This window comes from Ctenopharyngodon idella, chromosome 24 (genome assembly GCF_019924925.1).
Source record: "Ctenopharyngodon idella isolate HZGC_01 chromosome 24, HZGC01, whole genome shotgun sequence".
Classification (NCBI taxonomy): Eukaryota; Metazoa; Chordata; class Actinopteri; order Cypriniformes; family Xenocyprididae; genus Ctenopharyngodon; species Ctenopharyngodon idella.
This window is the reverse complement of record NC_067243.1, coordinates 22,234,253-22,359,783: the sequence shown is the minus strand read 5'-3', so window position 1 is coordinate 22,359,783 and position 125,531 is coordinate 22,234,253. Positions and strand designations below refer to the sequence as shown.

The 125,531-nt window shown below is 38.1% G+C and overlaps 2 protein-coding genes across 2 annotated transcripts; one reads left to right on the top strand and one right to left on the bottom strand.

The window, feature by feature from the left end:
• Positions 1-4,922: 4,922 nt before the first annotated feature.
• Positions 4,923-44,994, bottom strand: si:ch211-236l14.4 (SITS-binding protein). Its single transcript, XM_051884978.1, has 10 exons — positions 43,977-44,994; positions 42,428-42,599; positions 29,950-30,157; positions 28,445-28,595; positions 18,358-18,552; positions 16,772-17,040; positions 15,902-16,038; positions 11,618-11,739; positions 10,046-10,225; positions 4,923-8,957 (listed from the first exon to the last, which is right to left on the bottom strand). Exons 1-10 carry the CDS (start codon positions 44,445-44,447, stop codon positions 8,781-8,783), a joined length of 2,082 nt encoding a protein of 693 aa, XP_051740938.1. The 5' UTR covers positions 44,448-44,994; the 3' UTR covers positions 4,923-8,780.
• Positions 44,995-61,473: 16,479 nt separating this feature from the next.
• mrpl23 (mitochondrial ribosomal protein L23) lies at positions 61,474-88,838 on the top strand. Its single transcript, XM_051884730.1, has 5 exons — positions 61,474-61,641; positions 62,291-62,413; positions 67,886-67,968; positions 77,827-77,900; positions 88,100-88,838. Exons 1-5 carry the CDS (start codon positions 61,625-61,627, stop codon positions 88,262-88,264), a joined length of 462 nt encoding a protein of 153 aa, XP_051740690.1. The 5' UTR covers positions 61,474-61,624; the 3' UTR covers positions 88,265-88,838.
• The last annotated feature ends 36,693 nt before the right edge of the window (positions 88,839-125,531 follow it).

Genomic DNA, 125,531 nt, shown 5'->3' with positions numbered 1-125,531 from the left:
AATGCTACATACAAACTATGCGAGCAAAAAAAACTAGGGTAACATACTACCATTCTTTTTGTCATTGTACTTTTCAATTGACCCTTCGCAAAGACCCGCCCCCCTTAGTTTCTATTGCTTTGTTCGACAAGCCATGGCACTGTCACGCCATACAGAGTGAAAAATACATTGCGGAGCAAAGAGGACACTGACAACACGTCGACAGACAAGACAGAGCAGGTTACTTATGATATTAAACAAAGTCCCAGCTTTCAAATTGTGTATTTTTTTTTTTTTTTTTTTTTTAGACATTCGAACAATAAAAACCATTTTGTGGCTCTTTAATGTGTCATGACAGATCGCTGTAGTGCCTCAGCTCAAGTGGCTCGTGAACCAATCATCTCTTCCTGGTAGTTAATTTATGGCATCAAATAAACATAAATGAACATGAGAAGGAATGTTGTTTCAAACGCAGAAAGACGTCAGTACACACCATTTTTCAAGTTCAAGTCCACCGAGGTTAATCTTCTAACTCCTGACTGCTTTGTCACACAAAATGGCGAATTCGGCGTTAGGATTGGTTAGATTGCTTGTCAATCAAACTCTCGGCGAAGGGTCAATTCTGGAGTAACAATAAATAAAACTATGTAATAATATTTGTAGAGCATAGCGTAACACGGGCTACTTTACCTGGTCGGTGGACATGGATTCCAAACGAGGTTTCGGCATTCACCGGTTCCATCAGCTTAGTCAACAAATTCACGTGCTTATACAGCGACAGTATTTACGACACTGGTAACAGACAATTGCGCTTATCAACCACATGGGGGAACCGTGAGCAAATGTTCCATGGAAGCTCTGCACTGCGTTTACTGCATCAATTGTGTAGGAAACTGAAAAATTGTTGAATAAAGTTATTTTTGTTTTGTTTTTGCACACAAAATGTATTCTCGTCACTTACATTACACATAACATTAAGGTTGAACCACTGTAGTCACATGGACTATTTTAACAATGTCTTAATCAATGCATTTTATGGGAGATAAAAAACCTCTTGTATTTAAAAAAATATATATCTTATTTTGTGTTCTGAAGATGAACGAAGGTCTTATGGTTGTGGAACGACATGAGGGTGAGTAATTAATGACAGAATTTTTATTTTTGGGCGATCGAACTCTTTAACCAATAGTGTGAGTTTGGGGGCATGGCTACCTGTTTAATTGACCAGTGGCTAAAAAAACAATACCATTTTTACTAGAGATGGACCGATGTATCGGCCAACAATCGGTATCGGCCGATAAAAGCTATTATTATCACTATCGGTCATTGGCCGATTGTTTAAAAACGGCCGAGAATCAGGGCCGATTATATCCTGTCAATCAAAAGGGTGCTGAAAAACGTGTACAGACTGCAACTCATTCATACTGTATGTGAAGAAAATCACTCTTGTGTTGAATTTCTTCTTCTTCTTGGCGGTTGGCAAACCAGCTTTTGTGTTGAATTTTAACGCATTAACAGTTTAAAAATAGTGACGCTAAAGCAGGCTCTTTTTGACCCTATGAATCACCCGTATTTCAAGCCAGGGTTGCCAGGTCTGCGTTTTTATTTTTATTTTTGCTACATCAAATATTATTTGTAGCGCCTCCCGTCCAATAATTGCAAAAGGCTTCGTGCTTTGTTACTTCTGATAAGAATAAAAGTTCAGTTTCAAATCCTGTCAATTTTATCATGAAATTCAAACAATAAATGGCGTTTTGACGCTCTTAAATGTGAAGTGTCTGATCGCTGTAATGCCTCAGTCTTTTCTTCCTCTTCAATACAAGGTATATCTCGAAAAACATGCATGAATATCAAAGGTATGTTGAAAGATATAGCCTAGTACAACTTACCAGAATGTATCACGTCTCATGTAATCACTTTATTTGTGCTTCAACTGCGGAAAGACGTCAATACAACAGCTTGTGAACAATGTCACATCATGTCAAATTTACCTCAGGAATGTTTTCCAATGTTCACAGTTCCTTAGCTATCTACATATAAAAAAAAAAAAAACACTAGAGAGGAGCTTGCTGTTAATTTTGTTTGTGTAAATTTGCCACGAAGACAACAAGTGCTTATGAAAACTATCTTGTGTGATACTAGTTTTATACAAACATTTCAGTTTTTATTTGAGTGTAATTATTATATCTGAAAATAAACAGCAGCTGAATATAAAACTTCTGTTGTTAATCGTAACCTCTAATATTGTAGTGTACCAAATGAGAGGGTTCCCTGTATAGTTTGCAACGTTATTTGGGAGAGATTTTTTTTCCTTAAGTAAAAAACATACTTTCGGTATCGGTATCGGCATTGGCCGATATCATTCCAGCTATCAGTATCAGCAGAGAAATTTAGTATCAGTGCACCTCTAATTTTTACACAAACAACATATAATATTTAATAAAATGAATATTAAATCATTAAAATTAATAGTAAACGTAACCTTTCTTTGTGTTTGTGTGTGGCTGTATAGTTCCAGAAAAGTCTGTAATGGAATAGGTATAGAATGTGTTTTCCATATGATTCCATTTGCATGCTCTTTCCTACTATAAATAATTTATATTGGGTTTAAGTGGAATTAGTGCAGGTTTTCATCGTCAGCAGAGCCACTGATACTGTGAGAGTGTGGACACTCACTTAAATATCCCAGTGTTTATTGAAGGGTCAGATGGTGGCTACTTCTACAATGACAAAGGTGTGAATTCCAACGCCCTGTCAAACAGATCACGTCTCTAAATTGGTTTATTTCTATTTGCATGCAATACTACACATAGCTACTGCATGCCTATATTATGCATATGGTAATTATGTGTTTGAGACTTAAAGGTAGGGTAGGCAATTTGGGAGAGGCTAGAAATAGCAAGCTAGCTTTGAAAGCATGAGATCCCTCCTCCCTTCGAGCGTCTCCAAAGCCACGCCTCCTTCAAATCACATGAACGCGTACAGCAGAGTCTGCAAAGCGTCACAAGAGACGCTTTAAATAACCTGATGTCTCAAAACACATAACATTACAATAATAATGAACGTAAACAATTACAGATCTCTAGTTGTACCACCTGACTGCTGCAGATTAATTTCAAAGTTGATAGTGTTGACATAGAAATGCATAAATCCGAGTATGAGGACATGAACAGCTCTGGGTAGAACACCATGGGTTGACATCTCGTAATTATGATTACGACATAGCGTGACCGCAGCATAAGATTGTTGTTTTGTTTCAGGAGGAACTGTAAAAGGTGTCTTACCAAATGATTGGACGAACATTTTTTGGTCCTGGCACTTCCACAGAAGATATATGTACTTCTATTATTGATTTCTATCAGGATGTGAGGAGAGTTTCAACTAGTACAAAAAAAGTGTTTATGAAACAGATTGCCTACCCTAATTTTAAGTGTCACCCCAATATTAATAGAAAAATTAATAAATTTATTCCGCAATGAAGCCTATGGCATAACATATTTCATCTGAATGTTTAAATAGCTGAATGTGTAAATAGCTCACATAATATTTATGTCACGATCACCAGCTGGAGTGCCCTTGAGTTCCACCAGAGGGCACTCCTCACTTTTTCATTGCTATTAACACATGACATGAGCCCTATTTGGACGGTAATTGTTTCTCACGTGGACGTCTGTAAAAATAAATTTGCATGGGACCCCAGTGATAAAACTCATGCGTTCAGATGGCGATATTCACGGAGGAGTGAGTTTTGTGATCCTACAAACCCAGGAACGTGCTGCTCACGTGGTCGCATGATTGTCTGCTGTAAATAAAATGTCATATGCTTGGAATACGAATAAATTCATATTTAATTTAATAGGAAAATAATATCCTATTTTATTGTGTGATTATTTAAATCTCCTGTTTAAAAATACGAAGATAGACAGTTGAAATGGTTTTTTGTCTTGCACATCTTTAAAAATCAATTTTAAAAATATGGAAATCAGAAATAAGTTATTACAGCCTCTTATTTACATGAGGTAAACATAAAGCTGCTTGATTTATATTTTTAATATATATAATTGTATATAATATATTTTAAAATTGTATTGCTGTAACTGCCCAAATGTTTACGTGCTTTTTTCCTTTCTTTGCTGAGGTGGAGAGGTGATTAAATATTGTTCATGTAAATACTTCCCAGCAAATAAAAGTGTATGTATTTAAAATCCATGCAAATTACAGTGAAGCGCAACAGTTATTGTACGGTGTTCTGCAGTGGTCAAAAAGGATTCAAACGGTGAATTTTTAATTGATCTTTTCTTGTAAACTTAGAGATGTGGATTCTGACGACAATTAAATTACCACACGACCTTGGCGTTTGTCAAAAAAAAACGGCCGGGGATTTTTACGCGGGTGGTGGGAGAAAAACACTTACATTCTGAATTCGGACGGCAATAAAATCACCAACCAGCCCCTGTATATGCTGAAAATACCTTGCGTCCCACTGAGAAATAATTACCGTCTGAATAGGGCTATGGATTACATTTCCCAGAGCTCACTGTATGGACTCATCATCACTCAGCTGTGTCTCATTAGCTCACCCTCTATAAGCCTGGTCAATTCAGTCAGTCATTGCTAAGTCTTGTTTGTCTCTTTACTGCAGTTCTAAGGATTTGTGCCTTGGTTTTCCAGTGTTTTGGTTTTCAATTCTCTTCCAGTTCCCCTGGATTTCTCAGTTTTGCCTCTGCCCTGGACTGTCCTGTTATTGTTTGGACTGTCTGCTTGTGTTTTGACCTTTACCTGTTCTGTGGATTACGATTGTGGATTACCCTTTCAACAAATACTGCGTTTGGATCTTCAACCTTTGTGTCTCAGAGCAGTTCTTGACAATTTTGACTTGGGGTAGAATAGGACATGATGTTGACAAGTTTCGTAGGATTTAGTCTGCAAACAACAGGCTCCTATACCGTAACAAAATGTAAACTTTATTGCAGATTGACATCTCTATTTTTCAGATTAATAGAAGACAGAAAAGTTGAATGGCACAGTCATATGATATATGCATATTGCTGATTGACTTGTGGCACCTGATTCCTAAAAAAAACATCAAAGATTGCTCAGCAGGGAACTTTTCAGAATATCATTTTCATAGCGCAGCATTTTAATATAAAATACAAGCAAAACAAGGCTCCCAAAACACCACTCGATATAAGATCATCACGATTAGTCTCTTCTGTAAATGCTCAACTGAAAAGAGCATCAAGAGATTAAGACATTAACAGTGCGCTGGGGCGTAAGACATTTTCTTTCTTTTGGATTTGATATCTTTGACCTGAGAAACCTGCAGATACAGTAAACAAAATCACAGTGAGGATTAAGAGGACATTCCCAGTAGGCCACACGTATCAGGTGATACTGATCAAGTTCTCCTTCTCTCTCTGCACTGTAGATTCATATGGCGGTGATTTGTGATTTAATGTTTTAGCACAGGGATGAATGCTCCAAGGTTGGCCCTTGTCAAGGCATGAGAGATTCACAAGCTGAGTAGCAGCACCTCTGTCAAAATATTGTAAAAAATGTTCTGCATTTTGCCAAACTCACTTAAAGTGCCCCTATTATGCTTTTTCAAATATTACCATTCATGCAGTGTGTAATATAGCTGTTTGTGAATGTAAAAGGTCTCCAAAGGTCCTTAAAGAAAGAATCAATTCTGAAGTGCACTTCCTGTTACAAACCTTTGTAGGTTTGTAACACATTTGCATAAAGCCAGCCAGCCTATGGTTTTCATTGGCTGTCCGCAAACAACATCTACTTTGATCGGCCCTCAAACACTGTAGTTGTAGCTGAGGCCTGGAAAATTTTGACATGTTGAGAAGACGCTGTTTTCTACTCTGCGAAAGCACATCCACTTTGCATGTTCTTCTAAAAGATGAGGACTCGTGCTGGAATTGATACGGTAAAACCAACGCCATCGTTACTGTTCATATCACTAGGTGCGTTTACATAGAGTGTTGTATTCCAATTACAATCAGGTTTGAAAGTTCGATCCGAATGAAAATGCTCTTTGTAAACACCTCAATTGGAATAAAAAAGGGGTGGAATAAAACCTTTTCTAATCCATTCTATAGGACATGTAAACATTTCATCAATCAGAATGATTTAATTCTGATTGAAACAAAAAGTGTCCATGTAAATGTGGCTCTGATGTATATAAGCCGAAAATTCAGATATGGTAATGGGCATTTTGTTTCCAACATGCGCTGTAAGCGGTAGACTAGTGTTGTCAAAAGTACTGACTTCGATACCAAGTCGGTATTGAAATTTTAAAAATGTGGCGCTTTGAGTGGATTCGTAAACACCTCTGATTGGCCATTGTGTTCACGCGCTCAACAAATATGTCTGTAATTGGCTACAATGATCAACGCACGGGAGCGTTTGAAAGCACATGGAAGTGTTTGAATTTGAAAGCGGGAGCGTTTGAAAGCAGGCGTCTATCAGCGGACCAGTCTGCTGATAGACACCTGCTTTCATACACTCCCGTGTTGATCATTCGGGTGAAGAGCGTCATTGATGTCTATTTACAACATGTTTTTGATGTGTTGAACATTCTAGCCAATCACAGATATATCTGATGAGCGCATGAACACAATGGCCAATCAGAGGTGTTTAAGAATCCGCTCAACAGCGCTTAAAACATCACATTTTTAAAATTTCAGTACCAACTTGGTACCGAAGTCAGTAATTTTGACAACATTACAGTAGACTAATCACAACAGACTGGGCCATCTAACCAATTAGAGCAGAGTAGGCTCTCAGGCCCTGTTTACAGCTGGTATTAAGATGCATTTTGGTTGATCGGATAAGTGTATGATCAGGTGTACAGGAAATACAGGTGTAAACGGGGTCTAAAATGTTTTGAGCTTGTCCACTTTTGACCACTTCCAAGGTAGTCGCCAAGACGGGCATTTGACTGGATTGCTTTCGTAGTGTAAATGCTCATGTGGTCGAATGTTTTCGAACAGCCACAAAAGACCATCTACTCTCCGCCTACTGATGTAATGCGTAAACATTATGAGAAGCGCGCTAGCCAGATGGGATATAAACTGTCGGCTAAAGAACCAAGTTTGGTTTGAAGACGAAAAATGTACCAAGCACAATGTTCTCTCCATTCCTGATTTCTAACACACTCTTGCAGCATTCAGCTGGTCTTGCGGCTGTCAGAGCAGAAAGGAAAGCTGATGCTCTCGTATGTTTTTCCATTGTCTCCAGTCGCGTTCATATGTAAATTGCGGGAGTTTATTTCATCCATTAGATCAAAAGATCTGAAAAAAACCCATACATTTACCTGCCCATAGACCCTTGCCTCAAAGAAATCAGGACAGAAGTGGTCAAAAGTGGACAAAAGAGATGGATTAAAACACCAGGTGTAAACGGGTATGTATCTACCTCATATACTTGTGATCCAGTTGACCAAAATGCATTTTAATACCAGGTGTAAACAGATCCTCAGAAAGGAGGGGTTTAGAGAGACTAAATCCCTGATTGAGCTGTTTCAGACACTGTAAGAAAAGAGGTGATGCTGCAATGTATATTATGTGAAAATGAAAGTGTTTTTGACCTTGGATGCATGTAAACCGATTCAAAAGAATTTAGGAGCCTTTAATATAGCATAATAGGAGCACTTTAAACCACAAACCAAAAAGTGTTGCCCTCAGACCGCAAAAAAAAAAAAAAAAAAAAAAATCTACATCCGTTATCCCAAATCATTTGTAATGGTGGAATTCAGCTTTCTAACAATTTGCAACTGTATTTCATAAAACCAGATATTTCAAACTTTGCACAAAATGTACAAATGCCACTACAATCATCAAAGTTAAGGCAGACATCGTCAATGAATGATCAAGTTTAGTCTGAATTGATATAAATACAAAACTCTAATTCTACCTTCAATAATGTCCTACAGTATGAATTACTTAAGATCTAGAAATACCATATTGGTTAATCTGGTCAATTGTAAGAAGCTAAACAAATAATTATTAAAATCAGCATAATATCAAAATCTCTCAAAAACGACTATTATGAAATCATTTGTCCTTTGTGTGTTGCTAAGACTGTACAGCTATGAAAAGTTAGTTTGACATTGGCTCATTTTCTATTACTATTGATTGATCTTCAATATTTTTGTTTTGTAGTAAAAAATAATTGTGCTATTAACGTTTAAAGCCCTTAATTTCAGTCTCCTCTATCAATAAGTGCTTCTCTCACAGTTCATGTCGAAAAATTTGCGTCAAATAAACACCATGAGAACTTGAGGTACAGTTAAAACATTACAAAGCTACAGCAAATATTCAGCAAAGTTCAAGTAGAAACCCCGCTGAGATGAGTGATGTTTAAGGTATTTTCATCTTCATCCATTTAGCGCATTGGTTTTTCCTTGTAGAGTCTCAACTTTTTCGATTGTTTGGTCTTCGTAAAATTCCATTGATTGTTTTTAAGCAAAGGGTTTGATTTCTAGCTCCACATCATGATAACAATTTAACTTTAAGAGGCTATAAGAATTTATCAAATGTAAACGGCATTCTGAAGAAGAAAAAAAATCCCCAAAATATCATGAATTAACAAAACAAGTAGCGGAGAAAAACAAGAGGGATCTAAAAATCACGAGAATATATAAATCACTGATTTTTAAAGTGCAAATGTAAAATTAGCTTCTACCTAATCTCAAGATTCCTTGAGACACAGATAATGGTCTTTATGGAAAGTGCAATTTGAGATCAGCACAAGTGAAAATTTAAAAAATAGAAAAAAGTTGTAAGTAAGCCTCAGGATCTCCGTCGTACAAAAACCGGCACATCCCCAAGGCCGACCGGGTAACTTTCCAGAAACGTCCCTCCATCAAACACTTGAGCATTGTTAGTGTCCTGCCACTGAAAGTCACTCTCTGGCAGGTAAATGTCTCTTTGTAAAGCTCCTTTTTCTGTAACTGGAGCAACAAGAACCTAGAAAAAAAGAGAACAACTTCAAGTTTACAATAATGCAGATCACATTTAAAGCCTAATGTAGCTTGGAAGGTGTAGCCAAGCTGGACTTGCAATCGAAAGGTTAGTGTTTATCTATAAACTATCACTATTGTGCCATTTGATGATCATGATCTTGCCAGGTAGGATTCGATCAACATCCTTGTTGGTCCTGGAACAACATTCCTTTGAACCAGATGGTTCAGGGTTTGGATTTGACTTAGTTCACCCTAAATGAAATGAAATTTCTGTCATTAATTTCTCACCCTCATGTCGTCCCAAACCTGTAAGACCTTCAGTCATCTTCAGAACACAAATGAAGATCTTTTTGATGAAATCCGAGAGCTTTCTGACCTCCCTATACACAGTAACGTTATAACCAATTTCAAGTAATTTCAAGTAACTAGTTAAGTGACGCATTACTTTTAGATTTACAACAAAATATCTGAGTTACTTTTTCAAAAAAGTAACGCAAGTTACTTTGTTTTCCCATTTATAGATCAAACAAGCAAGCCTAGCCCAGGTGAGAAAAAGTACTATAACGCATTACTTTTCATAAAAAGTAAATAAGTCATGCAATTAGTTACTTTTCCAGGGCGTAATACAATATTGTACCGCATTACTTTTAACAGTAACTTTCCCGGCATTCGGACGTATAACCCGGAAGCGCTGCACTGCGTTCACTACGTCAACAGCATTGGAGAATGACAGGGAAGCAAAGAAATTGTTGGATAAAGTCGTTTTTGTTTTGTTTTTTTTGCGCACAAAAAGTATTCTTGTCGCTTCATAACATTAAGGTTGAACCACTGTAGTCACATGGACTATTTTAACAATGTCTTTACTACCTTTCTGGGCCTTGAAAGTGGTAATAACGTTGCAGTCTATCGAAAGCCAGAAATCTCTCCGATTTCATCAAAAATATCTTAATTTGTGTTCCGAAGATGAACAAAGGTCTTACAGGTTTGGAACGACATGAGGGTGAGTAATTAATGACAGAAATTTCATTTTTTGGGTGAACTATCCCTTTAAACTCAGGTTACTCATAAACGGGACGATTACAAGCAGCTTACCTCATCTCCAATGAGGAACTCGTCATCAATGGTGAACGTGGTTGGGTCATTTGGACTAAGCCACCACAGCGGTCTGTAGATGGGGTTTCCAGCATCTTGCCATTCCTCCGCGTATTTCAGTATCAAAGGAATGACAAAGTCGTGGTGCTTGGCTATGTAGAATCTGGTGAGGTTTAGGACCTAGATGGAAGGTGAGACTGTCAGTGAATGCTTAATAAAACTTATATGAAAGAGGATGTGAGTTTAGTTCAACACTATTCTCGTCTAGTTCTGCTGTGGTTCGTTTCTAACATTCCTTGAGAGGTCACATCCTTCAGTTAACATCCTAGCCAGCCTCTGGTGACGGAAACAAAGCAAAACCACGTTCATAAAAAATGTATTCTCTAGATGAAAAAAAGTTTCATGAGATGAATTTTGAATAACTGCCTGAGTTCGGTTTAATTTTAAATGGGGAAAACAGGCCTGCGGCTTCCATTCCCGTTTTCCTCCTATTTAGACCCAACATAGTCATTGTGTCTCTAATGGGTGTTGGGTAATCGCACAAAAGCTAGTACACACACACATACTGCCTGCTGAAGCCAATCAAACAGAATGGAAAATAAAGGCAAGTAAAGCCTTTCAGTATGATCAGAACATTTAATATTAATACTAATTAATTATGATTTAAAAGGGTTAAGACTGTCCAGATAATATCCATGAGCCAAGATCAAAACCACTGCATTTTCCAATACTATTTTCTCACTGCTGAAATAAAAGTCATAACGTTTTTAAAGGAATTGTTTACCCTAAAATTGTCATCATTTATTCGCCCTCATGCCATTCCAAATCCATCTAACTTTTTCAGAATTTTCATTTTCAAAGTCCCTCTACTTTTTGCTAAATATAACCACATTTGTCCATTTGTAGCAATGAAAACCATTGAAAGATCTACTTCTACCAGTGATTATAATAAAAAGAACCACCCCCTATTCTGGACTGCAAAGTCAAATCACAAATGAAACCTGTAATTGTCTCTGGAAATTTTTTTTCCCTCTTATCCAGCGATTCATTATTCCTGGTGCAGCGGTTCTCATTACAGTTAAGATTGAGAGTCATAAATTTGAAAGAGACACTAATGCAGACCAGATGGACCTTTAACCACAGGTGATGTTGGGGAAAGGCCAAGCAATTACACCCTGAAATGCAAGAAAAACACCTGGAGGATCCCCTATGCCGGTCCTAAACTCAAACGGTGCTCTATGGGCTCAAATATATCAGTGCTTGAGACTAGATATTCTGGCGTGTATTTAGCTAGTATTTGGAGGAGGGCATTCTCATGATACACCATGGAGTGAATGAGTATTAGATTCCTAATGTTATGTTAAGAGTGAAAAAGAAACCATCTCTCATTCTGAGGCGTTTAACTCTCAATGGTCAACATATTACGCCCTGCTTTCCTATCAGGAAACTTTATTATTTTAAGACCCACTTAGCTCCATGTTATCCCTTCTTCTCTCCTGATCACAATGGGAAAAGAACTGAACTGAAAGCTAAACCCGAATGGGGCCAAGGACCCGTCCTTGTTGCACTCACCCATTCCTTCTCAAAGACCCATGGAGGTGTCTGGAAGCTGATGACAGGAAGAAAGGCTGCAATTCCCAGCCAGCGAACGAAGAGCTCGTCGTCGGCAACCAGTTCGGCAGAGAGAGAGCCTCCTGTGATTGAGGAATGCAAATGTAAAAAAATTCACATGTAAATATATACACTGATCAGGCATAACATTATGACCACCTTCCTAATATTGTGTTATTAGGCATGGTCGAGGCATGGACTCCACTAGACCCCTGAAGGTGTGCTGTGGTATCTGGCACCAAGATGTTAGCAGCAGATGCTTAGGTAGGTGGTACGTGTCAAAGTAACATCCACATGGATGGCAGGACCCAAGGTTTCCTAGCAGAACATTGCCCAAAGCATCACACTTGCCTTGACAAAATGTTCACTTGCTGTCTAATATATCCCACCCACTAACAGGTGCCGTGATGAAGAGATAATCAGTGTTATTCACTTCACCTGTCAGTGCTCATAATGTTATGCCTGATCGGTGTATATATTTAGTGTGTATCCTTAGTGGTGATTCTGACAACTCTAATGCATTTAGTATCTAAAATATTTATGCAGTATACCCTAGTAAAAAAAAACTAAAAACTATACCAAAACCAAAATCTATTTAAAATACATTTATTTCATACTAAGTATACTTCAAATCCATTAACATATTTATTGACATATCACTTAAGACTTATATACAATATACTGATATACAATTATAATTAAACTTTATTTGGAGTATTTCTTTATTGCACAATAATAATATTATATTATATAATATTATGCCTAAAAGTGTTTTAATATCACTATTAAAGGGTTAGTTCACCCAAAAATGAAAATTCTGTCATTTATTACTCACCCTCATGCCGTTCCACACCCGTAAGACCTTCGTTAATCTTCAGAACACAAATTAAGATATTTTTGTTAAAATCTGATGGTGTCACGAATGTGGCTCCCTTGGCCCTTCCTCTGGACCGCCGGAGGGAGCCACCGCCGGAATACTGATCAGTTCTCATTCGGACTACGTTTCCCATGGGCCCTCATTCCTGGGACTGATTGCACACACACCTGCACCGCATCACACTCACACTATTTAAGACACACTCACACACACACACATCGCGAAGTCTTGATTTGCCTTGGTGATCATTTCTGAGCGGTTACCTGTTACCTGTTACCTGTTACCTGTTACCTGTTACCTGTTACCTGTTACCTGTTACCTGTTACCTGTTACCTGTTACCTGTTACCTGTTACCTGTTACCTGTTACCTGTTACCGTTTGGACTGTTTATTCTCTGTGACCCATTGCTGCCTGCCCTGATCCTTGCCTGTTTCCTGGACTGTGATTGTTTGCTGCCTGCCCTGACCCTTGCCTGTCCCAGTTTATGCCTCTGCCTTTGCCCTGTCTGTTCTGTAAGTTCTTCTAATAAAATAGCTGCAAATGGATCCACGTTCTGTTGACCCGTCATTACAGATGGCTCACTGAGGCCTCCATAGCCAGCAATGACATTTCCTCTCTCAAGATCCATTAATGTACTAAAAACATATTTAAATCAGTTCATGTGAGTACAGTGGTTCAATATTAATATTATAAAGCGACGAGAATATTTTTGGTGTGCCAAAATAACGACTTATATAGTGATGGCCGATTTCAAAACACTGCTTCATGAAGCTTCGGAGCGTTATGAATCAGCGTGTCGAATCAGTGCTTTGGAGCGCCAAAGTCACATGATTTCAGCAGTTTGGCGGTTTGACACGCGATCCGAATCATGATTCGATACGCTGATTCATAACGCTACGAAGCTTCCTGAAGCAGTGTTTTGAAATCGGCCATCACTATATAAGTCGTTATTTTGTTTTTTTGGAGCACCAAAAATATTCTTGTCGCTTTATAATATTAATATTGAGCCACTGTACTCACATGAACTGATTTAAATATGTTTTTAGTACATTAATGGATCTTGAGAGAGGAAATGTCATTGCTGGCTATGCAGGCCTCACTGAGCCATCGGATTTCAACAAAAATATCTTAATTTGCGTTTCGAAGATCAACGAAGGTCTTACGGGTGTGGAACGGCATGAGGGTGAGTAATAAATGACAGAATTTTCATTTTTGGGTGAACTAACCCTTTAATAAGGAATGTATGATTAGTTTTTAAAGGAAATGTATTTAAAGTGTATGTAAAGTTTTAGCACAATCAAATATATTTAAGTATATCTTTAGTTGGACCTCAGCACTACTTCCGCACAATTAAAGTGCATTAAGTACAAAATTAATTGTTCCAATTTAGCAGACCTTTATGCATGGTATTTATATTTAGCACATAAATATGTAAATGTATTTGTAGTATACTTAGCACAGAATAAATGTATTTCAAATACATTTTAGTATATTTTTTTTCACTAAGGTATTATTACAGTAATTTGAGAATTTGTGAGTGAAATGTGCCTAATTGTCAAAGTAAAACAGTCCTAAGGCCGTGTGTCCACCAAAGCATTTTTAGCCAGCTGAAAATGCTAGACGTTCTGCTGAAAACGCCTATCTGTGAGCGCTTGAGAGCGTTTCGGCAGCGTAACGTTTTTGTCAGTTGAGACGCTTTGTTGCTATGATACGGAATTTCCACGGCACTGTTATTTGTATTCACAGATAATTAGTTTCAGACTAAAAATGTCAAAACAATGTAGAGCACTTACTATGTATGTTCAGAGACCAACAATAATAATTTGTCATCCATTTTGTTCCGTTCTCTGCTTGTTGATGTTGTTGTACAGCAAGAATGTTGTGACAGTTGGTCGGTGTTGTATTTGTCCCACCCCTCCTTCACTCTGATTGGATGGCTGGCTAAAAATTGACAGTGATGAGCGCAGCGTTTTGCTAAATACTACAGAATAAGGGGCCGTTCACACAGAACGCTTTTTCCTGTTCCAATGCGCTACTTTCCCATTGTTTTTCTATGTAAACACGCGCTTGATGGACGTGCATGACCGTTACGCTCGCGTCTTGCGTCTTTTGCAGCGCCTCGCACATGAGCGCCGCGTTTTTAAGACGCCGTGTCAAGTTAAAAGAATTTCAACTTTTACACGCAGCGTAATTTCACATGCTCATCAATGTCAGTTCCAAAACAGTGGACCAATCAGAAGAACTCGGAGGCGGGGAAAGTGTTGCGAGCTTCTGTTTACAGTGGCAAGTTGGCATGACAACTGTTTTATTTGACGGCAACATGGCGGAAGAGGCGCTCATTATTATCTTATTTTCTTTTTTTCCATGTCAAAACTCGTTTCTATCAATTCTGCTGTTTGCCTATTTCTATTATTTCCGTTATCGTCGTTATTGCATCACGCCTCAAAAGCGCGTCTCGAGACCCTCGCGTTCTACGCTGCGCTTTTTAAAAAACCATTCCTGAGCGCTGCATCTCGCGTTTTTAGACGCAAAGACGCGTTCTGTGTGAACGGCCCCTAACACAAGACGCGTCACTCGTATTGTTTTGAATGGGAGAAAATGCAACGCGCAATATGACGGAATAAGTCCCGCCTTCTAAATAAGAGCCAATCGCCGATTGGAAAAGTCATCGCGTCACTGAACTGGCCGTTAGAAACAGTCAGACGCGTGCCCTCCGAAATGAGACGCGAGACACGCATTTAGGACTGCGCGTGCGCATTAGCTTGATCTAGCCTGAAAAATACAATTTTTTGTCACGATTCGAGCGTTTAGAAACAAAATTTATGAGACAGTTGTTGTCAGATTTCATTGGTGATTTCAAATATGAAATTTAATCGAAAGCTTGGCAAACAGCTTTGGAGATATTTGGAGATGGAGATGTTTTTCCATTCTGCACTTGACTGCCGCAGAGGCGTTTCAAAGATGGCTGCCGAGTGAAATGACTTGTCTTAAAGGGACTTTGGTTTTACTCAAAGTTAAACATTGAAAAAGTACACTAGCCACTGAAAAAAAAAAAAAAAAAAAAAAAAATGCTTTGGTGGACACGGGGCCTAACTGTCCTAAAAACAGTCTTAAGTTTCTTTATGCAAAATATAATATTTTTTTCCTTTGATTTGTGGGTGAAATGTGATCTGGTCAGGTTCTTGACAGGTTTTGAAAGATTTACTCATACCATATAACTGTGTGCCAGTTAGTGTATACCCCTTTGTTTTTGTGAAGGATTCAAGAAGACAGTTGATTAAATTATAATGTCTTTATCTATGGTATGCATCATCACAAAAGATAAATGTGTGTAAATGTGTATTTATATGTGTGTGGGCAGGTATTACCTACTGCATCAGGAATGAAAAAATTATATCCCAGAAGACTGTGATGCAGCAGGGATGGAATGATGCCCTTGAGGCCGGAGTAACTCCAGTCCGACTGTAGTGCGCTCATTCGGATGAAGAGCGGTTTGTGGCTGGACCTGTGCAAACAAAGTTGGCAGGTTCAAAAACAATTCAACACATTCCAATTTGTTATCAAAATCCAATATTTTTTTCATATAGGAAAGTTATTTTCCACTTGTGATCTTTTGCATATTTTAAATCTGATTGTTCAAACAATAATCAATACAAGTTATGTCTTGCCATGGTAAATGACACTGGAGCCAGAAAAATGCAAAGAGACTTTATTCTACAACAAATATGAATAGCTGTTAATGTGGAAAGTGGGAATGAAAAACTGGAAAATCTGCCTGTAGTTACACATGGTATATCCACAGTGCTGATAACATGATACATCATAAATAAAATCTTCCAAAATCCATTTTAATCAGATTTCAAATCACACGTACGCATGTGGTTTGGATCAGGTTTGTAAAAATCAGACTTTTTTGGGAGGTTCAGACGGTAAAACTCCAGATTTGAGACACGCCAGGAATGGATTTTGGTTCCCAGTCTGAACAAAGTCTTTCAATTGTGGTAGGCTGCAGTTGGTCGTCATGATTTTGCCAAATGGGACGAATTTTTGGATAAACATTTTCAGTTGATCCTTGAAAAATGAAACAAACTTAACCATACTACCTGTAAATCCCAACCCCAGCCCTAAATCTAACCTATAATCTGTTTTTTTTTTAGGAGCAACAAGGATGTTTATCCATGACCTACTTGGCAATTTCAATGATTGATCGGGATTATTTAAACAATTACACCAAATACCTTGTTCCTGAGGTCACAATGGTATTGTCCCCTATCTTCTCTGCCAGGTCAGCAAGGAGTCTGATGTATTCATCCCCGACCAATGCAAGAGGGGGGCGCAGGGCCTGTTCCTCGAAAGGGTTTCCCTCGCCACCTTCCAGGATGACATACTCCATGCCCAAATGGCTATGTAAGCTGTCCACTTTGTCCAGAAACCAATTTGTGGCTTCTGGGTTGGTGATGTTGAGCTTCACACTGTACTTTCCTTTCCACTGAGTCAACATAGGCACCTTATGAAAGAGAAATAATGTAAAAAATAAATAAATAAATAATAATAATAATAATGGACAGGTAAACATACTGTAGGTCAAAAACAAATAAGAGTGTCCACAAAAAAGAAAAGGAATCAAATCTTTTGAAAATCTTGTTTAAACCGTGCTAAGTTCGTTAAAAAAAAAAAAAAAAAAACTTATGTTGAGATTTTCAAGAAAAGTTTGGATTAAATGACTACACATCTTAATTATCTTCATAAAGTTTTTAAATATATTTATTGTTTGAGGAGTCGCACCACATGACATTTTATAACCTGAACTAACCTGGCCTTCTGAAAACTACTGCCAAACTACTTAATATGAGAATTAAATAGAATTTCAAAAAGAATTTCATTCTTTAAATTAGTTTTTTCCCCCTTTTATTATTATATCAGGACAGTTGCACCACCCTGACATTTTATTTTATACTTCATGATCCCCCCCCCCCCCCCCCCCCCCAAAAAATAAAGTAATTGTTTGTCTGAATTACATTTTCGATGTATTTTTGAATAAATGTTTAGATCCTGGAAAAGGCGTCATGCAGGGTTATTAACTGAAATAAAATAAAACATTAAAAAAAACCCTGAAACTTATTTACTTTCAGCTACTACTAAAAGTACTAAAGTCCTAAGTACTTAAATATTAACTACTAAAATAACTAAAACTAAATAAATTGAAGTCACTATGAAATCCATAAATGGATGCTTATTTTTTTTTAAGGATTATTGCAGTATTTATTATAGCCTAAATAATTTGTCTGTGCACATGATCATTTTTTTTAAATTCATGTGCCCTCATAATCTTGGTTCTCTTCTCTTCTCTGATGACGTGTTCACTGGCATGAGGGCGGAGCAACCTGTCACTCACATGAGGTCAACCAATAGCAAACCACAACCATCCAATCAATTCCCAATGAACAAAATCAAGTCCCGTCCCAATTTTTTTCTTGTTTCGAGAAGTCGTTTGACTCGGATATACATCACAATATGGAAGAAAAGACTATCACAACTTCAGTTTCATGCTGACTTTACAACTAATAAAGATTAATGAAATGAAAATTAATAAATAGACATATGTATATATGTCTTTAAAATGACAAAACCACAACTAAATTACTAAAACTTTAACTAAAATTGAATTGAATATATAAACATAAAATCTAATTCAAAATATTAACAAAAATTTTAATAGCATATCAAAGACACTAAAATAACACTGTCTTCAGGTCATTTACCCATAAACCTAAATGCATAAAGGACAAGACAGACACAGTGCTAAGCAAACAGGCGGTTTTACCAGTCGGCCCTGTGGTCCTGAGGGCAGGCTCAGCCAGTAGTCTTCAATGCCTGCTTGAATGGAGGACTGAAACTGCTGCGAGTCCACACTCAGGTACGGGGACAGGGTGATGGAAATGTTTAGAAGCTTTACAAAAGGGAGGTCCCTGGTCTGTCTCTTAGACGTCCTTTTCTTTCCATTGAGGTAGCTGTGGTCCTACAAAAGCAATAAATAATTAGCAATGATGGCAAAAAGTAGGGGTGGGACTATCTGTTTGTCTGACCAATGGCACCAGTTAAAGGGTTAGTTCACCCAAAAATGAAAATAATGTCATTTATTACTCACCCTTATGCTGTTCCACATCCGTAAGACCTTTGTTCATCTTCGGAACACAAATTAAGATATTTTTGTTGAAATCCGATGCCTCAGTGAGGCCTGCATAGCCAGCAATGACATTTCCTCTCTCAAGATCCATTAATGTACTAAAAACATATTTAAATCAGTTCATGTGAGTACAGTGGTTCAATATTAATATTATAAAGCGACGAGAATATTTTTGGTGCGCCAAAAAAACAAAATAAGGACTTATATAGTGATGGCCGATTTCAAAACACTGCTTCATTAAGCTTCGGAGCGTTATGAATCTTTTGTGTCGAATCATGATTCGGATCACGTGAACTGCTGAAATCACGTGACTTTGGTGCTCCGAACCGCTGATTCGACACAAAAGATTCATAACGCTCTGAAGCTTCATGAAGCAGTGTTTTGAAATCGGCCATCACTATATAACACTATATATTATATACTATAGTACACTATATACGTTATTTTGTTTTTTTGGTGCACTAAAAATATTCTCGTCGCTTTATAATATTAATATTGAACCACTGTACTCACATGAACTGATTTAAATATGTTTTTAGTACATTAATGGATCTTCTTACAGATGGAAGGTCTTATGGGTGTGGAACGGCATGAGGGTGAGTAATAAATGACATTATTTTCATTTTTGGGTGAACTAACCCTTTAAAAACACAGGTCCGGTTCCAGAATCAAATCACTGAGGGTGCTTCTGAAATTACTGAGGGTGCTCTAGTAAAGTACAAATACAGGCTAAGCAACTGCTACACCATAGCAGATTAGCAAGATTATTTAATAACTTTTACCATTAATTGGAATACTAGAATTTAAAAAATATTTTGAATATTTTTCTACTAAAGGCACAATATGTAATTTTCGCCACTAGAGGTTGCCTATTCAAAACAAAGGCGTAGCTTGAAGATGCCAAGATTGAGCGCGGAATCATGGGAGATATCATCTTCACCTCACAGAGGAAAAGAATCCGATGGAACTCGGGCAGAAATCATGTTCATGGATGAGATTAACGTTACTGTAGTATGAAGCAGTATTGCTGTATTACTGTTACTAAAAATAAAGCTGTATCTGATTACGCTATGTTAGCCACTTGACAAAAATAGTGTTTTTCTCTAAGGCGAAAAAACAAAACAAAAAAAAAACGAGATTCAAACAATAAGACTAAACATGTTGAGCTATATAACAGTGATTAGATTTCTGTCTATAAATGTATCCAAACAGTTGTTTCCTTGTCTACTAAAACATATAATACATTAAAGCATCTTTGGTGTTTCCATGGCTTCTACATAATAAAATCAAGGGTAACGGGGGTATGATGTCATTGATAGGCAACGCACAGACACAGTCCGTGTTCTGGTTAAAATGGCTTATTTCTTTGGAATTAAAAATTATTGGAAACATCTGGGATAATGTAAGTACACAAGTCAGGTATTACAGAGTCAGGTATTACAGAGGTTGACAGTCAGCACTAACGTCTCAGAATTCTTATTTTGTTGATTATTTTAACAGTACGGAAAATATTATTGTTTTACCATCACTGAAAATAATACTTCAGCCCCTATTAATGTTTTTACCATGACAGTCGCTAAGAGTGCCACGATGTCTGAGAAAATATAACAATAATGTCATTTATATTAATCATATTGGCATACCGAGCGCTGTGCTTATGAGGAATCTGTGCAATAAATAGCGAAAACTGGCAAGTGTGTTTATAACCAAATTCATTCCAAGTCAAGCTGTTGGTTTCGCTTATGACTGTGTTATTTCAAGCTAAAATGGAAACTAGCAAAGAAAAAAAAAACTGCATTGGGATTGTTTCCCAATTGGAGTTTTGTATAACTGTCACACAAAGGAAGGTTTTCCACTGCAATTTAGTGGTAAGACGTTTATTCAGGTTGGGATATGGGAAAGTGTGGTACGTGTATCAGATACACATACAATTATGCTTCACTGACATATTTGTTATAAAGTCCTTGGTTTTTGTTAGTTTAGGTCATAATCAAAACATTTTAATTGTATGCATTATAAAACTAATTTTACAGAGAAATCGAGCCTAGCCTATACAGCTACAGTATTTTAAACGTCAAAACGTGTAAGTGGAATAAAAGGGAAGACATAATCTCGAAAATGAGGTATGAAAAAATGTATATATATGAAAATAAGAAATTAAAATGAGTAAAACCTCAAAAGTCATGAGTTATTGTAAAAGGGGGGCTGCACTCAGCATTACACTGACGTTAATGTTCTGATAAGCCTTTTAAGTATTTTAGACATAGAGAACATTCTTTTCTTGGCAGAAAGTTCCCATTTTTTCCTCTTTCACCTGCCTCTAATCTTTCTAGAGGAATTCAGCTGTTAAAAGAACCACTCAGTGTTATTTATACTGTTTTGAAATCGATCAAGCATGCATGCTTAAGAACAATGTCTTAGTCAAAAATTTTAAACCAGAATGCGTTTCATAAAACATAATGAACAGACCTAAGACAGACCTAAAATGGAAATTCTTAAGCATTTTTCTGGCTGATACAGATGTCAGTATTTTTATGTTATGGGCGGAAACCAATATGAAGGCCAATATTATAAATCTATAGTATTTTGCCTGTTTTTATTATTATTATTATTATTATTATTATTATTTTATTATTGTACAGGCTCAGCAAGCCTCTCTCTCTATCTCTCTATCTCTCTCTCTTGGTCTGGATCTATTCATTTATTATTAATTATATTAAAAATGCACCTTTTTTAGGATGTTCATGTTTTTAATTTCTGAATTTAAATTCATTTTGATATATTTTGGGGGCATGACGTCAGAAATGTCTGGGTGATGGTCCTATGAACCATAATTATTAATAATAAATAATTATTATTTGTTAGAAAAATATTTTAGCAAAACTGCTTCATTGATTATTAATATTTGAAAAAACTTATGTCAAGTTATGTTGTGCAACCAACGTGCAAAATAACATAACATAACATAACATAACATCTCTTAAAATTGACCTTTTATGGCAAGGAAATTATAGTTTAGGTTGTAAAGGTCATGTGGTGCGACACTCCAAAAAATAACGATATTTATAAATTAATAATTTCATTTTATTTGGAAAAAAAAAAAAAAAACCTAATACTTTGAAAAAATATATTTTAGAAACATCCTTGAAAGTAAAAGTATTCAGGGTTTAAGAAAAATGTTATAACTTTTTATTTGATGGTTGCACCACATTAAAACTCATTAAAACTCATTAAAACTTTTCTTGAAAAAGGTATAAAAGTTTTCCGAAACTAACATCAATACAAACACTCTTATTTGTCATTGGCTCAACTACATAGTGATATTTACCATTAGCATGATGTAAAAAGGTGTTGTTAGAGTCATGGCTTAGTGGTTACAGCAAATGCTCCAGAGACCTTAAAGGGTTAGTTCACCCAAAAATGAAATTTCTGTCATTAATTACTTAATATTAAATATCATGATGATGAACAAAGGTCTTACGGGTATGGAACGACATGAAGGTGTCATGTCGTTCCATACCCGTAAGACCTTTATTCATCTTCGGAACACAAATGAAGATATTTTGATGAAATCCGAGAGGGTTGTTTTTAATCCTCAATTGAAAGCAACGAAATTAACACATTTAAGGTCCAGAAAAGCAGTAAAGACATAGTTAAAATAGTCAACGTGACTACAGTGGTTCAACTTTAATGTTATGAAGCGACGAGAATACTTTTTGCACGCAAAAACAAAACAAAAATAACGACTTTATTCAACAAATTCGTATTTCCCCTGTCATTCTGCTAAGCGTTGCAGCGCTTCTGTGTTTATGTCCGAACGCCAGCATCACACGCATGCGTCGTGCTCCTCAGTGACCACATCTGGCCAATACTGAGCCAGCGTTCAGACGTAAACACAGAAGCGCTGCAAAATAAATAGCTTTCCAATAATTTTCTATAGAGGATAAAAAAAACACCTCAGATTTTATCAAAATATCTTAATTTGTGTTCCGAAGGTCTTATGGGTGTGGAATGACATGAGGGTGAGTAATTAATGACAGAAATTTAATTTTGGGTGAACTATCCCATTAAGCTGTGGTACTCATGTGGGAAATTCAGGTTCAAGTCTCCCCCGAGTCTCTTTTTTATAGTCTGTTCCTATAGCTCAACTGGTAATACACAGCCTACAAATGTGTTCTGATAAAATATATGACTTGAATGCATTTTAAAGGGGACCTATTATGCCCCTTTTCACAACATGTAATATAAGTCTCTGGTGTCCCCAGAATGTGTCTGTGAAGTTTCAGCTCAAAATACACCACAGATCATTTATTATAGCTTGTCAAATTTGCCCCTATTTGGGTGTGAGAAATAACACGCTGTTTTTGTGTGTGTCCCTTTAAATGCAAATGAGCTGCTGCTCCCGGCCCGCTTTCCAGAAGAGGGCGGAACTTTAACAGCTCGCGCTTTGGTTGCTCAACAACAACAAAACTGGAGAATCTCACGCAGCCAAAATGACGATTGTCAGTAACGGTGTCCAGCCTTACATTGTTCAAACTGGAGTCAAACACTGATTGAGACACTCAGGAAGAAGTTACAACTTATAGAATGAAACTGGACGTTTCTGAACAGTTAGTGGATAAATTTATGTAGTTGCTGTGGAGTTGATTCAACTCATCAACTAGCATATGCCGTCATGTTAATCTTTTGTGCAAAACCCGTATGGACGCCCACTATACACAGCGTACCTGTTTGCCAAACAGAGCCATACACACCGGGCTAACGTTTATGATTGCTATCAAATGCTGTGAACAGTCTAAAATGTTTTCCAAAATATCGCTCCTTTTTTAGCAGTCGAGCTTGCCAGGGTCAACTTGCAGGCTATCCAAGCTAACGAGACTCTAAATAGTGTTCTGTGCTCGTCTGTGCTGCCAACGACAGAACAGTTAGCATGCTTTGCTCAAACTTTTGCCGTGGCGTTAGAACTGGTACACCGTTTTCGCTTGTGAAAACAAAATGACAGCGCCGTAGGTGAAAACGTGCAGATTAAGGGGCGGTAATATTATAATAAGATCCCCTTCATACAACACAAGGGGAGCGAAATCTGAGCGGCTCATTTTTTTACATGCTTACAGAGAAAGGCTTGCCAAAACAAAGTTACTGGGTTGTCCTTTTTCGCGCTTTCTAGGTTGGTAGATGCACCAGGGACCCGATTATAGCGCTTTAACACGGAAAAAGTCAGATTTTCATGATATATTTCCCCTTTAACTCTCTGGACAAAAGCATCTGCCAAATACGTAAAAGTAGCAAAAAGCCGTATTATTGTACAAAAGTCTACAGCTAACACAACACAGATGGCCCACACTGGTACACTATATCAGTCTCCATAACAAAGCAAGTATCACATAATTGGAAACCAGTTCCCTGCTGGCATTTCAGTGAACCAGAGATGTGTGTCTTTCTCTCAGGGGATCAGACCCTGCACTTCCCTGACCTCTCCTCCGCGGCTGCAGATCCGCTTAGAAAAATGAAGCCTTTCATGTCCACAACACTGACCAACTCTGACTCTTTTGTTCTGTCAGGCTGAACTTAACAGCCCAGCTGGTGGCTTTTAACGTGAGAGGTTTCTACTTGAACACAGTGTTCTCGCGTCCCTTGGTAACTCTGCATGGTATACGCATCGGTATAAAAATGAAACGTGTTCTGCCAGACCCATAGCCTGTGTTTGTGATTATAATGAGTACCTTCAGAAACCTCACGATCAACCGCAAGAAAAGTAATGGCAAAGTGTGTATTTTATGCACCACTAGTGGTCACTAGTTTGTTTTGCAGAGTAACGCAAGTCATTCAGGTTTGGTATGCCATGTGGGTTAGTATATGATGACAGCTTTTACTTTCTTTCTTTTTGGTTAAACTATATGTCTAAATAGTTAGGCGAATTATGTTTTAAAATTCAGTTTATGCCTGATAACAATTCAAAATCTGCTTAAACAAAGACCCTAGATCTGTTTTAGTACAAAAATGTTACAAATGCACAGTGCTTAATGCCAAAGAAGGATCTAAATCAGATTTGCATATACTTTATATAATGGTTGAGCACATTAGCTGACACTGCCATTATTTGTGTCGAACGCAAAGGCAAACTGTGAAATTGAACAATGAATACATTTACATGCACTCTCATAATGCGATTATAATGAGATTTAGGAAATGTTGCGATTACACTTCACCTCATGTAAACACAATAATCTGATCAAATTGATGTGATTAAGCTCATAATAGTAATAAAACATGTGGTACATACCGATTTTAATCACAATAAACATGCATTGTAAACACTTTAATTGCATCTATTCCACTCTGATCCAAGTTCAGAGTGCTTCTGATGTACACTGATGATCATGTACAGATTCGTAACACAGTGATAAAGAAGGCATCACATTTTTGAAGAAACTGAGCTGCTGAAGAAACTAAATTCATGTTGATAACTTTCCACAATTTGAACATAATGCAGTATATTGACGAAATGAAGATATTTTAGGCGCGTGACTGAAAAAATCCAATATGGCCAAAAGGTAACACTTCAGAATACTGTTCCGTCATTAATCAATAACTACACAGAAACAAATGAGTAACACAATATTAACATTCTAGAAACTACTATTAACTAAGAAAAAATTCTGATTAATGAAATGCAAATGAGCTGTTGCCTTTCAAGAAGAGGGCAGAGCTTCAAGAGCTCATACTCCGGCATTCCGACAACAACAAAACAGGACAATCTCACGCACTGAAAGTGTCAGAAACTGTCAGTAGCGGTGTTCAGTTCGAACTGGAGTCAGACAATGATGACTACACAGCCAGAGAATATATGCTGCATGGAGACAAAACAGTTATAGTTTAGTTTAATTATGGTTATAACTTATGTTGTCATCTTGCTTTTATCCACTATTAGTACAAGCCTGTTGTAGAGGACCCCGTCCGAATGATGGCCAAAACTTTACTGATGAGTTTGACGAAGTTTATTGTACATCACAAAAAAGGTTAAGCATCAGTTTTTACTCTAGAAAATCACCGTAAGAGCTGAATAAAACACAGTACAAGAAGTGCGCATTAAAGTCTTATCCATAAATTCTCCCTTGCTTTATCATCAACATACACAGCAAATTACACAAAAACACTTGTTACAACTAGCAGTAAACAAATGAATACAGACCTTATGCCTTTTCGGGGGGTGCTTAAATAACTGGTAAACTTTATATCTGTAAAACAACTCCGATGAACTGTAATAAAGTATGTATAATCTGGATCACGGACAGTTGGTACTGATCCATCCTTGACTAGCAACAAGCTTTGTGATGCTGTTTGCGATAGTCGTTGAAACTATGGTTTCAGGAAACACCAATCATTGAACTATGCTGGTAACGACAGAACTTGCGATCATAGTTGGCTGGTGATGCTTGTGGGAAATTCACCCCAGATTAGTAATCATCAGTGTCAGTAGCTGTGTTTCCATCCAAATGTGAAGCAAATCTTTTCTAAGTTCGCAAAAAAAAAAAGAAAACAACAACAAAAAAAACAAAAACAAAAAAAACAAACAAATGCAAATTAGGTATGTTTCCATCAAGTTGTTCGGGCGGATGATGGTGATATTGGTAACCAACAGTAAATAAAACCCCATGAGTGGAAACAGCCGATTAGTCACGTGGGTTTAATTTTTGCTACGTTAGAATTTATTTGGCAAATGCGTTTCCATCTCCAGTTATTCGCTTTTTTCCAAAATTTGGCGTTTCCATCACTTGTTTCTGATGTGATACTTCAAAATGCACTTAAAAACAGGGTGATGGAAACATAGCTAGTGTTGTTTTAATATCATTGATTTACTATTATAGTTTTTGATAATATTTTGAATTATATTGTATTTTTCACTTTAAGTTTAGTTAAGGTTTTAGTCATTTTGTTGTGTGTTTTTGTCATTTTCATTAGTTTTTGACTTTTTTAAATGTCTAATTGTCTATATAGTATTTATTAATTTTTATTTATTAGTTTTATTTAATTTAGTTTTAGAAGAACTTAGTAGAACTTTAGTAGAAAGTTTTTTATATTTTATTCTATTTCAGTTAATGTTTATTTTATTTGAAGTAACGAAAATCCTTTTTATGCATTAGTTTTAGTAACGACACCTGTTACTGATTATTTATTTCTGCTCAACCATATAAAAATATACACATAAAACAAAAAATGAACATATAAATGATCATTTTCAACATGTGCACTAGTTTGAAACGGTAGAAAAAGCAGTGCTGTTGGTTCTGTGGACTGTGCGAGCCAGTGGGGTGTTCAGGCGGAAAATGAAGGCCTGAAGGCCCATAGCTACAACAGGTGCAGAGCCTGAGCCGCTGACGGCTGAAGATTAAACTGCCCACACTGAAGGTCAGAGGCGGGGAATATGCTGCAGATCCACACACTCACTAGGGCCAATCTGAGGCTAAATGACTAACTTTCTTACAACCTATTTATTGGGTTTCATTGTTTATTGTTGTTTTTTTTTAAATTATTATTATTTATAAGACAACAAAACAAGCCATATATAATCATTATTATTATTTTCAGGCCAATAATATTGATCTTTTCAAATATATGCACTATAGTTCAAAAGTAAGGTTTTTTATTCAACAAGGATGCAATTGATCAAAACTGACAGTAAAGACATTTATAATGTTACAAAGGATTTCTATTTCAAATAAATTATGTTCTTTTGAACTTTCTGTTCATCAAAAAATCCTGAAAAATAAAATTGATCACGCTTTCCACAAACACATTGTCGCTCTTTATCACAAGTGGACAACGCTAAATACAGGTGTTAAACACAATATGAGTTATATTAAAAAATATTCTGGCTCTTTCAAGCTATAATGGGAGTGAATAGTAACTGAGATTTTGAAGCCCAAAAAAGCGCATCCATCCATCATAAAAGTAATCCATACTGCTCCAGGGGGTTAATAAATGCCTTCTGAAGTGAAGCGATGCGTTTTTGTAAGAAAAATATCCATATTTATAACTTTATAGAGTATAATCACTAGCTTTCGGTAACGTCCGTCCGCGCGTTCACGAGAGAGTCGAGTTTCGGCGTATGACGTAGGATGTAGGAGTAGTACGTCATGCGTCAGGTCAAAGTTCACTCTCCTGCCGGAAACGACTCGCATACGGAAGCCAGTGATTCTAGTTTATAAAGTTATAAATATTTTTCTTACAAAAACACATCGTTTCACTTCAGAAGGCCTTTATTAACCCCCTGGAGCAGTATGGATTACTTTTATGATGGATAGATGTGCTTTTTTGGGCTTCAAAATATTGGTTACTATTCACTCCCATTACAAAGCTTGGAAGAGCCAGAATATTTTTTCAATATAACTCCGATTGTGTTTGACTGAAAAAAGAAAGTCATATACACCTAGGATGGCTTGAGGGTGAGTAAATTATGGGATAATTTTCATTTTTGGGTGAACTAAAATCACAGGAATTTTATAATATATTCAAATAGAAAACGTTATAATTTTTAATAGTAATAATGTTTCACAACAATACAGTTTTACTGTATAAATACAGCCTGGCAATCAAAAAAAAAATCTTAGCGACAGTACAGAGTACATCGCTAGTTTATATACAGAACAGTCCAACTGCAATCATGTATTGCAGGGATGGAGGCAGAGGGTCATTTTGGTTTGGGAATGAAAGCATCACTCACCATGTTGGCGAGGAGAGCTGTGGAATGTTCATCGAGGCTGATGACTCCCTCCCCCAGGTGATGCCGCTTCAGCCGGTTTGAGAAGGTTCTCAGCTCTCTCTCTAGCTTGGCCCCAGAGTCCACATTTGCTAGAAGCTTCCAGAAAGGCAGCCTTAAGCAAAATATTGTATTTGTTAGGCTAGAGGTTAAACATCATAGTACACCACGGTCACCGTGATTTTGCCAAGTGAGACATGTTCTATCAACATATAAACCTAAACCTACCCATAAGTTATCCCTAAAATAACAGGTGAATAACACTGATGTAGAAGCACCTAACCCTGGTTATAAGCCTAAACCTGACATAAACTGTAAACTTGTCACTCAAGGCAAGGCAACATTCCTATTTTCATGTATTTAAGTGTATGTACAGTAAAGTCGATGGATCACTTTTTAGCATTTTTGACACTTTGCTTAGAAAAAGTATCTGCTTCTAATATTGGAAAGATACTGCTAATACTAAAAAAATCTAGAGATGCACCGATGTATCGGCCAATAATCGGTATTGGCCAATAAAAGCTATTATTTTCACTACTGGCCATCGGTCGATGATCAGGGACGATTATATCCTGTCAATCGAAAAGGCGGCGGAAAAACGTGTCAGACTGCAACTCATACTGTGTGTGAAGAAAATTTGTCTTATGCTGAATTTAGGACAAGTTACAGAGACATTAACAGTTAAAAAATAGCTTCATAAAAGCAGATTCTATTTGACCCTTTGAATCACCCGTAGTTCAAGCCAGGGTTGCCAGGTCCACGGTTTTCTCTAAACTAAACATTATTTGTAGTGCGCCTTCCATCTAATAATCACAAAGAGCTTTGTACTTTGTTATTTCTGATAAGAAACAATGTCTCATTTTTCAAATTATGTCAATTTTATCATGAAATTCAAACAATAAATGGTATTTTGAAACTCTTAAATGTGACGAGATCACTGTAGCGCCTCAGTTCAAGCGGCATCTCAAGAGTCTTTTCTTCCACATTAATACAAGTTACATCTCAAAAAACATGCATGAACATCAGAAGGTATGTTGAAAGATCCATTACTGTTAATTATGTATGTATGTTTGAATAAATTTGCCATGAAGACAAGTGCTTATGAAAACGTTGTATGCAACTGAGTTGTATACAAACATTTCAGTTTTTATTTGAGTGTAATTATTATATCTGTAAATAAATAGCAGTTGTATATAATACCTCTGTAGCCTCTATAGTGTACCAAATGAGAGGGTTCCCTGTATAGTTTGCAGCATTATTTTTCCTTTTTCCTCATTAAGAGATTTTTTTTTTTCCTTATTAAACTATCAATATCATCATTCTGAATAATCGGCTATCAGTATTGGCAGAGAAACTTAGTATCAGTGCATCTCTAAAAACAAAAACGCTATTGTGTATCCCTAGAAATTCGAAGTTAAAAAAAAAAATAATGAAAAAATGTTGATAGAAAGTTTGTAAATTTGTGGTACCGTAAGACATCCATGTTTGGCAGCTCTCGTCTGACTGTGGAGAGCTGTTGCATTGACTCCTGATGGACGGCTTTAATGTTGTGTCCAACACACACAGTGTACTGCAGTGGCATGCGTTCCATACTCGGGGGCGTCTGCAAACAGAAATTCTGTCTGCTTTCCATTCCTACATGTAGTGGGATGTTTGGGGCCACTAGAACTGACACACCTTTAAAAGAAAAAACACAACAACATTGGATTACTGACGGTCAGCTTTGCGAATTTTAAATCCCAATAAATCAAAACTGGGAGTTTTGTTGCTTTTAGTCCATGTCTGTTAGCTATGAGGCCATCTTTATGCTAGTGTACTCCTAAAAGTTGACAAAATTACTTTTAACAGATACACACATTTAAAAATGTTGATAACATCATCGCGCACTTAGGGGTGTCTACAAATTTTTGTCCAATCAAATGCTGAAGTCTCTTGTGCTCACCTAGGCAGCATTATTAATGTTTTTACTGTCACTTTTGATCAATTTAATGCGTCTTTGCTGAATAAAAGTGTTAATTTATTATAAAAAATAAAACTTCTGAATGGTAGTGTATGTCCCACCACAACTTCCTGTTTCAATAGGAAATACGTCAACGCAAAAAGAAAAGTTCACTCATTAAGTCATTTCATTGGAACTAAAATGCTGAACAGACATTTGGACTTCAATATTCAACACATGCATGAGACACTGCTGAGACGTCAGGTGATTTCAGATCACACGTTTACTCCTGTAACTCCATTCGTGACTCTGTGTGAATGGCAGACACAGCATGAACGAAACCAAATACCATCTTTCAACCTACCCCAGTAAAGCAGCCTTTACAGCCTGATGTATAATGGAAATTTCAGGCCTGTGACGTTTGGAACAGGAAACATTGGAATTTATAATTGAATCTTTATAATTTCAAAGCTTTTTGAGAAGGTGGGTGGTATATGAGGGCTGCTTCTGGTGTCTTTCTGCACCTGAAAAGTTGAGATTATGTGAAGCAGATAATTATGTCCGCAGATGTAGCTGCCCTCCCTGGAATTCTTCCTGCTTCTCGGATTTCACCACCATGTCAATGTACCCCAGTGTAGACACACACAGCACCTTCCATCCAACTGGCCCCTCATCTAACCAAACTCTAGAAGCTGATTCAACCCACAAACAAATAAAACAATACATCTCAAGAAATATTGTCCTGCAATGAGTATTCCGATGTGATGTGATTCAAAAGAAATAGATTGATAATAATTTTGACCTGTAATTAATTAGTTATTGATTCTATAAACTCGATAAATGACACCATTTTGTGGGTCTCTATAGAGAATAGCACCAACAATATTAAGCCTATATTAAGGTAGAAAGTTGTTTTTTTTTTTAAATGGAATGGTTTATTGAATCTACACCGATCAGGCATAACATTATCACCACCTTCCTAATATTGTGTTGGTCCCCCTTTTGCTGCCAAAACAGCCCTGACCCATCGAGGCATGGACTCCACTAGACCCCTGAAGGTGTGCTGTGGTATCTGGCACCAAGATGTTAGCAGCAGATCCTTTAAGATGGATCCTCCATGGATCGGACTTGTTTGTTCAGCACATCCCACAGATGCTTGATTGGATTGAGATCTGGAGAATTTAGAGGCCAAGTCAACACCTCAAACCGGTTGTTGCGCTCCTCAAAACATTCCTGAACCATTTTTGCTTTGTGGCAGGGCGCATTATCCTGCTGAAAGAGGCCACAGCCACCAGGGAATAACGTTTCCATGAAAGGGTGTACATGTTCTGTAACAATGCTTAGGTAGGTGGTACGTGTCAAAGTAACATCCACATGGATGGCAGGACCCAAGGTTTCCTAGCAGAACATTGTCCAAAGCATCACACTTGCCTTCTTCTTATAGTGCATCCTGGTGAAATGTGTTCCCCAGGTAAGCGACGCACACACCCTGTCCATCCACGTGATGTAAAAGAAAACGTGATTCATCAGACCAGGCCACCTTCTTCCATTGCTCTGTGGTCCAGTTCTGATGCTCACATGCCCACTGTTGGTACTTTCGGCGGTGGACGGGGGTCAGCATGGGCACCCTGAATGGTCTGTATCTATGCAGCCCCATACGCAACAAACTGTGATGCGCTGTGTATTCTGACACCTTTCTATCAGAACCAGCATTAACTTCTTAAACAATTTGAGCTACAGTAGCTCGTCTGTTGGATCGGACCACACGGGCCAGCCTTCGCTCCCCACATGCATCAATGAGCCTTGGCCGCCCATGACCCTGTCGCCGGTTCACCACTGTTCCTTCCTTGGACCAGTTTTGATAGATACTGACCACTGCAGACCGGGAACACCCCACAAGAGCTGCAGTTTTGGAGATGCTCTGACTAGCCATCACAATTTGGCCCTTGTCAAACTCGCTCAAATCCTTACGCTTGCCCATTTTTTCCTGCTTCTAACACATCAACTTTGAGGACAAAATGTTCACTTACTGCCTAATATATCCCACCCTACTAACAAGTGCCGTGATGAAGAGATAATCAATGTTATTCACTTCACCTGTCAGTGGCCATAATGTTATGCCCAATATATATAAAAATAATTTTATATAATAATTACAATACAAATAATTACAAATCAATGACAAATAACACATCGAAGTAAACATGAAATTTTTTAGCAGAAAGACTGAAATAGTATTTTTGGTTACACTTTATTTCGATGGTCCACTTTAGACATTCTACTAACTATAAGTAACTTTGCAACTACATGTCAACTAACTCTCATTAGAGTAGACTGTTAGTAGACTGTTAGGTTAGGGTTAGGTGTTAGGGTTCGGGTTAGTAAAATAAGTTGACATGTAGTTGCAAAGTTACCTATAGTCAGTAGAATGTCTGTTGGGGAGCAACAAAAAATGTGTTAGCAGATATTAAGCAGACAGTCTACTAATAAACTAATGAGAGAATGTCTAATGTGGACCATCGATATTTTCTTGTAATACATAATCTTTGCTTTATTCACAACTTTGAAAAATATATATTTTTTTACAGTGTAGTAAAAAGTTTATATAACATTTCTAATAGTTCTCACATAAAAACATTGGATTTGTACCTCAAAAGCTTAAAGGATTAGTTCACTTTCACATGAAAATTACCCGAAGGTTTGCTTACTCTCAAGCCATCCTAGGTGTATATGACTTTCTTCTTTCTGATGAGCACAATCGGAGATATATTAATAAATATCCTGACGCGTCCAAGCTTTATAATGGCAGTGAGCGAGGATCAACGAGTATGAGCTGAAGAAAGTGTTTCCATCCACATCCATCCATCATAAACGTGTACTCCACACAGCTCCGGGGGGGTAATAAAGGCTTTCTGAAGCAAAGCGATGTGTTTGTGTAAAAAAAAATATCCATATTTAACAAGTTATGAAGTAAAATATCTAGCTTCCGCCAGACCGCCTTCTGTATTCAACTTAGAAAGAAAGTGTAAAACTCTCGCAGTTCAAAAAGCTTATGCTACATACTACGCATTCCCTATTCAACTTACGGAAAAAGCTTAACTGACGCAATACCAGTTTCATTTTTTCCGTAAGTTCATTACGGAAGGCGGTCTGGCGGAAGCTAGATATTTTACTTCCTAACTTGTTAAATATGGATATTTTTCTTACAGAAGCGCATCACTTCGCTTCAGAAGGCCTTTATTAACCCCCTGGAGCTGTGTGGAGTATGTTTATGTTGGATGGATGCACTTTATTGAGCTTCAAACTCATTGGTCCCGTTCACTGCCATTATAAAGCTCGGATGCGTCAGGATGTTTATTAATATAACTCCGATTGTGTTCATCAGAAAGAAGAAAGTCATATACACCTAGGATGGCTTGAGGGTGAGTCAAGCTTGGAGTAATTTTCATTTGAAAGTGAACTAATCCTTTAAATAAAACTAATAAATAAAGCTTAAACAAAACTAAGTGTGTGTTATGCTTGTTCCTACAATTAATTAGACAAATGATATCTAAATGGGTTGCCTAGCTCAATGTGCACTATTCTCTGATGATTATTTGTACATTAACATTTGAGTGTAAAGTAGTACCATTAGGTAATGTGCTGCTTTTGTAAAGTTAAGATTCATTTTTGCTTTGCGTTCATTGCGGTTTAATATTGCCAGTAATCACAAACATAACGTTTTGTTGTGTTTCTTTTTGAACTGTGTAAAACTCAGTTACCGACTCTGAAAGGAATTTTGTTCTCCATCAAAAGTTATTGTCTCGTTAGTTTCCTTTTCCCTTTTATATTGAGAGACTCAGAGAGAAACCTCTCTTAAATAAGATAGATTTTTTGGCAAACTTTACCAGTTCCCTCTATTTATCACTGCAGATTAGACTTGGAGAGATATGAAGGTTGCTGTCGTGGCTAGTGTTTATAAATAATAGCGTGTAAGGGTGTAAGGTCTGCTAAGTATCGCACCTGCCATAGACTTTGCCAAGTGAAGGAAAGAAGCCAAACTGTTCGTCATAAGATTTTGCATATGTTTTCTTAAAGGGCCACTTTATGTCAAAAATGAAAATTCTGTCATTATTTACTCACCAACATGTTGTTCCAAACCTGTATGGCTTTCTTTCTTCTGTAGAATGCTAACTATTTTAAAAAAATGTATGTATTTGAATGTATAAACGTGAGAGAATTCACAACTTTGACAGTAGCCAATTGGAAGACAAAGTAAAGGCTGAAACTGCTTAAAACTACATGTTTGTTTTTTTATCCTTTCTGTAATTATCCTTCTATCAAGTTATATGATACACTTTTATTATTAATTGACACAATTTATATGAAATAGCACTAAGCATTTCCAAGAATCACTCATTTATTTTTAAAAAATTGTTCCACTTTCTGCTCCCATCCAGGCCATATTAGGTGAAAAAAGTGAGATGGGATGCTGTTATTCATCTTTGCTTTAAAGACAGAGTGGAAAATATTTCAGGAAAGCTGGTAGTAGTTACCGTGGGGAATTATTCTAAAAATAAGAAACTGCTCCCCCTCTTTTTCAACTTCTGTAGAACCCACCTTGCTCATAACTCAAGCCAAAAGTCTCTTAAACGTCAGCAAATGACAGTTATTTATTCCCCTCTTTGCAGATTCCATGTTATACACACCTTAAGAAAGGGGCCTCCAAGCTTTTGAAGAGTAAAACTCAAAGCGTCTGAACTCTGGACGGATACAAAAAATTCACTTTGATTGCCAATCTACATGACTTTAGTCTAGAGCTGCACGATTCTGGATAAATTGAGAATCACAATTTCTTGTTTAAAATAAGGATAAAACTAACCTTGTCTCACGATGGTCTAACTCCAGCTTCAGCATGCTCATGGGTGAACAATCAAGATTCTCCCAAGATTTTGAAACAACTAAACAAAATAACATTATTTACTAGAGATTCTGACAAAATGTTCATTGCTTCAGTTTCACTTAAAAAAATAATTAATTTGAATTGATTTGATTAAAAATCGGTTTGAATGAATGATTCAGTGACTCACTCATATTGATTTAGCGTTTTTAAACGAATCTCTGATTGAATGATTCAATGACGAATACCTATTTTAAAAGTCACTTGTCACCACCTACTGGTGTAATGATGTAATTGATTCAATCTTTATTTGAAGTGTCAAGTTACTTTCAAAAGCTGATTTACTCTATTTTGATCGCTACCGTAGACATTAGTGTTTATATCCAAACTATAAACTTTTATCCCAGTACTTCTGTGATAACTTGAATGACTGTAATACAGAAATAATGATTCTGTGTGGTTGAAAAGACTGTTTCATGCCTGTACATGACAACTGCTCTCTCTGGCTCAGCGGCAGCGCCAACGCAGATCTGAATGGTCGCTGTGATTTTACTTGTCAAAGGTTTAATAGACATAGCCGAATCATTGTCATTTAGGAATAAGATCGCATGGCTGTTTGAATCGTGTTCGCAATCTTTTACCTATTAATCGTGCAGCTCTACTTCAGTCTCACATGTCACATAACTGTTTATTAGTAGGGTTTTCCAGGTCACGTATCAGTATTACTATTGCTTATACTTAAGGTTAGTAATTTGTACAAACACCAAATACGATTAATTTGTGCATCTGTGTTTATGGCATTCACCTGCCAGAAAATAAAATTAGATTAAAAATCTAATGGACTTAGACACAAGGAATATCTAAAGACTTGGTTTGGGTACTTCTAACTTAAAGGATTAGTTCACTTTCAAATGAAAATTACCCCAAGCTTTACTGGCGTCGCGTTTTTTCCGTAATTTGAATACGGAAGGCGGTCTGGCGGAAGCTACATATTTTACTTCATAACTTGTTAAATATGGATATTTTTTTTTACACAAACGCATCGCTTCGCTTCAGAAGGCCTTTATTAACCCTCCGGAGCTGTGTGGAATATGTTTATGATGGATGGATGTGGATGGAGACACTTTCTTCAGCTCATACTCATTTGGTAGTGCATTACTGCCATTATAAAGCTCGGATGCGTCAGGATATTTATTAATATTTCTCAGATTGTCTTTGTCAGAAACAAGAAAGTCTTATACACCTAGGATAGCTTCAGGGTGAGTAAAGCTTGGGGTAATTTTCATTTGAAAGTGAACTTTCAAATATATGTGGATCATTATCATGTAGCTGGCCAAGCTAACACACATGGACAAAGAGGGACAATCATTACTTGGAAACTAGCAAAATCTAAATATGTCCCTGTCTCTTTAAGAGACAATTCTGTCATCATTTTGGACCGGACATAACTTGCCCGTACACTTCAATAATGTCTCTCATCAACAAAGTGGACAAAGCTATTTGACAGACATTGCATGACCGAATCCCCACATCACCAACCTGTTTAAAACCACTATCCGATTTCAAGGCCTAAATGTAAATACACAGTGCTAAAAAGTTTACCTTTGGGTTTGCCTTGGGTCACCGGGGGCTCGTTTTACAGGCCTGCACAACAACATGCCTTTTGGCTGCAGAGCGGCAACTCAGGAAAAACAATTATATCCATTATCAACACATCGCCGACCAATAGAAGCCGAGAGCTGCGGCCACAGGCAGCTGCTGGGTCGCCTTACGAATCTGAGCCAACATGACTGTCATTGTTATGCCACTGGGCATTATATACCATGATATGTCTGCGGTAACTTGGCAACGCAAGACAGCTGCATTGGCAGGAAGCTCAACATTTCTGTCTTAAAAGTGAGCCGATTGGAGAGGGGCTTGAGCGGTATCTCCAAAATCAAGGCCGTCCTCTATCGAGGTGGAAAAGGGATTAAAATCATTCGACTGTTTCAGTTATACTGCTCACGGCGTTACATAACTCTTGCTGGGCCTGTGCAAACAATGATCTAGGAAATCATAAAAGGCCTTTGTTTGTGTCACATGATGAATATTATGTCCTTAGCTGATGGCATGCCCTTTCGCTTTAATCTAATTCTGTTCAGCCGTCTGGGACGCAGATTACCCCTTTCACCTTTCAGCTGCTGAAAGCTCACACACAAACTTGGAAGACACCGATGTGGGTGCAAACAATGAGCCTGCACGAAAAAAGCAGCGTGACTGTGTTGAGTAAATCGGGTTATTAATTGCTGGATTGTGTGCGGGTGACGAGGTGCTGTGTGAGAGTATCTCGGCTTTGAGTGGTAACCATGTTTAGAGACCAGCTGCCCACCCACACAAGCCTCTCATTACACGCGTGGTGGTCCGAAGCATGAGGGGTCATTGCAACACCCCTTTGGCGACCTTATTAACCATTTACTGAACATATATCAAACCCGGTCCAAAACACAAAAAAATAGTATGTTTGCACCATGAATGTAAGCACAGTGGCAGCTGTTTACCACTAGTGTTGGGCAATGTTATTACCAGTGTTGGGGGTAATGCATTACAAGTAATGCAAGTTATGTAACCGGATTACTTTTTTCAAGTAACTAGTAAAGTAACCCATTACTTTTAAATTTACAACAAAATATCTGTTACTTTTTCAAATAAGTAACACAAGTTACTTTTGTTTTCCCATAGTTTGAACTGCGCCCTGTAGTGTACAGGCGTGATTTTGCATTTCCTTCAGCCTGAGGCTTATTCATTTCACTTTTGGTGTGAAAGGGCTTTTATATTTGCCAAAAATAGAACATTTTTTGTTACTGAAAAACAAACAAGCAAGCTCAGCTCATGTAAGAAAAAGTAACGCAAAAGTAATGTAGCGCATTACTTTCCATAAAAACTATGTAATGCGTCTAGTTACTTTTTTAGGGAGTAACGCAATATTGTAAAGGCCCGTTCACACCAAGAACGATAACTATAAATATAACTATAACTATATTTGCGTCCAAACTAACGAATGATAACGGTCTGTTTATTCTAAGCTCACATGCTACAGTTTCAAAGTGTGTGCAACATGTTTTTGCTGTTCTTATTGCATTTACTTGGCTTTAACCAGCAGATGTCCTCAGCATGCTATGTTTTGAGTGAATAGCTAGTGCAATCGATCTAATCTAACAGTGAATTTAGCTCACGAAGTGGAATAAAAACAATGCCTAGTCTTTTACACTGCAATTTCAAAGGAAGCTACACAATGTTGCGCTAGATACCTGAGGTAATTTTATGTTACACTGTTTGCTAGCCTGGCATGATCTCATTACTTCTCACCATTTATTCCGAGGGTATGGCCGATTGTTATATCCATTTTCTTTAAAGTATCCTTGAAAAGGGGGTTTGACTTGTCAAACAGTGGTGGCTTTTTCTGGACCTCGGCGATTAACTTCTCCGTAATGTCTTCTGCCATTTTAAATGCATGAGACCTTAAAATTAGATCAGATTTTGATTGGCTGTCAGTGTTTTATCGTTCAACAGCAGGAAAAAAATCGTTCTGAAAGTGATCCCAACAATATAGTTTTTTATCATTATCGTTATAGCTGTGGTGTGGACAGTGCTTTTTACAACTATATCTTTATCGTTATCTTTATAGTTATCATTCTTGGTGTGAACAGGCGTTAATGCATTACTTTTAAATGTATCTTTCCCCAACAATGGTTATTACTAAAAATATGTGTTACATGTTGTGTTACTTATTCCAAAAAAATAACTAATGTTTGTGTTTTCTTGGTTTTGTTGGTTTTATCAGCAGTACTTTGCAAAGGTGGGACTGCTACAAAGTACTATTGGGATCCGCTGAAATGCTGTTTTTTGCACTTTCTAGACCTACAATAACTATCATATCCCATACTACAAAACTTTGTACAGTGCAATATATTCCAAATGCTATGCTACATCTGGTATGACATTTATCATAAAACAACAAAAAAAAGTATTACATTTGTTGCCGCCATTTTATTAGTACAGTATAAGAGGTGACAGGACAAAAGAGGCAATTTGATCAGGAATGACATGAGTTGGATTTATTTTGGGCATTTTTAAAAAGAATAATTAAAAAAAAAAAGAAAAAGAAAAATTACAGACCACTCATTTGGGGATCTCATTTGACATTCGTTTCACCGATCTGGTCTTGAGCTACAGATGCATAATATAAGAATCAAGAATCATTTAATTAATTGTTCAAAGTTGATTCATTGGTTGATTAATGCGACACTGATGTTCCGTGTCAACTAGAATTACCATACCACTTTACAGAACACAGCTTGGGAACTCCTTCATCTTAAAGTGATTGATGAAGTGTTGTAGTGATGGGTAGTGACAGGACCACCCATCTTTACACAGGTAATCTGAGGGTCTTCACAAGAAGCCATGGGGCTACTCGTCACTTTCTTGACCTTACAGATTCTTAGAATACCACATTTAGCCAGATGGTCAATTCTAGGAAGAGTCCTGGTGGTTTCAAACTTCCTTCACATGTCAATAATGAGACATGCATCTGGGAAGCTTGAATTTTATAGCTTTTTCCAGCTCGAGGCATTGATGCAGTGCTATACTGGAGGTCAACAGCGGTTCTGGTTTCTGCTGTGTGGTTGAATCGTCTGTCCGAATGTTAATTGTACATATCAGAAACTCGTAAGTAATGATAGTGATTTATGTTTTACAAATCGTAAAACACAAAACATGCTTAATTTCGAGACAGATTCACTCTCTGACAGATACAATGATTTCATTCAATGAATTATTCATTAAACTGATTCAAACCAGCAACTATTGTTCAAACAATTGTTCATAAGAGCCATTTCGCACTATACATAAAAAAAATAATAATAAGGCAGTGGCTATTTGCGCTAAGTGCAAATAGCAATAGATGCAATTTACACTAAGTGCAAATAGCGAAAGATGCTATTTACACTAAGTGTAAATAGCAATTAGATGCTATTTACACTAAGTGAAAATAGCATATTTTCTTAGAGAAAGATGCTATTTACACTAAGTGCAAATAGCATTAGAAGCTATTTACACTAAGTGTAAATAGCAATTACATGTTATTTACACTAAGTGAAAATTTCTTTGCAATATATTCTATTTACACTAAGTGACAATAGCAGCATTTTCTTAGCGATATGCTATTTACACTAGGTGAAAATTGCGATAGATTCTATTTACACCAGTGAGAGTAGCAATTTTTTGCAAGAAGTGTAAATAGTAATTAGAATGTAAATGATTATATTTATTAAAATTATTAAATGGATGCTGCCTTATTGGTAGAATAAAAACCCTTCCTACACCTTCCCCTAACTCTGCCCAATAAACACTTTTAATATTATTAAGCACTCATTCGCAGTTTATTTCCACTTTTAGAACATTATTTAAATTTTTATTGAAAATAAATGCGAGCCTGGCAAAAGGCGGATTCGAACCCGCGTCGATCGCATTTAAAGTCAGGTCTGTGAGCCTTCCTCGCTATTGCTTCGCCACTGAAGAAGTTTAATTCCACACATTTTTTTTTAAAGTTGAGTGGCCCAACAAGACATTGGTGGGTGGAGCCAGTGTAGATAGCGTTTGCCAACAAGGGACACTATTTGCACTTAGTGTAAATAGACACTCCGTAATAGGGCAATTCTGCTTTGGAACTGCAGATTTAAAAACATGCTCAATGAATTTGCCAAATAAGGATCTCAAGAATTATTAAATATATTGAATGAATATGAAAATTTAGTTTAATAATATTAAAAACAGCACTGTCAACGTTAACACATTAACATATGCAATTAATTCAAAATCTTTAACATGTTAAAATAATTTAGCGCAAATAACGCGGATTGTCACATTCCGTTCCTCACGCTTAAAGCGGTGCATTTATGGCCCTCTTTAATGTCCAAATCAGTCAAATCCTGTAACGTGAGTGTCGTAAAATGCAGTCCACTGCGGGACTTGCTTGATATTAAAAAGAGTTATGCCTAAACCTGTGAAAGAGTACTTGTGCTGTTCCCCTCTGTATGAGATGGTGCAAAACATGGACAAGCAAAGTATAGGCTACCTACTTTGGGCATCGGATGCATGCCTAAACAGTCAAATACACACAGAGATATGGCAAGTATTCTCATAAACACAGTAAGTTACGTCTTAAGCGAACATAAACAATTGGGAAAGAAATCTGATGCATGTCAGTATATTAGATCCGTGCATTCTCTTAAAGTGACAGCAGCCTAATATTGTTTTAAATATGGATATTTTTCTTACAAAAATCCCATTGCTTTGTTTCAGAGGGCCTTTATTAAACCCCTGGAGCTGTGTGGATTAATTTTATGATAAACTGATACACTTTTTTGGGCTTCAAAATCTCAAGCGCCATTCACTACCATTATAAAGCTTGTAATAGTCAGCATATATTTTAAAATATAACTTTGTCATTGTGTTTGACTGAAAGAAAATCACCCACTGCGCTTAACTGAATAACTTTAGAATCAACACAAAAAGGGTTTGATTAATCCCGATTAAAAATGTTAATCTATTGACAGCCCTAATTATAAATATTAATAATTATTATTAATATTATAAATCTTTTTTTCTGGAGAAAAAAAGGAAAATTTAATGCACGTTGTCATGACGCAGTATTTATTGTGAAATAAGTCTACAACTGTAAAATGTTAAAAATTTGAATTCACTGCATTTGTCTGTAAACATCCCCCACCCTGCCTCAAATCAAAATAACAGCCAGACATAAACACAATGGTTATTTAAATCTGCCTCTGAGATTGTTTGCTTAATTAACGCTCTATATAAACATCAAGCATCTGCTGACAAATACCAATGGGTTCAGACTCAAGTCTGATGTCCTTTGTTTTGCAATCTTTCACCAAGCAGAAGTAACCATCCGTATTGTGTTACACTCTCTATGTACAGTAGGTCCCCGTGATCTCAGGCCCGAGGCAGTTTTGGATTGTGTACATAGTCACAAGTAAATACATGTTTGGACTGGTCAACAATGTGTGAAAGGGCAGGGTGACCAAATTTGGCTGAGGAGGTTAGTGACATGGAGCTCGTCTTTGCTTACCTGAGGATCCCAGGAAGTAGCGCTCTAAAACTGATCCGAAGCCAGAAGGGTTGTCCCTAAGGTCGCTGACTGTGAAGGGCTGCATGGAAATGTTGGCATCGTTTATGGGCCAGTTGAGCGCATGGACACTGGCTCCTCCGTACCACGAAATATTCACCATGGAAAAACAGTCCTGAGAGACAGAATGACTATCCTTAAATGTATCATTATGGTCCATCTATATACCATAGCTTGATAGTTTATTGCATGTGAAAGAACTAATACATTTATTGATTGAGTTTCTTTATATAGATTGTATAAGGTCTTCATCAGTGAGTGAGCAAAATCTGGACATGCATATCCAGCTAAAAAGATTTTGGCTCTCATAACACATGAACACAGGTGCAGAACATCTACAAGTCAAAGGATTGGACTGAACAATGTGTTCTTAGGCTTAAATCTGAAATAACACATGACAGAGCATTACCGAGGTAGGAAATGTGGGAAATGAAGGGATTAAACTAGAAAGCTTCCGAACTGCATTACAACCTTGATGAACAAAGAAAGACTTTGTCTTACCGGATATCTGTGAAATGTATATACATGATACATTATTTTTGTGGCCATTTCAGTCTGGTGAACTTTAAACCTTGCTTTAAAAATTGTATTTGGCAGGTAAGAAGGAAAAACAATGTTTTTTTATTAATAACAATATAACCCCATAAAAAAACAAATAATAAGAGAACCAACTGTACTCTTTAAAATCACATAAAAGCCACTAATTAAACAATACATTTAAAAACGTTCAATAAAGACAAATGCCGCAAGCAAATGTTAAAATGTATATTCTTATTTGACACTGTGAAACAAGAAACAACTTAATAATTATTTGTATATTAGGGGATCTGACCCACTTAATACTTAGGCACCCCCCCCCCCCCTCCCCCCCGCCCCAAAAGGAAGTCAAAACAGAGTCTTAAAAGTAGGCTACATATTTTATATAATTATCGTACTCGAAAACCTGCGAAGGAAAAAGCAATTTTGAGAATGGATGGATTATATAGGCACATGTTTCAATTACGATTAAATTTGGACCATCTTAGTAGGCCCTATCCATAAAAAATGTGATTACATGTTAGTCAGGCCGTGTATTTTCATCGCGCGATAAATAAACAACAGCGAACAAAAATCACCTTCGCCGAAGGTAACCATGGCAACTATAGCGAACATTATTTAGCAAGGATTGTCATTATCAGATTAGTATATTAGAAATATTTTCACAAAAATGTAGTGTTTTGCTTAACAGACTTTAAGTTAATGTTTAGTTTCCGTGCGTTGGGTATAGTTCTTATATATTTTGAATAAAAGTTACTAATGTTACAAGGTTCTTCAAATCATTTATTTGCTCCAACAGAAACAAATACGATGGTTTTAAAAGAGAATGCAAAGTTATTTTTGTGGAACTCAAAACAGAGAGAGTTTTCAATGACATGAAGCCATAAAACTCTTTTGGTTCTAATTGTAACACAGCCTATATTTTCAAAAGAGTTAAGTTCTAATGGTATTTTACCTTAAGATCCACATGGCAGTGAATTGGAGTCCAGGTTACACTGTAACACTCAGTATCTGAGTCCTCCTCTGATTCCAAAGATATCTTCACCTCTGCCACCGAATCCCAAGTGTAGCAGAATTCGGTTTTGTTAAGCCAGCACATGTTCCTCACGAACGGAACCTCAATATCAGTGTTCCCCACGTTCTCCACGTCTATCTCCGCAAAAGTCTTGTCCTCAGTCAGTGTCTGTATGACCAGAGTTTGCGTCCGTCTCTCCCAAATAAGCCCACTAAAGCTCCCCTTCAGGATCCAGTTCTTGTTGGGCTGATCCACAACTTGCCAATAAATGATCCCAATTGTCATGACAAAAAAGATAGCAACTCCCAAGCAAGCGATAGCCCCCTTCCAGGTCTCGTTCATCTCTTTTAACCCCGTGTCCCATGTCACCTCTGGGATTGGACTTGGGTTCCTGTTGCGAGTGTGTGGCATGGTGATTTCAGAAAGAAAAAAAAAATTTAATCGAAAGTTATGATAAAAAGTAACAATCTTTCTGCTAATACATGCAGAATCGTCATCATGTCCCGGTCCTTCACGGTAACGCGTTCGATAGTCTGTGAATGAGATCTAATTGCGTTGTTGCGCGCACCGGCCGCCGGTCATCAACGGATCCAGGTTAAGTTCTCCAAACAGAATCATTCCACAATAAATCAGAAATGTAATGCATGCTGCTTCTAGTGCAATAGCAAGTTTAAAGCATTGATCGCAGAAGAGTGAGCAGCCTTACCCGGGTTTGGCAGCAATGCCTACAAATAGCTCCTCAGCGGCTTATTTGCTTGGCCTGCACTTTTGCGCGCTGGTGTGACGTAACTCCATACAGCTTCTTCAGAAAGGTAAAAGAGAAAGTGATTAGGCGAGCTTTGCGATTACCGGGGCCCCCGGTCAGGGGCCGGACAGAGCGCAGTGTGTGGTGAATCACCCATTCTCACTATCTGAGTGCACGCGCTTGGCATTTGGAGACGCGCGTGCAGAGTGATTGACTCGCATATGCGCAAGAAACACGCATCAGCCTTGCGCACAATGTTTTAGCGTCCTGTTTAAGCAGGTGTAACAAGTATTACTCGCAAACTTTTGCTCTAATTTTCACCAGTGGAAAGCGGAAAATATACATTAATGTTTAATCAGTATTAGGTTTTATTTTATTCGCATCACTACAGTTGCACTCCATCTGCATCATTACACACCACACTTGTGCATTGCATCGTATGTGTATTGTACATTTGTGTTTCTATAAATTGTATGTATATTATATTGTGTGTGTTTGTTGTATTTTGTGCATCCTATGTATGAGGCAATGGTATATAAAAATGTACTGTCATGTTGGTTTAATTCAAAACACTGATACCATTTGATTTAATGATATTAAAATGTCAAGAGGTGTAACCATTAAGTAATAATTATTGAAATATTTTCCGTACTTCTTGAGTGTATACAGAAAAAAACAAAACAAATTAAAAACAATATTCTATAAAAATTAAATAAATAAAAATCATATTTCAAATGGAGTCTTCTCTGTTTACAGTATGTCTTGCCACATGCATGTTGATTTCACCACACTGAATTTAGTGGGCAAATATAAACAAATTTTCTTTTCTTTTTTAAGAAATATTAAACAAAAGATAATGCTAAACATACAGGCATAGTTATTGTGTCAACATTTTTACAATCTATTAATTTTAATTCAGAAACTGGCTTTCATTAAATAAGATGTGTATTAAAATAAATGTCTGTATGACGTGCATTTTTAATGTAATTTTAAATAGTATAATAAATTAAGTCAAAAAGAGTGTCAGGGTATATACAGACACAGGGACATGAGTATACACATACACAATGGTGAGTTTATTGAACCAATAGCAGGATAAACACAAGGCATGTGACTATTGACTTGGATAGCGTATCACGGTGTGACCAAACAGAATGATATCTTGAATCTTATCTGTTGCAGGCGAAGATTGGAGCACACAAAGGTGTCAAGATTTCCCTTGTGTTTTTTGTGTTCTGTGACTCCTATTTTGAAGTGTGTTTTCTGTTCCTATTGTTCCAGTGTTCCTGTTTGCCTCTTTTTCTGTAGTTTCCCTTGTTAATTTCCATGGTTATTGATTACCTGCACCTGTTGTTGTCTTTACATGTGTTTTGTAAAGCTTATGTACATCTGTGTTTGTTGAATAAACTGCTGGAGTTTGACACGGAGATGACTTGGCATGGATATTGAAGATAGTGTACAGCTTCTGTGACAGTACTCCCCCCTCCTGTACGGTGGCTCCTGATGCCGCAACAGGGGGGACTGGCAGAACAGTCCATGGGGGAGTGGAGGGAGGAGACGAAGGAGAAAGGAGCCATGGAGTGACCTAAAGCAGACCCATTAGGATGAATGTCCATGGCAGAACCGATGGATGGAGGAGCCAGGAGCACGACTGACTGAGGTGGAGCTGAAAGAGGTGGAGACCCAGGTGGAGCTGAGTAGAAGAAGACCCAGGGTGACACCGCTGGAGTGGAGGGGCAAGGCGGAACTGCAGGCTTGCGGGGCCGAAATGGAGACGGTGGCTCATGAGACCGGTTCGTAGCCGGTGGGAGTGAGGACAACGGTGGAGCTGGAGGGGTGGAGGGAAGAGGTGTAGCCGGAGGCCCGAAAGTAATGTCTGACCAAGGTGTCAACCAGGGTGATACCTGACCAAGGCAGAGCCGGAGGGATGAGGGAGCCTGGCAGAGCCTGAGGGATGACGGACCACGGTGGAGCGTCAAGCCAATGTGGAGCTGAAGGATCAAAAGGCCAAAGTGGAGTCATGCACTCAGAGGCCCGAGGTGGAGCCATGGAATCCACGCACCTAGATAGTGCTGGTATACGAAAAGCCCAAGGCTTAGCCAGGGAGCCAGGCCAGAGGAAGAGGGCTTGACAGGACCAGCCAAGGTGAGGCCAAGGAGCTTGAAGACGAAGTCAGAGCAGTGTTTCACCCAGTGGGAGGCTGGGTGAAAAAGGAGACTTGTGTGGAAACAGCAGCAACAAAGGAGACTTGGGGCTGGGCGGAACTAGCAGAGTGGACAAAGAAACAATCTGCATTGTAAAAAGCATTATACAAATAAAGGTGACTTGACTTGACAAAGGAGTCAGGAGATTGAATGGGACCAACAGTAGCAGGCTCCGGCTCTTTGTGTGCTGTGGGCTCATGCTTAGTGTAAAATGGTATTTGGATAGCAGGTTCAGGCTCCAGGATGGCCAACTCACACACCGGGACAGCTTTAGATCTGGGTCTGCAGTGGGGTCTGGGTCCTTGGCAAGCATAGGCACTGGCTCTGGGTCCGTGGATGGTGTAAGGACGAGTGGGGAAGGACTAGGGAGGAGTTCCGAGGTGGATTGGGTCACTGGAACGAGGATCGATCATGACTGGATGGTGGTCGTGGGCTGAGGAGGTTGCAGCTGCATGGTGATGTCCTCTTCTTCCATCTCGCTGACTGTGAATGGTGAGCCACACAACCACAGTGCATAGTCCATGTATTGCGCCAGCACGCAGGTGGTAGCTCCCCCTAGCAACAGTCGGAATAGGTGGTCGTCCAGTCCACTCCAAAAACAGAACTTTAAGGTGCCGTTGCTCTACGTACTCCTCCACATAGTCTTCCAGTTGATGGCCATCCTGTACAAAGGAGAGGATGATGTCTTCAGGGGAGTGACTGGAAAATTCTGCAGGGTTCATTTTGTTTCGGGTCTGGCCTTTTGTCAGGGTATACACAGACACAGGGACGAAAGAGGCAGAACTGAAGAACACAATGGTGAGTTTTTTGGAAACAACAGCAGGATAAACACAAGCCTGGTGAGTAGTGACTTAGATGGCACATTGTGGAGTGATCAAACAGATTGATAAGTTGAATCTTATCTGTTGTAGGCGGAGAGTGGAGCACAAACACAGGGAGCAGACGAGACGAGGAGCACAGAGGGGATCACCAGGAGATGACACAGAGACAAGGAGATGACTTGGAGGTTGACACGGCAATGTCTTTACATGGACATCGAAGATACAGCATAGGGGATCGTTCTCACAGGTATATATCCAGGTAAGTGGGTCCGCTGCTCTAGACAAGGCTAGACAAAGACTGTGTGTGTGTGCTGAGGATTTATAGCAGTGGCGTGCTGTGGTGTTCTGAAATAAGGAGGCAAAGTCCTCAGTTTTTTATTTTTTTAATAAATCAAATGTAAATTCATGTCCCAGTTACACTTCATGTTGTCACATTTTCCTGGTAAAATAAACATTACATAAAAAAAAGAGAAAAAAGATTCTATTTCTATTTTGTATTTTTACATTAACAATGTTATTATAGTTCTGTTTATTAAAACCATGTATACAGTAAATCTCATCAAGTTAGTGCTTTTATCACACAGGATTTATCGCACAAACCAATCATATCCAAACATATCCAGTCAGTCATATGGAGGCATTGCCTCCTCTCACGTGTCTTTCCCCCATTTACTCTCAATTACCCCCAACAAACCCACCACATGCTTTAGGGGGTCTGTTAAAACTCAGTGGGCTCAGGGGAGGCAAGAGAGACGCAGATTCCCGTTGTTGGACAGTGTTACTTTAGAAAAACAAGTGATTTATACACTTTCCACTTTTCATTTTGTAATATTTGCGTAGTTTTATTTTTGTAATATGACTTTTTTTTTTTTTTTTTTTTGAGAAATTTACCCTGATTTATAGTGTGGTCATTGGAGTGCTGACGAAGGACAGGTGTATGTTATCAGGTTCCAGGGAGGATCATGGAGAATGTAGTCTGTGACAAAGAGTGTTATATAATGTCACATGTATGTTCTGTTTTCATTCAAGTTTCATTGTGTTGCGTTTCCTGTTAATCTTCTAGTCTGTTAATTAATTCAATTCTCTTCTGTTCTCACCCTGTTTGTTTCTATGATTACTAAGTTATTAGGTTCCTCAGTTCAGGTGTGTCTAGTTAGTTTCTCCCTTTGTCTGCTGTGTATATAAGCCCTCAGTTTGTGTTAGTTCTGTTAGTTGTCCTGTATTGTCTTAATGTAACGTGTGTTCATGATAGTTTCATTCTCCTGTGTTTAGAATAAAGGCTTTGTATCAGTATTTCCACGTCTGTGGTGACTAGAACACACCAGTACCCTGACATATTTCTTGTGCAAATATTTGATATTTTGTGAAATGTTTGTTGTGAGTATATACAGCAGCATGTTTATTTGGAGCACACCACCAAATTTTCAAATTTTCTTTGCAAATGTAACTTGGCCAATAAATGTGAATAATTCTGATAAAAAAGCCTAGTACATAATTTAATATGCAACATCAAAATCACCACAACTTTTTTTGAATACAACCATTTAAAACCAGTTAAAATAAATATCTGAATAGCATACACCACAAATATGATTAATACATATGCATGTACACTACCAAAATAAAGTATGGGCACAGTAGATAATAGATAATAGATAAGACTTTATAGTGGAAGCTATAAAGGATGCCCAGAAAAAAGCAACGGTTACAGTCGTAACCTGAGACATTCCCTTTCGAGGGAACTCTATGCTGCGTCTGACTTCGATGCTATTGGAAATGAAATACACACTGTGCCTCGCTTGAGTGGTTTGCATTTGTACCTCCTTATAGCTTTGTTTTGAATCTCTATATCTCTATTTACTATCATTCCATGTTGTTTATATTGCTAAATATAACTTACTCATCATCATATATCTGATATTGTCTAATATCACATTAATCAGACATCGCTAGTTTTTAATCGAAATTGGACCCTTAATGGGCCCTTAAGAGAGCAGCCAGAAAAATGGAGCGCAACTGGAAGAAAACAAAACTAGTGGTTTTTGCATTTTGTGGAAAGAAAGCATTTTTGTAAACAGAAAGGCCTTAAAAACTGCTAGATCTGCTCATTTTTCGACTCTCTTAGAAGAAAACAAACACAACCCTAGGTATTTATTTGATACAGTGGCTTATTAAACGAAAAATAAAACTTCGGACATTTCCAAACAGCACAGCAGTAATGACTTTATGAACTTCTTTACTTGCAAGATTGATAATATTAGATAGAAAATATCTTTACAGTGCATTGTAGTGTCCCTGAGGAAAAATTCCATTCATTCATTGGTATAGGAGAGGAAGAATTGTCTAAATTCATTAAATCATCAAATTCAACAACATATATGTTAGACCCTATACCGACTAAGCTACTGAAAGAAATGCTTCCAGAGGTCATAGATCCTCTTCTTAATATCATTAATTCATCTTTGTCATTAGGATACGCACCAAAAACGTTTAAGCTGGCTATAATTAAACCTCTTATTAAAAAAAACGCAACTTGATCCTAGAGAATTAGTCAATTACAGGCTGATCTCGAATCTACATTTTCTGACAAAAGTACTAGAAAACGCAGTATCCTCACAACTATGTTCCCTTTTTTGAAAGAAATGGTATCTGTGAGGATTTCCAGTCAGGATTTAGACCATATCATAGTACTAAGACTACTCTCATTAGAGTTACAAATTATTTCCTCTGGTTTCCCGTGGTTGTATGTCTCTATTAGTGTTACTGGATCTTAGTGCTGCATTTGATACTATCGACCACAACATTCTTTTGAATAGACTCGAAAATTATGTTGGCATTAGTGGAATTGCATTGGCATGGTTTAAATCATACTTGACTGTTATCAGTTTGTAGCAGTAAATGAAGAGATGTCATACCAATCACAAGTTCAGCATGGAGTACCGCAAGGCTCAGTACTAGGACCACTCCTTTTCACCCTGTACATGCTAACTTTGTGAAATATCATTAGGAAGTACTTCAGAGCTAGAAATACAGCTATCATCTCCTGGCAGTTTATGTGCCAAGAGAAATGATGCCCTCTCCACAGACCTTGAGTCAAGCAGCCCTCGAGGACTGAGCTCCAGCCTGTGAGAGAAGCGTTTGTCATAAGTGTCTTGTGATAACCCGACACCCCCAACACAGGTCCCTGGGACAGAAAACAAGGTTTCTTCCACATCATAAAGGAATGAAGGCACCTGCACATAACCTTCGTTACGCAGAATGGGTTGCCCCTTGGGTCTTGAACCACCACTGCAATGGTCTCATGTACAGAAGGCCAAAAGGCACGTCTCTTTTTGAATCACGTTGGATGCAGCTGCCATGAGACCCAACAGCATTTGAAATGGTTTCACAGTTATGGCCTGGACTACCATTATTCTGCTCACTGCTGAGACAATCGACTTGATACGAGCAGGAGACACTCGTGCTTGCATGGTAACCGAGTCCCAAACTACTCCTAGAAAAGTTGTCCTCTGAACTGGAGAAAGCAAACTCCTCTTGGAGTTCAGTCTTAGGCCCAAGTGCTTTATGTGAGCGAGGACAACATCTTGATGCTAATGAGCTAGGATTAGCCAGTCATCAATGTAATTGAGTACACAGATGCCCTAGAGCCAGAGCTGCATCCATGCACTTCGTGAAGATGCGGGGTAGGATACTGGTAGGCTTTGCCGCCAAAAGCGAACCTTAGGAACTTCCTGAGTTGAGGAAGGATGAAATATGGATATGCGTATCCTTTAGATCTATCGTGACAAACCAGTCCTCTGATCTGTCTACCGTAGATGACACCCCGTTGTACCTTGGTGGTCAAGAACCGAACTGGATTCTGTACCCATTTTCTATTATATGCAGGACCCATTGAGACACATTTGGCAGAAGTTTCGACGCTGCTAAATAGTCTACCAAAGGGAATCAGTCTCTCGAGAGATTTTCAAATCTGGTAGAACCCTCCTTAGAGGGGGCGAACATCCCAGTGCTGGAACGATACTAGGCAGAATCTGAGATATGTGTTTGGTGAAGACCGCTGCGCCCTAAAACACTGATGGTGGCAGGGTTAGCAGATCGATTTCCTGAGGGCTCCAAGGAGGAGCGGGTGTGCCTGAGCTTGTGTGAAGTGCTACTTGTGTAAAGTGGGGCTGGATATACGAGCGGAGAACAGCTTGTTCCAAGAGGTGTGGAGGTCTGGAAAGAAGGGCAGGCCCCGACATGGAGGTTGAGCTTTGCTAGGCAGGACTCGTTCATCCAAGCGAACCTGGCTGATCTCATCAATGAGGGTCAGGTGGGAGCGGAGCGTTCTCAGTGGAAGACTCACCCCCTCGAGAGCTGACCGTGTGCTCCGCTCCCATGCAGCTAACAAAAAGTGTTTCCCCTGTGTGTCCCCACTCGATCTAAACTGCTTGCTCGCCATGATATAATACTGAATATAATGGCCTACTGGACAAACAAACACCAAAAAGGACTGACAGAAACACTGAAGACATGCTGAAGACATAGAAGCTAATGCTGCTATCTTTTACAGCTTCTGCGGTATGCCGTCACGTATCACAGGGTAATGCTGTGCCAATCAGGATTGGAATAGTTGCACACATGCTTCAGACGCAGTCATGCTGAGGCATTCCCCACATTGCATCAGACGCAGCATGGAGTTCCTTTGAAAGGGAACACAAATCACAAATCAAATCAAAACTTATTTTTATCTTATTGTTGAGCTTCTTCAAAGTCGCTGCCTTTTGTCTAGATTCCAACTTTGTTCACTGTGCACATTCTCTCAAATAACATCATAAGGTACATTTTAAACCGTATTGAGGGACTTCACACATTTATCTATCTATCTATCTATCTATCTATCTATCTATCTATCTATCTATCTATCTATCTATCTATCTATCTATCTATCTATCCCAGCTTTCCCAGAGCAAGGGAAAGGACTTCTGATAGTAAAGCACCAATGTGTCGAAGAGGCCAATAGCCTAAATGCCTTGAAGATTAGTTGCGACTGGCTCAGATTCTGTAAGTCAGCCCTTTTGCACCTCAGGATTCTGCTGGCAGGGCTGTGGTCATTGGATAAGGCTGTGGGAACCTCACCTTGGCTGTTCACTCTTCTCCAATAATCACATAACCACTAGACAGCTTCACCTATCAGCTGACTACTGGATGCCCCCGTTTTCCTTTCACCCATTAGTCTTATTTATTTTGATTAATGTTGAGATTTGGACATAGAAAGTTATTCCAGAATGGCAGCAAAGGGTTCCCAGTTGCATCTTCTTCACTTGTCTGCGGATGTGTGTGTGTGTGTGTGTGTGTATGTATGTGTGTGTGTGTGTGTTCTGTGTGTGTGACTATGCCAAGTTCAACTTTACAGTGGCCTTGGCTCAGGGTCAGAGTTGAGCATGCTTTGGGGCCATGTCCAAAGGAAGAGTCTCAATTTACACATCAACTATATGACTCCGTTGAGAAGTGCTATAAATAACAGCTTGAATGATTGGTGGCTGGCTCTGCTTTCCACAGACTGTGAGCATGAAGCGTGAAGTACGGTAGTATATATAATAAATGATTCAGTGAATGACACTAAATTTTGATTGGTATATTTGTACAGTGTGGTCCAAAGGCTAGAGACCATCAGTGTAAATACTTCCGTTTCACATTTTAAGAGATATTTTCAGCAGAAAAATTACTTTGTTTTATTACTTATTTATTTATTTACCTCGTTTGCACTTGAATAAGTAAAGGTAACACTTTATTTTAAGGTGACGTAGTTACACATTAGGCTACTACATGTACTTACTATAGTAATAACAGTACATTATGCATAATTACAAGTAACTAACCCTAACCGTAACTCTATAGTAAATACATGTAGTTAATTAATATTACTCAGTACTTATTTAAGTACAATGTTACTACGTCACCTTAAAATAAAGTGTAACCTAAATAAATAAATAACAATTAAATTTAATAATACAACATTTTAAATTATATCAACAGAACCATTTTTTTATATTTATTTATTTTCCTCTTTTGCACTTAATATAAAATAAATTAAATTAAAATTAATTAATTAATAATACAACCTTTTTCACTTTAAATGATATTATCGGCAGAACAATTATTTTTTTAAATTTTTTTTTAGTTTTGAATTTATTTATTTATTCATATTTATTCACATATTTATAATACTATTTTAATATTTTTTTATTTGTTGAAGTGCAAAAGGGCAATAAATAAGATTTTTAATGTAAATATGTCACTATATGTCATTATAACAGAGATACAATAAAGTCACGGAGAGAGAGTGCAATATTAAATTATTGAAAGTGTCAGACTGCTCAACTGTTTGCATCTGCACATACATTCATCTCTTCTATTCTCATGGAGCAAGTCTTCTGGAATGTTTTGGACCACCTTGATTTTTACAGTTGCAGATCTTTTTCATGTACATTCATGTAACATAATATCCCAGTCAATGCAATAACGGAAAATATGAGTGGCATGGCAGTCCCTCAAGGAAATATAAAATGCTGTTTGACAAAAGAAAAAAAAAAAAAAAAAAAAACCTACAGACCTTTACAAGCACAAGTATTCACTTTAAGCGAAAAGACTTTTCCATCTTCCTGTCTGGATCTTCAATTTACAATTTCCCTTTGGATATTTAATATAACCCAAGCTGGGAAAGTTTCCATAGCTTTTCTCGCGCCTGCACTCCTGGCGTCTCCACCACAGTTAACCCCAATCTTTATTTTTTTTTTTTTTTTTTTGGTCAACATATTTTATCTTGCTAAACAAATTTCCATTCTGATCGCCTTACCAATTTTCCATGCAAATAAATGACTATTTGACTACTTTTGTAATAGAATTCTGTTGAACTGTGTGATGGTGGCAATGCAGTGCTACAGAACTGATGAGTTTAGAATTAATTTCTAGTTATTTACTAATTAATTTACAATCGTTTTACACTTTTTTTTATTAAAAAGGAAAAAGTGTGGACATCACTTACATTAATGAATCAAATACATTACTGAATCACTTGAATGATCTTTTCTAAAGAGCAAACCAACAGTGAGTCTATTATTATAAGTACTTTGATTTATAGTAGTAATCTAAACAAGTCCATATAAATAATAAAGCTAATTAAGATGTATTCCATGAGAAATAATCATTTTATATTTTACCCCACCGCAGAACAGGCATCAGTTTCAGTCACAAACAAACTGCTTGGTCCAATCTATAAATGGCAGCATTGGAAAACAGTGTGTGAACAGACCTTTGCTTGAAGGTTGAGAGGAGTCGAGTTGCATGAGTATGTCTCCTCTAACCCACCCGAGCCCACCCTTTGCTAAACATTGGCACCTTGACAAAGAGCTCTTGGGCTGTGATTCAATTACAAGAGCCTCAGCCAACTGTCTTAAACCCAAGAGCTCTTTCTAATCTCACTCAGGTACTCGATAAACAATGATATTGAGGACCAGGTAATGTTTGTCTTTGCTTGAAAGAATCTTTGTGAGATTTTTGATCAATAAAATTGGCATAAAACAAATGAAAGAACTAAATGTGAAATTACTGGTTGGGGTGAAAATGATCCTGTCATAATAACAGTGAGGAATGTTAGGCCTTGACAAGTGTACTTGTTAGAAGACAGTTATTATAACACCCATAGAAATTTGAGTCAATGTTGGTTCAGGTTTGCAGATCATTGTAGTGTGGAAAGGTTTCCCTCTTTTGTCAGAAAAGGGGATTTACACCGCTGACACTCGTTCATTGACCTGTTGGAGAAGAAGTCTTCTTCATGTTGTAAATATTAATAACCTTTTAAAAGAGAAAAAAACTAAGGTGACCAAATTTCAATTGGAAACACTTTGAAACGGGGATATTTTCTAGTTCAGTGAACAAAATATTAGCAAATGTCACTTGTTAATCTATGTAAATCTATGAAGTTAAATAAAAAAAAGATACATTTTTAGTGTCCTTCAGACATTCCTTTTTAAATACAATAAGTTTCAGTTGTTTGAAAAGTCACCCACATTTGGTTTTCAACAATTGAAAATGAGTAAAATTCAACAATTTGCACATGGAGCCGCATTGAGATCCCCACACTCTGGGAATGAACAAAATAGGGCCTTTAAAATGAAGATACCAAAAGAAAAGTTTGTTAAGAACCAGAATCTAAAAGAATATTGTGATATCGTTAATACTTCTCTTCTGTGCTTAAAAAGATTAAGGAAACTAATCCAACGCCGTGGTACAACGAGCACACTCAGGCCCTTAAGAGAGCTGCCAGAAAAATGGAGCGCAGCTGGAAGAGAACAAAACTAGAAGTTTTTCGCATTTCGTGGAGAGAGACAATGATTGAGTACAGAAAGGCCTTAAAAACTGCTAGATCTGCTTATTTCTCAAATCATTTAGAAGAAAATAAACACAATACCTAGTATTTATTTGATACAGTGGCTAAATTAACGAGAAATAGAGCTTCTGGTGTTAGAGCTTCAACTTCTGATGTTTCCAAACAGCACAGCAGTAATGACTTTATGAACTTCTTTACTTGCAAGATTGACAATAATAGAGAGAAAATTATAACCATGCAACCGTCTACTACAGTATCGTGTCAGGCAGTGCACTGTAGTGTCCCTGAGGAAAAATTCCATTCATTCGTTGCTTTAGGACAGGAAGAATTGTCTAAACTTGTCTAAAATTGTCTAAACTAAAATCATCAAAATCAACAACATGAATGTTAGACCATACCGACTAAGCTATTGAAAGAGATGCTTCCAGAGGTCATAGATCCTCTTCTTAATATCATTAATTCATCTTTATCACTAGGATACTTACCGAAAACTTTTAAGATGGCTATTATTAAACCTCTTATTAAAAAACCACAACTCGATCCTAGAGAATTAGTCAATTACAGGCCGATCTCGAATCTACCTTCATCACAACTATGTTCCTTCTTGGAAAGAAATGGTATCTGTGAGGATTTCCAGTCAGGATTTAGACCGTACCATAGCACTGAGACTGCTCTCATTAGAGTTATTAATGATTTGCTCTTATCATCAGAACATGGTTGTATCTCTCTATTAGTGTTACTAGATCTCAGTGCTGCTTTTGACACTATCGACCACAATATTCTTTTGAATAGACTTGAAAATTATGTTGGCATTAGTGGAATTGCATTGGCATGGTTCAAATCTTACTTATCTGAACGTTATCATTTTGTAGTAGTAAACGAAGAGATGTCATATCGATCACAAGTTCAATATGGAGTACCGCAAGGCTCAGTACTAGGACCATTGCTTTTCACTCTGTACATGCTACCCTTGGGAGATATCATTAGGAAACATGGTGTTAATTTTCATTGTTACGCTGATGATACTCAGCTCTATATTTCTTCGAGCCCTGACGAAATTTACCAATTCACAAAATTAACGGAATGCATAGCTGATATAAAAAATTGGATGACCAGTAATTTCTTACTACTAAATTCAGAAAAAACAGAGATTCTAATTTTTGTACCAAAAGCTTCTTCACGTAATAACCTAGAATACTGTCTAACACTTGATGGCTGCTCTGTTAAGTCTTCGTCGTCAGTTAGGAACCTGGGTGTGCTCTTTGATACCAATCTTTCATTTGATAGCCATGTTTCTAGCATCTGTAAAACCGCGTTCTTTCATCTTAAAAATATATCTAAACTACGATATATGCTCTCAATGACAAATGCGGAACAGTTAGTTCATGCGTTCATGACCTCAAGGCTTGATTACTGTAACGCTCTACTGGGTGTTTGTTCTGCTCGCCTGTTAAACAAACAACAGCTGGTCCAAAACACGGCAGCTAGAGTTCTTACTAGAACCAGGAAGTATGACCATATTAGCCCGGTTTTGTCATCAATGCATTGGCTCCCTATTAAACATTGTATAGATTTTAAAATCTTGCTACTCACTTACAAAGCACTAAATGGTTTAGCTCCCCAGTACCTGAGCGAGCTCTTAATGCATTATAGTCCTTCACGTCTATTGCAATCTCAGAATTCTGGACAGTTGATAATACCTAGAATATCCAAATCAACTGCAGGCGGCAGATCCTTTTCCTATTTAGCACCTGACACACTCTGTCAGTTTAAATCTAGACTAAAAACACATCTGTTTAAACTTGCATACACATAACACATTATCTATTTCTATAATTCAAATCATGTAAATTGTTAGGCTGCATAGATTAGGTCAGCCGGAACCGGGAACACTTCCCATAACACCTGATGTACTCGCTACATCATAAAAAGAATGGTGTCTAATATTAGTCTCTCTCTGTTTATCCCGAGGTTTGCCGCAGCCTGCCAGATCCAGGCCATATCCAGATGAGATGAAGGACCTGCATACAATAACGCAACCCTGACGTTTCAACTAAATTATCCCCTGCGAAGGCCTCCTTCCCTTTCCTTTCCCTATGCATAGATAAAACTTTATAAAAATTATTTCAGTTCGCATAGATCCGTGGACACAACACATTTTTCTGTATTATGCAAACCAGACGAGTAATTTGGCATACATCACTTTTTTTTAAAAAAAGCTTCTGCGCACATACACACTGAAACACGCAAACCTATAGACTAAACACGTAAATGAACGGCAAGAATGCATTAAAGGGATTCAGGGTTTTTTTCAGTAGGAAAGGTGTCATTTAAATGGCCCCTAAAGTAATAATTAACAATTTTTACAACGGAAGTGATTCAATCAAAAACCAACTTTAGCTCGATAATAATTTTCCTATTGTCACTGTGAAGCTGCTTTGAAACAATATGTATTGTGAAATGTGCTACATAAATGAAGATGACTTGACTTGACTTGACTTCTTGAGTTACAGGAACACAAACTTTGGAAAAAGAATGTTTTTGGAACTCTAGGCAATTGTTGTGAGGATACAATATATTTCTAGTTTCAACATTATTTGTTCTTCAGACATTCCTCTTTAAGGAAAAAAAGTATCAGCCTTATGAAAAGTTACCCACATTTGGTATTTGACCACTGAAAATGTGTACAATTTAATCATGTAGCCACTTTGAGATCCCCATATCTCTGGGATCGAACCATAATGTGCCTTTAAAATGAAGATACCAAAAGAAAGGTTTGTTAACAACCAAAATATAAAAGAATATTGTTATCCTTATGTTTTAAAGCGTATGTTTTAAATAAGTCTTCTAAAAATGAGGAAAAGAGAGAAAAGTTCATGACTGATACTTACTTTGATCTTAGAGTTGCTGTCCCTCTAAGGAAATGATTTCACTTCTAGCAAGTCATGTAAAAGGCAATTAGCACCAATGTAGGACTGACTGTTTGAGAGACAGCTTAATGGAGAGACTAATTTAACGGTTTTACACATTAACACAATAAATCCACCCCACCTCTATTGTGAATGAAGTGCTACACGCAGTTTGGAGATCTCTGCTTGTTTGCAATGCAAAGGTAAATAAAGAACTGATGTTTGAAAAAAAAAAAAAAAAAAAAAGTACAGCGTTTTCTTTGCTCAAGAAACACTATGTCTATAAAGGCTAATGTTTTATGTATCTGAAGAGCAGAGAAGAGTCTTCGTCTGATATTTCCCGTCTAGTTGTAGCTAATATGCTATGCTATAAAGGATATAAGTTAAATATAGCCTTAATATTAAATGATCAAATTTAACATAGCAAAATTTGATTTGCTCTGGAACAAGTAATAGATTACTAAGACCATAGATTGCCTGTTTTATGTACCCCAAATGAATTATATCTCATGTTTAACCACTGTAAGACACAGCGGCAAATCCCCAAAGCACTGGCCAAGATGAAGCTGTTCTCGGCGGGTACATGAGCACTGAATGGCCGCTGATGGCCTGGAGCTTGCACCTACGAAAATGTCTAAACAAATTGTAAAATAGGCAATATGATTAAATATGAGTCACATATTTCAGGTCTAAACAACTACATTCTCGCCTAAAAAACCTTTAAAACAACAGTTTGTGGTACAAGTGTAGTATTTGCAAAAATTACAGTAGATTTGCTCGGCTGCCATGACAGTCGCTTCAAGCGGAGTGATACAAAACGGTGAAAAGGTATGAGTGCTCTTATCACTAAAATATTGCATGGCTATCAGCCAATCAGATTCGAGAACCAGAAAGAACTGGGGCACGTTCAAGCTCAAACCGGTGCACAACGTTTTGCTACGGTTTCCGGGTTGAACGACATGTTTTCTGGAAACAGTGTGCAGCCGGGTTTGAGATACGTTTTCTTTGGTGGGTGTGTCAAAAATGTTAGCCCAATCAGCATCAACATGTATATAAACCACACGGTATTAAAGAGACAGCTCGCACAATAGGTCCAAGTAAAGTCGTTTACAAATGTGTTCTCTTTTATTCTGGACAGCAAGGGCAGTGACTGTAACATTGAGTGTATTTTGCTGTATTAAACACGTATTTATACTGACTTCATCAGGCTCTGAAAATTCTTCAAAAAGAATACAAAGAATGGCCTTCTCAGCTGCCATAGTTACAACTCTTGCGTCATCAGAACAGGGTGTTCAACGCACCACCGTTTCTGTTTAAAAAACGTTTTGCAACGTTTTATCGGGGCTGAACGCAGCCCTGTTGTGTGTGTGTAAATATATATATATATATATATATATATATATATATATATTTACACACACACAACATGAATTTGTGTTAATGGGGTAGGCTACATCTAGAAAACCATCTGGCTTTAAAGTTGATTAACATTTTAGGCCTATATAAAATATGCAGCAATGTTTAATGGGGACATAAAATCCAACAAACTGTAGGAGTGACCCATCCATTATTTTGTATAGCCTCGATTTGAGCACAAAGTACGTGCTTTCCGCAGATGTAATTGTTGCAAATGTAATTGTTTAGCTGATTATTTTTTTATTATTTATGCATTATTTATTCACCCTGTTCAAAGCCTGTTAAATAGTACATACAAACAGTTTAATTAGCATGAATACTTATGTGACTACCCTGATTAAGTAGAGGCGCGTGACCAACCAAGTAATCAGTGTAGTTTGCAGCCCCCTCTGTTGGTGAAAATAACCGCTACACCAGCATGTTTGTCGGGCAATTGTTTTTTTTTTTTTTTGCTGTGTGTTTTCGGGGTGTTTTGAACTGGCTGTGAAACGGGGACATTTCCAGGGACAGCTCCAGTCGGGGACAGAACAACAAATATTTGTTATACACAACCAAAATATTTTTAAAGTGCAATTCCAGTAAACAATTCGAACATTTTGAACGCATCTCTATAGATCTGTACAAAAATATTACATGATTCTGGAAATATATTAAATGTCTAAAGAGGAAACTTTCATTATAAGGCGGAAATAGAAATGTGACATGAAGGAGCAGAGAACGGTCAAACGACGTCAGATGACGTCTTGACATTTCAATCAAAATAAAAGTTCCAACAGCATATTAAAAAAAAAAAAGAAAATATAAACATGAACATTTACTTTAAAACTAGACTGACTTTTGTCCTCGTTTTCATAACCACAATCCATAGTTTGAAGTAGATATTAAACGTGTATTTATTTTATTCTCTCATCTATTACAATACTCCACAATTGTTTTTTTTTAACAGCATTGTCCAGTCCATAAACGAGAGCATTGGAACACAGTGTGGAAAAAACAGGGCTTTTATTTTGAATATTTACAGACTCTTGTCCGCGCAGTTTTCACAGCACAGCAGTGCTCGAGGACCTTGAATAAAATCAAAACAGCACATGTGTTTGTAGACGTTTAGAACATTTACAGGACATGGCGAAACGTATATTGTAAGTGTTTTTATGTTTGTTTATTTTATCTAATGGTGCACATCTAAACTGATGTTTTATGTATAAAAAACAGTAAAATTACAAAATGTGTACCTGTGCAGATTTACACAATACTTCAACTTGTCGGACTACTAGTGCAAGCACTTCCATGGTGCCATGGTATTACCATGTTTTGTGGCGTGTACCATGATAATACCATGTTTAAGACGCGGTACCATGGTAATACTATGTTTGTGAACGTGGTGCCATGACAATATCATGTTTTTGGACATGATATAATGCCGGTACAAGAATAATGCCATCATTCATGATAATGCTATATTCATTTTGAGCACCACATCTGGGTAATACTACTAGTTTATTTTTAAGACGTGGTACCATGATAGTAGTGTTCTTCTTTGAAGTGTTTGCTTGAGTACCATGGAAATACTTTGGTATGAATACGGCAATCGTTTAAGTACCATGGTAGATGTACCATTACCAAAAGTGTGATAAAGATATACATATTTATACCAAAAGTGTGATATAAAAAAAAATTCTATATATATGTGTGTGTGTGTGTGTGTGTGTGTATATATATATATATATATATATATATATAATATTATATAAAATTTTATGTAATTTGTCATTTCTGTCATTTGTTCAGATACCCTTTATACCAGCTGGGTAACCCACAGCTGAGAATATTCCGACCCACCTTCAACCTGACCCTGGTCAGACCAGGCAAAGAACAGCCACCTGATACAGTACAGTTTCGCATTCCTATGGAGTAAGTATTTCGTCATTTTCATCAATAAAACCAATTGTGCCACTGTTGTGTTATTGATTAGTTGATTGGGATTGTGAACTTGTTTTTAAATTTTATTATTTTATAGTTTTGCCTGAGGTGCACTTATAGAGCTAGTATGATTTTTACATCAAAAATTTTCATAATTTAGAAATAAAAGGCCATTTTCTCCCCTTATTTTTAGCTCTCTGTTTGAAGGGGCGTGTCTGCTGTGAGGCTTTAATGTAAACACCCATTGCTGTGATTGGCATATGAAATATGTATTACATGTGGAACTCTCTCAAAAACTTGTACTACGTTTTTACTATTACAGCTATTTAACTTATTAACTAATCGTGAAAAGTGTTGATTATAGCACTATATTTAGATCTACTACATCGGAACATTGTATCCGATGACAGACAGTCTGTTGCGGGTATGAATGCTGTGATCTCGTCATTGCAGCTCAATTTCTGCATTCTCATGAATGCTTTCATCATAACTAACAGTTCATGATGTAAATAAGAGTATAGACAGCGTCATTCATTGATTATAACGGGAGTTTTGCCGAGAGTCCAGAACTCAGTCACTGATAAACTAGCGCTGTGTGATTGACAGCTCCAGCGATTATAAAGGGAGCGTTCTTTGATCACTTTCTGTATAAAATGTAAGCACAATTTAAATAACAGATTACTTTCAAGCTACTAAGAGAAATGATGTGAAGTTGACCGTTTAGTGACTGACTTGTTTTACTGACGCATAAAACGTAATAAATGATTTTGATCTGACTGCGCATGAATCATATCAGAAATCATTGATCACATGTGGCATTACTGTCTGGTCCATATCTTACAGTAAGAGACCTGCAAAGCCTGCGCCAAAATTGCTAAAGAATCCACAGTGAAATGTACCAAACAAACAAATACTGAGACATTCACATAGTTGAAAATAAACAAGCACTTTCCTAGCATTAGGATCCTTTGGAAGGTGATGTTATTTCTAGTCAAGTGATCCTGTATCTCTCATCTCACTAATGCGCCAGTGGGCGGGGCCAAAGATCTGATGATGTAGAAGTAGGCGTTGATTTGATTCTGCAGAGGCGGTCTTTCATCACACTATTACGTCAATGAGACAAAATCCGAAACGAGTCGTCTTTGGAGTTTGGTTTCAATGAAAGTTGTTTTTGAACAAAAGTTCTGAAACTTACAGGGTGTTTTAAAGTACAATGACCTCTTACATGTCAAAAGGTCAAGGAAATTTGATTTCTCTGTTCATATTTTGTAACAAAATTCCAGAATTTACAATGATGTAGTTGTATTATGTTCCACTAGATGGCAGACAAATCACACTAATGTATTTCGTTCTGACACTGTAAATTGCAGAGTGGGAATCTTATTGCGCATGATGATCACAAAGAATTAAAGCATCTTAAGTGATGCTTAACTATAATTGCAGACCGGTTAGATGCAACACAGCATTTCGTAACAAAACCCGGGATGACGTTTCCGTGTGCGGTTGCATGGCCGATGATGCCTCGGTGCTCCCTGACTCTCTCAGATTTGTTTACAGCTCTTTCACCCACTTAAAATCCAACATCTCGTGCCCTTTATTGATGACGTTTGTTAAACGTCACTAAAAATACAGCCGTAATTATTGCATTGCTGCGGTGTAATACGAAACAGGCAGTCAGACTGTTAATAATGGGTCTAATCGGAGTCCACACAAGAAAAGAGGACAAAGTCTGCTTTGTTTTCTGTAGAACCTCAGGGCGTACATCTAAGGCAGTGACGGTAGAGCCTTGTTCCTCGGTTATTATTCCGCCAGTATGTGTTCCAAACCACACACGTTTGTAATTGGGCTATATGTTATCACTTGCGCAAGTGCTCAAGGGAAGTTTTTTCTTATTTACCTGCTCTTGCTCCTTTGTTTTTACAGACTGTTTTGTGATCTTAAGTGTCTTAATCTGCACCAGGCATCCTTGTCACCTGAATCTAAACATTTCTTTGCCTGTGCTATCAAAGGAAGAGGTTTTTTTTTTCTTGTTTTGTAAGCACTGCTGCCTCGTTGGACATCAAGAAGTGTTTTGTCTCCTCTAGAGCTGCGTTTGACACAGTCCCATTGCAAACAGTATGAAAGTAGACAAAGCAACAGAGGTATCATTAAAACATTAAAGACACCCCCCTCTTCACTTTCTACTTTTCAAAGATACCCTCCACTTTGGCAAGGAGTTGTTTTGCTTGAAACCAACCTGGTTTGCATAGTGATTATCAGAGCCAAAGAATTTCAAAGCACTTGTTTTTGTGAAAGAAGGCCTCTTTACAAAGTATTTGTACTTGCAGGATTTGTTTAACCTCGTTTATTTACCATCCCATGTGCCTTTTAAGTATTTGATCCATCATCAACATTTGATCTTTTATCTGTTTATTTACTTTTTCTTTTAAATAATTTAATTTTAATGATCTTTTCTTAGTTCATTAAAGCTATTTGTTCGCTCTCTTGCTGCCTTTATAGTCCCAGTGGTGTGAATGTAACCTAGAGGTCACCGGCTAACAAAAGATCCCCCTTTTTTTGGATTTCCTCAAAATTTGGAGTGTTTTGTCCCGCTACCTCTGAGTCACCTACTTGGAAAGCCTTTGAAATTGGGCGGTGTGAGCGCACATGTTTAGGGATGAGCGTGGATTGTTTATGTGTGAAGGGTGGGGCGCAGCTCAAACCCACAGTAGGAGGAGAGGATTGAACAACAAGGAGGTCTCTATCTTTATAAGATGTCAGTGCTTACAAAAGATAAGCCACACCGGCACAAGACACTGTTTACATCTGCTGAAGGTCATGACCTTGTTGCCTTCAGTGCTTCATTTAATTGATTCTGTGGAGTGGAACTAATAAACTTTATCTAAATAGTTTACAGAATTAATTAGGTGATTTTTTTAAAACTATAATTAAATGGCATGTCACTCTTTACAATTTTGTATTTAAAACTTTTTTTTTTAGTGTTTTATTTTGATTATATATGTAAGAAATTCAAAAGTTCAAATTCAAAAGTTTGGGACCGGCAAGATTTTTAATGTTTTTAAAAGAAAAAAGAAGTCTCTTATGCTCACGAAGGCTGCATTTATTTGATTAAAAATACAAAACAATGATGGGCTGTTCAATGATTAATAAAATAAAAGTGTTTACACGTAATATATGTGTGTGTTTTGTGTATAATTATTATGTATATATAAAATACACACACATACATGTATGTATTTAAGAAATATATGCATGTGTATATATATATATAATTTATATTATGTTTAAATATAAATATTTGATACATAAATATAACATTTTTCTTAAATATATACATGAATGTGTTTTTATATATATATATATATATATATATATACACACACTCACATACATATGTATACATTATAATTATACACAAAACACACATTACGTAAATACAGACTCTTATTTTGGACACGATTAAACACGATTAATCATTGAACAGCCCTAAAACAAATATTGTGAAATATTATTATAATTTAAAAATAACTATTTTCTATTTGAATATATTTTAAAATGTAATTTATTCCTGTGATCAAAGCTGTGATCAAAATTTTCAGCATCATTACTCCAGTCTTCAGTGTCACATGATCCTTCAGAAGTCATTCTAATATGATGATTTGCTGCTCAAGAAATATTTATTATTATTATTATTATTATTAATGTTGAAAAGAGTTGTGTACAATTTTTTTTTTCTGGATTCTTTGATGAACAAAGTTCAAAAGAGCAGCATTTATCTAAAATAGAATCTTTTGTAACATTATAAATGTCTTTACTGTCACTTTTGATCAATTTAATGCATCTTTGCTTAATAATTTCTTTCAAAAAAAAAAAAAAAAATTACTGACCCCAAACCTTTAAACGGTAGTGTATAATGTTGCAAAATCTTTCTATTTCAGATAACATCATAACATTATATATATATATATATATATATATAAACAATGTAAAACGATGTTATGATAACAATGTTATGATTTAATCAATTATTACATTTTCTTCAACTCACTATCCCCCTGCAGTTCCTTTCGCGAACCCCAGTTTGGGAAACTCTGCTTTATATGATAGATGAAATGGAAAAATTACAAGAAATTATCAAAGATTTAAAGGAAAATACGCTGCAGGAATATGTTGCACGCCAAACTTGAACCTGGATGTCCTATGTGAGCACCAAGGCTCGATGCTGTGCTTACATCAAACAATAGTTTAACCCTGTTGTCTTTCTTCCTTCCAAGAAGACGTTTTAGAGATGTGGCCTAGTGTTTAGACTGCATTTTCCAGACACATTGAGCTGTGCTGCTCATTTCGGAGATGTAGGGTCGATTCCAGACAGCATCATGTCCCAATCCTCCTCAAATGCCTAAAAAAGGGATTGATGCAGAACACCTAACTCCTGCACATTAACATCAGACTTTAATTCGCTCCAGCCCTATACAGCAATAGAAATAAATAGGGAAGGTCCTTCCTGTTGGCAGTGTGGTGGAGGTCACCAGGGGGGCAAAATTGAAAAAGATCTCAGATTCTCCACTCCAAGATCTCAGAGAGCACTTGGGTCTACTAACTATTCATCTCACTATGGCTCGAGTGCTCTGCTTTCTAGGAATCGCGCCTCTCTTACTTTCACACAGACAAATGTGCGCTTGTACGCTTCTCCTCTCTCACATAAATTACGTGGCCAAAACTCCACTCCACTTCACTGAAATCTGGGCATCATACCCTGGTGTTGACTCTAAGAGATGTGCTTACGATACTCTTTCCGAAGGACCATATGTTTGTTGGGTTTCTTGGAACCCCTCTCCTTGACAAAAGAAAAAATTGGTGCTTATTACATGGAGTGACGTGTGGACAAACATCCTTGTTTTTCAAAGCAGTTCAGTATGTTCTGCCTGTTAGCTCCAGCGTCATATTTTCTGAATGGTTCTTGTTGGGTTTTTTGGTAACTGAAATCATATTGATACAATTTTGTTTTGTTTGTTCATGAAATGAAAGCATGTCACAAAATGCTTTTCACGTCATTTTAGTCCTTGGAAAACAGAACGTTTCAAACTTAAACTAGGGATTCTCATCCTTGAGTTCATGAGAGATGCAGATAAACGTAATTTGCCACTTGTGAGATCCTAAAACATTTTAATGCATTTCATGTCATTTTAGTCCTTTGGAAAAACAGAACATTTAAAGTTAAACTAGGGGTTCGCAACCTTGCGGTCACCAGAGATACAGAGGTGGGGTGGGGTTGTGGGGTCACAAGAATTTTGTAACTTAAAAAGATGGATCATGAACTTAAAAAGGTTGTGAATCTTTGTATTAAATGCTTCCATATGATGTGCATTCTAGGATTGAACTTTAGAAAGCCATAGAGTTTCATATTTTGTTCTCTTACTCCATGGCAACTCTGAACCTCTATCCATTTCAATTTTCTTCAAGAATGACCAAGTTTGATGTCAGAAATTATCTAGAGAAGATCTACAGTGTTCCTGTTGCAGCTGTACGCACACGGATCCAATACTGTGAGTAAATCTTTGTTTGACATTATATTTGATTAAGAATGTTTAATTAATTTACAGAGCTAGATATTTTTTAAAGCAGATGACAGATGTTCACAGTTTATTCCATCTTTATATGAGCAGACATTTACAAGTAAACCATTTCTTGCTGATGTTTTGAAAATCTTTAAAAAGTGTATCTGTGGCACTATAAAATAACTTTATATATATAAAGTATCTCACAGAAGTGAGTACACCCCTCACACTTTTGTAAATATTTTATTATATCTTTTCATGTGACAACACTGAAGAAATGACACTTTGCTACAATGTAAAGTAGCGAGTGTACAGCTTGTATAACAGTGTAAATTTGCTGTCCCCTCAAAATAACTCAACACACAGCCATTAATGCCTAAACCGCTGGCTACAAAAGTGACTACACCCCTAAGTGATAATGTCCAAATTGGGCCCAAAGTGTCAATATTTTGTGTGGCCACCATTATTTTCCAGCACTGCCTTAACCCTCTTGGGCATGGAGTTCAACAGAGCTTCTCAGGTTGCCACTGGATTCCTCTTCCACTCCTCCATGACGACATCACGGAGCTGGTGGATGTTAGAGACCTTGCACTCCTCCAAATTCCGTTTGAGGATGCCCCACAGATGCTCAATAGGGTTTAGGTACCCTCAGCTTCTTTAGCAAGGCAGTGGTCATCTTGGAGGTGTGTTTGGGGTCGTTATCATGTTGGAATACTGCCCTGCGGCCCAGTCTCCGAAGGGAGGGGATCATGCTCTGCTTCAGTATGTCACAGTACATGTTGGCATTCATGGTTCCCTCAATGAACTGTAGCTCCCCAGTGCTGGCAGCACTCATGCAGCCCCAGACCATGACACTCCCACCACCATGCTTGACTGTAGGCAAGACACACTTGTCTTTGTACTCCTCACCTGGTTGCCGCCACACACGCTTGACACCATCTGAACCAAATAAGTTTATCTTGGTCTCATCAGACCACAGGACATGGTTCCAGTAATCCATGTCCTTAGTCTGCTTGTCTTTAGCAAACTGTTTGCAAGCTTTCTTGTGCATCATCTTTAGAAGAGGCTTCCTTCTGGGACAACAGCCATGCAGACCAATTTGATGCAGTGTGCGGCGTATGGTCTGAGCACTGACAGGCTGACCCCCCACCTCTTCAACCTCTGCAGCAATGCTGGCAGCACTCATACGTCTATTTCCCAAACACAACCTCTGGATATGACGCTAAGCACGTGCACTCAACTTCTTTGGTCGACCATGGCGAGGCCTGTTCTGAGTGGAACCTGTCCTGTTAAACCGCTGTATGGTCTTGGCCACCATGCTGCAGCTTAGTTTCAGGGTCTTGGCAATCTTCTTATAGCCTACGCCATCTTTATGTAGAGCAACAATTCCTTATTTCAGATCCTCAGAGAGTTCTTTGCCATGAGGTGCCATGTTGAACTTCCAGTGACCAGTATAAGAGAGTGAGAGCGATAACACACTAACAGGTCACATGACACCGGGGAGAGAAAATGGCTAATTGGGCCCAATTTGGACATTTTTACTTAGGGGTGTACTCAATTTTGTGGCTAGCGGTTTAGACATTAATGGCTGTGTTTTGAGTTATTTTGAGGGGACAGTAAATTTACACCGTTATACAAGCTGTACACTCACTACTTTACATTGTAGCAAAGTGTCATTTCTTCAGTGTTGTCACATGAAAAGATATAATAAAATATATATAATATTATTTTATTATATATATATAATATATTATTTTATAATATTATATATATATATATATAATATTAGCGCTGTTGAGCGATTAAAATGTTTAATTAATTACATGATGTGGCGATTAATTAATCTAATTAATCGCACATCAAATTTGGCTGAGAAATTACCCCCCCAAAATTTAAAGTCATTGTTGTGTAAAGCATCAAATAGACATTACAAAAAGTAGCTTCAGAAATAAATATTTTATTTGATTCAACTTTTGGACCATGAGGTTGAGTAAATGATGACTGAATTTTCATTTTTTGGGTGAACTATACCTTTCATGTTTTATTTATTTATTTATTTTAAATTAATGTGGAAATATGAAATTATTTTTTAATTAAATTATACTTTAAATAAGAAACTAAAACTGGCAGTAGGTGGCAGTATTTGTTTTAATGATTAAGTCATTCATTCATTCGATTCGTTCAAACGGCTGATTAATTCAGGAGTGAAGTAAATGGTTCTCTTTATGAATGGTCGATTGAATCATTTGTTTACTCGATTTGTTCAAAACGCGGATTCAGAAATGAAACGCCGCTGTGTGTTGCTCGGAGATTAACAGTTCTGCTCTGGCTTTATATTTTCATTGGGAAAACTGAGCAAAAACAGACAATCGTTTATAAAATAACAACTGTATGAAATGTCAGATGACCCACTTAGGTCTGGGGTGGGGCGAGTAACGCGTGAATCGCGCGAGTTGAAAAATCTGGACTTTGGCGAAAATTCACGCCGCGTTAACCAATCAGGAGCTTGCTCTAGTAGTGACGTGATTACGACGTAGCGAGAGGAGGCAGAAATCCGAAACAACAATGGAGGACAAAATCATCGTCGCTGAATGTGGATACCCCGAGCTGTATGATACATCTTCATACTTTTATAGAAACAGGATTAAAAAGGATCTTGCTTGGAAGAAAATGAATGAGGAGGTCGGACAATCTGGTAAGTTGTAAAAAACGCTCTTTACTCAATTTGAGCTACATATATATATATGAGACTATAAGCTAGCTAAAGCCGGCAAATTGAGCTTATTCGCCGTATTTTACAACTACTTTTTCGCTGACGAGTTGATGTGTTTATTCAGAGGAAGTGTGCAGAAACGAGACTCGATGCGAAAGTTGCATTGATGGATATGTTTTGGCTTATATTTGCAATGTTTTATGAAAATACATTTGCTCTTCCACTTGGAGACACTAGCAGCAACATTTTAAATTGAAAATACTCACTTACAATTGCATCACGTCTCATGTGTTTTTAGTGTCTTGCTCCATAATCGTTACATTTTAAAGACAGCTTGATGAATAAAAAACAAAAAGTGTCAAGACCCCTGCATTCTGTTCCGTTCTCCAGTATGTTCCAGCCAGCTGTTTTTGAAAGCAAGGGCATGTCCTGTGAGCACCCCCTCACTCTTTTGCACTTCTGCCTACTCTGTTTTGTTGTCTATTCACTTAACAACACATGCTAAACTCAGCTGACAGCGTAAATGCAACAGTGACTGGTCTGTCAACTAGTCTGAACCTTATGAAGCCCTTATACAATAATTCACCAATGTTCTGTGTTTGTCTCTTGTTTTGCGGGCCTGGGGTGGTCGGTCACCTAGATATGGGTGATACGCATTTTAGTCAATGAGAATGATCAATACTGACAAGATGTTTTGGAGATACTTGACAGCATGTGAATTATATGTATAAACATGCAACTAACTCAGGGAATTGCGCTTTCGGAGTGGGAGACACTGAGGGAGGGAAGGAGAGGGAAAGGAAGGAGTGGTTTGCGTGATTCCACACACAGCTGCTTATCTCTCCGTCCATTGCTGTAGCGGTCCGATCAACGGTTGTCCTAGGATGCCCTGCCCTGTTTATTTCTTCTCAAAGTTTGCCAGAAGTGTTACACAACCATGTGTTTTTTTTACTGTCATGATTAAAGGAGTAGTTAACCCAAAAATTAAACTTTTGACATTGTTATTCACCATCATGCCATTCCAAAGACTGTTCATAGTGAGCCATGTCTGTCAAGCTCCAAAAATGACTAAAAATAGATTTTAAAAAATTGACAATTCTGCATAAAAGTTGCCCATATGACCAGGCCTGGATTAAGAATTCAGAGGCCCCTGGGCACAATGTCTTGTAGGCCTTGACCAATTATATCATTCTGTTTAGATAAAAAAAAAATCAAAGTGAAAATAGCATATTTTCTTAGCAATAGATGCTATTTACACTAAGTGAAAATAGTGATATATTCTATTTACACTATATAAAAGTAGTCTTTGCAATAAGCACAAATAGTTGTTAGATGCTATTTATACTCATAAATAGTGCCAGATACTATTTGCACCTCAGTATTGTTGTAAAAAAAAAAAAGCCATTCCGATCTGATATGTGATAGGAAAAAAAAAAGAGTGAATTCGGCAAAAGGCAGATTCGAACTCTGGTTGATTGCGTCAAAAGCTACTTTCATGAGCCATACTCCCTACGGACTACACCACGGCACACATTGAGTGGTCCATGTCTTTTTTAATCTTGTGTGGCATTAAGGGATTAGCTCACTTTAAATTACCGCAATATTTGCTCACGCTCAAGCCATCCTAGGTTTTCTTCTTTCTGATGAACACGATCAGAGTTATATTAATATATATCTTTACGCGTCCAAGCTTTATAATGGCAGTGAACGGGACCAACGAGTATGAAGATCAAGAAAGTGCATCCAACCATTATAAACATACTCCATATGGCTCCGGGAGGTTAATAAAGGCCTTCTGAAGCGAAGCGATGCATTTGTGTTTGAAAAATATCCATATTTCACAAGTTATAAAGTAAAATATCTTGCTTCTGCCAGACCACCTTCCGTATTCAACTTGAGAAGAAAGTGTAACGCCTCTCGTAGTTCAAAAAGCTTAAAGTTGAATGCGGAGGACGGTCTGGTGGAAGCTAAATATTTTACTTTATTACTTGTTAAATATGGATATTTTTCTTACACAAATGCATTGCTCTGCTTCAGAAGGCCTTTATTAACCCCCAGAGCCCTGTGGAGTACGTTTATGACGAATGGATGCACTTTCTTGAGCTTTATACTCGTTGGTCCCATTCACTGCCATTATAAAGCTCGGATGCGTCACAATTTTTTATTAATATAACTCCGATTGTGTTCATCAGAAAGAAGAAAGTCATATACACCTAGGATGGCTTGAGGGTGAGTAAATATTGGGGTAATTTTCATTTTAAAGTGAACTAATCCTTTAATACTTAGTGCAAATAGACACTCCGTTATTGGAAATGTAAAAAAAATAAAAATAAATGTTCCCCTCGCTTGGGCTTCAAGTGCGCATGGGCCCATAATGCCCATTGGGTAATCTAGCACAGCATATGACTTGTGATGTCCCAAAGCCATGTGATAGCTTTGTGTAAGAATCAGACATATGCTACGTTCACTATGTCGTATATACCGTAATTTCAAGATGACAACACGTGACATTTTACTCTGAGCTGTTCACATCGTCGGACTGGGAATTATGCAAGGTTTTTTTTTTGGCAACACTATCAACGCCTAAATGTACAGCGGTCACGTGGTACAAGTAGGAGCTCTCAGAAAATTCCCAGCTTTCAAGTTGTAATTACCAGCTCTACGAGGACGTGAATGCTTTTTACAAGTTGAAATCTCGTAATTACAGTATGACATGGCGTGAACGCACCTTTTAAATTTCAAGACGGCATGAAATTTCATTGTCTATTTCCTAAATGCGTGTTATTGATCATATTGTGAACAATTCATCCTTGCACAGGTTTCATTTAATTGTTTAGTTAAAATGTCATAACTCGATCTTCTGGTGAAATATCAGACCTCCAGCGATGTTTACTGGACTGCAATCATTTAGTACCTCACCGTTTTCTTACAATGCAAGCTCACATTCAGATCTGCCTCCATCCAATATCAATAGACACAAGAATGCCCCCCCTTTACATCACAATACAGAAGATCTGTCACTTCTTCAGTTTCAACGTGAAGCCACAATCAACTGTTTTTTTTTTTTTTCATATTGAGTTTTAGTGATTTAATTGATTTAAAAAAAAAAAAAAAAAGTCATTTTACACAACATTACACATTTATTAGGCATAATCGGTGTAAGATCATACATTTTTTGAGCCTTTTCTTTTCAGTGAACTGGTTGATCTGGTTCACAAACTGGACAAACAATTAATTCATGAATCTGAGATCGGTGATCCGTTCGCAAGTTAACAGCCTACAGAGGAAACTTTAGACTTTATGTCTGTTCCTTACATGAACAGGGGTGCACATAAGTGGTGCGCAGGTACGCATGCGCGATAAAAACAAACGATGTGCATCAGAAAACATGGAGGGAAGTGCTTTTGAGTACCAGCATTTTTGAGGACTGGTTCACAGGGACATGTTTACTTACTGGAGTAGGATTTTTCTCCATTTCTGGTAAGATAGCAATCATGATGATAAGTGTGTTCTTTAATTATTAGGTGTGCAACGGATCGCAGTTATTCCGTGATCCGTAAGGATAAGGTCCAACGGTTCGGCATGCATGTGATTCACGGATTAACTGCTAAATTTAACCATCATAGAGTGAAAGTTTATGATTTGGACGTGTTTTGTCTCGCCGATTAGCACATTGAAACGATTTTGAAAGCGGAAGAAGTGAAAGTCGTGACTCGCCAGCTGTTATCTGTGCCACACAGCCTCACTCCCCTGAAACGCGTGGACGCAGAGAGAGGGGGAGAGAGAGTCAGACAGCGCTCAAACACCAAATTAATTCCTCTTTCGTGTTTACTTGCGCTTGAACGGACACATACACACAAAATTATGTCAAAATACCTGTCTCGGCAAGTATTCTCTCGGTTATGTCACCGTTTTCACAGTTGAGAAAGAAACCGGATGTGTGTCAGTTATTCGGTCCGTGCTTTCCTTCTTAAAGTGACAGCAGCCTAATATTCTTGCTGTTGTCTGTGTCATTAATGTTAGTAAAATAAAATTAGGACAAGAATGTTGCATAAAGTGTAAGTACCAAGCAACATCTCCAGGTGCTCCCTTGAGAACAAGACCAAAAAAGTTATGTGCACCCCTGTACACGAAGATATGTATGACTTGAGAAAACTTTGAATATAGCGCGTAAGTTGTATCGACCATAGAGTTTTGTTTTTGGAGTTTAACATCTGCGGTCACTATGAGTTGTCATTGTATGGAAAAGATTTGCATACAGTTTTACATAATCTTAAATTTTTTTTCCACATGAGAAAGTCATGGGTTTGGAACAACATGAGATAATGATATGCTTTTGAAAGTTGAACTATTCTTTCAAAGCATAAAGGTTATGTTAATATATCGAACAATAACGGCAAAGGGTAAGTAAATAATGCAGGGGTTATTAAAGGCTTTACTGTCTGGTTAACGCAGAGGGAACCACTTTTACGAGCTGCCAGTTGGGTTTACGCCACTGGGATTTTTCCGTGCGGTTTCCACGCCAACACTGGAGAAGGCCAATAAGCGAAGTGGCCATTTTTACAGCCACAATGTAAAAGCAAAAAAAAAAAAAAAAAATGCTGAACACCCATTAGGTGAAATAGACCACGTCAGAGAAGGTGTCCCGCTCTGCGTCATGTGTTCCACTCCGCTGATGGTTTAAAGGATGTGGAGAAAAGGGGGCGCGGGTGAAACCCCCGGGCTCAAGGCATCTATTCTTTTTCCTACCGAGTATTTTGGAAAGGGGTTTCTATAACTACCCCTCAGGCCTGGGATTTGTAACATAATAGTAGCCAGCCAACACACAACCTCAAAAGAGAGCTTGATTGAATATTTATTTATACTATATAATGTTGGGTGGGAGTACTGGAATGGAAACAGGGTTCGCATGCATGAACAAAAGCGCTTCTCACCTGTTTTGCGGGTTGACCGTACAGTTGACCCTAAATGGAGGGAGTGTTTGTGTGTTTAGGGTTTCCTTGTACTAGTAAAGGAAGACTGCCAATCCTTTCTGTGATGTATAAGAGAACTCAATCACACAAGCTGCCATTGAAACTTTTCAGTTGAGAAGGTTTTTAAAGACACATTTCAGCCCAACATTTTTACATTATTGTATGTTTTTCATAACATTTCAAACCTCATATCATTGCAGAACTTTCTTCTGTGGAAGAGGAATCTTAGTCTTTTTCAAACAACAACAGTTCCTAGTGACTAAAGCTATTAAAGTGATAGTTCACCCAAAAATGAAAATTATCCCTTGATTTACTCACCCTCAAGCCATCCTAGGTGTATATGACTATCTTCTTTCAGACGAACACAATCAGAGATATATTTAAAAATATCCTTTGTCCTCCAAGGTTTATAATGGTTGTGAATGGGGATGGGGGCTTCATGTTTTGAAGCCAAAAATAATAATAAAAAAAAAGTAAAAAAAAAAAAAAAGACTCCAGGGGGTTAATAAAAGTCTTCTGAAGCAAAGCGATGCATTTTTGTAAGAAAAATATCCATATTTAAAACCTTACAAATTCAAATAACTAGCTTCCGGCGGACGACCATACGCAAAATGCGATAGTCGATTTGTGGCAGAAGAGTATCATTTGACCTGACGCACAACGTAATGACGAACGCGGAGGCGCAGAGGATAGAGCAAAACAAATCACCAGCCACAGATTATAAGTCTAAAATGATAATTTTTAAAGAGAAATGTTGGAGGATTTCAATATAAGAGAAGAGCAGCTTAAATTTGTTGCACAGCCCTATTTGTTTGAACCATGAGAGGCGTCTAAGCCTACAATACTCCAACATCCTGTGTCATACATCGCGCAGAGTCAACTTGCGCATTCTGCGTACAGTCGTCTTCCGGAAGCTTGTTATTTTAATTTACAAAGTTGTAAATATGGATAATTTTCTTACAAAAACGCATTGCTTCACTTCAAAAGGCCTTTATTCACCCCCTGGAGTTGTTTGGATTACTTTTTTTTTTTTTATGGATGGATGCATTATTTTTGGCTTCAAAACGTGGCCCCCCCCCCCCATTCACAACCATTATAAACCTTGGAGGACTAAGGATATTTTTAAATATATCTGTAATTTTGTTTCGTCTGAAAGAAGATAGTAATATACTCCTAGGATGGCTTGAGGGTGAGTAAATCATGGGATAATTTTCATTTTTGGGTGAACTAATCCTTTAAGATCCAAAATTGGCTGTCAGTGAGTCAGTGAATATTCACTTATATTTTGGCCTGTTTCTCATACATAGTTATTGTATGGGTTCAGGAGACCTGAAATGTAGCACTCAAGTTGTATGAACCACTGTTAAAATTGCATTTTGGTGTTAACAGATGTGGTCTCTATGAACTTGTAGTATAAAAAAGAGCTGTTGGTGAACTATTCCTTCAAACTTTCTGAAGCACCTTTTGAACTTACGTATTGATTCAAAAAATGTCATGTGGTAATGGTAGTCTAATTTAATATCTCTAGTGAAACACACTTTTTCCAGTGTCCGCGGATTATATCCTGTCATGAGTTTTTAGTTATTTAATCCTTATGTTCCCTGTGTACTGTCTTTTATTCTTGGAAGTGATTGTTCGAATGAACTTCTTGACATCTTTCTCTGGGTTTTTTAGTGTATATTACCCAGCAGACTTTGTGCAATTATATCATGGTCAGCTGGGAAAAGGTTCAACATGCATTTCACAGTTAACAGGACTGAAGACACAGGCTTCTTAACTGATAAACCCAACCCATAATGGATAAAGTCACATAATGGATATCTGAGCTGTTGTCCAAAACACAACAATCTTATTGTTAAGCAATCATATATTATAAAACACATTTATAGTATTTTCTTTGTAGCAGTATGTTTTGTTAAAAATGTTAAACAAAAATACATTTTGGACAAGTAAAAACAAGAATATTTTTCATTAACTGTATTTATGTATGTAATTTGTGCCTCCTCTAGTGCCACCAAAAGATTTATTTCTAAATATAAAATGCTAAATTAAATTTGTATTACGGTATTGCGATATGGTCCAATTATGCAGTTGTTAATTACTGATGTAATAATCTTTTAACTAAATATTAATCACTTCCATTTTTTTCCCCCTACCAAGGTTCAAACAAGAAAAGAAACCACTTAAACCAGCGGGTGAAGAGGCCAGATTACAAAGTGGCATACGTTCAACTGGTGAGTGTTATCCTGTTGTGACCCACACTTGAAAGGGTCCATAATGCATTGTGAAAGTTCCTATCTGTTCTTGTGGTCTGAAAGTGAAAGGTATCAACTGTAAAATAACATTTCAAGACTTTTTTGATTAGAGGTGCCTGGTTCAGATACATTTTTTGAGTTGAAGTTATTAAACAAAGCAAGACACCCTTGAGAAATGGGATGCTTGGGTATTTGCACCCCACGTTTTTGTTTGTTCTTTGTTTTGAGGGCCTGTCACAGCTTACGTTCCCTCAAAAAATCCTGAGGCACAGGTACTCTTTGATGCGAAACCCTCACCTTGTTGTGGTCGACTCACTGAGACCCAGCGCTGCTTGTTTAGCTTCTGTCTCTCCCACACATTCTGCCCTCCCGAGAAAGATGTTAGTTTGGGTTCTGGCTTCAGCCGAGGAGGCGAGAGGTCGTCTTTGGTTAGTTTTTATTTGGTTTTAACAGATTCTATGCAGGAATTATAGTAGAGAGTTAAGTTCTCAGAGAGCTATGGTTATTGTTATGGGCGGATGAGAGAGTTGTTTCTTGGGGCATCGGAACGTTAACGTTGGTCGCGATCCAGTGGCGAACCGCACTGCTGGGTTCACACCTGCATTTGGGCTGAGCCCTGGGCTGTTGATACCAACTTTGTTTGAAGTATGCCGGCATGAAAATACTTGAATCTGATCTTCTTTGATTCATTCGTGAAAGCTGCTTTTGTTTATTTATGGATTTTAGTTTGCAAGAGAAGAATTAGATTTGTTTGTACTTGTTGTACTATTGTTTTTTTAGCCATCAATCAAGGCAGGGATAAATAATTAAAGTTGTCAAAACCAAGCAGCTTGTAATGGGATACATAACCGAAACACAAATTAATATTTAAAGGTGAACTTCCTCTTGACAAGAGTTGAATGACTTCCTGTGTGGCTTTGCGCCATCAATTTAACCTTCTCATAAACCCAGTTAGGGACTTGGATCCGGAGAATTGCTGCATCCTGTTCCTAACATTTGTCTTCTTTCAGACACATTGCCATATTTCCTTCAACATTTCAGGAAAGAATCACTTCCTTGTTGTTCAATCTTTCAGAAAGTCATGCTTATTTATGTGTGAATAACATGCAAGCTAGAAAATCTCAGACTGTGGCAAAAAACACTGATATGAAACCAAATTTCCGGCCTTTTTCTTCTCCTCCAGCAGGTCTGCAAAGAGAAAAAACACTGCCCAAGAAAAGCCCTCCTTTCTATTCAGTGGTGGGTAAAAACAAGATTGTTCCTAATTGACACCACATGTGGGGGAGTGTTCTGTGGTTGGATACCCTCAATGGTTCCCCCAGCCGGCCCATCCCCCAACACACTACATCAGCTAATATTCCAGAGGCAATACGGCGAAGAACAACTCCCCTTTCTCTGAACCCCCCAGATTTTACAAACTCCAGGCTCGTAGAAAAAGTTGTGTGTTAGTACGGTTCCTTGACGGCCACTCTCTCATCAGACCTCCCCACAGTGGGGAGGAGTGTGAAGGAGAGAGAGTTCATCAAGGAGGATGAGGGGGTTGCGGATGGAGTCAACACATGGAGCGAGGTGAGTGAGGGCACCATGGAGCCGTGCCAGAACAGGGAGGTCCAGACAGGGGTCAGGGAAATCTTAAGCAACATAAAGTCTTGAGACAATATCAAAGCTTGACGTACGACCGCTTTGCAAGTAACGCTCTAGTTAGATGCAATGATATCCTGTCCTTCTCTTTGCAAGCCCGTGACCTATTTGGTCCTGGTATAAAGGTTCTGTTTGTTGATGTCGCGTCTGTAGTTTCCCTGGCTGGCTGGTATAATGGCCACAGCACGTTATTGTATAGACGCACCATATCAGAATCACATGCCCCCCTGCAATGAAGATTTCACTGTGGTATAAGTTTTCAGACTTTTGACATTTTGCTTGACTACATTCCTCATTGAAGCTCTTACTGCCCCACAAAGCCAAGTTTTTGTGGGAGCACTGAAGTTTCCCCGTTTGTTGACAGCAACAGTTTATATTCATCCCCCCTGCTTTTTCCACAAGGGTCTTGTTGCAAGCATCAGTGTTTGGCAAGACAAGGCAACTGTTGTTGGTGCTAATGGATGTTTATTGTTGTTTGAGATCTTGTTGCTGAGTCGTTATTTTTTCGCGCCGTGTTTCGGTCTGGATCAGCTGGTAGCCAGGCTACCTTTCAGATCGGATCGCAATGTTCCACCTGAACTTTTGAGCACACTCTGCTCAATTACCACTGAACAAAACTGACTGAAACTCAACCTTGTTAAAGCATACTATTATTTTTCTATTCAAATGGGTTCCTTCCTGTTACACACATCTCCCCCACCGAATACCATGCACAAATTAACACCCTTGCAATTTTTGCTGTTTTGAGTTGATGGCTTGTGAAAGTTCACATTGTGATCTTATCAACACTAGATGGCAACGTTTGGCTTCAGTGGGTGTTGATTGTAGGACCCTACAATGTTGCCGTCATGTGTTCCTTGCAGTTCAGAGTACTGTAAGCCAAAGCAATGAAAGAAGAAAACTGACATGTCTATAAGTAATTCACGTGTTGCGTGCCTTCAAACATGTTTTGAAATATTTATTTCGCAAGACTGAAGTTTATAATTGTAGAATAGAAAAGGTACAAGGTAAGTTTGTGATTTAGAAAAGGTACGAGGTAAGTTTATCATTGGACTGTAGAATAGAAAAGATACAAGGAAAGTTTGTCATTGTAGCAAATGTATGAGGTGAGTTTAATAGTGTACAACAAAAAAGGTGTGATTTATACGTTTGTCATTGTTGATAAAAAGGTTCCAGGTAAGTTTATCATTGTAAAATAGCAAAGATAAAATGTTTGATGGCTTTTATTTCAATGGTGGAAAAAAATATACATTGACAACATTTACCATTTTTCATGCGGGTAGGGCATTTTTAGGACGAATTTTTTGTTTTACTACCATTTTTACAAATGTACAGTATTCCATCCACCACAAGGACTTTTGTAAGGCTGTGCTCGGATGAAAGAAGCACAGCATGAATAATGGAAAGGCCAGCGGGGTCTCTGGCATCCTGTTTGAAGCACACACACACACACACTCTGCTCCCCAGTGTATGTCAACTACGAGACAGCCTCTTTGAGTGCCAGCAGACGCAAGCAAAGGGGATGATACTGAAGCTGTGTATTTCTTGCATTTCCTTCAAATCACTCAAATTTAGTATTAATTAAAACACTTAACATCATAAAACCCTCTGATTGTACCTGACCTTTTTACTCCCCATTACGGTTTTCATCGGTCTCTCAATGTCCAGGCACCACCCAGTTTTATTTCGGTAAATTTATCAAAATAAATTACTCATACTAGCAATGCTTTTCCTGTTATGGTACCACCTCCTCAATTTCCCTGCTACTTCTATCTCTGTCTCTGGCTTTCCCTTTCCCACTCTATTTTCTTTTGTGTATTTTGTACACCGGAGATTGAGGGAGAGGTTCAAGACTCTATATGCGAAATCAGGGTTTATCTTTGACTGCTGTTGACAGGGTCCAATATCCTGGGGAACCAAAAAAGTAGCCGGGACTTGGGCAAGTCTCAACAAGTCGAATGGTCACAACTGTCATCACTGCGAACATGGAATGAGTGACTCAGTGGCTTAAAATGACATAAGGGCTGATACCACTCTGAATGGAGACTTTGCTGCCCTTTCCTTTAGACTGGCCACTTTATGATTTAACAAACCAGAGTATGTGCCAGCCGATTGTCTACGCCAATGTGTACGAGAAACAGTTCCCCAGTTGCAGTGGAAACCTGCTTCTGTTTTACAGTAAGGGCACAAAAACGTCTGGCTTCTAGCTGTCCTCATTGAGGAAACATAATATGTTTTGTTTAATTTTTCCCTCCGCACACTTTTCCTTGCCGTTGAAGATTCATTAGAGTGGTTTTGGGAACAAAGGCTCTGGACCCCCACACATGTTTGGCAGGGTAGCTGTGTCTTGGCATGGAGAACGCATTGCATGAATCATGTTCTCTACTGCTGTGGCCAGTCAGGTTTTGACAGCTGGGCCACTGTACCCATGCCCAAAGGAAGTGTTTATGCACAAACGATGGTCCTCTGCTGGGAGGCAGTCAAGGCGTCAGAGTGAAGCAGGGCAGACAGACAGACTGGCAAGGGCCCAGCTGGGCCTCAGATGGGCCAGATCCTTCATTCCCTCTGAAACGCTTTACATTAGCGCTATTGATCCATGCTGTTTTTTATAGAGGGAGCAACAACTTTGGACACAAAGACTGACCAGTGCTCTTTGTGTAATAAACTTGAGTTATTTATCCCATTCCATACCTGTAGTAATCATTGTCTTCAGTTTCCAAGACAAATAATTGCTTCTTTATGTTTTGTCATGACTGTCAAATTTTATTTTTTTGTGCTCTTATGCTACAATTCGAATTCCAGAAATGTTGTGACGTTTTTTTTTTTTTTTTTTTTTAAATTGGAATAAAATGAAAACTAAAAGACTTTCAAATCACATGTGGCAATATTTTATTCACAATAGAACATAGATAATATAACAAATGTTTAAACTGAGAAATGTTACAATTTTATGCACAAAATGAGCTCATTTCAAATTTGATGCCTGCTACAGGTCTCAAAATAGTTATGACGGGGGCATGTTTACCATGGTGTAGCATCTCCTCTTCTTTTTAAAATAGTGTGAAGACATCCGGTAGGGATGCACCGATACCATTTTTTTTTTTTTTTTTTTTTCCCTCTGGTACTCGCCAATGCCTATACATTTATTAATTTAATTTTTTCTTTTTGTTGATGTGGCAGTTTTATTTATTATTACTCCAATAAAAAAGTAATAATTTTTATGTGCTTGTCACAAACTTAAAGCACAAATTTCAGTGTCCAATAACCTTCAAAGAGCATAATAGACCCTTTTCACAGACTGTGAAAACGGTCGTCAATATCATAAATCCTTATGTTTTTTATGTTCATTTTTTAAAAAACGTATGTATATTTATAACACTATACTTAGTATTATATTACCTTTGCATCAAATTACAAAAAACTAGTTAACGCTGCTATGAGGGTGTTTCAAATACAGCGGCTATGGGAGTAACCGTAAAAATGACATCTTTCTCTCTTCTGACTGCTGTTATCAATCGCTCTCTATTTTTTTCCTCTTTTTGAAAGTTGTGAAAACACTATTGTGGAGTTTTTCTTTTGCTATTTGAGCAAATGGAAACTCAATCTCTCATTCACCGCTATAGAATTTTACCCAACTATTAATGTGAAAAGGGTCTATTACCAAAGTCATAATAAAAAAAAACAAAAACAAACATCAAGTCTTTTTTTACCTGCCTTTCAAAAAGTTCTAAACAAATATTACAGAACAAATGTTTATAATGTAACACTGTGAACCAAGGTAAACACAACCTAGTGTGACCAGATTTCTCACGGGACAAGTCGCCGGAGTCTCTGTGCACGGAAAATTCTGTCAGTTACGTCACGTGAGGTATCGGTCTTTGGTATCGGGCCCGATTCCGATACTGGTATCGGTATCGGTGCATCCCTAACATCTGGGCATCGAGGTTATGAGTTTCTGGAGTTTTGGTGTTGAAATTTGGTCCCATTCTTGTCTGATATAGGTTTCCAGCTGCAGAAGAGTTTGTGGTAGTCTTTGACGTATTGTTCTCTATAGGTGAAAGATCTGGACTGCAGGCAGGCCAAATCAGCACTGAACGCTGATAATCTGCTGGAAGTATTCCACAATCTTTTTACGCACTCTTTCACAGCTCTGGCCATCTTTACTTCTGAGAGACTCTGCCTCTCTAAGACATCCCTTTTATAGCTAATAATGTTACAGACCTGATATCAATTAACTTAATTAGTTGCTAGATGTTCACCCAGCTGAATCTTTTCAAAATTTCTTGCTTTTTCAGCCATTTGTTGCCCCCGTGCCAACTTTTTTGAGACCTGTAGCAGGCATCAAATTTGTAATGAGTTCATTTAGTGTATAAAAGTGTAAAATTTCTCAGTTTAAAACATTTATGTTATCTATGTTGTATTGTGAATAAAATATTGGCTCATGTGATTTGAAAGTCTTTTAGTTTTCATTGTATTCAAATTAAAAAACAAAACAAAAAAAAAAACATCCCAACATTTCCAATTCGGGTTGTAGATTCACAAATTTGGCAGATGGTTTTATCCCAAGCAACTTACATTTAGGTATACATTTTTTAAATTCATGTGTTCCCTGGGAATCAAATATATGATTTTAGTGTTTCTCTGACATAATATATGACGCAAATTCAGATCAAATATAAAATGCTAGAATAGACCCACATAGTCCCATTGTCTGTTATTTTTACATTTTTCTTGGATTGTACATAGGCTGCATTCCACTTAAACACAATCATACTTTTACATAAACAAACCCATCCACATAGCATTTTGTTGGTCACTGTGGTTTAAAGGTCGAATTAAATGAGTTTATTGGGATGGAGTAGAGGTCAAGCTCACATTGAGAACATCCAACTCCTCCCTTGTGGTCAACTGGTTTTTTTCCATTTGTTTGTCCCAACCTGGGTCTTCGCTACCGAGACTAGCCTTGGAATTTCTGTCTAGCCATATAACTGCCCTGAACTTACCACTGTGAATCGCAAGAACCATTAAAGCTACAAATCATCTTTTTATCAGGAGCGTGTCCCCACTGTTCCACCATCATTGTCTCTTTTGGCTTGATTCACGTTTTTTTTTTTTTTTTTTTTGTATAGTATGTGTCAAGACCAAGAGATATGAGGTATCTAAGAGCAGCCAAATATCTGTGGTTAGTGAGTATTGGTTGTCAGCTAAGACTGTAGACTCAGAGGAAGTAGCAGTGTGGCCCACCCAGTGAGACTGGCAGAGAGTGCTGTTTACAAGCATCTCCATGCATTTCCTGCTCCCCTGTATGGTAATGAACTTGTTAATAGACTTCCAACATAACACAAATATGCCCTCGTCATTAAACATCCTGAAAATGCAGTCACATACATAGAACGAGTTATACATTTTGTCTGGCATTGGTGCAAAATAAATCACAATTGTCATAGTTTCATTCTTGCAGCTGTGATTGGCTAAAGAGAAATATATATAAACATGAGAAGAAAAAATTAATGTCTCTGAGGAGATATCAGGTCTTGATACCTGTCTGGCAGAAGGATTTTGCTAATGAACTCGATAGTACATTTGAGTTTTAAAAACTCTTAGTTGATATTCCCTGTTTTGGAATAGGAAAGCCTGCTTGTAAATTGGAGCTTCTGCTTCTGTCTAATAGTTCAGCCATCATTGTCAAAGAGCAAACAGTGGAGATAAGGCAGTGACTAAAGAGGAGAGGGTGGTGCTTTATGCACGGAAACCCCATCTACTGCTAATCCTTTCAGACTGGCCCAAGTCATGCCAGCTGTTCCTGTTTGACTGATTGTGGTAGTGATTGTGGGATGTGAGTCACTAGAGTTCACCAAGAGTACTAGTGTTAGGGTGGTTACTTGCTCTAAGAATCTTTAAAGGTGGGCCATATATCAGATGAAAGTTGAAGTGTGTGATTTCTATGACACTGTCATCACCAAGCGGAATTGCCAAAATAGGGACTGCTTTCAAAGAGGTTTCCTGAAAACTCCCCTTCCACCTTAATATTTTCTAATAGGTGTCCTGAGTGGTTTGTAAGTTGTTCTGGGACAGGATGATTGCTTGGATGTGGTGTTCTCAGTAATTGCTAGGGCATTATTAGGTGGTTGCTTTTGCTTACAGGCGCAAGCCCACCCCCAAATTTATATATTTTAGTTGCTAGATTAGACTAAAGTTCCAAAATAGGTCTGAGTCCTTTTTAACCAATTTCTTTAAGCAATAATAAGGGGCTTTCACACCGGGTAGTTCTAGGAACTAGCCGCCAAGGTGGTTCCCCGAGAACTAATAGTTCCCCTAGGGCCGTTTTCCTAGTTGCATTCCCACCGCCAGTAGGAGCTATGAAGTAACGTGAGCTGCGCTTGTTGTTGTGACTTTTATTTTGACGGCGTGGAGGACCTTTATTTTGACGCCACTGCCTGAGCACACAGCGCTCACATTCTCTGTCTTCATTAGTTTACGATTTGCTTAACAGTCTGTCTAATATCTTTCGCTTGGTCCCCTCAAAGTTGCGTCGGATTTTCTCCTTAACTCGAGAGGTCCATCTATCATTGTTTTCCATGTTTGAAGATTTAGTTTGTGGAGTAAATATATAGGTTATAAACTATGTGTACACGGCTTTTTTAAAAATAGCGGGTGCCCGTGTTTCACATGCATTTGGCCAATGAACATACACTTACGTCACTGGTAGTTCCTATAGTGCTAGTTTAGACTCTACTCTGAAGAAGGAGCTAATTTACAGTAGTTCCCCCAAAAGGAGTTTCTAGAACTAAAATCGTTCCTAGTTCCTGCGGTGCGAACACGGCAAAATCCGGGTACTTTCGCCAGTTCTAGGAACTATGAAAAGGTTCCTCCGGTGCGAAAGCCCCTATACACCTTCACGTCTTCAAACCATGGTGCAAAAGATTAAAATGAAACTCTTATTCATTGTTTCCTGTTCTTTTTTTTTTTTTTTTCTTTTTTTTTACATGTTTTTGACACTGCTGTTTTTCAGTTATTAATTATCTAATATAATAATTAACTTCTCTTGCACACAGGGCTCAGAAAGCATGTCTATGCCTGATGTTAAGCCACTGAATGTACAGTTTATGGTGTAAGTTCAGGGCCTGAATTATAGAGGAGTGGGGGGAGGGAGGGGTAGTATAACAGAGACAGATTTTGGGTTGAACCCAACAACAACATTTTTGTTCCATGCTTTAGTCTTCCTTTTTTCTGTAACTTTTCTTTTTTACACATTGGGGTTGGGGCCATTTCAATCGATGCTTCCAGCACTTTTCAGGATAATATATTACATTCTATTCCTAAGACTAATTGTCCACATTTCCGTAATATTACACAATATACATAAATATTGAGCGATGCGTTTACATTTGAAATGATAATATTAATGCTGTTGTCTTTGTAAAAAAAAAAAAAAACCTGAAAGTGCTCGCCGTAGCCTAAGAAAAGAGTTTGTACACAACATGTACAAACATGCGTGCTGGCCATTAATGTTATTTTGATCCGAATATGGTGGACAGTCATGTGGTGAGTTGTTTTTTAATCAGCCTTCTTTCTGTCAGGGCTAGAACATCCAAGCTTTTGAACTCCACTCTTGGATTGTCATGCGAACGGGTCCCCCTGCCAGTCTTCAGTCACAGTGTCTTTATTTAGTTTTTTTTTTTCAAGGAGAGTTTACTACAGGTGAAGGAACAGACATTTTTGGCATCCATTTTAGTACTCTGTTACTAAGGTCCTGTTTTTAATAGGTTTGGTTCTTGTACTTTCACTTGGCTGGACTCTGTGTTTATAGTGTGGGGTTTTGCATTTCTAGTTGGTAGGGATGGAGCGCCACTGCAGAGTCTTGGAGGCCAAGCTGTTGATTTTAGTTGGTTCACTTGTTTTTTTTTCTCTTTTTTTTTTTCTTTCACTATTCTTTGGTGATTTTTTTTTCACACTTAGAAGAATAGGCCAAAATAATAGTTCATCCCAATAGAAGCATTTGTTTCGGAAAGGCACTATTTTTCATTAGCTGTTACTCACTGCAATCCTTGTTTACTCCTGCTGTTGCCGCAACTTTTTTTATCTTTGGAACAACATTGATGATCTCTGGATGGAGGCGGATTAGAGGCATTAGCACATGGTCTCTCTGCTGTCATATTCGAGCCCTATGCCTCCTTCCTGTCTCCTTTAATAAAATTGACATTTGTTCTACAAGGACCAGGCCCCTGGAGTGTTTCAGGGGCAGTGTTGGAGACCAGGTCCCCGGAAAAGATCACAGTGTGCTCTCCAGTGAAGTGAAATTGATGAACAATTTCATTTCTTTTCTTCATACATCATAAGCAATAGTCAAGCACACACCCCCTACCCACTTAATGTTAATTTCATTCCCTTCCCCCAACACAATTTGGACAATGAAGCTGAAGTAGCCAATTAAAAAAATCAGTGACATTAAACCTGTTGCGAACCTATGTTTAGGACAAACAGACAGTCTTCGTAATCTTCCTTTAAACCTTTAACAATTCCTGTGTTTCTTACAGGCTCAGCAGCAAACTTTCCAGTTCCCAGATATCTTTCCTGAGAAGGATAAGAAGCACGAGGAGGGCTCTGCTGAGGAGATGCAGGAGAAGTTCATGGAGGACGAGCGTCAGAGGCAGAAACCAGATCCCAGAAGAGGAGGAGTTACTGAATGGTTTGGCCTCTAGACAGACAAGTGTTGAATGAAGAATGACTTCAGAGAGGCAACAGCTGAATGAAGAATGTGGTGTATTGTAGATTATGTATTTGTGCAGGAAGAGCAATTTACAGTGATCTGACAAATGTCCATAGAGGGCCGTTTGCAGTGATCTGATCTGACTCGATGGAAAGACAGACTGCCTGAGAGAAGGCTTGGAAACCCATTACTCCAATAGAATCATGTGCTCTGTCAGAGAAGGCTAATGTCTACAAAGCATACGATCACTCCTGAGCATCTGCCTTGTCATGAAAGTCAGGTTATGTTCTCCTCCCACAGGTCTCAGAAACTTGCTTGAACAAAGGTCTTCCTTGCAGAGTTCTTGAGCACACACAGTTCCTTTTGTTTAAAGTTTGTCCAAATGTTATTTTTTTTTTCATTTTCCCCTTGCGGAACTTCAAGACAGTTCATGAACTAGTTGCGGTAAAATTGTCAATCTAATGAAGTGACTCCAGTTCTTCATGCAAAATCATACTGTTAATGTTGTTCCTCATGCTTTTTTAAAAACCTGCATACTTCATTTCCAATAAAACAGTACAACATGACTTGTTTTTGTGTTTTCTTCAACTCTGTTAGCTCTAGAGTTAGCTATTCCCCACAGATGTGTTGGATAACTGCTTGCCAGATTTCATACCAGAGAGGCTTACCTCACCCAGCCAACCTGGTGTTCGCCAAGGAGAATGTCAATATTGATAACATTTGCCCACTGTTTTGTGCTTATACTCAAGTACCCCCTGCATTGCAATAAAGCATTTTGATTTAAGGCAAAAAAAAAAAAAAAGCCTTGTAAGGGAGCAAATGGACAACAAAGAAAGAACCCTGGATTTTTGTCCAGTATCCTCATTGCTTGAATGAATGAGGAGAGTCCACGTTATATTCGGGAAGTCTTGCAATGGTTGCCAAGGTTGGCCCCCTTCGTCCCAGCATCCCTCCCCTTGACAGCCCAATCAACTCCCCTTCTCTTGCCCAAACCTTATAAAAACCTTGAAACACAATGCATTTAACTAAACTTTACACACACAGCTGGCATGAATTTCCTGATTTGTTAACATAATGTTCCTAACACACTGATTTTGGCCATAATGTTCTGGATTTGGGAAGCCTCTGATCCTTGATCTCAGACCAGCAGTAATAGGAGTAATATGGTTGCTTTCCAGGATTAATGCTTTGTCTTTAAAATGGTGCTCCCCTACTGGTGATAAAAACAAAATGTGACATTAGAATTTAGAGGGTAAAGGAAAAGAATGCCAAACTGAGGGATCATGGGAGATGCATCATTATTGAAAACTAGATGGGCCATCCATTCTATGCACACATGCTCTCTTTTCCCTTCTAATCTCCTTTGTAACCTTCTCGGTTCTTTAATGTCTTATGAAATTGACAGTGTGAGCCGTGTGAGCTGCCCGTCCATGAAAAGCTAATGGAAGAGGGTTGAATATTTAACACAGACTCTCTTTGCCTTTCCTTTTCATATAGGCTCTTGTAAGAAAAGTGGGCATGACCCTATTTTTTACACCAAGTTTGGAACCGACATGACATCATAGGCTTAAGATAGAAGATGACACATACAAAACTTTGTGCTCTCCCTTTACTAGCTGTAACATGAGATTGACTGTTTGTAATGCCATTTTTCTTCCTCCTTAAAATTGTGCAAATGGGCCAGATTTTTGGCTTCATGTCAGTGCATACCTGCAAAGTGTCTTCTGGTAGGGAGTATCTTCAAGCTTTCTCCAAATACGCATTACTCGGATGACCTATTACAAACTCTGTAGCTTGTTTCTCTCAGAGAAGTAGAATTTATAAGATCTATCAAAAAAGATAAACTAACCTTTTCAACAATATGAATACATCACGTTTATTGTCCATTTAATAAATGCAAGCATCCTGTGTGGTCTGCTGTTTCATACTGTAATAGGGGCTCTGTCCCCTGATAATAAAATATGTTGTCATTCTTGACTCATGGATGTGGCTGTTTTTCAGTGATACTTAAACCTTGGAGAGACACATCTGGGTCTTTAAAATAAACATCATCTCCTCACAGCTTCAAACCCGGCAGAATTTCTTGCTGACAACACTCATTTTAGTGCTGATCATGAAGCTAATGGGAGAGTTTTTGATTTTGGCAAGCTTCAAGAACTCAAGCAAATATATTGATGCTCCTTTAGTTCCAGGGCATGGTGCCACCTTGAGTGATCTCCAGCAAACGATGGGCCGATAAATACTCTTCCTAAAAATAGCCGCGAAGCAAATCTTGTGGGAAAAAAAAACCCTGCACACACTACGCATTTTAGCGTCTCTGAAAGATGTTCTCTAAGACAACCAGAGCAGGCCCATAGTGAGCGGGAGTATTGGACAGGAGCCATAGACATTCCTGACACCCCCAGGTTGCTGTTGGTTCATTTGAGCTCAGCCAATGCACTCTGTCACCCCACATTTTCTGTCGTGGCCTAGTGCACAAACAGCAGTGTTTTTAGCCCAGCTGGAAGCTCTGTTGAAGTGCCCATGTGCACAGCTGCACAGATGTGCAGGGGGACGATCCACCATCCTATATTATTAATATACCGTAGCCTACAAATAACAATAGTAAAGGAACTTCCCCCCTTAGGACGACTATCTAATGTAAACAACTGGCTTGTCAGATGGATATCAGTAGCAGTTAGCAATAGCAGGTTTTTTTGGTGCCGTACCATAACAGTTTGCCCAGACGGGTGCAATGTTTTTTGAGAATCAAAAGAAGAAACAAACCCAACACAACTGTAAACCAAAAATCCTTAAGATTTGTCACAAAAAAAAAAAACAAAAAAACAGCTGTATACACGCTTTCAGCACCTGTTCTCCATTTAGTCAAACCTAAGTTGATACTGTTTTTTACAGGACAGGAAACGGCCAAAACTAGATTCAAATTCAGATCAACAGCACATAAACTCTACTGAAGCCAGATGCTACATCTAAGCATGTGAACTTTCCATTATGCCACATCTATGACAATTATGTCTAACTTTGGGTAGTAATGTCAGATCTTTTCAGTGAAATGGTTGATCAGGTACACAAAACAAGACTGAATGATTCATTCATTCACATCAACTCTCATTCGAATCAACTCTTAATGATCTACTTGTAGTATTTCTCAAGCTAATTATTAGTGAATAACAACTTTTGAGCTGTTCTTTACACAAAGCTATCTTATGACTTTAGAAGACTTGAAATGTAGAGCAAGAGTCGTATTGTTATAATACGTTTAAGCTGCTTTTGTGTCCTTTTTGAAGCTTGAATGTATCAGTCCCCATTCATTGTAATTGCGTGAAAAAGAATGACCAGCATATTATTCAGAATATCTATAGGTTTAGAATGACATGAGATTAAATTATGACAAAATCTTGCTCAGTTTGGTTCTATAAGTAATATATAAATTTAATAAAAATTTGGTTGTACAGTGTGGCTGTCCCTTCTGTAAATAACAGAACTCGTGAATAAGCAATAGCGATAACTGAATTAAACAGCAGTGTGTACATGGCCAGTTGATTCAACACATCCTGCATTGATTTATTTCTTGGAAAAAAACCCTTCCAACCAGAGCTAGCAGATCCCAAACATCAGCTAATCTGTCAAATCTCAGAACTGTATATTTGTTGCACATTTCAACACAGAAAAAGATGTCTGGACAAACGGATATCATGTCAAATGGGGACACTATCTTTTTACCAGTGATGTATTTGTAAGTCTCCTGCATAGTGGTGTGCTTTAGAGGGGCAAATAATTTCCCTCGACACCCCATTACTGCTTATCTGCAATCAACAATGCCTTATACCTACTGGGTGGTCTTTGTCTAAAGCAGCTGTTCAAGAAGTGCATTTGCATTTTAAACAAGCTAATAATCATAATGAAACTCAAAGAGGAGGGGGTGGGGGCTGTTTTGATGTCCTGAATGTGATAGAAATGGGTTTTAGACTAGAGTTTTAGTCTTGACAGTATGTGGCCACCCAACCTGCTCCTTTGAAATACATAATCAATAGATGAGAATCATTCAGACAATGTTCATTCTTCTTACAGTGACTGGCAAAACTGTAGGTTCTCCTCATCCAAGCTTATGCCAAATATAAGCTTGATTCTGTTAAACTAGGAGCCTTAATATTCGACCTAAACAGCAGGACAACGATCTGAAGTTAGAGTTCAGCCATTTGGAGAACCTGAAAGGTTAATTGAATTACATCACTTGATATATTAGAGTCTAATTAAGTGATATCAGGTGGGAAATACAATAAATGTTTAAGGATTTCTTTTAGAGATTCTTAAACGTCTGAGAATGCTGTGGTTTTTTATTTAATGGAAATGTGACGCCCCCCTGGCCTTACTCAAACAGATTGCTGGGAATAGTTTAAGCAGCACTGCATTGTTAATCACTGAAAGAACACCCGAACACACACACACACACACACATCCTCTGATCTCATTCAAGCGGGACCAATAGGTGATTGGAATGCAAAACCCCTCAAGGGTTTTTGTAGGGACGATGTATGAATTGTACATTTTTGGAAATCCCAGCCAACCTTTTGCTCAGAGGGAAACCTTGTGATGTGTCCTGGTTTTCATTTGCATCCACTTCCTTTAGCGCAGCAGCGAAGATTGGTGCCTACCCTGGACTGATCCAAATGTGTGGCCTCAACCCACAGTGATCTTTAAGGACATATTTGTTTCTCAGGGAGGCATGCGAGGTGATGGCAAGGCCTTTCCCCCAGCCAGTGGGATGGGGGGGAGTGCCAAAACAAACTTCTTTGATTGCTTAGGGTCTGACCTTTCAACCCATTTTTCAAATGTCAAACAGGCTGGAAGGGCAGGCGTGGGGGGTCATGTAGTCCTCTAAGGCAAAATCTCAAGGGTTTGGCACCAGGCCTCACACAGATCCTGGATAATTAAACACAATAAGATACAGATCATTACTGACTCCAGAACTCCTGGTTTGTGGGCAGGGGAGTCTCGAAAAAAAGACCTCCTGATTCAAATTGGTGCTTCTAATCAAGAGCTGCTATTCCTCAATCTCTAGTCTGCATAAACTTGATCCACAATTGCCTTTTTGTTTAAAACAATTGTGTGTTTGTTGATAAGCTGCAAACAAAAGAGAGTGGGAGAAGAAGAGGAGTTTTGCGTGTGTTGGATGAAGCAAGTACAAGAATGAGAGATGGGATGGTGAGAAAAAACGACTGCGATAGGGAGGGAGCGGGGGAAAGAGAAAGGGTTCTGTCCTCAGACCACTGGCGGTGTGGTATGGTTTGGGTTATTTTGCGGCTGAAGCCTTGAAAGAGGGAGGCGTAGCGGCTCGCACATACCCGCGGCACTCAAATGGATCTTCCATTGGGAGGTTTTAGGCTTCAAAATGGTTTCCTGTGACGTCGATTGTATGTTTGATTTGCGCTTTGCAGGGTTAGAGTTATTCTCCGGGGGGCAGAATCTAGCACGCTTTCATTTCCGCTCACCCAACAGCCAGCACAAAGTTGGCAGTGAGAAGCCTAGGGATTGTAAAGACAGATTTTCCCTTACTGTTAGAAGCACATTTTTTGTTTTTCTGTAGCTGTCGCCATTCCAAGACTTGTGCTTGCAACTTGATGAATTGTTCCTTATAATTGGACTGTTTTTTTGGCGGCTGGGGGGTTTGGTATGGTTAAAAAAATAGAGGGAAAAAAATTCACAATTCTTGGCCAGGGCGAAACGCCTCAGTACTAATTGCGCACAGTGGATACTGGATGGGAAATGGTTACAGGAGAATTGAATCCAGGTTATGTTAGTTCAGCTGGCACTTTGTTGTGTGAGAAGCCATGCAGTCCCTGGTGTAGACACACGGTGCCCGGGAGTTAGCGTCAATTCTGTTGTCGTTGGAGTGAATGGGCTTCTCTTTTGTAGAACGTCTCGTTTTCTGTGAAAACCATCTCATTTATTGTCTTCTCCACACGCGAAGTGAGATGTCAGACTTGGACGACACACTGAGGTCTCATCTTTCTAGCTTAACATCTTCAGACAGATGCTTTGCTGGGACTATGGGAGCCATAATAACCTCGGAAAGGTGAAATAAAGTAACAACAATGAAGAAATTTATGTAAAAACACATTTTAAAGGAGATTTATTCTCCTTCAACAAATGTATCAGAAACCTATAGGAAAGAAAAATAAATTTCAACTGTTTCTCTTAGAGATCGATGAGATTAAATGGAGAGTGAATGGAGATTTTTTCTTAATCCCATGTTTGTGTTTGAGTAAATGTAATTAGTTACTGTACTTAAGTATCTTTTGGATACTCTGAAGTATCAAAGACATTAGCAACTTTTACACTCTACTTGACTACATTTTTAAATAAGTATATATACTCTTTACTTTAATACGTTTGTGATTAGTAATGCAATTGTTTGTTACATTTTGCATGCCACCTAACTTTTTCTGCAGCAGTTTATTTCTGATACAAAAGAAGCGATATCAACAGCTACAGGGCATTGGTACTATATCTTTGGCCTTACCCAAACTTGTCAGCAAGGCTACTTTATGCAAGTGCATTAGCAGGTAGTTGTAAATGGTATGTGTTTGTCCAATAGATGAGGACATGGCTGTAGCTGAAACCAGCGTGCCCAGTTTCTTGTTTTTCACTGGCTATCTTAGTTGTTGAGGACTAGTGCATCATTGAGCCTACATTCAGTATCAGTAAAATACTTAAGTACTGTTAAAATCAGATACTCTAAGGCCGGTTTCACAGACAGGGCTTAGGCTAAGCCAGGATTAGGACTTATTTCATTTAGGGCATTTAAGTAGCTTCTATAAACGTGCCCTAGAAAAAAACATTACTGGTGTGCATTTTGAGACAAAACATTGGCTCTGACATATTTTAAGATATGTCAGTGCAAGTTGTTTTCAGTTAAAACAGCTCAAACATGCATTTTAGTCTAGGACTAGCTTAAGCCTTGTCTGTGAAACTGGGGGTAAGACTTTTACTCAAGTCGTATTGGAATTGGTGACTTGCAACTTGCAATGGAGTGATTTTCACTGTAAGGTATCTGTACTTTCAATCAAGTATGGTTTTCAGGTACTCTGAGAAAACCTGAGAAATCTCCGCTTCAGAGGTTTCAGAAGAGATCCCAACATTGCAAACTGTGCTTAGATTGTATTAGTTTACCCAAAAATGACAACTCACTCAAACTCATGTCGTTTCAAACCTGGATGACTTTCTCTTTTGAAGAACACATAATAAGACATTTTGAAGGTTTTGACTGTGTTTGCCTATACAATAAAATTCCATTGTTGTTTTGGACCCCAATGGCTTTCCTATGGAAAAAAAATAATAATAAAATGTTCTTAATATTTTCTTTTGACGAATGCAACAATTGTCTTCTTTCTCCTTTTTTATTTCTCATCAGAATTTTTGTGAAAAATATATGAGGTTAAATTAGACATAAATATAGAATATAGTTATGACCTATAAATTAACAATTTTTAAACAATTAAATTTCTCTCTGGGTAAATTTTAATACAGTTAAGCACATGCCATTACTGTATATTTATGGCCTCTACATGTTTGTTTTGTAGGAATGCAATGTCTGTATTCATTTTTTTTTAAGGGGAAATAGTTTCCAAAGAACCAATCATATTCTATTTTTCAGCTTTATTTTGATGAACTGATGTCACAATGTGTAAAAACACCACCAGCAGGTCTACGCTGGATTGTAAATGGAGAGGATGTTTATTTTGAGGCTTTCCAGGGGTTGAAAAGTCAAGATGGTGAGCTACACCACAATCTAATGATATTATATAAAAACTACACAGGAGATAATCGAAATGTACTGTTATTGCATTTTATGCATTTAGAAGGAAGATCGTAATCTTTTAAAGTTCTTGTGCAGGTTAAGTTATAAAATTTCAACTGGCCTTCTTCCCATACTGTAAATGTGTTTCACGCTGTTATTGTCAGACAATGAGACATTTTTTTGGTAAAGCTAGTGAGATCAAAAACAGCGGCCTATTATTTAATGTTATTGTAAGTGAATCCTTGACTTTTGGGCTTAGTAACAAGAAAAGGAAAAACAATGTTAGCTACGCTAATCTGAGGCCAGAACAAGGCATGTGACCAAACATTTTCTGCCCCTGGGGTGTCCTGAGTTTGGTGTTCTGTACAAACATTGGCCTGGCCCTGTGTAATTCTGTTTTTTTGGAGGGTAGACAAAGGGAACAGCTCCATCTAGTCTCAAAGCAAATCTTTGGTGTTTACAAAAAGACCACACAACATCATAGCAGCCAATCTATTTGTAATTAAAATGTTTTTCTTTTTCGGCCTCATAATGTCTTAATTCAGACATCAAATCCATCTGTTTTGACTGAAAGTTGAAAGCCTCTGAAATGATTGTACCTCAGTTAAGGACACATTGAGGCTGGGAACGTACTACATCGAGCAGTAATCATGATTTATGATGACTTTATCATACAAATCTTATTGCACTTACAATATCATTGTCACAAGATGAAGACGAAGGTAAACAGGGTTCAATATGAAGTGATTTTAATAATACAATAAACATAGGAACAGACAGAAGGTTAAACAGTGCATGTGTGAAACAGGGGTAAACCCACACAACACGCAAACGTCGACCGTCAACCGAAGGGTAAAACAGAGCAACTTAAATACATAGTGATAATGAGGTGATAACGAACAGGTGTGATGATTAGATGAGTGTCCTTGACAACTGATGACTGGCAGAAAACTAAGACAAAGAAACACATGAGACTGATGTAAACAAACTGAAAGACCATGAAAGTGAAACTAAAAATGAATGAGTCCAGATAACCATGACAGAGCGCCCCCTCCAGCAGAAATTGAGGGAGGGACGGAGAGGCTTAGGAGGTGGCCAAGGCGATGACACAGTGAAGACAATAGAAGATGAGGGGATGGTGCAATCCGGACAATGAGACCCCGGCGGCAATGAGAAGGGCGTCCAACAGCACAGACCCAGAACCCAGAGAAGATGAGCCCACAGTGGAGTCGAGGGAAGGTGGAGCCAAGGTGGCATGGAGGCTGCCGTCAACTGGGGGACGACCGACGGAGCAGAGCCGGTGGATCCCAGAACGCAGATGGAGAGCCAATGGAGAAGAGCGACAGCGCTGGCACAGGAGGCCTGGGCGATGCCGCAGCGTCAATCATCTGAGATAAAGCCAGACTACCCAAGGACTGAGGTGACTCCGGTGTGATGGAGGACTGAGGAGAACCCGAAGGGAAAGAGGATCCCGCTGCAGACGTAGGGGTGGAAGAACAGAACGTAGCGGAAGGTCCACAAGTCCGTGGTGAAGGTGGAGTGAAGACTGACCAAGGGGGATCCAGTGGGATGAGGGAACCCGGTGTAGCCGAAAGGCTGAGGGTTTCTGGTGGAGCCGAAGGTGGAAGGAGCCAAGGTGGAGCTGACAGGTCGACGGGCCAAGACGGAGCAAGACGATATGAGGCCGGAGGCAGAGCCACTGGCTCTATCCACTAAGGCACTGATGGTGGTTGTAGGACCTGAAGCTCGACGTGACTGCTTGGCATCATAGGAGATGGTGAAGGGCTGACAACCTCCAGCAGAGATGGGGCTGGAGGACTGGCTGAGCAGAGCGGTGACGGAGGCAGATGAAGGCTAGACAGGGTTGAAGGTAACACAACATGGTCCATGCAGGTGTTTGTGCTGTCGAAAAACAGCGATGAAGCTTCAGAAGGAACAGATAAAAAGTTCAAACAATCCATGGTGCTGTCTAGGAACAGCAATGAAATACTTGAAATGGGGTGGGATGGGTTGGGAGACAATACCTTCAAGTTGAAGTCAATCAGTCTGTCCTCAGTCTCAAAATCCACCAAAATACCCTCGGCAACTGATGTGGGCTCACACCCCTGGTCAGACTCACTGGGGGCTCCTCTTCCGGGGTGAGAATCCACACTGACCTTTTATCTTCAGGCACTGGCTGATGCGTCGTGGAAGGTGGTAGCTCTCTGTCTGTGGGGGGCTCACATGTTTCCTCTGTGGTCGATGGTGGTGGAACGGGCTCTGGGTCCAGCTGTGTTCTGGACCAGGGGTAAACACTCTCTAGACACCGGATGATAGCATCCCTCCAGTTTAGAGTAGTGGTAGTTCGCCCCGATCCAGAACAAAGATTCCAGGGTCTCATCATCAAAGGGGCTGATGATAGCAAGATGACAAATGTTTTTGGTAAAAAACAAAACATAAAACAAAATCAATGCCCTGCTGGGCAATCACAGAAAACTTGGCTGCATAATACATTTTTTGGGTCGGTTGAGCTGTCACAAGACGAAGAAGACGAAGGTAAACAGGATCCAATATGAAGTGATTTTAATAATACAATAAACACAAGAACAGACAGAAGGTTAAACAGTGCGTGTGTGAACACACAAACATCAACCGGCAACTGAAGGGTGAAACAGAGCAACTTAAATACACAGTGATAATGAGGTGATAACGAACAGGTGTGATGATTAGATGAGTGTCCATGACAACTGATGACTGGCAGGAAACTAAGACAAAGAAACACATGTGACTGATGAACACAAACTGAAAGTCCATGAAAATGAAACTAAAGATTAATGAGTCCAGATAACCATGACAATCATCACATCCTTTTTTATTTCATCCATCTAGCTTAGGTTCTGAGTATGTATTTCCTGATCATTTCCCAACTTCTGGCAAACCCTCAGTCTCTGTACTGCACTTAAACACTTTCAATACCTACTGAGAAGGCAGTCCCATAATGCATTACTACTGTAAAATATTGATTAGAATAGTTTAGTCTAATAAAAATATATATTATTTAATTAGATTTAAAAGGACTTTTATTTGTATCTGCTTATTATTGCGGCATTAGCTTTCAACACGCTAACACCAAATTCTAGTATATAGTGAGCCATGCCTTTAATTCACATGCTATTGATGTAGTATAAAGATTTGCTGACTATAAAGAATGTTCCCAGTTAGTCACCTATGAGGTTCCATTTCAGTTACAATGAGGTTACATTAGCAAAATTTGTGCAGACAAAAAAAAGGTTCACTGTCCATTGTCAATAGTTTAGCCCTCCTGTGATGTAATTTGACCCCAAAGCAACTTTGCCATCTCTGAAAAATTTATTAATTGTATTTTTAAACCTTGAATCTTTTGCTGAATTTATTACAATTCATAAACATGCACATCTTGCTACACTTTTTGGCCCAATCGGTGATGTCTGGGGTCATTTTGACCCCACATATTAAAAACATTGCTGAAGTTTGCACATAACAGGAGGGTTAGATGTCACTTTCAAACCAAGCAAAGTGTTCTTTTGGTCAACGCAGAGAATTCACTTGACCAACACGATTCTGTAGCAAAATGTGTGGAATTTTTTCACCCAAATACAAAATTCCTGGATTTCTATTGAAACGAATGGATGGATTTTGCCCATGAAAATTTGCGAACAACAGTAAATGGACCTCACCGGTGCTGTCATATTAGCAAAACAAAAAATGTCGATTGTTAATAGTGTAGCGATGTATGAAGCTCACAGAGAAGTCACTTTCAAACCAAGCAGCTTTCTGTTGGTCAACATGGCAAATTCGCTTGACAAACTCGAGCTTGATTCAATGAAATTTCCAATCGTATGGATTCCGATTGAAATGACTGGACTTTGCCAGCAAAAACTCGCAGAACAATGGTAAATGTTATCGCATCTTTAGATATTAGACTTCCTATATGGAAAGTGCACGAGTAGACATTCCACTAGGTCAACTAAATCTATCTTTGATTGTCAGTTTGTAGGCTTGCGGCCATCTTTTCTGTTCACGTGTCACATTTTACACTCGTGCTGAATCTACGTGTCATATGTGGACTCAGGTTGGAGTCAGATGATTCAGCTTTCCCTTGTAAGCAGATTGAAGAGTGCTTTTAAACCTCTCCCCCCACCCCCCACCCCCCCACTTTTACAAGAACATTAAACATTTAATGGGGGCAAAAACAATGTAAAATAGTTCTTCCTGTACCGCAATGTTTTGCACACCATTAAATGTGAAGTCATATAATTGTGAATTGGCAAATGGGTTTGCTTTTCTCCAAGTGGAGCATAACTTTACTGTGAATATAAAAATCACTCGTACAAACTTCTACCAACATCTCTAACCGTAGCTTCCAGATCATGCATTACAAATAGAAGTAAATGATTCATGTGTGCTGTTTACTGGCAACAAGCCTTTTTTGTATCATGATGAGGAAAAACTGATGTAAAGGAGCTCAGCAGAGAGCACTTGAACTTTTGAAAGGGTTGACATTCATAAAACAGCATTTCTACCTCAGAACGCACAGCATTCTTTATTCACGTAAAGAATTAGTTTAACCCCAAAATTTAAAGTCATCATTTATTTACCCTATTATTGCTACAAAACTATATAATTTCCATAATTTTTTTGAGGTTAGCACAATATATATTTTGGCAAAAACCACAGAAATATATGTTTTTGTTTAAACATTTTAATGACATGAAGTCTTCAAACTCCCTCCAGGGGACGGCAAATTTACCACATCCAGAATTCCTAGAAATCCCCCCAGGAATTCCTAGAAAAAAACACTCAAAGCTGTCTTTCTTCAAACAAACCCACCCTCACAGAGCAAAAGCTTCAGTCGGACATCTTTGTTTTTGACAGAAACTAAACAGATTGTTGACCTCACAGACACAACTCACCCTGGCTTTGCAACTTTATGAAAAAACAGAGAAATGTCATCTATCAGACGTTCTTCATCCTGCTGATGTTTGACATTGTTAAGAAACCCCAAAAGCTCTGACGCTCAGAGAAAATCTGCCAAAGTTTAAGGTCTCACAATGAGAATATCCAACACGTTGTTTTTGCTTTTAGAGTTATTGCCAGACATTGAAGTAATGTAGTAAAAATAGGTCAAACCCAAAAGGGCGTATGATGTGTTCTGACCAAACGTTTAGACTTGCAAAACAATTCCTACTCTAAAATATATGTGACTAACAACAGAATTGTTTTGAGTGTCACATTGGATATAAATGACAGATTAATGTTTCCCAAACACTCTCAACCTCTGCCATTGGTCGAAAAACTAGGTAGCCCCGCCCCCCCAATTTTTCACTGAATTGCTGTAGAATGATTGGAATTCATTTTTTAATAAAAAGAAAGGTTACAGTTTAGTCAAAGGTGAAATTCTTCCTCCTTTACTTGTACGAAGATGATACTCCATGAGTCAAATAGTATCCCCAATAGTATGTATGGTGTCTATTTTTACAGTAATAAAATTCTTAGGATTCAATTTAAACATGTTGATACATATTATGTCTCATGGTGGAAGGTTTTTCGAGAAAAGAGCTCCATGTTTGGATAGTTGCCATTAAGACACAAAACAGAGCAACTACACTGATGACCTTACATGGATCCGTCTTTACAAATACATTTGTCGGAAGTTTACAGCAAGGCAGCAGCTGGTGGGATTCAGGAGCCGTCCATTGTTGAGATCGCCTGAGGGGCTCTTTGTCCTCATCTAAACTCTAGGGAAACTCTGAACGGCTCGCAATGTTTGGAGGTGATGAGACCTGACCGAAGTCGAAGAGTTGATTGTGATGATTGTGAAGTTTTTCTATCTGATACGGCTCTCAGTTGCTTGAAAAGTAGAAAATTAACCCTTGTCACAGACAAGGCTTAAGTCTAGTCCCAGACTAAAGTGCATGTTTGAGCTGTTTTAACATTAAAATATTAAAATATGTCAGTGCCATTGTTTTGTCTCAAGATGCACACCAGAAATGTTTCTTTCTAAGGCACATTTCTAAAAGCTACTTAAATGTCCTAACTGAACTAAGGCCTAATCCTGGCTTAAAGGGTTAGTTCACCCAAAAATGAAAATTATCCCATAATTTACTTACCCTGAAGCCATCCTAGGTTTATATGACTTTCTTCTTTCAGTCAAACACAATCAGAGTTAAATTAAAAAAAATATATATTCTGACTCTTCCAAGCTTTATAATGGGAGTGAATAGTAACCAAGATTTTGAAGCCCAAAAAAGCACATCCATCCATCATAAAAGTAATCCATACGGCTCCAGGGGGTTAATAAAGGCCGCCTGAAGCGAAGCGATGGGTTTTTGTAAGAAAGATATCCATATTTATAGACTATACAGGTGCTGGTCATATAATTAGAATATCGTGAAAAAGTTCATTTTTTTATTGTAAATTATTTAAAAAAATGAAACTTTCATATATTCTAGATTCCCTACATGTAAAGTAAAACATTTCAAAAGTTTTTTTTTTTTTAATTTGTTGATTAGAGCGTACAGCTCATGAAAGTCCAAAATCCAGTATCTCAAAATATTAGAATATTTACATTTGAGTTTCATTAAATGATCATCCCTACAGTATAAATTCCGGGTATCTTTTGTTCTTTGAAACCACACTAATGGGGAAGACTGCTGACTTGGCAATGGTCCAGGAGACAATCATTGACACCCTCCACAAAGAGAGTAAGTCACAGAAGGTCATTACTGAATGGGATGGCTGTTTACAGAGTGTATATCAAAGCATATTAAATGCAAAGTTGACTGGAAGGAAGAAATTGGGTAGGCAAAGGTGCACAAGCAACAGGGATGACCGCAAGCTTGAGAATACTGTCAAGTAAAGCCAATTCAAACACTTGGGAGAGCTTCACAATGAGTAGAATGAAGCCGGAGTCAGCACATCAAGAGTCACCACACTCAGACATCTTCAGGAAAAGGACTACCAAGCCACTTCTGAACCAGAGACAACGTCAGAAGCATCTTACCTGGGCTAAGGAGAAAAAGAACTGGACAGTGAACAGTGGTCAAAAGTCCTCTTTTCAGATAAAAGTAAATTTTGCATTTCATGTTGAAATCATGGTCCCAGAGTCTGAAGGAAGACCGGAGAGGCACAGAATCCAAGCTGCTTGAAGTCTAGTGTGAAGTTTCTGAAGTCAATAATGATTTGGGGGGGCCGTGACGTCTGCTGGTGTTGGTCCATTGTGTTTTATCAAGTGCAAAGTCAATGCAGCCATCTTCCAGGAGATTTTGGAGCACTTTATGCTTCCATCTGCTGACAAGCTTTATGGAGATGCTGATTTCCTTTTCCAGCAGGACTTTAGCACCTGCCCACAGTGCAAAAACCACTTCCAAGTGGTTTGCTGAGCATGATATTACTGTGCTTTATTGGCCAGCCAATATGCCTGACCTGAATCTATGGGATATTTTCAAGAGAAAGATGAGAAACAGTCGATCCAACAATAAACAGATGATCTGAAGGCTCAATAGTGCCTCAGCAGTGCCACAGGCTGATCACTTCCATGCCACACTTCACTGATGCAGTAATTTGTGCTAGGAGCAAGTCATTTGCTGTAATATGTCCTGCCGATCAAGTATTGAGTGCACAAATGAACATACTTTAAAGAACTTGAACTTTTCTGTTTTGCAAATCCATTTTTTGATTGATCTTAGGAAATATTCTAATATTTTGAAATACTGGATTTTGGACTTTCATGAGCTGTACGCTCTAATCATCAAAATTTAAAAAAAAAACTTTTGAAATGTTTTACTTTACATGTAGGGAATCTAGAATATATGAAAGTTTCATTTTTTAAAATAATTTATAATAAAAAAATGAACTTTTTGATGATATTCTAATTATATGACCAGCACCTGTAATCATTAGCTTCCGGTAACGTCCGTCCGCGTGTTCACGAGAGAGTCGAGTTTGACTTATGACGTAGGATGTAGGAGTAGCGTAAGCTTAGGTGAGAGTAGACGCATCTCACGGTTCAAACAAACAGGGCTGGGCAACAAACTCAAGCTCCTCTGACATTTCTCTTTAAAAATTCTCATTTTAAACTTCTAATTTGTAACCGGTGTTTTGTTTTGCTCTATCCTCTGCGCTTCCGCGTTCGTCAATACGTCATGCCTCAGGTCAAAGTTCACTCTTCCTCCAGAATCAACTCTCTTACAGAAGCCACTTATTCTAGTTTATAAAGTTATAAAAATTTATATTTTTCTTACAAAAATGTATCGCTTCGATTCAGAAGGCCTTTATTAACCTCACTGGAGCCATATGGATTACTTTTATGATGGATGGATGTGCTTTTTTGGGCTTCAAAATCTCGGTTACTATTCACTCCCATTATAAAGCTTGGAAGATTGCGTTTGACTGAAAGAAGAAAGTCATATACACCTTGGATGGCTTGAGGGTGAGTAAATTATGGGATAATTTTCATTTTTTAATTGAACTAACCCTTAAATCTAAGCCCTGTCTTAATGTAAATTAATCAAATCAATTACAATGAATCACATATATCAGTAATTGCAGAGAAAATGTGCCATATCAAATTAAAAACAGTTCAAAAGTTTTTCTTTTTATTGAAAATATTAATATTAAACATTGATATTGTATGTTTGACTGATTGGTGAAAGTAAACATTAACGAAAAAATAAACCACAAACTTTATCCCTCTCTCAACCTTTGATAGGAGGAGTTTCACAGTTTTCCAAGATCACACCACATTAAAGTAGCATCATGACTCAGGCAATCTGCTAACTTAAGTCAAAAATCTTTATAAAAATACCAAGATAACCACAGAATTATTTCCCTGACATTACAATCTTTTAGTGTTTTTGAAGTAACTTTCAAAGCCTTGATTTCAACATTGTGTATAATGTGTCTTCTACACAGGCTTGAATTAAAGGTTTTCTGAAGATTTCCATGCCCAGTTTGGCTGAGGGTAGGTGTCCCAAGTTTTACCATAATTACAGTGGAAGCATAATTGACTTCTGTTTGAACACAAACAAAACTAGCTTGTTGAAACTCAGGTGGAGCAGGCCAGCAATCAATTTTGTATGTACCCATTCTGTCATTGGAAGTGTGTGTTAAAATAAGAAAGAAAGAATGAGATTTTCCTGAAGCATTTTCTCAAATGCGTTTAACAAAAAACTCACGGCAGTGACAGACATTATACCACATTCCCCAGAGTAATATTCAGTTAACTGTGTTGCATAATAGTAACAGTATAGGATTGTCCAGTTCCTGGGTCACTGTGTTATGGTATTAAATTCTTAGGCCCCATTTACACTAGTGTGTGTTTTCGTTTTAAAACTGTTTTAAAATGAAAATTATCCTCGTCTACACTGGCGTTTCCATAGCGTTTCAAAAACAATCTCCATCTACACTACACAACCGAAAATGCATGTCACATGACTGTTCATGCACTGCGTGTACAAGTGTAAACAGTTGCCTATTCCGCAGGTAACTAGGTGCAGTATTACAAAAAATTTCAGCGTTTAACTGTAAAATGGCTGCTAAAAATGACAACAAAGCCAGCAAAGATTGCAGTTCAGTCTCCATGTTATTGTTTACATGGTCGTCAAGGATACGCAGAGCGAACGTGGAGAGCCACGTTATCATTTTTAAAAGTCTCCGTTTTGGTCCGTTTACACTGAATCGCAACCCCCGACGTTTTCGAACTAAAACGGGCTCTGCAGCATTTTCGAAAGTCTCCGTATTCAAGTGGAGTAGTGTAAACGAAAGGCGTAACCATAGCAAAAGTTATGTGTTTTAAAAACTAGGAGGAGTTTTCAAGGAGTAAGGAAAACATTTTATTTATTAAAAAAAAAAAAAAAATATTTGAAATGACTTTTTACTTGGTGGTTACACCACATGACAATATTTACACTCGTCTTGAAACTGGTATAAATATGTTTCAAACAATATGAATCCAAAATGAATACAAATAGTACATTCCTAAGAACTTGGCACATATATTTCATTGTAGATTTTTAAAAGATATTCCCTCCTCTTTATTATAGACACTCCTTTACATCACTGACCCTAATATTTAGCTATATATTTTTATTAGTAATATATAGATATCTGACATTTAATAAGTGCAGTTCTTCAAAATTTAAATGACATCTACCATAGATAATTTACAATAAACACCACATACTCGCTTTCCCCCACTGTTTTTGCACACACCTACAAACGTTCCCAAAATATGTGGATGATTTGTTCTTTTTTCAAACCAGTTTCAAAGTAGTTGTTTAGAATGATTGTTGTCCTTTTTGATCATACGTGGTGCAATATGTTTCTTATTCTCCATATTTCCTGATGTGTGGGTAACAGGACCCCGTTATCTGGAACAAATAGTGCACTGTGCCCCTCCCCCACCCCCCTTCACTAACCGCTTATCCATATCACTCTGTTCTCCATCCCTCCACAGCCCAGCACTCCCTGTGCGGTTTCCCACAACCTACTCCACTGCTACTGTTGGTGGATACGGTATCTGTGGATGTCAAGGGCTGGAAAACATGTCTGAAAGAGACAGATTGGGAGATGATGATGAGTGGGGTTTCTTGGAAAGTGATGTAGTTTTGCCCTCTTCAATTTAAGAGGCCTTTAAAACCCGAAAGAAGCAGGGCAGTTGCGAGATCACCTGAGTAAAACCACCTGGTATGCTGCCCATTTCCTGTTAAATTTATTCACTGTCTACGCTGCCATGGTAACAAGCAGAGGTTAGAAATATGTTTTCATAACTTATGAAATGGATAGTTGAGGTAAACCCCTGTGTGTGCACATCATTGCTTGAGAATTCTCCATAAAAAATGTTGCACTTAAGGTGTGTGAATTTTCGTGTCAGTCTGAACAGACACATTAACAGCAGTTTGCTCAATTTAAACTGTTTATCGCACCAAATTTTCACAATGAACATTTGTCTTTATCTGAACAGGCCTTTATTTCTTCAAATGTTAAACCAGATGTGTTAAATAAAACATAAATGAAGTCATTGCTATAGGCTATTGGCTACATTCAGTTTTTGGGATTAATAACTGCATTTACTTACAGGTGTGAGTCTTGAAATGTCCAGTTCACACAGCAACTTACAGTAACACAGTAGTGTCTGTATAAACATGCAATGGGAGTCAAGCCTGTATTCTCTTACTAGTAACAGTGACAGTGACCAAAGTAATATCAAAGATGGCGACGTCCATAAAACTGAAAAGTCTTATCACTTTGACACGACAACAGTCCAATCGAGTTGAGAGTTCATCCATCAAATCTTCATTAACAGACAGCAGCGTTTATATCTGGGTTGAGAGCGGAACATTTGAGTCGTGCATAGAACACAAAACTGACTGGAGCAGCTCCGGTGGAGAACAGTAACTGGATCTAAAACCTTTAGATGACATACAGCTCATATCTCTATCGCTGTAAGTTACTGAAACCACACAGGAAAACCCGCAACACAAACAATAAATACTTCAATTGTGGCACAAGCAGGGCCTTATCTAGACATTTGGAGGTCCTAGGCAAAAATTATGTTGGAGGCCCCCCACACCACACCCCTCCAAATGAAAATCACTTGAAACAAATATGATTCCTAACCTTTTTATTTATACAACATCTGTTGTATATTTTTTCTTCTATGTCCATATTAATCAAACTTTAACTAAGGTAATTTGTTTGCTGAGGATGCTATATATATATATATATATATATATATATATATATATATATACAGGGTACACCGACGCTTAGAAGGAGGAATTCTGGCATCAGTTCAACGATCACCTTCGATCAATCAACATCGAAGAGCATCTCCTGATCGGCGGTCACCAACACATTTTTCAAGAAACTTGACTCCCATCTTGCCACTTACACCAGTGGCAGACGATCGACCCAGACTTCAGACTTTGGCTTATACGACGCCACAACTTCAAGCTTGTCATGGATTCCAAGGTGATTCCATCCAAGACCATCGCTCACAACACCGGCTACTAGTCCTTGACCTCCTGCTGAACCTCAGCCACTGGCCCTGTGCCCGATTCACCGGTCCTGAGAAGATCAAATGGTGGCACCTGCCCGAGAAGACAACTGCCGTGCTCAACACCCACATTGTCGCCATCGATGACGACCAGCCCACCAAAACTCTCTGGGCAAAAGACGATCTGTGACGCGGCGAGAGAATGTCTTGGTGCGGCCAAGCCAGGACGATGATTCGTTGACAAGCAGGTCTGGTGGTGGACCAATGAGGTTCAAGAAGCCATGTAGGCGAAGAAGGCCATGTTCAAGTGGTGGCATGTCTCGCGGGCGGCCGACGACTGGCAAGAGTACCGTCGACTGAAGTAAATAGCGAAGAAGGCGGTGGCTACCATGAAGGCCAGGCATCACGCCAACCTCTACGCCCAGTTAGACACGCCTGAAGGAGCAATCCAAATCAAACTTGCAAATGCCCTCCATCGCTCAACCCTGGACATCGGTCAAATAATGAATATCAAAGATGCTGACCACCAAGTCCTCCATGATCCCCCTGCCATTTTGCAAGAGTACTTTGACTCGACGTACTACGAGGAATTTCCACATCTGCCGATCACAAGCACCGTCCCCATCCCTGGGCCGGTACCACTGATCAGCCCTGCTGAGGTTGAGCTTGCCGTCAAAAAGATGAAGAACAGAAAGGCCCCAGGACCTGACGACATTCCCACCGAGGCGTGGAAGCTACTTGAATGCCGAGGAGTTACAGTCCCGATCTGGAAAGGCAAAGGCATCTTCGGCAATTGCAACACCTACTGCCCGATCCGCCTGCCCTGCCACACCATGAAGACATTCGAGTGAGTAATTGACGCCCATCTCCGGAAGATCGTCTCCATCAGTCCCAATCAGTATGGATTTGTTAGAGGAAGCGGGACTACTGATGCGATTCACGCCATCAGGCTGCTGCTGGAGAGGCACTGGGGGGGAGAAGAACCAGCCAGTACACATGGCCTTCCTCGATCTCAAGAAGGCATTCGACCGTGTGCCTCGGGACCTCATCAGGCATTCCCTCTGCTCTCTCGGCGCTCCCGAAGAATATGTACGGTGGATCCAGCTCCTCTACACCAACACACCTCCGCTGGTCCCTTGGCCTTACGCGACTCGACCGCATGATGAACGAAGATATCCGACGGCGCATGGGCGTGGCGCCCATAGTCGACAAGATGTGAAAAGCCCTACTCTGCTGGTACGTCATCAGAAGCCACATTGAGACAGTGGCGAAAACGGCCTATCATCTATCACCACTTGGATGACGACCACATGGCCGGCCGAAGAAGTGGTGGCTTGACTGCCTGGACATGCGCACAGTCAATATCGCCCCTGATGATGCCCTGGATCGAACCAAGTGGTGAAAGGCATGCGAACAAGCTGACCCTGTGCCAAAGTGGGACACATGCTAGGGCGAAGAAGCGTGTTTGCTCTTTGACTTTGAATACGAACTTCTTTACTTTTGCTTCAGTATTTTGCTAGTCAGCTCCCGACGCGATTTCATTCATTGTACGAATGTACGCTTCAGCGCTCGCACTCTTTTAAACTCATAATAAATGTGATATTAAAAGTGATATTAATTGGTTTCATTACAGGTGAGTGACAATTCATCAATGTCCAATGGACAAAAAGCCTAGTATTTTGCTGCCCTTCTTGATTAGTGGACTAGCGTACAGGGATGTTAAGGTTGTGGAGGCCCTGCCTCAAAGCCCGAGGCCCTGTAGGCAATTGCGTACTCTGCCTATAGGTAGCGCAGGCAGATTGCTGTAGCACCTCAGTTCAAAGCAGTGCATAGCGCATGTGAACTGATCAACTCTTCCTCTTTAATACTAATTATAGCATGAAATAAAGATGAATAAACATCAGAAGGTAAAGATACAGTACAACTTATCGAAATCATGTCTCATGTAATCGCTCAAATGTGTTTAAACTGTGGAAAGATGTCAATAAAACAGCTTGTTAAAATGACGTAACGATACCTTAGGAAAGCCATTAAATGACCGGAGCTCGATAGTTAGCTAGAAAAATGAAAATTTTGCTAAATATATTCACTATAATAGGCTATATATTTGTAACATAACATTTTCTTCGATATTTAATGTATATTTGAATAAATCCATCATGAAAACAAGTTGACAGTCACTGTATAAATGTGTATTCCAAAAACCGAACTATTAACCGAAACATAATTCTATCATTAAAAAGTTATTACAACATTGTTATTATTATAAAAAAAAAGCAGCCTCATGAGCAATTCAAACATTTGTATACAAATCATTAATTTTCATATTATAGTAATGTACCAACTGACAGGGTTCCCTGTATAGTTTACAGCATTATCTGAGAGAATTTTTTTCCTTGCGAAGGAAGTTTATTCCTTACTATACCTGACATACATACTAATGAATCGAATCATATTGAAACAAGATAAGAATTTAATCGAATCGCAAGCTGCTGAATCAAAATTAAATTGGTGGAACTGAATTGCTCTAAAAGATTTTCATCAAACTGTTAAATACTGTTAAACTGTTAACAATATTTCATCAAACTGTTATAAAAATAGTTGTCCTGAAAGAGAAAAGTAGAAGAAGAGAGTTTATACTAATGCCTGACATAGTGCCCCTTGTGGCAGCACTGAAAATGCAACATTTTTTTTGCTTTATGCTATAAATTGCGGTCAATTGAATACACATACATACTTTGGAATGACATCCAAACTTGAGTGAATTTTTGTTATTAAATAAAGGAGACAATACCATGATAAAACCGAGGAAAAAAAAGAGAGAAACATCTTCTATCATAACAATCTGTTTTTCACTAGTGGCCAAGTCAGAGAGAGAGCTATTCATACCCCTATCTATATGTCTTGAGTCAGAGTCAAAAACATCCAGCTGTTTTGTATTACTTTCCCCTTTGGTTCATTCAGGCATAATTACATTCTGACTTCATCGGAACCTTAGCGTGACCTCTGCTCCTGTCAGACACACACAAACACGCACAGACTTCTCCGAATGAGACGAGATCACACAGCGCTCATGCTGCCACCACAATGAACCTCAGACTCAAACCGAGTCGCCCCTGGAACACAGCGGGGGGACGAAAGGGTGAAAATGAGACCCACGCAAAAACACACCACTGTTTCCCTTCATTTGGGGAACCCGCGGCGTGCCTCACTGGAAACCATTGCTAATCAGGCCCAATTTTTGACCCTCTGCTGTTTTTGCTCCTTCTCATTTCACTCTCCCCCGCTCAATGTCTCTCATTTGGAATGATGTCATGGATTTTCCAGCTACACATTTGGAAGACTTTTTTTCTTTCTTTCTCTCAATTAACCAACAGGGCTTCCCCACATCAAACCGCTAGAGACGTTTTCCCTTTTAAACTGCTATGAAATGCATCCCCCAGATGACTGGCTCATTGTTGATTTTTATTTTTTTCTTACACATGGAAGGGCATTGCATCTGTCTGTTTACCAATACGCACGTTACAGACGTCATAAGCATGACATGATGTTTGGAATCAAAGAATGTCCTTGTGATGTGTATATATTACGTCTAAACATCCAATAAATATTATTTTCTACTATTAACTGGATATCAGTGGCCAAAAAAACTACAAATGTGAGCAATTATGTCTTTTCAGAGCCCATCTGCAATTGGAGGCCCGTTCCAGAGCTTTCCTAAGACCCCTCGCATGGCTTTTTTACATTTCATAAATTTTACATTTGCTGTGTACTCACAGTATTATGCAACTAAATCTAGTTGTAATAATTCTCACAAAAATATCGCAGTGTTCATGTGTGTTTGAACTGCTTGTACCGAAGAATGAGTTACAGTGCACTAAGGCCAGTAAATTTTCGGGATATTTTTCTTTTTCTTGTCGTTTGGAAGGAAAAAAGGGTTTATTTTCTTTTTTTTCACCACATTTTCCTTCTGTGCTCATTTTGAAGTATTCATAAATAACTCATCTTTATAGGACACTGCTATTTTTTTATTAAAAACCTGACTTGATAAATGTACGTTTTAGTTATTTGCCCTTTTCGTGATATATTTAAATATTGGACCACGGCTGGCTACATATCAGTGTCCATAAGAAGCCATCGGGTGGGAGGGTAGTGACTCAGCATTGCGAATGTGTCTACACCATATATGACAGTTTCTGTGTACGCAATACGCATTCAACCTTTACTGGCATGTTAAAGCTATTTAAAGAAGATAACAGTGTCCAATTTAAGAATATGATATGTGTTTGAATGCAGAAGCTAAGAAAGTCAATTCAAAATAATTATGTTGTTGCAAGCCTTCACAGTCAGATACATATATATATATTTCAATCATGACAACTCTCGGGAAGATTTTTAGCTCATTGGCTGCTTAAGATACATGGACCAATCAGCTTGTGCCAAGAAGTTAATGCTGTAATAATCATCAGCTTGCGTTAAGGACCCATCAGCAAGTGCCATCTAGACTTAACTATGTGTGTATATATATATACATATACGTAATCATAGTGTGGTCCAAAGACACAAAGCAGAGGATCAAATTCCAGCAGTCAAAAACTTTATTTATCAAAACAAAAGCACTCAGGAGAACAATTGAAAAGGCCAAAACGCATGAAAAGTTTTTTAGTTTTTAGTTGAAAATGGTTTTGGCCATTAATTTACACAATAACGGCATTTGGCGGGCCTGAAAATGCAAACTTTTGAAAACGGGTTTCAAAGTAAAGTTTTCTCGGTGTAAACTACAAAAACACAAATTTGTGAAAACGGTGACGTCATGCGCATGCGTATTACGTGTTCAGTCTATAGGCACGTAGTGTTTCTTTACAAAGTGACATCGCCATCTACTGGCCTGGCAGCAGAAAACAGCGCTATGGTGCGTTCACACCAGATGCAAACGAAGCTTTAAGCGCAAGTGATTTACATGTTAAGTCAATGCAAATATGGATAGACATCCCACGGCGCGAATTGAGCGTCTCGGGCGTTTGACGCGCGTAACGCATGAGTTGAAAAATCTAAACTTTGGCGAATATTCGCGCCGCGTTAACCAATCAGGAGCTTGCTCTAGTAGTGACGTGATTACGACGTAGTGCGGAGGCAGAAATCCGAAACAACAATGGAGGACAAAATCATCGTCACTGTACGATACATCTTCGTGCTTTTATAGAAACAGGAATAAAAAGGATCTTGCTTGGAAGAAAGTGAGTGAGGAGGTCGGACAATCTGGTAAGTTGTAAAAAACGCCCTTTACTCAATTTGAGTTATATACATACATATTGAGACTACAAGCTAGCTAAAGCCGGCAAATTGAGCTTATTCGCTGTATTTTACAACTACTTTCCCGCTGACGAGTTGATGTGTTTATTCAGAAGAAGTGTGCAGAAAGAAGTGGAAGAGTCTGAGGGACACATATTTAAAGGAGAGCCCCTCCCATGACGCGAATTCGCGTCTGTTGTGAAGTGAATTTCACGCGCGAATGGAGCGAGGTGTGGTCACACTGCACTTTTCGTTCCATTGACTTCCATTCAAACACATGCGAATACATCAGACTGGAAACGCAAACTTGTGCAAAAAATTTCCAAAGTTCAAGTTTGGTGAACTCTGACCTGCGAATTCGCATCACGTGAAGACGTGCGACCAGTAGAAGATTGATTCGTCACGGCATGACCTCTTGGCTGAATTAAAAGAATGATGTTTTTGCAGTAAAGTCGAGTAGGTTCCATATTTTTATATTTTGAATGTATTACTTTAAGTTATGTGTTGAATTCTTGTTTATAAAAAAGACGCTGTAGACCGTGACGTCATATCATGACCGTTACAGCAACCGAATTAATTTCGCATGTTCAAAGTCTAGTGTAACCGTGGCTTAAACTCAAAACGTTCAAGCGTCCAACTACGCTCGAATAGCGCGATTTATTCGCGCAAGTCACATCTGGTGTGAATGCCCCATTACTCATTTTCAATGAGCCGTGGTTCATTTTGATAACATTAGCCGTGTTTCCATTACCCTTTAAATTGCGCTAATTGAAAATACGCTCAATGGAAACATGTCAATTTAGCAAAAACTCCCATATATCGCAAAGAAGTTTTTTACGCTGGCATGAGGTGGTTTTTCAGGCAATTCTAAAAAGGAATATTTCGTAAAACTGCAATGGAAAAAGTTTTTTCGCATTTACAGGTCACCTGCTGTATGTAAAATTCGATCATTCTTTAAAGATGCGGTATGTTTGGACAGAAGACGAGTGTTCCCTTTCAGTCGGTCACGTTCGACTTTACGTCAGAACATACTGATGAATGGGCTCTCGGGCGCGACCCCATTCGTCAGTATGTGCTGATGTAACGTCTCCATTCCCTCCTTCATTAAACTCTTAAAAGACAAAAGTATTACAGGACTACTGGATTCTAAACAACAAAGAAATGCCACAATTTGAATTTATCAAGACCTCGAAGCAGATAGGAGGGAGAAACACCCAGAAACACCTCATACATGGCCGCTCCCAAGTATAAGGGGCTTTTCTTGCCATAAATGCTTGGATAACATGCCTATGTCTCCTTTGATTAAACATAATGGCTAGTGCAGTGTCTGGGATAGGCTATACGTAAACCTACCAACATCTGTTGCCATGATTTTTGGAATGACTTATCGCACAAGAAAAAAAGACGTTTTAGTCGCATAACATTGGTTAATGGAAACGCTGTCATTTCATAGTTTTTTTTATCGATATTTAGAAAATATCACAAAAGTTTTGTGCAAATCTATAATGGCAACACGGCTACTGTCGTCTGTACAAGAAACTTTTCAAAAATGCAGAGGGAAAACTTTTCCATTTTTAGTACATCATTGTAATGTAAATGTACCCTGAGGGGTGTATATACAAACGGGCAAACAGGAACTAAACAAGACACAGGTGAAAATCATAGGTTACTATAGAGACAAACAAGGGCATAATCAGTCACTAAGACAACTGAAGGGCTGTTTACATGACATCGTTTTCAACTAAAAACAGAATTTTTTTCATGTGTTTTGGCCATTCTTTTACACAACAACAGCGTTTTGGGGGCCTGAAAACGCAAACCTTTAAAAACTGGTTTCAAAGTGCAAGTTTTTGAAAACGATACCATTATTGTCTCCATGTAAACTACCAAAATGCAAATCTGTGAAAACGATGACGTCATGCGTATACGTATTACGTATTCAGTATATAGGCGCATAGTGTTTCTTTACAAATTGACATCGCCATCTACTGGCCTGACATGAATAATACAGCGTTTTTAGTTGTTTTCGCGGATCCGTGTGAACGGGGATTGTTTTGACAACAGTGTTGTCTGTAAGAAAAACTTTTCAAAATTGCAGAGGGAAAACTTTTTCATTTTTAGTGCATCATTGTCATGTAAACGTACCCTGAGGGGTATATATACACACGAGCAAACAAGGAACTAAACAAGACACAGGTAAAAATCATAGGTTACTATGGAGACAAACAAGGGCATAATCAGTCACTAAGAAAACTGAGGGGCCGTTTACAGGACAACGTTTTCAACTAAAAACAGAAAACTTTTTATGTGTTTTGGCTGTTCATTACACAACAATGGAACGAAGTGCGAGTTTTTGAAATCGATGCCGTTAATATCTCCATATAAACTACAAAAATGTGAATTTGTGAAAACGGTGATGCCATGCGCAGTCTATAGGCGTGTAGTGACTTTACAAAATGACTTTACGAACGTACCCTAAGGAGACAGGAATTACACATAGAGAATACAGGGACCAATTGAAACAGAAATAATCAACCACCCAAATCAAACAGAACATAAATGTAACACATATGCATAATAATATTTTGTGTTGATGTACAAAAAATGCAGTTCCATATGCCTTTTATCATGTATATAAATATGTTGATTTGGAAATGACGGAAAGTCTGGATTTCCAAGTGGATGAGTATGTATGAATGTATTTATTAACTTATTATTTATCCATTAATATATTAATAATATTAATAACAATTCAAATAAAAAAAAAATAAAAAAACATTATATGAGCTGTTTAATTGTTTATAAATATTTTATATGGAAATCTGAGACTATTTAAAATTATTTTTGCAGTAAACACTATCAGACATTTAATGTTTTTAAGTTAAAACCAACTACTCTTCACGCTACATTAAACTTATGTCAGATAATAGTTTTTCTACCGTATCAAACAGGATTTGTTCCTCTAATGCTCTAAAAAAAATGTCATGGGGCACCAAAGTGTATCCTGTTCATGGATGTGTCATCTACCAGTTAATGTCTACCAGACATTTACTATTATTATTTTCAATGAGCCCACACTGGGAGAAAGTCACAATAGGTGAGGAGGCCAAAAGGTCTAAGACGGCCTGTTGGGATTCCTGCTGTTCCGAGCAGTTTGTAAACGCAGTAGAACAAGTTCAGAGAGCCGTTTCAGCTGGCCGCGGTTCGTCTCCGAATCATGGGGCCAAGCTGGGAGCTGTAGTTGAATTGAAATGAATGAGTTGTTATGTAAGTTCTTACGTTATTGCAAACTTATGTAAATGGCTTCGTTGCTACACAACAATAGTCTGCCTGTCAAAACATTAACAACCATACAAACAGCCCGTTTTGTACAACTCAAAGCCTTTGTTGAGCTTTTTCCCTTTGTGCAGTTTACAGTTACATTTAATAGATACAAATAGTAGAATGTGGAAAAGTTAAACGAAGACTAACCGAAAGGCGCGTCGAAGGGAATGAATGACGATATTACTCAGTCTACTTGTGGTTGTTATGACTGCTCTAATGTATAAAGCAAAATTTCTGTCATGATGAATGGTGAGTGTCCATGATGGGAGTCTGGGGGTTTCTTTATGGCCGCGCCTCCAGCTGTGTGTTATCATTTCCTTTCTTCAGAGGACTTCCACTTCAAACTCTTCCCTCGAGCGTCGCTGGCTGCTCAACTGATTCTCATTAGGCCGAGTCGCTAAATATTTTGGCTGAAATAAACACAGCGGTCCCCGGAAAACAACGACGTGATGGTCTATGTCAGCAACACGTTAAAGAGACAAGAGACGTGTCAGACCTGAAAAAGCTAATTGGTTGAAATTAATTGCACAAGTGATATTGTTTTATCCTTTGTGTGTTGGGACATTGCATTTGTTTTTAAGCCTGAAGCTTTGCCAAGGCCTTCCTGGATGTGATCCTCAGTTGTGTTCCCCCTGACGGTGCTTTCACGCTTAACCTCCCGAGCGCTGTGACTCGCTGGCCGTCTTTCCTTTTCATGCCGGAGGAGTCATAGGGGCCCACTTCTACGTTAAGATTTACGATCGGCTATTGAAGGATAGCGAGAGACCTTGAAACAAAAGATAATATTGGCTCGGGGGTTACAGATGCTTCACAGCTTTTTTCCAAGCGAGACAATTTGTGGTGCCTAATTATTCGTGTTTAACCATTATGAATCATTTCCTTTTCTAGAGGGTGATGAAAACTTGAACATCTTTGAAAGAATCCGAGCATTGTGTGTCCGATCGTCCCGCTTCGTCATCCACGGCGAATGCCGGCGGACATATTGAATCCCTCTGTGTATTCCACTGATCACGTGCCAAGACTGTTCGCCGCTCATCTGCCTCCCACATTCATCTGTTGTTCGGTGCAGCTCGAAGCAACACGAGAGCTCCGTGCTGAAAGAAAAAAACAAAGCACATCAAAAAGACCTTCCTGGGAGAAGTTTACGACTCAAAGAACATCCTGGAGGACGTCAAGCTTTCTGATGGATGAGTAGTGAAAGCAGAAATGCAGAATAGGATGGAGTGAACTACAAAAAAATAGCAGGATGACAGCAATAACAGACGAAAGCGACTGGTGCCCTACTCACTTCTTGGTCTGAAATGACAAAAAGGGTGAAAACCAAACCACAGGACTTCTCATGAGTGTCAGGAGGGAGGAATATCATGAACAGCAAGAGAGTAGATTTATAAAGCTCAGTGTGCGAAATATCAAAGTTTTGACCCAGTGTTATTTTAGTATTATTTATTTATTAATCCTTTGAATTGGCTTTTATTTTTATATTTACAGTTTTTATTTTTCATTGTCATTTTTAGAAAAAAAAAAATGTATCTGCTTTTGTCATTTTTATTAGTTTTATTTTTTAAATATTACTGTTTAGGTCTTATTATTTATTTATTATTTTTTTACTTTTGGTTTTAGTGTAGTTTGTTTGCATTTAATCATTTTAATAATTCACATTAAACTTATTTCAATTAGTAGCCAAGGCAACATTTCAAATTTTTGTTTAGTTTTTCATCCAATATTTATGTTTTATATAAACTTTATGTCAGTTAACAAAAACAAAAATGTTTTTAATAATTTTATTTATTTATTTATTTATTTTTTGGCTTGAACTCTCTCAAAGTATTTATATATATATATATATATATATATATATATATATATATTGTCATATTGGATTTTTTAGAAAGTTTTGGAATATTTTTTGTCTCCCCAAATTTGTCACTACCGAAACACAATGATAAATAATTTAATAATTATTAAAAAAATATTTTTTTTGCTATTTTATTAAAAAGTTTTCACAGGTAAATCAATAACAGTTACAATTGTAACAATATTTCAAGTGTAATTTATGAGATTTCTTGCATTTTGAATCCAATTTTTCTTTGTAAAATTCATAAAAGTTTAACATACTAATGTCAAAGTTAAGGATTCATTTGATTGAATATACATTTAACCAAACACTATCATAACTTCATAGTTGATAATTCAATATACTTTATTTTTGACAAAACATCCCATGTTTCGGTCGTGACTGCACATTTTTGGTAGTGACAGTAACATTTTGGTAGCGACCACATCACAATACACAATTTCGCATACTAAAACACTAATAATTTACATAATAAAACATACTAAAATTCTAATGATGTGCATAACTGTACTAAAATTTTGTTTATTTCCCCCAAATAAATTATGTGTTCCCTTTTGTCATTACCAAAACAATCATATCACTACCGATGCAGTCACAACCGAAACATGTGGTGAAGTTTTGGTAGTGACAATTTAAGATACTTTTGAGCCTAGCTCAAAGATGATAATCAGCACATGGTTAGCTAGCACAGTTCTGAACAGTTGTACACAGAAAAAAATTTTTTTTATTGAATATAACTCAAAAAACAATTATGTCTCAACCGAAACTTCATCACGTTTCGGGCGTGGTTATTTCAGTAGTGACAATTTTAGATACTTTTGAGCCTAGCTCAAAGATGCTAATCAGCACATGGTTAGCTAGCACAGTTCTGAACAGTTGTACACAGAAAAAAAAATAATTTTATTGGATATAACTCAAAAAACAATTATGTCTCAATCTAAACTTCACGTTTCAGTCTTGACTATTTCGGTAGTGACAATTTTAGATACTTTTGCACCTAGCTCAAAGATGCTAATCAGACATGGTTAGCTAGCACAGTTCTGAACAGTTGTACTCACATAAAAATAACATTTTATGGAATAACACCCCAAAAAGTTTGCTTAATTGCAGAAAAAAAGGTGTTTGGTAGTGACATTCCTTAAAGTTACAGACAGATTTTCAGACTTTTGAACACATTTAACTCAAAATGATGGTTCTTATCTACTATGAAAGACAGGCTATGAGAGGGAGGGACACAGGAATATTTCCTGATCAAAAATGTAGTAGCGTGGTTAAAATCAGTCTCAGCCAATGAAATTGAGTAAATGAATGAATACATTTAACTTGTAATCTCAGCTTAAATATTTTTAGAAATGGAAATTTAGCTGGCTATAACTGCTAATTGGTAACACTATGATTTGATAACAAGAGTACGGCAATATAGAACATAAGTACAAAGAAAAGATTTCCGATGTTACCACAGACCAAATTAACTGTATTTTGTAAATATACACAAATTTTGATTTTGATGACTGCTATGAGTTCTCTGACTCCAAGCTCATCTCACATGATCCAAAATGTGTGTTGTGGTCAGATGAGTTCCCGTTTCACCTTGTTTTTGGAAAAAACGGACATCGAGTTCTCAGTCCCAAAAACGAAAGGGACCATCCAGACTTTCATCAGCGACAGGTGCAAAATCAAACATCTGTCAAGGTATGGGGGTGCATCAGTGTAAACGGCATGAGTGACTTGCATATGTGTGAAGGTACCTTTGACGTGGAGGCAATATACACTGGGATTGTACAGAGACATCTACTGCCATAAAGTTGACATCTTTCTTGGGAAGAAAGCCTCATTCTGCACATGCTACATCAGAGTGGTTTCTAGACACTCTCCACCGTAGAGTGGATGTGCTTGAAGGCCTGCCTGCCGTCCAGATCTGTTTCTTATTGAAAATGTATGGCCTATCATAAAAAGGAGAATCAGACAAAGATGACCACAGACTGTTGAGCAGATGTCTTGTATCAGGCGAGTTTAATCAAAAATTCCACTTACAAAACTGCAATAAAGGCCTTCTGAAGCAAAGCAATGCATTTGTGTACGAAAAATATCCATATTTAACAAGTTATAAAGTAAAATATCTAGCTTCCGCTAGACTGCCTTCTGTATTCAGTTTACAAAAAAAGTGTAACACCTCTCGTAGTTCAAAATGCTTACACTACGTCCTACGCCTTCCATATTCAACTTACGAAAAAGGCGTAACTGACGCAACGTCAGTTTCGTTTTTTTCATAAGTTGAATATGGAAGGCAGTCTGGCAGAAGCTAGATATTTTACTTCATACTTGTGAAGCACTGAATGAGCCAATGAGCATGTCCAGACAGGTTATTGAACCAAAGAACCAATTCGAAACAGACCAATCAAACCTACAGGCAGAATTGAAAGTCAACTTTTTTGGTCATTTCTAACTCATAAAGAACCAAATGAGCCAAATGTCAAGTCAATTCAAGTCACTTTTATTTATATAGTGTTTTATAGATTGTTTCAAAGCAGCTTTACAGTGATAAAAAGGAAAATAACGATCCAATGATGCAAACAGGATTCAATTCTGCTGTAAAAAGACAATAGTAAACAGTGTTGATTCAGTTCTGTTCAATAACTGTGTAAAGTTCATCATTTATGAAATTAGTTCAGTCAAAGTGACTGTTTCTATAGGAACCAGAGCTTCTAATGGCCACTGCAGTGACACCATGACTTTACCATTCGGTGACTGCCTCTTATTTAGAAGGCGGGACTTATTCCGCCATATTGCAAGTTGCACTTTTTCCCATTCAAACAATACGAGTGACGCGTCTTGTGTTATTCTATAGTTTTTGGTTTAATTCAGCTATAAAACAGTGATGTCATTGTCCAGCTCATTTCAGTTCTCATCCAATAGTGTCAGTACAGTCAAATCATAATATTGTTGAATATTAAGTGTCCTCAACTAAGCAAGCCAGAGACGACCATGGCAAGGAACCCAAACTCCACCAGGTGACAGAAATGGAGAAAAAAATTATTGGGAGAAACCAGGCTCAGTCGTGGGACCAGTCCTCCTCTGGATAATCTCAGAAAATTTTGATAGTTAGAACTGACTCATGCGGTTCTTTTTGTATTCATTAATTTCAAACCGGTTCTTTGGTTCAATAACCAGTCTGGACTTGCTTATTGGCAAGAGGATACTGTGCAAGGTCCAATACTGATATGAATGTCATCATCAGTAGACCCTACCTGTAAAAAGTGAAGTTTACTCTGGGCTTAAGTCAAAATAAAAGGTGGGGAGGTCTTAAAAGTACTTAAACACTCTTAAAACATACTTTTGTTACTCTTACAACTTTATAACTGGCAGAACTGTTGGTTGTGATGTAAACGATGCCACAGTCACTTCTGTTATTATTCGTCACAGTTTTATGGATGTTTGTTTGAAAAGTCTTCACATTTGGCTAACTGTGCTCGTGGTGGCAGACTACAATTTGTACTGTGCAAGACAAACAGTTTGTGTGCTGAAAATAACCTATATGCAATCCGGTAGAAAGTCACCACCCCTGAAAGTCACTGAGTAATTCACACACTGCTAAATCTTGATACACAAAAAATGGGGTCAAAGGTTATGGTCATAGGTGCTGGGTACCACACTAGTTTTAATGACGTGTCAAGGGACCACAAGGTACAACAATATGAAAATTAGGAAATTCAGGTCATTTCTCTGGTCATGAATAAGAAAACATCTGTCAAACAGCTTTGTCTCAGATATTTCTCTTAAAAATAACAACAGAACAAATTGAAAGTATAGAGCTGATAGCAAGGCTCACATCGTGGGTACATTGGCTGGTGTGTTTTTGGAGGAGAAACACCTGAGAAGCAGGGGAATGACTGGGAGAAATAACAAAGCAATTGTGATTTTTATTTCTCAAAACTTAATGACTTTCAGAACTAGATTGTGCTTGTTTTTCACTCTAGCTGTGTAGCTGACCTGAGGGAGCACAAAAAAACGTAACACGTCAATAACGAACACAAAAGAGCGCAATCAGCTGCCCCAGAGACGTGGCAAATGCCAAACTAGCTTTATGTTTCCTTGATTATAATCTAGACGCTGAATTATGACAAATACAGATTGCCTTAATAGAAAAGCCATTCGGTGTGTTTTTCTTTCTGCCTTGTTTTCAAGAAATGCTGTTAAAGAGATGGGCTAACTTGTCACATTATGTGTATTGAGCTCTACACGGAGGTCCAGCTTGCTTCAATTAAAAGTCATAAGCGGCTGGTTTTGATCAAGATCCTTGGCAAAGCCAAGGTGATTCCTTTCGTAATGAAAAACAACAGAGGCCTTACACTCTAAACACTGTTAAAGAATAATAGCCCCTCTTGAGGGAAAGTAGCTAGCTCTCACACCACTTCCTCAGGAGTTTTCTTCCTTTTAGATTATATTGCAAACAAATCGGATACATGGATGGAATGAATAAAGGTTGTGTGGCGGAAGAAAAAAGAAACAGCTGTTGGGGTCTGGGAGCAAGATGTCTTTTGTGATGTTGGTCAGGGGAGATGGCTGGGTCTTTGGAGGGTTTCCCTATGAACAACTGTATGATTAACAAAAGAGAAACAAAGACTTATGAGATCACCTCACGGGGAAACAAATTTTCCTTGATCTTTTTGGTAAAAAAAGCCTGGTGGAGGAAAATACACTATAACTTTCAGAACTTAAAACTTCCTCCTGAGTCCAAAAAGAGCATCTAATATGCTGCCAAAACCACTTGTTTTGAACTTCTGCAACTTCTTGACGTCATACAGATACATCAATGACCATCCATGTTTACACGTCAATTAACGTCTATTGCGTGATTAGAAACATGGTTACAGTGAGGTAATATCGTTATAAATATATTGTTGGATCCATCAGATGCAGCACAAGAATCACGCAACAGAATGTAAGGGAACAGAATGATGTTATATAAGCAAAACGACATGAGTAGCCATGCAATATCGTTCTAAAGTGTATGCAGAATTATTCAGCACGTTGATTTTCTGATCATATTTTTTTCCAGGCACATCTTACCAATTCCAAACCACATTAATCTTAATAACTACTATTAATTTTGTATTTAATCATTTATAAGTGATATATAATTGTTCATGAAGGCTGGAAATGAAAAACCAGAATCTGGCAGTAAGTTTTAGGAATTCATTTTTAGTCCATCTCATACAGAGATGGACTAAAAATTAACTCCCAAAACTTACTGCCAGATTCTGGAAGATTAATTCTTCAAACAGCAGTACAAGAGGATGTGGTGCTGGTCCTTCAAGAGTCACTCTCAATCTGTCTGTCTATAAAGCCTATAAGAAATCAGTCTTCATGTATTTTACTACACTTCAGCTTGTGATTCTTATTAAGTGGGGGTCATTTTTTAGGATTCCTTACCTAACCTAAGTCTATGAGATCCTAACACCTTGCACTTCTGGAGACTCCAGGTAGGTTGCAGTTCTGGAATGGTGCTGGAGACTAGAGGGTTCCTGATGGTTTCACACTTATTTCTTTACCTTAATTCTTAAATGTTTTGCAGTTAACATGTGGCTTTTCTTCTCCACCTGTTTTTGTCTGACCCTGCTAACCCAATGAGCATTTCACTGTCCAATGGTCATGCCTTAACCGCAATTTCTAGTATTGCATTAGTATTGCATCCTTCTCATGGGCATTTAATAATTTTTGACTTTTCAGTCTGAGTTAAATGTCTTTTTTGGCTCATTTTATCTGTAAAAGAAAATGTACCTAATAATTCTGCACACCTGAATATAAGGTGTTTTTCATTTCCAGCCTTCATGAACAATTATATATCACTTATAAATGATTAAATACAAAATTAATAGTAGTTATTAAGATTAATGTGGTTTGGAATTGGTAAGATGTGCCTGGAAAAAAAATATGATCAGAAAATCTACGTACCTGTTCATTGTTATTTGAAAAAAGCAAAATAAAATTTTCAAAAAAAAGAAAATCTACGTACCTAATTATTCTGGACACACAGTATATCAGCCTACAGCCGCGAAATAGAGTCATATTGTACAGCTACGAGTGTGATATTGCATTTATACAACAGTTCGACAGTACAAGTGTGTAAATAAATAAGAAACAACAATGGAATGTCTTTAAAAAAAACTCTATTGTGAGAAACTATACTCAGATTCAAAACTCAAGTTGACAGTTTAACAGTTGTGACCAAACCTCAGTTACTAATTCTAAAACGTCACTTTAGAACTAGCAATGAAGGAAAGCTGAGTTGCTTCATTTAAGTTTATTGTATTATGTAGAGTATTATGAGAGAGAGAGAGATATTGACTAAGCGAGTTCATTACCTGCATCTAGCTGATATTCTTCAGGTCAATCTTATAGTCATGATTACAAAATCAGTTTGAATGTCCACTGAGAAAAGCGATATCTTTGTCCTTTTAACTAGGGATGCACCGATCCGATATTCAGATCGGGTATCGGCTCCGATACTGCCATTTTTGCCGGATCGGGTATCGGCCGGACGGGACCGATCCAAATCCGATACATATCAGTATATGGCTGTAATATATAGTCTGTGTTATTGTTAGGCTCCACAAAAGGCACAAAAAACATTAAAAAGCACCAGAAAGTTTCTGTGCACTATATTCCAAGTGTTCTGAAGCCATTCCATAGTTTAATTTGAGGTACAGATAAATATTTAAGTCGTTAAATTAAAGTTCACGTAAATGCCTCCCTCCGCTACGGCTGTCAGTCATTCTCAATTCAGCATTCAAACTGCGTGTTGCGTTCGGTTACAACAGTCAACACAATGAAACTCTCTCCAAGATGAATCCATGTTTCTATTATTACTACTTCATTACTTCTACTTCATCTGTAGATAACGATACCGTTAATGCAATACGCATCAATATATCTTCACTTTGTGCTTTGAACTTTTCAATGCGAAGCAC

Excerpts from the sequence above, each read along its gene's own strand:
- mrpl23 (XM_051884730.1), top strand. Across the intron at positions 67,969-77,826 it reads ACGCACACGGATCCAATACT|GTTCAAACAAGAAAAGAAAC; the intron begins GTGAGTAAATCT and ends CCCCCTACCAAG. Across the intron at positions 77,901-88,099 it reads AAGTGGCATACGTTCAACTG|GCTCAGCAGCAAACTTTCCA; the intron begins GTGAGTGTTATC and ends TGTTTCTTACAG.
- si:ch211-236l14.4 (XM_051884978.1), bottom strand. The coding sequence starts at position 44,447 with ATGCCACACACTCGCAACAGGAACCCAAGTCCAATCCCAGAGGTGACA. Across the intron at positions 17,041-18,357 it reads CAGGACCACAGGGCCGACTG|GTGCCTATGTTGACTCAGTG; the intron begins GTAAAACCGCCT and ends CTCTTTCATAAG. Across the intron at positions 11,740-15,901 it reads TTTCATTCCTGATGCAGTAG|GAGGCTCTCTCTCTGCCGAA; the intron begins GTAATACCTGCC and ends CCTCAATCACAG.